This window comes from Silene latifolia, chromosome X, assembly GCF_048544455.1.
Source record: "Silene latifolia isolate original U9 population chromosome X, ASM4854445v1, whole genome shotgun sequence".
NCBI classification, from domain to species: Eukaryota; Viridiplantae; Streptophyta; class Magnoliopsida; order Caryophyllales; family Caryophyllaceae; genus Silene; species Silene latifolia.
The window spans coordinates 67,315,113-67,459,291 of NC_133537.1; the positions used below are offsets into that span (position 1 = coordinate 67,315,113).

Below are 144,179 nucleotides of genomic sequence, written 5' to 3' on the forward strand. Positions count from 1 at the left end.
TTGCTGCGCCTCTTCCCAGGTCCTATTCTGCGTAGCTTTCGTATCCTTTTCATATCTTTCCGAGATTCACTTCCAAAGAGTCTCCGAAACCCTATTTCCTCCACGTGATTAGTATAAATAGGAGCCTTCGCTCCTCATATTTCTGACGCGAGTGTCCACCCTTCTCTTCTCCCTTTGCATTCTAGACTTTTGTTCTTACTTTTGGCGCCTACGTGCTTGATCTTTCAACCACGTAAGCTCGGATCCTTCTGAGTACCAGCCTCGTTTGCATGACCGACCAACTTGACCAACTACACATCAATCAACTTAATTAACCTAATCGTTTGTTGGGGTTGGTGTCCTTAACAGTTAGTGCAAGGACTTATAAACCTCTAAAAGGATCAAAGGGCATACTTTTGGTATTATTATCAGTTGATCCACGTTTATCAATAACGGTTGGCTTGCTAGATAAGTTTGACGTTATTGTCATACAGATGGCGGTGATCAACTGGTCCCTAAAAGTCACACCTATAGGATACGTTCGAGAGATGTGACGGTATGAAAATACAGTCATGTAGATGCCAAATCTGACTAACCAGTTAGTCCGAGTTATTTGACTAGTAATTAGTCAAATATGTGATGTTGAGATATTATATTTAATACGGATTAAATATCATGGGCTAAGGCGAATTAACCAGTTAATTCGTAAAATTAAATATAAGCGATTTATATTTAATTAAATGTATATTGAATATAATTATACAATCTTTGTTTTTGTCGGACACGTATTAATAATTCAGCTAACCCGTATTATTAGCTGATGCCTTAATTTCCGATAACCGATAACAGTTTATAATACAAACCCGTCATATACATTTTAGCATTTAACGAACCGGACCACGAGTTAAAACCAAGAGAAAGTGGAAGCCCACTTCCCTTGTGTGGGTCTCGGTTTTGCCGAGTGAGAGGGGACAAAAGGGAGGGTTTCTCCTCCCTTCTAACCTAATCATCATGAGTGAAAGACAATTAGGGTTTTGGAGATTAAGTTTTCTCTGAAACCGAGATCTCACATCTCGAGCAAAACTCACAACAAGTTCTCCCAATATTGCAAGGCAATCGGAGAACACGGTCTAGCACAAGGGCATATCTCGGACAAGGTCTTGGGTGCAACAATTAGGAGGGAATCTCGTTTGATTTTCGATCTTTACGCCGCACTATAAGGACCCGAGGTTGATTCTAATTCCTTATCGTTTCTATATTGTATTTATGTTTTATGACGATATTCGCATGTTAAATTTACGTTATAGTCCTGCAATTAAAGGGTAGTATACGGATATTAACCCACAAGTGGTATCAGAGCGAGGCCACGTAAATTTTCATTGTGTTTTTCATAAAACGATTTTGAAACGGTTGTGTTTGTCTCGAAATCCGTGCCTTGTATACACGGATGTTGCGTTTTTGCTTTAAAACCGTGAGGCAAAGCGGGTTTTTAATCACGAAAATTTTTTTTTTTTTTTTGTGTTGCTGCGTTTTTCTTTGTCTCGAAAACCGTGTCCAGTTTACACGGCTAAATCTTTTTTTGAAACCGTGACATGTCTTACACGGTTCATTCATCTTGTTTATCAATTTGTTTTATGCATATTGTTGTTTTATACGGAGATTATAACAATATGTCAAGTTTTGTCAAATTGTTAAATTGTTTTGATGCGATTTTGATCTAAATTGCGTTTGTTTTGTCTCGCCAAAACTGTTTCACGAGGGTTTGAAGTTTTCAGAGGTTTTTGCACTCGATCGACCAAGTTTTTAATCGATCGAGTGGTTTTTCTGACAAGTTTTTGCTCGATCGAGTCCTTGTTGTACTCGATCGACTTGTTTTTAAAACCCCACTGCTCGATCGAGGAGTCCTCGTACTCGATCGAGCAGTATTGCTGATATAAGTCCTCGATCGACCACCAGTTCTGTCGATCGAGTACCTCCTGATTAGCATACCTCTCGATCGACTTGCAGTTCAGTCGATCGAGCCCTCCTGTCCCTCGATCGAGCACTTATGTCCCTGGATCGAGGGATTTAAATCTTTGATGACTTTGAAAATTTGTTTCTTTTGATTTAAATTTTTCTTTTGGCTTCAATATGTACTTTATACGGATATAGTACACTCGCTATGATTGTGAAACGGTTCACACACGTACCATTAAGTTATTTTAAAGCGTTTTTAAAGTAACGGATTGTAATGGATTAAAATTAAATGATAGAAGCGGTTTTATCACATGAATTTTAATCATTAAAAGGTGGTTTGGATAAATTTAACATAATTACGGAATTATGTCACGAATGAATTTGTTTTAGTTGATGCATTTATTTTCGTTAATTATGAATGCCTTGAATGCCTTTTAATTACGTATTTATTTTAATTTGCAAACGGTTGTAACTTAGTGTGGCCTTAGTAGAACGTGTTACCGTAATGATGGAACACGGTCTTGGTTGTATTTTGAGATCTCGTATCTCCGTTTTGGATTTTTCACTTGTAATTACAGTTTTTAATTAGAATGTAAATAGGTTTATTTTTGTAATTTTAAAATTGTAATTTTTGAGAAGACCAAAGATGGAGACCGGATGCTCACTCCCGCTACTTGGATCAAGATGGAACATCAAGACAAGCTTCTCGGGTCCAACGGTGGATTCCAAAGTTGTTTTATGTTTTGTTTTACTAGGATAGGCCACACTAGGAATTTTTATTTACGTATTGCATTCATTTATTTATTTTTCGTAACGATAATATGCATCATATTCCGCCTAAAAACCAAACCACCTATTTATTGCATGAAAACTGACACATATAGAGGTCACGAGTTAGTTTTCATTGACATTCTCATGTCACACGTTTTAAAGCCATCATCCAAATAAATTCATTCACGACAGACGCTAGTTATTCGTTCACTTAAAATGAATTATAATTTTGTTGATGGGATCTTCCTCGTATAAACCAAAATTGAGAACGGTCTTTATAGGTCAAACTCCAATGAGTCCCTTCTTCGTCGGTAGGCATAATATGACCCCTTCTACGTCGGGTAAGTTGGAACCGATTGACCTATTTTATCTCAACACTATGGTCACTCGTACGATCCTGTGATCATGGTGGACTATAGATAGGATTTACGGAAATCTATCGACCAAGAGTTCTTCGGAAGAACTAGCTAAACATTGGCTTATCAATTTGCAGAAATTGAGTCTTGGGATCACTTGTATCATTCTTGAGGGAGATCAATTATGCAAGTGCGAGAGTCTACATGTTTAAAATGAATTTTAAAATAGACTTAAATCACCTCGATGAGTTGCTTATTTCGTTTTGTTTTTCTTCCTTTTTCAGTGTAGAACACGAACATTTAAACTGCAAATAACAAATGGCTGGTTCTACTGATAACCCAATGCCAAGTGCCACATTGGACCGTGAGTCCTGGCTTCGGATCTTCATGAATCAGATGAATCAGTCCACTCGACTGAAGAATGATGGATCAAACTTCGCGGATTGGGAGGCGGCATTACGGAATGCTGCCGCTGCTGACGGGAAGCTCAAATATCTATTAGAGCCCATCCCGGCAAACCCAGGTCCCACAGCTAGAGCTGCTGAAATCACCAAGTTTAATGATTTCTGTATGGAAGCGGGTGCGATTAAAAACGTACTCATTTTTGCAATGGAACCCAATTTGCAGAAACGCTTCATAGCCCATGGTGCAAACAAGATTTTCACCACACTCACTAGGGAATTCTCAAAAGCACCGAGAATCGTGACCTATGAGCTTACCACTCGCTTCTTTGATGCGAGACTCCAGAAGGGCCAACCAGTTAGCCCACACATTCTCAGCATGATTGAGAATGTCGAGAAGCTGGAGACCTTTGATTGTAAGATCAGCGAGAACATTGTTATTGACCGCATACTTCACTCACTCCACGATGGTTATTCGCAATTTAGAGCGAATTACTATATGAATGATTTGAAGAAAACTCCCCATGAATGGCACTCCCTCCTCGCATGCACCGAGAAGGACATGAAGTTCGGTGGGAGCATGAAACAGGATGTTCTCGTTGTGTCAAACAAGGGCAAGGGTAAGGGCAAAGTTCAGCCAGGCCTAGCAGTAGGCAAACCGAAGTTTAAGAAGTCGGGATCAGGTAAGAGTGGGCCTGGTGAGGCAAGTAACTCATCAGGCGCGACAAAGAGCAAGAAAGATAACATGGAATGCCATCACTGCCACATGACTGGGCATTGGAGACGCACATGTCCTGTTTATCATGAGGACTTAAAAGCAGGTCGTGTTAAACCTGTTGGTATGTCTTCTTCTTCTACTTTTATTCATATGATTGAGATTAACCACGCAAGTTACGGAACTTGGGTACTTGATACTGGTTGTGGTTCTCATCTGTGTAATCATGTGCAGGGGCTCCGAAACATCGAACCCCTCGTAAAGGGTGAGGTGGACTGCGTGTTGGGAATGGAGCAAGAGTAGCGCCATCTCCAAGGGGACATATGTGATCCGACTTCCTAGCGGATTTGAGTTGTCATTATATGACTGCTATTATGTACCTAGTCTTTCCAAAAACATTATTTCAGTTTCTGCGCTTGATAAACTTGGTTTTTCATTTGTAATAGAAAATAATGCTTGCATTTTCTCATTACACGATATGATTTACGGCAAGGCAGTCTCCATGAACGGAATTTATGTTTTAGATCAGACCACGGAAATATTACACGTAATGAATAAAAGGTTAAAGGTTGGTGACAAAGATCAAACGTATCTATGGTAATCGCCGTATGGGACACATCAATGAGAAACGCGTAAAACAGCTCATCAAACATGGAGCTATCTCGGCCTTTGATTTTCAATCATTTGGCACGTGTGAATCATGTCTCATCGGTAAGATGACTCGTATTTCCTTCAAAGGTGTTGGAATGCGCGCTGCTGACCGACCTATTAGGACTCATACACACGGATGTATGTGGCCCTATGTCAATCACCGCACGAGAAGGCTATAGATATTTCATCACTTTCACGGACGATTTGAGTAGATATGGCTATGTCTACTTAATGAAGCACAAAAGTGAATCCTTTGAGAAATTCAAGGAATACCAAAATAGGGTACAGAACCTATTAGGTAGAAAGATTAAAACACTACGTTCAGATCGTGGTGGCGAGTATCTTTCTCACGAGTTTGATCAACACCTCAAAGACTGTGGGATTGCCTTACAGTTAACTCCACCTGGAACACCTCAGCTGAATGGTGTGTCCGAACGGAGAAATCGAACACTACTTGATATGGTTCGATCCATGATGAGTCACACGATATTACCTGATTCATTATGGGGTTATGCTCTTATGTCAGCCGCTCTAATACTTAACCGAAGTCCGTCTAAAGCTGTTGACAAGACTCCATATGAATTATGGAAGGGAACGGTCCCTAACTTGTCCATTATACGGGTTTGGGGCTGCGAGGCTTATGTCAAGTGGAGACACGAGGATAAGCTCGGCCCGCGATCGGTCAAGACATACTTTATAGGTTATCCTAAAGGAACACTTGGTCATTACTTTTATTCGCCAACCGAACAACGTGTTTTTGTTGCGGCTAGTGCGACATTCTTAGAGAAGGAATTTCTCGAGAATGCAAAGAGTGATAGAACCTTCGACCTGTCGGAGATTCCAGAACCAAACACCGAGCAACCATTGGAGGAACCTGTTCCTTCAATCCCGGCTGCGGTGAATATTCCTGAGGAACCTAGGAGGTCGGGAAGAGTCTCTATTCCTCCAGACAGATACATTGGTATGGTCGAGGAACATGACATAGATGACATTCTACTCTTAACGAGTAGTGAACCCGCAACCTATAAAGGTGCCATGACTAGTTCTGACTCAAAGCTATGGCTTGAGGCCATGCAATCCGAGATGGACTCCATGTATGAGAACAAAGTGTGGGATCTTGTTGACTTACCTGCTAAGGTTCGTCCCCTTCAATGCAAATGGCTTTACAAGATAAAGCATTCTGTGGAAGGTCAACAAGATATCTACAAAGCACGACTAGTTGCTAAAGGTTTCACCCAAGTGCCAGGTTTGCACTACGATGAGATTTTTGCACCCGTAGTCATGCTGCGTTCCATTCGGATTATCTTAGCGATTGCCGCTTTTCATGACTATGAAATTTGGCAAATGGACGTGAAAACCGCCTTCTTAAACGGCTTTTTGGAGGAAGAGTTGTACATGGTACAACCCGAAGGTTTCATCGATCCAGTACATCCTAAGAAAGTATGCAAACTTAAGCGTTCCATTTATGGACTTAAGCAAGTATCAAGGAGTTGGAATCATCGCTTCGACCAAGTGATAAAAGAAAATGGATTTACTCGATATGTCGAGGAACCATGTCTATATATCAAGTCGAGTGGGAGCAAGATTGTCTTCCTAATATTGTATGTTGACGACATACTCCTGATTGGGAATGACATACCTCTCTTAACTTCGGTGAAAGTATGGTTGAAGAACCATTTCCAGATGAAAGATCTGGGTGAGGCACAAAGAATTCTGGGCATCCGTATCTATCGAGATAGATCACGTCGGATGTTATCTCTCAGTCAGGAGTCTTACATAGACAAAGTCCTAGAGAGATTCAGCATGACTAACTCCAAGAAGGGGTTCCTTCCTATGGCTCCAGGGGTGCATTTGAGCAAGTCTCAGGCACCAGAGACACCGGAAGAGAAAGAGCGCATGACACGGATTCCTTATGCTTCGGCTATAGGATCAATCATGTATGCCATGATATGCACACGTCCGGACGTGGCATATGCATTGAGTATGATAAGTCGATTCCAACAAAGCATCCGGGTGAATCACATTTGGTTAGCATTGTCAAGAACATTCTTAAGTACCTACGGAGGACTAAAGATTGGGCATTGACTTATGGAGGCGATCAAAAGCTATGCGAACCGATTCTGCAGATGCTAGCTTCCAAACGGATCGAGATGACTCGAAATCGAGTCCGGATTCGTTTTTACTCTTAATGGCGCTGCAGTCGGTGGAAGAGTTCGAAACAAAGCATAAACAGATTCTACGACCGAGTCCGAGTACTATGCCGCGTCGAAGCTACAAAGGAAGCGATATGGATGCGTCAATTCTTACATGGGCTCTCTGTAGTGCCCAGTTCGAATGACCCGATCACCATCTATTGCGACAATAGTGGTGCCATCTTCCAAGCTAAGGAGCCAAAGTCTAGCAACAAGTCTAGACATGTACAACGGAAAGCTCATCTAATCCGGGATTACGTGGAGCAAAAGGAAGTAGTGATAGAAAAGATTGCTACAGATGATAACATAGCAGATCCTCTCACTAAAGCATTACGACAAGATAAGCATGAAGGGCACGTTAATTCCATGGGAATTAAACGTGTTCCTAAGTTGTAGTACTCTTTTATGGATCAGATTCATTCTCTCTTGTACTCTATACGACATCATCGTTTTGATATTTTATATATATATTTTGTTTGTCATGTGGATTTGTACGACAAATTTTGAACGCCACAAAGTGAACTGAACGAACATTATATCTTTTCAGTCCTTAATTGCCCACATGAGCTGATAACTCGGCAATTATTTTGTGACGTTGGTTGATGGTGGGTTCAACGAGCCATAAGTCAACCGGTTGATTGACCAATCACAGAGGCGATTTATACGGATATTTCGTAGGACACAATTGTGACATCGACGTGGAGTCCTAAATGTTCTATAACATTCGGTGCCAGGTCGTGGATAGGACCTCCATGGTGATCCTAAGAGTCGATTCTTTTGACTATCGATTGTGTCTTGAGACTAAGGCAGATTTTGGGTGACTTTGGTTTCTTTCTCACGGTCATCCGTAACAGGGGGCCAAGTAGATTTTTTCTGGGTCATTTCATCTTTGTGCTTAGATCGGAAGGAGTCGAGTTGAAGGAAATATTCAGCCTTTATCGGGTACTCGATATTTCTCAGGGCCACTCGAGGAGTCAGAATCGAAATGCATGGCCATGCTCGGATACGGATTCGTTTTATCAGTTGAGTTACTCTCTAGTCGGGGAAACCACTCTAGATACAGATCGATTGTAAAATACGACCTTTGTGGATCCAGATCTGCAAATTGTTTTACATTGAGTGGGAGAAATTTTAAATGAATATGAGAATCGGTTATCGCACATACACTTGTACGGACAAGTGGGAGTTTGTTGAGCTTGTGTCCTCCAGTTAGTGCGGATAACGTCATTGCACATACACTTGTACGGACAAGTGGGAGCTTGTTGGGGTTGGTGTCCTTAACAATTAGTGCAAGGACTTATAAACCTCTAAAAGGATCAAAGGGCATACTTTTGGTATTATTATCGGTTGATCCACGTTTATCAATAACGGTTGGCTTGCTAGATAAGTTTGACGTTATTGTCATACAGATGGCGGTGATCAACTGGTCCCTAAAAGTCACACCTATAGGATACGTTCGAGAGATGTGACGGTATGAAAATACAGTCATGTAGATGCCAAATCTGACTAACCAGTTAGTCCGAGTTATTTGACTAGTAATTAGTCAAATATGTGATGTTGAGATATTATATTTAATACGGATTAAATATCATGGGCTAAGGCGAATTAACCAGTTAATTCGTAAAATTAAATATAAGCGATTTATATTTAATTAAATGTATATTGAATATAATTATACAATCTTTTGTTTTGTCGGACACGTATTAATAATTCAGCTAACCCGTATTATTAGCTGATGCCTTAATTTCCGATAACCGATAACAGTTTATAATACAAACCCGTCATATACATTTTAGCATTTAACGAACCGGACCACGAGTTAAAACCAAGAGAAAGTGGAAGCCCACTTCCCTTGTGTGGGTCTCGGTTTTGCCGAGTGAGAGGGGACAAAAGGGAGGGTTTCTCCTCCCTTCTAACCTAATCATCATGAGTGAAAGACAATTAGGGTTTTGGAGATTAAGTTTTCTCTGAAACCGAGATCTCACATCTCGAGCAAAACTCACAACAAGTTCTCCCAATATTGCAAGGCAATCGGAGAACACGGTCTAGCACAAGGGCATATCTCGGACAAGGTCTTGGGTGCAACAATTAGGAGGGAATCTCGTTTGATTTCTGATCTTTACGCCGCACTATAAGGACCCGAGGTTGATTCTAATTCCTTATCGTTTCTATATTGTATTTATGTTTTATGACGATATTCGCATGTTAAATTTACGTTATAGTCCTGCAATTAAAGGGTAGTATACGGATATTAACCCACAAGTGGTATCAGAGCGAGGCCACGTAAATTTTCATTGTGTTTTTCATAAAACGATTTTGAAACGGTTGTGTTTGTCTCGAAATCCGTGCCTTGTATACACGGATGTTGCGTTTTTGCTTTAAAACCGTGAGGCAGCAGGTTTTTAATCACGAAAATTTTTTTTTTTTTGTTCTTTGCGTTTTTCTTTGTCTCAAAACCGTGTCCAGTTTACACGGCTAAATCTTTTTTTGAAACCGTGACATGTCTTACACGGTTCATTCATCTTGTTTATCAATTTGTTTTATGCATATTGTTGTTTTATACGGAGATTATAACAATATGTCAAGTTTTGTCAAATTGTTAAATTGTTTTGATGCGATTTTGATCTAAATTGCGTTTGTTTTGTCTCGCCAAAACTGTTTCACGAGGGTTTGAAGTTTTCAGAGGTTTTTGCACTCGATCGACCAAGTTTTTAATCGATCGAGTGGTTTTTCTGACAAGTTTTTGCTCGATCGAGTCCTTGTTGTACTCGATCGACTTGTTTTTAAAACCCCACCGCTTTCGATCGAGGAGTCCTCGTACTCGATCGAGCAAGATTTCTTGATATAAGTCCTCGATCGACCACCGTTCGTCGATCGAGTACCTCCTGATTAGCATACCTCTCGATCGACTTGCAGTTCAGTCGATCGAGCCCTCCTGTCCCTCGATCGAGCACTTATGTCCCTGGATCGAGGGATTTCGTCTTTGACAGCTTTGAAAATTTGTTTCTTTTGATTTAAATTTTTCTTTGCATTCGCGTCGAGCATCACTAATCGATATCTTAGTCCTTCTCGTTTCGTCAACATGTAAGTCTGAGGGTGTAAATCTCTCTTTTATTTATTGTATTTTACTTATTGTATCACAATTGTAAGGTTTATGTCGAAAATACCTCGTTAAAACCGATTTCTAAACAATGCTTTAAAACCTCTTTTTTACGGATTTTAAGACTAACGTCGAGAAAGGACGCAAAGAATCGCCGCGCCTCTTCGAAGGAGCGCAGTATCTGCTGCGCCTCTTCGTGAGGCTGCCGCAGTTCCTGCTTCCTTTCTTCTTCCTTCGTCCTCTGTAAACTCGTTCGTTGTTTGCTTTTTATTTGTTTCTTCTTGATTCTTCGTCATAATAGTCTGATATTTCACATGTATATTAATTATCGTTCGTTCACATGTTTAATTCATCATTTAAATCCGACTTAAATCCCAAGTAATCAATATTTGCGGGTTTTCGTCATTAAATTCAATCCGGGTTGTAGAAGTTCGATTTGTTCATATCGAGTTTCTGGAATTCGTCTTTGATAAATTTTCATCTGTCTATTGTCATGTTCATCATTAATTCATTATTTGTCATGTTTAGTTTATTTCATTCACCCATGTCAGTAATCAATCATTAATCATGTAATTAATCCGTCTTATTTCCGTCTCATTCATGTTTATCGTTTTCATGACCATCAATCATATGTAATTAACCTGATAATCACTTTCATCCGAGTAAATATTATTAATCAATCATTAAATTAACCCACGAACATTAACGACTTGCAGTTCCGGCTTCACAGCCAGAACTCACCCTTGGAACAGACGCAGCATCTGCTGCGCCTCTTCCAGGGGGCGCAGTCCTGCTGCGCCTGTTCCAGGTTGAGCTCTGTCCCTGAACTCCCTTTCTGCTTTGACCTAGTTTAATTAGCTTACGTGCAATTAACTATTATTCATGTTATCACCTTCTGATTTGGTCGTAATTTTATTCTTTTATTCTTTTTCTCAAATTATCCGTTTTAAAGGTATTTTCGACATAAATCGCCTAATCCAATGTAATTATTGTAATTTTCTTTATTGTAATTTTATAATCATTGTATTTTGTATCATTTGTATGTTCTCACATGTAATTGGGCATTAAATCCAACTTCGACCTTAATTGTATGCTAAATTAATTGTTCACCGACTTAGTATTAATTCTCACATGCTAGGATTAAAACTTGGATGTTGCACTGCATGCATACAATCAACGATATATCGAGTACGAATAACTTCCCTAATCATTAGTAGAGGCCGCTATCGAGGCGGGCGGGATTAGGTGTTCGATCAAAAGAGCTTCCTAATACGTACCCTCACCCCTTACTCCAGATCTCTGTGAACACCCGTGTTCATTGGCATCCACGAGAGTCATTCTAGACATAGAATGCTAAGGGTAACGATTGCTTAGTGTTCACGTCACTACTTTGTGTCTTGACATGACACGAGGTATTCGAACGGTTCCAATTTCCCATAAAAATTGGTGGCGACTCCAACAAAAATGCAAACGCTTGTTTCTTTTCTCTCCCAAGCGCCCCCGTGGGCCCCCCATGTCCACAGTTTGGCCACTCCGCTGGGGATAATACACTTACGTGTAGCTAAGGGTGAAACTTGAACAAGGTTAGGGAATAGTTTGTACAAGATAATTGTCGGTTCTCATAACTCGGTCTTCCTAGACCGTTTTATTCGGCCTTCCTAGGCCGAACCCAACCCATTCGACCAATCGTCCCGTCTAAACGGTCCTAATTCTTATTTGGGCCTAAGGATGGATAGCGATTGACGTCATCCATACCATGATGCTTACTCTTGTTTGTGTCAAGGGCCTTCACTACTTGAGGAAATGGACTAGGAATCGGCCTTACTCTTGTTTGGTACGAGCCTCTCCACAGACTTCGGGTTTGATGGTTCGGTATGGCAGCCCACCCTTTAAACCAAAACCCTCTTAAATGCACTCAGCATCCCGTTATAATGCTTGTATAATGCTTGTACATTACATGATCACCATTTTCTAAACAAAACCATGACGATTTTTCAAAAAAATCAAAACCCCTTTTCTTAATCAAAAATTTCGAAATAGGCCATTTGATTAGCGCAAAAATCCAGTCGAAACTCTGTCCGTTTGTCAAGTCAAAATTCGGGCCACAAGCCCATTTCAAAACTTCACTTCGAGTCCACTCCTACAACTACACTATAGTTGACTAGGATACACATTTTCAAAATATGTGTCTTTCTTCAAAACTCACTCAACACAAGTGGCACACACCCACTTCATGAGTCAAAACATTTCTTCTTTTAGCAAGTGTGTTAGAATGGTCGATCGTGTTTTGATTCGTCATCGATCTCTTATCCAGTTTTCAAGATGCCTGGATCCAGCGAAACCAACCTCAACCAACTTCAAGATGGTGATGATCGAATCCTAGCCGCGCTAGACCGTATCCAAGATACCCAAGACCAAGTCCATGATCGCCTCGAAATCATCGAGGGCCGGATCTATGCCGTAGAGGGAAGGTTACCTCCCCACGAAAATGAAGTAATAGGTGACTCCGAGAATGAATCCAGGGATGAAAATCCCCTCATGGGGATGACTGTAGCTGAGAAAAGACTCCAATACTTAGAGGAGCAATTGATGTACCTTAAGGGGGATGACATTTATAGAGAGAATAACCGCAAGTATGAGGCCGTCGATGCCAAATTACCAACCAACTTCAATATGACGGATATCCCTAAATTCAAGGGTCATGAGAACCCTTTGAACCACATCCGTGCTTTCAAGGATTACATGTCTATCAAAGGCATCAAGAGATGTTCTTAAGGATCTTTCCTTCGTCTCTCGACACTATCCCAAAGCAATGGTTCTACTCTCTAGATCATAAGAAGGTCGCTACTTGGGAAGATGCTGCAATCGAGTTTTCTAAACAATATGCGGATAATGCCGAGATCCAAGTTAACATGCGCACTCTAGAAGTTCTTACCCAAAATGACAAAGAAGGATTCACCGACTTCCTAAGTAGGTGGAGGAAGACTAGTACCCAACTAGTTGAACGCCCGGATGAGAGTACCCTTGTGGAGAAGTTTGTGGAGAATCTCAAACCCATTTATGCCAATCATTTGAGATACCAAAACATAAAAAGCTTCAAGGACTTAACCGTACTAGGGACAAGGATAGAAGATGACATCCGTAAAGGACTCTTGTCCAAAACAGTAGGTCGAGGATATCAAGGCTCAACAAGCCGTTCATACGGCTCTACTAGCAAGACAGATGAAGTTAACCTTCTCGAGCCATCCAAGAAAACTACCCCACCAAGGAAATTCACAAATCTTCGGGACACTTACGCCAACGCTCTAAAAAGGCTAATGAAGCAAGGCAAACTCCAACCCATTGGACCTACTCCCGAACCCGAAAGGAAATCCAAGTTCTGGGATGAGAACTCGTACTGTGAATACCATAAGGGCAAGGGACATGACACAGAAAAGTGCTACAAGTTGAAAAATGTGCTTCAAGACATGATTGAAGATGGTCGATTGCCAATACCGCCGGGAGGTAAACCCAACAACACTCAGAATCCTCTTGGAGTTCTAGTGATCACAAGTGATGAATCTACCTTAGATTGTTCACACCTCATTTCTCCAGTCGAAAATGAAATCTATGCAATCGAAAATGAAGGTTTCTACTCTACCATATCCCCTACTATTTCCGACTTCATCACATGGGCAAGGAGTGTGGATAAGCAAGTCTGGGAATTAGAAAATGTGGTGACAACTGCTCGTGATCCCAACGCAACACCCAAGGAGCATGTGCCACTAATTTTCTCTCAAAATGCTACTATGCCAGAAATAGTCGCTGTGGTAGATAAATTAGTCGCCAAATCATACGACTAGAAAATGAAATCATGAGAATGAGAAGACTAGCTACAATCAGTGGAGTTTGGGCAGACGATGACAAGGACGAGTATCTCATTGAAAACTCCCTAGTCAAAGAAATAGTCCAAAATGGCGAAGATCAAGATGTGGATCACCTAACTCGTTCGGGTCGCCCATATCAAAGCACTACTCAAAATGGTCCAACCACTGTTGTCACACCAAATGATAACGAAGATGACTCAACTGATCATTTGCTCAAGCAATTACAGAAGACAAAGGCTGATCTTTCAGTCTGGCAATTAGTAGCAAGCTCGTTCCCACATCGCCAAGCTTTACTGCAAGCCTTGGCCAAGCTAAATGTAGCACATAACTCGACACCCGAAGATGTAGTCAACTTGGTCTTCCAAGAATCACCAAAGCTAAGTAATCCTATTACTTTCTCAGACGAAGATCTACCGCCTTTCGGCGCTAGTCACAACTTGGCTCTCTACATCACTGTCATTTGTCTAAAGAAAAATGTGGCAATGACCTTGGTAGATGATGGCTCTGCGGTCAACGTCATACCCCTCAAAACGGCATACAAACTAGGCATGAAAGAGTCGGATTGGACCCCTACCAATCAAGGAGTTCGCGCATATGATGGTACACGACGAAAGGTTGCAGGACTCATTAACCTAACCATAGCCACAGGACAAATTGAGCGAAAGGTTAACTTCCAAATAGTGGACATCGAAGCTTCCTTCAACATACTTCTAGGAAGACCTTGGATTCACGCTTCCAAAGCAGTTATATCCACCCTTCATCAAAAGATCAAGATTCCACTAAATGGCAAAGTAGCAACGATCACTTCGTCACCCATCAAAGCAATAATCGAAAAGAAGTCAAACAATCAAGTCCTTGCAGATCCAGTATATGAGCTTGGGGGCTTCCAAAGCATAAGTGTCATAGAAAGTGAGTTGGCACCTTTGTACTATGATCCCTACTCGAACTTGGTGGTCAACCACATACTCAAAACCCAGGGATACTTCCCTGGAATGCCTTTGAACCCTATCCGAAGAAATACCTTCGCACCATATAAGGAAGGCAACTCAAAAAGAATACCACTTGGCCTAGGGTACAAAACCACTAAAGAGGAGGTTCTCAAGATGCTTGCTCAAGTTCAGAACCGTAAGTACACAGGAGCCCAAATGCGACCCTATCTCCCCACATTAAATGTGTACTTTGTTAAGGAGGGAAGCCTGGAACTCTTTCACGGATTTCCCGAACCTTGGCATTATCTCGAGAGGAAGCTAGCCGGAATCGAGATCTTTCACGATTGCTACTTCATTCCTCCAGAAACGGTTCCTACCGTCAAAACCCGTCAAGCACCTTGCTTAGACGAACAAGCTGTTAGCTTGTTGTTCGGAGAAGATCGATTTGTTAGAGCGCGCAGATGAGATCATTACCATGATACTTCAAGACGACCACTTCAACCCTACCGCGTTAATCGTAAACAAGCACAAATCAGCAGAAAGGATGGAGAAAATCGATCAAGTGGACCAACAATCAAGGAAGACTCTTCAAGCTCACCACTGGAGAAGGAGAGATGTTCAAAGGAGAACCAGAAGACGATGAGTTCGAGTCGGAGTCGGAGTCAGAGTCGGAGTCTAGAGAAGTCACTAGGAAATCTCCTCATGTCGTCATCCCCGTCCCCTTCGTTTCTCCTAGCTTAGCCTCGAGTAGTCACGTGAGTTCGGGAAATGCCCCAACCTTTGTCCTTTGCCGCCACTGACCATGGATCGGTTGGCTTCTTTGTTTCAACTTTACTCAAACTTTAATATGAATAAATCGAGGTTCGCTTACTCTTTGTGTTATCTTGAGTGCAATTCTGTTTACGATGATACTGAGGATGACCAAGACCCAGACTCGATCGAAATACCTCCCTACATAGCCAAACAAATACTACAGGAAGGGGAAGGGGGACCAGTAATAGAGGACACCGAACCCATCAATGTAGGAACGGAACTAGAACCCCAAGAACTTAGGATAGGGACTACCTTGAGCTCTACCGAAAGGGCCGACTTCATAGACCTTCTAAACGAGTTCAGAGATGTTTTCGCTTGGTCCTACAAAGACATGCCAGGGATCGACAGGGATATCGCCGAACATAGAATTCCGATTAAGCCAGGTTTCAAACCTGTGAAACAGAAGCTTCGCCGAATGAGAACGGAATGGGCTCTCAAGATTAAGGAAGAAGTTGACAAACAATTCAAAGCCGGGTTCATCAAAGTTTCCGAGTATTCTGACTGGGTAGCCAACATAGTACCTGTACCCAAAAAGGATGGGAGAATCCGTGTTTGTGTTGATTTTAGGGATCTAAACAAAGCAAGTCCTAAAGATGATTTCCCTCTACCACACATCGACATACTGGTGGACAATACTGCAGACCACGCATTACTGTGCTTCATGGATGGATACGCGGGTTATAATCAAATCAAAATGGCCATGGAAGATATGCATAAGACCGCCTTTGTCACTCAATGGGGAACCTACTGCTATACAGTGATGCCGTTTGGATTGATCAACGCCGGAGCTACATATCAACGCACCGCAACTACACTCTTACATGACATGATGCACAAAGAAGTTGAGGTATACGTAGACGACATGAACGTCAAGTCCAAGGATAGAGAGGGGCATATTGCGAACCTTCGCAAATTTTTCGCAAGACTACGAAAGTACAACATGAGGCTCAATCCTCAGAAGTGCACATTCGGGGTAACATCTGGCAAACTCCTGGGATACGTCGTTAGTCAAAGAGGTATAGAAATAGACCCTTCTAAGATCAACCTCCCTGCATGCATACAATCGACGATATATCGAGTACGAATAACTTCCCTAATCATTAGTAGAGGCCGCTATCGAGGCGGGCGGGATTAGGTGTTCGATCAAAAGAGCTTTCTAATACGTACCCTCACCCCTTACTCCAGATCTCCGTGAACACCCGTGTTCATTAACATCCATGAGAGTCTTTCTAGACATATAATGCTAAGGGTAACGATTGCTTAGTGTTCATGTCACTACTTTGTGTCTTGACATGACACGAGGTATTCGAACGGTTCCAATTTCCCATAAAAATTGGTGGCGACTCCAACAAAAATGCAAACGCTTGTTTCTCTTCTCTCCCAAGCGCCCCCGTGGGCCCCCCGTGTCCACAGTTTTGACTTCTTCTTTCCTTTCTGAATGAAAAAAAAACATACATGTTAGAAAATCAACAAAAAATCTAACATAAAATAAACATGTTGAAAACCAAAAAAAGTGTGAAATAATAGACAAACTTACACCCAATACACGACCCCAGAATGATCGGGATCCCCCGTAATGAGTAGGCTCGACCACGGCATCTTTCTTTCCTCCTTTTTTGTTGAGGGATGCTTGTTTAGACCTTTTCTGAAAAGCTTCGGTTTTAGTATGCTTTATTAGGCCTTCAAACTTCTCACCTGCAATTACACATATGAAATCATAACTAATAAGTTACTGATATTATTTATAATATAAGAGAGTATATGCTAATTAATACAAATAACAAAACAAGTTAATTAAATACCTTTCATGTTCTCTGGCTCCTTCGGGCGCCTGACCGTGTTCCAGATCACGTCCCGATATCGTTGAGTACCGATTTCATTGTACCTGTTACAGACATTCATTTCTTGAGACTCATCCCAAGCAAATGCTTGCTACAAAAAAAAGGCGACAAAATTTCATATCAGTATAAAATAAAAGTCTAACTTGGTTCTTAAAAAATTTATCAGAATTAATTATTTGGTTTCTAAAATAAAGAACTACGGAAAATATATACCCGAAAGTTATTGAACCACGCCTCTTTTTGTACATTAGAAGCATAAGTCCACGATGTAGGAACTGGACCCATGAAATTAGTCTTCGTGCTTTTCGTAACACCTCGTATCACGTAATCGTCCATAAACCTGCATTTATTTTGAACAACCTGCATTTATTTTGAACATGTAAAATTAGAAACAATTATTATTTTACAAAAGAAAAAGATAATAATAATCGTAGACTAACAAAGAATAAGAGTTACCATAATCCCGCCGGCTCAAGTATCATCCGACGATCCGCTGTGTACCGTATCTGCACCTGTGGTCCTGCCTCGTCGGTAGCGTCAGGCTGATCCTCGTCACCGTCACCGTCTGTCAGCATCGGATCCTCACGCACAAACTCCTCCTCCTCACGCGTACTCTGTCGAGAACCTGAGCCGCCTCCACGCTTCCTACCTCGACCTGCTCCAGCCATCTGCAGTAATACAAATAAAAATTAACACAAATAATGATAAATGAAAATTATACGGACTTCTAAATTTTAATTATTTACTCTTGAGGAATACAAAATTATACCAATTTAATCATACTCATCATCGTTTTCTTCCCTATCACCATCATCGTCGTCGTCGTCCTCCTCATCCTCATCATCATCATCATCATAATCATAATCATCTTCATCTCCAAACCCCTCGTCCCTCCTCCTCCTTTTCTCCTCCTCCCTTCTCTTCCTTACCTCCTCTTCTCCCTCCTCTCCTCCTCTTCTTCCCTCCTCTCCTCCTCCACCTCCTCATCCTCCCCCGGCTGTCTCTCTTCCACATCATAATATTCTTCCTCTTCCATGTCTTCACCATCTTTATTCTCATGCTCATAGTTGATTTCATCGGGTGGAGAAAAAAGTGTTTCAGTTGAAATGTTTTCTTCTTGGAAAAAGGTTGTATCAACTTGTGACCGTGCCTTTGTCTTAAAGATTGCACACCACGCCTTTTGATGTCTATCATTTGTTGTGCTTAGATAAGTAGCAAAATACACTTGATGAGCCTGATGTGCAAGTATAAATGGATCATACTTAGAGTATGTTCTTGTACGATTCACTTCTACAAACTTGTATTGTTCATGTACTCTCATTCCAGCCACAGAATTATCCTTCCAGTCAACCTTGAATAAGACAGTTTTATAAGCTCGGTCACGTCCATTATAACTAATTTCAAAGATATCTTCAACTATACCATAGTATTCGTTGCCATCAAGATAAGAAATAGTAACCCCCCAATTGCACCTAGCCTTACCTTTACCGTGGTTGATTGTTTGAAAATTAAACCCATTAACCGAGTATCGATTCCACGTTCTTACCATTCTTGAAGGACCAAACGCCAAACTTCTTATCAAATCATCTTGACTATTCAACTCAATTACATGTTTCTGAAACCATGTTCGAAATTGGTCCTCATGTTTGTCCCAAACATCATCCTTACTTATATTAGGATTCATCTCAATGAAATCATTAACAAACTGTGTTTCGTATGACTCCAAGAGGTCACAATTAGATAGCATGTAAAGGTGGGCACGATTATACTCCTTATCATCCAAATATCTTGTTTGCCCTTTTGATGAAGACCCTTCATCATCTTGAGTTTGAAAAAATTCGGGTAAACTTCCGTCTATTTCATCCGGTTTCTCAACATTCAAGTTTTTTTGCTTTGGTTTCTATATGTTTTTCAAAGTAAAGAGAACAAAAGTTTGCAATCTCTTCCGTTAAATAAGCATTGCATATAGAACCTTCCACCCTAGCTTTATTACCAATTTTTTTCTTCAAATGATTAAGAAACCTATAAAAGTTAATGATGAGTTTTATTAATAGTTAATTAATAATAAAGTTAACATATAATAAATAGATTAGTTATTATAATTAATTTTAATTTAAAAGTAGCTAGATTATCTTAATTACCTTTCAAGTGGATACATCCACCTATATTGGACGGGTCCCCCAACTTTGGCTTCATATGGCAAATGAACCGGTAGATGCTCCATGGAGTTAAAAAATGCAGGAGGATAGATCATTTCAAGCTTACACAATATCTGTCGTATTTTCTCTTCCAGACGAATCATGTCATCAACACATATTGAAGAGGCACATAAATCTCGGAAGAATTGACTAATCTCAACAACTCAATTCCAAACGTTTGTCGCCACGAGGTGTTTCAAAGCAACGGGTAATAATCGCTTCATGAATACATGACAATCATGACTTTTCAAGCCTTGCAACTTCAGCTTCTTAAGATCAACACATCGACTAAAATCTGATGCATACCCATCAGGAAACTTCAAATTTTGTAACCACTCACACAATACCTTTCTCTTAGCTTTGTCGAGAGTGAAAATGGATGTTGGCTTAGACCCGTCGCCGCGAATGTGTAATTTGGGACGATGACAAAATGTCTGCAAATCTTTTCTAGAAGTAATGTTATCACATTTTTCACCTTCTAAATCCATGATCATGTCAATTAGTTGCTCAAAGAACTTCTTTTCTATGTGCATTTCATCCAAATTATGTCTTATCAACATTTTCTTCCAATAAGGAAGGTCCCAAAGAATGCTTCTTTTAAACCAACCGTTTTTCTGCTTTTTCAATTCTTTAAATTCTTCTTCGGTACCATCAACAGAGGATGGTAAATCACATACCGTCTTCCATATCTCATCCTTAGGCACTCGTTTCGGAGGGACATCAAGCACCTCTTTACCTTTTCTGAAAGCTTTCTTGTTCCTCCTATGTGGATTTCCCTCTCGTAAGAAGCATCTATGACAATCAAACCAGCTTATTTTCTTGCTATTGGTAAGCCAAAATGCTTTACTTTCCCCCATGCAACAAGGACATGCTTTTTGTCCTTGTGTAGACCACCCAAATATCATACCATAGGCGGGAAAATCATATATTGTCCACAAAAGGGAAGCTTTAAGTTAAAAATTTTATTTTTTAGACACATCATAAGTTTTCACCCCAACTTCCCACAAATATTTTAACTCCTCCACCAATGGTTGTAAATAAACATCCAAATTACGTTTCGGGCTTTTTGGTCCGGGAACAATAAGTGACAAGAAGATAAATGGTCTTTTCATACATAACCAAGGTGGTAAGTTGTATGGTGTGACCATAACGGGCCAACAAGAATACTTCCTCCTAAATTTATCGAAAGGATCAAATCCATCCGTACACAAGCCAAGTCGTACATTGTGGGGTTCCTTGGCAAATTCAGGATACATCTGATCAAATTGTTTCCATTCTTCCCCATCACTAGGATGACACATCTTCCTTGGAGCACATGGGTTTTCTTTGTGCCATCTCATTTGTTCGGCAATGTTTTTGGTGGCATAGATTCTTTGAAGTCTTGGAGCGAGAGGAAAGTAAAACAATTGGTTACATGCTATTGGTTTCTTACTCTTTTTGGCCCTCTTACTACCCTTGCCTTTTTTCAACACCAAAACTGTATCTCCTTCACTTCTCTCACATTTATCCGCCCCACAACCTTTGCATTTGTCAAGCAAAGCATCATCTTTCCAAAATAGCATACATCCTTCAGGACATGCATCAATCTTTTCATGCGGTAACTGAAGACCTTTAACTACTTTTTTGGTAGTGTAGAAACTTCGGGTCATGATATTATCATCGGGGAAAGATTCCTCAAGGAACGAGGCAATGCCATCAACAGCAAGAAATGGCATATTAAACTCACATTTCAAGGTAACTAGCCTAGAAGCGGCTTGTAACAATGTCATTCTGCTTCCTTCATACAAGGGTTTTTCGGAGGCTTTTAACATGTCAAGAAAGGCTTTTGCTTGTGGGTGTGGCGATTGTTCTTCACAAATGGTTGTATGGTCATCAATATTAAAAATAGTGGAATCCATAGCATCAACAACCATCTCTCTATATGGGTTCTCATCAATTTGTATTTGTTGGGTGTGAGCTTGTTCATGAATTGGAGAATATGCTTCTCCATGTGAAATCCAATTGTAATAATTTGGCTTAAACTCGTTTATAATGAGATGTTCTTCTACTACAATGTCAAGCTGGTATTTCAGGTTTTTGCATTTGGCACAAGGACACCTAAGTTTTTTGTCTACCAAGTCATATTCATCTTGTTGTTTAGCAAATTCAATAAACTCGCCAACACCCTTTATAAATCTAGCGGTAGGACGTCTTTTCTTATTGGAATTGTCTAATCTTCCTTCATATATCCATGAACGTTCCAATCTCTTCATTTTAATCTAAAGAAGACCCCACAATAATTTAAACATTTTTTAAAAATAACAATAATATTACATACAAAATTTTCACATTATACAATAAACATATGAAAACAATATATAAATATTGTCAATAAGTAATCCATCTTCGAATGAGGTCCTTATCACTCCAACCTAAACCCGTCAATGTACGTTTCAAGTCACTAGCAAACACACTTGTAATTTATTAATGAGCAAAAAATTCGGCAGCAATTCCCTTCAGTTCTCCAAATACACATCAATGTAGAATAAATAATTACTCCATATATACATGTATTCGGAGAACATTAAAGCGATCGCCACCAAACTCATTCCTCATTAATAAATCACAAGTACGTGTTTACTACCTAAATGACTTGAAACGTACAAAGACAGTCCCAAAATGGGGACTATTCAAGAATTACTCCTAATGAGTAATTCTTGAACGGGTACTAAGTCAACATCAAATCAAACTAACACTAATATAAAGTTTAAGATAAACAACACTTGGTACTAAATTAATTAAGTCAATCAATAGCACAATTCAACAACATAACAAAGGTTTCTATCCTAGAGTCCGTAGCATAATTTGAAGTAAAATTAGTAAATTTAAAAGGTAACTGGTAAGAGGAGGTTACCTAATCAAGTAAAAGCAAAAATGAAAAGAAAACGAGAAGCAACAGCTACGGCGGACGGTGGTGCTCAGCAACGCGGTGACAACCCTGGAAGGAGAAAAGAAAAACAAAAAAACAGGGTTATTCAACCTCAATTCATCAATAACATGAATTATCAAACTAAATTTATCAAAATCAAGTCCTAAAGAAGGTTCCACTTAGCTAATAGCTAATTTCTCTTAATCCAAAAGACGGTTCCACTTAGCTAATTCCATTATTGCAAAAGACGGTTTCACTTAGCTTAATACTAATAATAATAAGACGGTTTTACTTAGTAATAATAATAATAATATTAAGACGGTTCCACTTAGCTTAATACTAATGATAATGAGACGGTTTCACCAAACACCACCCATGACCCACCCAAGGCCACCCCACGGCCCACCGCCACCCACGGCCGACCAAACCCCCACCCATAACCCTAAACCTAAACACAAACCCCCTTAATCATTCCCTTTTAATTCAAACACAAATTAAACTAAATCTAACTACAAATTAATCTAACATACTAACTACAAATAAATCTAACAAACTAACCACAAATTAATCCAACTAACTACAAATTAATCTAACAAATTAAACTGAAATTAAACAAAAAAAACTAACCTAATTAAATAGAGTGATGGAGGTAATGAGGACGGTGGCACGGCGGTAGAAGTGGTGGTGTGGTTGTTGGTCGTCGTCGTCGTCATCGCTGTGTCGCCTTTCCCCTTTTTTTGTTTTTTTTTTGTTTTTGGTTTCGAAAGAGTAAAACAGGAGAGAGGGGAAGCCGGTTTTCTATAAAACAATTTAGCGACCGACTTCAGTCGCCAAATTAGATTTCCTTTTTAAAAAAAGCAGTCGCCAAATTAGCGATTGATTTCAGTCACTAATTTGGAAATCAGTCGCCAAATTGGCAACTACCAATATCAGTCGCCAAATTTCATGTGTGGACCTATGATGGATCCTTAATCATTAACCAAATCACTGGATCCTGAAAAATCCGAAGTGAAAGTCTAGCACCCTATGAGGCTAGGATAGATCAAGTTGCTCAATTCTTTGATCAGGTTACTTATTTACACCTGCGTCGCGAAGAAAATCAGTTTGCGGAAGCTCTTGCAAAACTCGCATCCTTGATTAATATGCCGGACAACATGGTTGAAATATCTTTATGCATCGAACAGCGGTCAGAGCCAGCCTATGTGCACTTCCTTACAGATTAAGAGGAAACCCCATAAGAGCCTTGGTTCCAGGCCATTCTAAATTTCAAGCTCAACGGCACATATCCACCAGACATGGACAAGAGGGGATAGCGCGCCATACGCCTACTTGCCTCTCAATACCTCCTCATGCAGGGAGAGTTGTACAAAAGAACACCACTTGGTGTTCTCTTGCGTTGTCTTGATCATTCACAGGTACAGAAAGTAATGGAAGAAGTTCACGATGGAGAATGCGGTCCTTACATGTGTGGACCTATGATGGCAAAGAAAATCACACGTCTAGGGTATTATTGGACGACGATAGAGTCAGATCGCATCAAATATGTCAGACATTGTCATAACTGCCAGGCCTTCGGGAATGTACAACATGTTCCTCCCTCAATGCTATATACCATGACATCTCCTTGGCCATTTTCTGCTTGAAGAATAGACATCATCGGGAAAATCACTTTAGCTGGGATAGGAGGACATTGTTTAATCTTAGTAGCTATCGATTATTTTACTAAATGGGTAGAGGCCGCATCTTACACTAGCCTTATAGCCAAACATGTGGCCAAGTTCATACAAACCAATATCATCTGTCGATATGGTTTCCCACATGAAATCATCAGTGACAACGGGTCACATTTTCAAGCAGAAGCTACACAATTACTAGCTAAATATAAGATCAAGCATCACCATTCCTCGCCATATAGACCTCAAACTAATGGCGTAGTAGAGGCAGCTAACAAAAATGTCGTCACAATCCTCAAGAAAATGATCGACAATTATCGCTATTGGCCTAGCAAAATACCCTTTGCATTATGGGGATATCGCAGGTCAGTTAGCACGCCCACTGGGGCTACTCCTTTCTAATTGACTTACGGCATGGAAGCTGTACAACCAGTAGAGCTAGAGATCCCATCTCTGCTCATTTTACTCGAAAGTCAAATCCCAGAAGCTGAATGGAATAAGGATAGGTATGATGAACTCGTCCTCTAGGACGAACGAAGACTACGCGCATTACATAATATGCAGACATACCAGGCACGCATCAAACGAGCCTTTAACAAATGGGTCAAGCCCAGATATATCAAGGAAGGGGACTTGGTGCTCAAGTCAGTCAGAGCTCTCTTACCTGTCGATCCACAAGTAAAATTTAAACCTAATTGGGGAGGACCATTTTTGGACAAGTCTATACTTTCAGGGGGTGCGGTTAAGATCACTGACCTAGACGGGAATGAGTTTTCTAATCCAACTAACCTAGACCAATTGAAATGGTACTACTCTCCGAAATAGGATAAAACGCTCCTCGCGTGAACCACGTGCCGCTAGCTAAAAAGCTTATGACATTTCGCTCTTGCGTTTTGACATTTTGACATCCTCACATCATCAAATAAATTGAATTGTATTTCCTTAGGAGTAAGTAAAGCACACACTTATTTTCTAAGTTCATTGCAAGCTCTTGCTACGAACATTTATTCTTTTACATTTTCTCGAACTTCGTACAGGGTTTGATTTCATTTTTTTTAAAGAATACGCAGGCAATCCTTTGCAGGATACAACCCGTCATTTCAAGATGTAAATAGAAGGACATTTGCGTTTCGCATTTGAAATTCGACAAGAATAAATAAAGAAATCTATGAAAGTTTCTTAACTAATAAATCTTTTATTCACTATTCCTTAAATAATAGTAGTTTGCCAAATACATATAAATTTAAATGCTGAAATTTAAAATGCTAGGCTGGGATTCTAAAACCCCGCCGTTTATTACAACTCAAAATAATAATAAATAAATACTATTTAAAAATGATTAAGGCTACTCTTCCAACTTTTCCTTGCCTTTGTCACCCTTGTCCCATTTCTTGTCTCGACCACGAGCAGGGCGCTCTTGCGTTATCTCTGACCTAATCACCAACGGTCGTTCTTGCGGTCTAGCTTTCCCATTTTGATCCACCACCATCTTCTCGGCAGGAGCATTCTTTGGTTTCTTCGATGGACGGATGACCCGATATCCGGCCTCTTCTTCCTCCTCAGTCAAGTACCTTTGGTTCTCCTTTGCCACTTCGCGGATTTTATAGTCTACGGGCTCATGCTTCTTTAGCTTTTCGCGCTCCTCAGGAGTGCCAGCTTTCCTCCACTGCAGATATGAGTCAAATACCCATAGCGAGCCAACCGGAACGGGTACGAACCACATGTTTCTTTGGGCCCAACGAATAGCCCACTCTCGGCAGGACTCCGTAGTATGCGCCAAGGCAGTTTGAGGAACGGTGTCTAGCTTCAGGATTTTCTATTTCAGGCCCACTTGCCTCATCAATCTCTCCGAAAAAGCATGGACCATGAATTCCAAGCCAGGAATGCGAACTGACCGTGTCGGGTCCAAAGATGATACTCCAGTCACTGACGTAAGATGCCACCAGGGAACTATCCACCTGATCAAGGGCCCACCTTCACTCTCAGTTTATTTTCCCAATAATCGCATACTCGAGTGAAGTCCACCATGTATAGCCTCGTTCTCATCGCAATTGATCGAGAGCGGTATCATATCACATCAACTAGGGGCTCGATCAACCGCGGTCTTTCCATCAGCCAGATCTGCAAAGACAGAGACGGGAATCAATATTTCAAGCCGGCCGAAAAAAAAACAAAAAAACACACTACAAAAAAAAAGGCTCTTTGCGAGAGCACTATGTGACGGAAACAAAAAACTGTCGCAAAAATGACATTTGCGATGGAAATTGCGAGGGAACTTGTATTTGCGAATGGAACTTGAGACAAAGTAGTTTGGCGGGTGTTTGGCGCCAAAACATTTATGATGGAATTTATTTTGCGATGGAATTCGCGATGGCTTATATTTTTTGCGATGGAATTTGCGATGGACTTTATTTTGTGACAGAATTTGCGACGGACTTTAATTTTGCGACGGACTTTGTGAGGGATTATATTTTTGCGATGGAATTTGCGACACATTTTATTTTTTGCGACGGAATTTGCGACAGACCTTAGTTTTTTTTCGTCCCATATCGGAAGAATTACACTCATTCCATATGTTTATAAGTGTTCTTTCATTTTGATGTATAAGAAAGAAGTTGATATAAAGAGGGATTATAAGGGTCTATTTGCAAATGTGTTTGTAAAAAATGAACTTGAATGGAAGTATAAGTCAAAAAAATAAATAAATAAATAAATAAACTTACTTTAAAATTCCGTCGCAAAATCCATCGCAAAAGAAAAATGGTTTTTTGAAATTAAATTATGCCGCAAATTTCGTCGTAGAAATAAACTCTGCCGCAAATTCCGTAGCTAAAAACTTTGTAACTACCTACTCTGTCGCACATAATTCCATTTGCTACTAAATTGTGTGACAAACGGCATTCGTCGCAAATTCCGTCGCAAATGACCCTTTAGCGACGGATTTCCACTTGTTTGCGACGGATTATTGCTGTAGCTAACGACGCCTTTTTTTGTACTGACAAAAAAACGGACGGAAATTATAAAAACGGTCGAATAAGACAAGAGACGGTTCTTACCTGTAAAATAATAGGACTCCCAAGATAAGGATTCTCGCGGTTCGCCTTCCTATTATCCAATCCAAGAATGGTCTCTCCAAGCAGTGGCGGATCTTGACAAGTTTCTCAAAGGGGGCCAAATAATTTTGACACCTACTAGTCGCTTTTATAAAAAAGGACTTGTAGTTGTCTTGATTTTTATGATTTTAGAGACGATCTTTTAGTTATGTTTTTTCCATTAATATATTATCATTTATTTTATTGAAAATATGATTTTTCGAAAAACAAATTTGTAAGAAACGTAAATATTTTATTCCATTTATGCCAAAAATCTTCCTCGTTTGAGCTTTAGGGTCAAACTTTAGATACTTTGAGCTAAAATAATAAATTATAACAAAATAGTAAAATATATACATTCATTAAAAATATGCATAAATATATTTGAGCAAAGAAATGTAGTATATATACATGAAAAATCTTAAAAGTAACGTCTCGAACACTGAAACGTCAAATGAACTTTATTTTGAGAGGAACGAAGTAGGATTTACATTATACTTTTCCCCTTTCATTTTTTCCAATAAACTCCATTTTCCTTTGATGACTTTTTTTTTGTACAATTAGCCCTATTTCTCGTTAATCTAAAATATTTAAGAAAGTATTTTCAATTTAAGAAAGTATTTTTTACGGAGTAGTAATTATTATATAAGACGGTCTTACATTCGATCCCTTATATAAATAAATTGCCCACTTATATAAAAGAACTATCTTAATTGTGATACGGTTTTATTCTATAATTGGTGTTCTAATTTGATACGGATTTCATTGGTTTTTTTGTTGAAATATTAAAACTTAAACATATAAGTGGAACTTAACTCAAAAAAAAAACATATAAGTGGAACTTATGGGCCCTACCAACAATTATAAGTCTTCAGTGAATTCTTGGCTTAATGAAACTAGAGTAGGTCTTCTGAGAGACGGTCTCTTAATAAGCTTTATTGAGAGACCATTGTACAATTTTAAGAAAAAATGGTACGAAAGGTAATAAAATAGGTACAAATCATGATTAATGATAAAATGGGTACATTTATTATGTAAATAGGTACGAAAATATTATGACACGATCAACAACAAAAGGGGTACGAAATACAAATTAAAGGGTACAAAAGATTGGTCTCTCAATAACTTAGTGAGAGACCGTCTCTCTCAAGTTTTAGTGATGAAACTATATACTTCCATTTCGTTAATTTGCACAAAAGCTTGGGGGCACCCGAAAAAGCTACGGTTACACTTAGTGTACCAAATATTTTATACACTACGAATAATATAATGACAAGTGCCAATGGTGGGGCATGGAAATAGAATCTTTATTAACTATTTTTGTTAATTTTGAGAGCCAATTTAAAAATCAAAATATTTATCTCAATTAATCTTTTCAAATATGTTAATGATTTCTTTACTAAAATATGGGAGTATTATTATCATAACCACCTTGGTCTCCCGTCTCATTGTTGCCACACCACCAATTCACCACTGCACCATCGTCGGCGCCGGCTACGGCGTCCTCACCGGACCGTTGTCATCATCACGCCTATTTCTACTATTTCTTTTATCGTCTTCTCTCTCTCTCTCTCTCTCTCTCTCTCTCTCTCTCTCTCTCACTGCTCCGTCAATGCACTACGTCCTGCCCATCACTCGCCGCACCACCGTCTAACACACCACCGCTCTACGCACTTCACTCGTCGCACCACCACCAGCAACCTCCATTATTACCTCTTCTTAGTTCAAGGAATACTTTTGTTGATCTACTTATTGCTAATGGTCGTACGATATTGATGGTATCACAAAGGGTTGCGGAGGTGTAGGTTGGTTATGGTGCCAGTGGACGACTGGTGGTGGTCCGATGGTGGCGGTGGAGTAATTATAACGGAGTAGTATTTAAAATGGATGGTACCCTAAATTTTTTTTTTTTTTTTTTTGATGACGAGGGGGTTGAGTCCCCCCGGGCCCATGCATTCCCGCACCACCACATGGACCATGTAAGCCACCCCCTTCGGGGGCTGCAGTGGCCAAGTGATCATCGCCCCAGCTAGTAGTCGAACCTGGGACCTCTCAACTCCTGCATTTCTGCAAGCTTCAAGGTTTAACCCAGCTACCACTGGACTAACACCACTTGGTTAGGTACCCTAAATTACTATGGTGTATATTTAAAGAAAAAATAAAAAGGAAATTAGTATGTGTATATTTCCTAAAATAACAAAAATATTGCTATGCTGTAAATTATTTGCAAGATATGATGAAATAATAGATTCTAGTATTTGTCAAAATTCTATTGGTGGTGTAAAAACGATTCGGTACACTAAGTGTAACCGTAGCATCTTCCGGGGGGGCACCTGTAATTCATCAAGCACTGCCACTGGTTTAACAAACAAAATCTGTGTTAAGCCCATGTGGTAGGGGGGCCTGGCCACTGTGCACTACAACGAAGATCCGCCGCTGTCTCAAAGAATCAAACATGTTGGGCTCCTGCGCAGTTCCATTTGCTCCACTATGCCAAAAAATCGAGGGTCGACCCTCATCTCTTGGTCCACATGCCCTCGCAGGATATAGCAATGAAGAAGGCAAAATCCATAAGCTTGGCGCCTTGCCACGTAGGAGATAGTAGGGTCCTCCCTATTTATAAATCGATCAACAAATTCAAACATGCGGACACCTTTCGAGGTCACAAGACGGTCTACCTCAGCTTTGGTCAATCCAAGCAAGTCCCTGAATTTATTTTTATATCCTTGAGAGCTAGGAGGTATAACCGGAACACTTTCTGCAACTGTAGCAATTTATTCAAGAAAAGGACAAATTTCGCCTCCCGGAAAGGCAAATACATGGAAAGCCGGGTCCCAATATTCAAGACAAGCATCCAAAAAGGGCCTTACTACCTTCACTAGCTTCAAACTTATGATTGATCCTAAATTTAAAGCACCCATGTCGTGTTTCTCCACATTTGTAAATTCATTAGTCCACTCCTTAATGCGATTTTCAAAGGCATCCATTTTCTTGGAAACTTTCAGAAGATATAAGAAGTTTTATGTAATAGACGAGGTCGAGGAAGAGAGAATTTTGAGAATAGAAGCTCAATCGAGGTCTCTATTTATACTATTTGTTGTTTCCTAATTTCAGCTGAAGACGGACAAGCTGAAGAAAAGAAGCAACAGTTGTTGCGCCTCTTAGAAGAATCGCAGCTCTTGCTGCGCCTCTTCCCCAGGCTTGTTTCTCTGTTTGACGGTCATGGATCTTTCCTAATTCCGTTTTAGTTAAATTTTCTTATTCCTATAGGGATTTAATTCGGTAATTCTGAATAATTACTAAATTTATGTTTCCTAATCTTTTCGGGTTCGCTTTTCGAGGCAAAATCAACATTTTTGCCAAATACGCACACTTACTCATTTTTATTTTCTTTTTTCTTTTCGGGGAATCATTTCACTCCCTCTCTATTTTCAAAAATGTTTCTAATACACTTAGACATTTCTTTTAAATTCGTTTTCTAGGGGGTAGCCCTCCCTACCATCCGGTCACGTCATTTTGTCCATTTTCGGGCACTTTTTTTTACATTTTCTTCATTTTGTCCATTTTCGGGCACTTACTTTTTTCATTTTTGCGCTTATTTAGGCCATTCAATCTTCTATGTTAATTTTTGCTATGTGATTCTCTACGTAGATTTCTGCAGCATGACGGCGTAAACCATCACATGCCAAACCTGTTTTTCAAAGCTAACCTGCAGATACAGCAAACACCGAGCAGCAAAGGTACACAGGCCATCATATATACAACCGAAAATTCAAAATGTACATCGAGAGACGGGCTCCTACTTAAAATGACATCCGAAAAAAAATGTACAAATATACAACAGACAGTTAGCAAACTAGTCCTGACGACCCCTCAGCTCAGCTACAGTCGCCTGAAGGGCAGCAATCTCAGCATCTCTGGTCTCGAGCTCTCTCAACAAGCGGGTCGTCTCCTCCTGAGACTACGCCAGCCCACGCTCCAAGCTACGCTGCCTCTACACAGAAGAAATGGAGCGATATTTTACTTTACTTCCCTTCACAAAGTTGGAAGTAGTAAAAATAAGAAATAAAGAACGGGTACGGAAGGTTCATACCTGCCTCCCAGAGCCACCTGCAAGGGCCTCAATGGCTGTAGCTCACAGCCGGTTGGCCATCCTCCACAGCTCCACGTGCCTGAACGGAGCCACCTTCATTCAAATACAGAAAAGGTTCAAACAAGTACAGTCATATGTAATAAAGCATAAAAAAGCAAAAGACAGCCAAAACTGGGGGCTTACCCTCCTCACGATATGCTGCCACTCATCCAAGCCAGCATTAGTCACCGCCTCGCTGAAGTCCCGGATCTCCGATATCGTCGTCATGTCCGTCCAGTCGGTGTACTCCAGTGTCCCTGGAAAAGCCGGAGGCTCGACGCCCGCCACCTCGATCTCCTGCAAAGCTCAAATGATTCATTATTTTGGTGATCATTCATCATTTATCAATTTAACCAAGGACAAGTAAGCGGTAAATATGTTTACCACGATCGACCAGTACGCTAGTCTCTTGCGAACAAACTCAGCGTACTCCTCACCAGGAAGAAGGAGAGCGTCACCACTCGCACCGGCCAGGTCAGTCGTCCTCTCAGCCACCAAAGGCACCCTAAACAACATCGGCGGAGGATCGATGGGAACCGTAAAAGCGTCGCGGGAGCACTGCCGAGCCAAACGCTCACCCAAGTACCATACAGGCCCTAAGGGCGTGTCGAACCTTTATTTCTCAAAGAGCGTGTCAAACCTTTATTTTCTACTCAGCAAGACAAAGGGCGTGACGAGCATTTACTTTCTCCTCAACGATGCAAAGGGCGTGTCGAACCTTTATTCCTCAAAGGGCGTGTCGAACTTTTATTTTTCTGCTCAGCAAGACAAAGGGTGTGTCGAACTTTTATTTTCTCCTTAGAAATCACAAACGACGTGTCGAACCTTTATTTTATTTTCTCCTCAGCGGTGCCAAGGACGCGCCGTTGTCCATCAGATACCTTTATTTTCTTCCTCGCGGTGCCAAGGGCGCACCATCGCCGACTCAGGTATGGTTTCTTCTTATGGCTAGTGAGCTTCCTTACATAGTCTAATGGACTTTAAATGACCCTCTCCGATAGTCGACAGACTCTAAAATGTTCCTGACGACAGGTCCTTGGCTCAGACCCCTTGAGCCGCCTCGCGTCGCCATAGCCGTCAGGTTGTAATCTTCGATTGACCTGATTGCTATACTTTGACTTTCACCTTGTCCAAGCCTCAGTAAAAGTGGGGGCTTTGTAGATACCTCATTTCTACACCTCCCGCCAACCACCTAGTGATGATTGGGCCGCATGTTTGATACGCGGAACGATTTTATGATAATCCGTAAGTTCATCGACAAGTGATAGCTCAAACACTCGAGTCAATCTCATGGTCGTCATCTACATGCCGATATGGTCGTTTTGACATTAATTAGAGTTCATTTGGAGTTCGGGTCAAAAACCGCTTCATTTTCTAAAAACCGTTTAAATGCCGAGTCAGAATGTTCTAGAATTCTCTGGATATTTTTTCCTAAATTTATATTAATATTTTTAAGAAAATATCTTTCCGTATTTTGTGTTTTATGGAATAAGGAAGTGCATATCTACCGAAATTCTATAATAAAACGCGGAAATCTTTCTTGCTGAGGAGGAAACCTCTGGGGAAATGACGCAGCAGGTGTTGCGCCTCTTCCAAGGGTCGCAGTGACTATTCCGCCTCTTCCCCAGCCCTCTTTCCATGCTTTCCAGAATATTTCCGTGATTTGTTTCCATATCCGTGTCATTCCTAAACTTCTCCATAGGTTTAGTACAAATAGAGACCTTTGGCCTCCATATTTGGCACACGAGTGTTCCGCCCCTTCTCTTCTCTCTTTGCTTTCTAGACTACGATATTGGTTTTGATGTCTACGTGCTTGATCAATCGACTACGTAAGCTCATATCCTTCTGAGTCCTAGTCACGTTGCATAGACCGACCAATTTGACCAACTCCACTTAATCAACTTAATCAATCTTTCTAAATCCTTTAACAAGGGCATTTTCACGCATATTCAAGTCGAACAATCACTAAACGATAACTTTAGTCAATCTCTTTTCGTCAAACATGTAAGTCTGAGGGTGTAAAATCCTATTTTATTTATCGTACCTTTATTTTGTATCATTAATGTAAGGTTTATATCAGAAGCACGTTCAAATCCTTCTTAAAATCAATCTTTTAAAACCGTTTTTATAAAATAACGGAGGTCTGACGTCGAGAAGAAACGCAGCGGCAGCTGCGCCTCTTCGAAGAGTCGCAGCATCTGTTGCGCCTCTTCCTAAGGCTGCCCCTGCTCCTGCTCTTCTTCTTCTTCCTCGGTTTCCTGCAATTTCCCCTTTTCTCTTTTTCTTTCGTTCCTTTTGTAATTTTCAGTATGTAAATCACGTGTTAACTAATCCTTTTCAAATTATAATGTATAATTCGACATAAATCCCTTATAATTCAATATTTGCGGGTTTTCGTCATCTATTCAAACCCGGATTTTAGAGGTTTGATTTTCTCATATCGATACTCTGCAATTCGTCTTTTGTACATAGTTTTCTTTGTTTGATTTCAGTTTTATCAGTTTAATTCCGCTTTCAAGTCCTCAGTTTCATTCTTTTTGTATTTCCGACACGAGTTCGTCGTAATTATGTAAACCATCGTAATTTCTCTTTTTTAATTCGTTTTATGACGGTTCCAGACGCATGTAATCAATTAAAACACTTCAACTTGAGTCTAATATCAATAATCGATCTTAAATTACCAATGAACGATAACAAATCCGTGATTCTGACTTCACAACCGGATTCCAAGTCAAGAACAGACGCAGGAAGTGTTGCGCCTCTTCTAAGGGACACAGCAGATGCTGCGCCTGTTCTGGGTTGGCTTCTGTCCCTGAACTCTTTCTCGCTTTGACGTAGTTCCTAATTACGGTATAAATCAACTATTACCCGTATTATCACCTCTAATCTGTCGTATTTTCATATTTTAATTTCTAATTTCTAATTTTATTTTTTCTCTTTTATTTTCTTCTTCGAAATCCCGTTTTTAGCGTACTTTTGACGTAGATCAAATAATCATCGTAATTCTTGTAAGTCATTTATCGTTATTTATTATTATGTATGATTTAATTGTATGGCATTCACTTGTAATTAATCTTACTTCCTACTTTGACCAAATTGTTTGTTAAAACACGTATTAACCGACATAGTCTAATTTCACAGTCTAGGATTAATCTATGTTTGTTGCATAGCATGCATTACATCGATGACATATCAAATATGAACGATTTCCCTAATCATTAGTAGAGGCCGCTATCGAGGCGGGCGGGATTAGGTGTTCGAATTAAAGAGCTTTCTAATACGTACCCTCACCCCTTACTCCAGTTATCTCTGGACATCAGTGTCCATTGGCATCTCGAGAGTCATTCTAGACATAGAATGCTAAGGGTAATGAGTTCTTAGTGTTCATGTCATTACTTTGTGTCTTGACATGACATGAGGTATTCGAACAGTTTCCAATTTTTCCACAATAAATTGGTGGCGACTCCACAAATGCAGTCTTATTCAACCTTTCACCGGTCAATGCCTCACCAATCAGTAATGGCCCATGACGTGCTTTGCCAAACCAAGGTTGCACAGGTGAAGTGCCGCTGCCTCGAAACCAACGCGCGAGTGCGCGCGGCGCGGGTGGCCCATGTCCACAAAGTGAATGATACAACTACTCGGATTTTTATTTTTTTCTAAGTCATGTTTTACACTAATTGAATAGTGAAACTTTGAATTTTGTCTATTGTGGCATGTCCCATTCTATGACGGCATATTCCGTATTAAAGTTTTCGAGAAATTTGAGACAAAGGACCTTTATATTAAAGTTTTAATATAGTGTTTCGCATTTACGTAAATTTGAGAAAAATTGCATAATGAGAAAGAATATTTAACAAGTTAGTAAAGTGCTAAAGTGCAATCTTGAAATTGCATCGTCTTTCAAAGTTAATTATATTTCAAATGTGCTATTAGAGCAATTTTTAAGGTATTGACCATTGATTTCATATCCCCTCCATGTTGTTTGATTTGCTTTCTATCTTTCCATATCCGTTCTGGCTTATTTTAATTCTCGTCATCCTTATCCGTTGAGTTAACCCGGGATATCCGGGCATAAGAGTTGCGTGTGAGCCCAAAAGAGTGTCTTCTCGGCTTAGCCTTAGGTGTATGTTTCGACAAGATGAGTGAATTTTGACATAGTCATAAGTTTGATAATTTGGGGACATTAGGATGGTAGTTAGCCCATATAATGCTTTGAATATAGTGAATTGATAATGAGAGACAACTTATAGATGATGAGTAGAATACAATCAGAATTTTGATTTTTAGCGGTGGTGCGGACTCCTAGATAGTGAATCCAATTTGAGGACATGTGAGGATGACCTTTTAGCACTACTCAGATGTTTTGGTTAGCATATGATTGAGTTAGAACTTGTGAAATGATGAGGGATTAGTTGACGTACTCAGAGAGTTAAAAGAGGAGTGATAATATGAATGGTAAAAGTAGTTGGAGGGTGTGAAATTTGGCTTAGGGAATGATGTGAGTTGGAGATTTAGGAATCGGGAATACGAGAGAGAGAGAGAGAGAGAGAGAGAGAGAGAGAGAGAGAGAGAGAGAGAGAGAGAGAGAGAGAGAGAGAGAGAGAGAGAGAGTACTTGAACGAGAGATGAGTTGGGGATTTGCAAATGGTAGCCGTCATTCAGTGAGGAAATTATTTTAAGTTTCGAGTGAACCCGTGTGAAGAGGTATAAGTGTGGATGAGTTTGATCATTGATGACACATAAGGTAACTGTTAACCTAAGTACATAGGCATAATATGTGAAAGTGGTTGTGCCGGATTCCAACCCTGAGAGTGGTAGTATAGATTTTATTTGTAAAATTGACTCCCAAACGTTATTGTGAAAATGCTCACGGTCCACATCGTGATTGTGTTGTAATGCTTGAGTAAGTGATGATGTTACTATTATTCCCCGAGAGTGATGGGTGATTAGGCCGTGTCCATGAGATAGAGTAATGTGTTGTGTTTACAGTTGTGACTAGAGTGTCGCACTACGCTGGAGTGTCGGTGATGAAATAGTAGGTTTGTGTTTGTAGTATGCCTTGGATGCTTTATCTAAATTGTGTGCTAATGATCGCCATAAGGAGAATAACTGTGTTTGATTCGGTTGTTTAAATGGTATAAGAGTCACCATCGGGATTTATTAGCATTTTTGTGACGAAATGGTATGTTTAGAACCAAGTTGAGAATGAAAACATTCTACCCCAGGTGACACTCGACCGAGTGTACGATGCACTCGACCGAATTGTCGCCTACTCGGTCGAGTGGCCTGCTACACTCGACCGAGTGGAATGCATTGACCCTTTTTTTGTGGATATTTGACCAAATATTGAGCATGTACCCTAAATTTACAGTTTATATTGGTTGACTGGTGTTGGATGACCACGATTGACCTTACATGTGTGATATGTGAATTGTTTACGTTTGACCATATGGTGTAGAATTTTGCAAGTAACGGAAATCGTTGCTTCGACACGAGTAGATTGATGATAGAAATGATATGATAACCTTGTTTGATGTATGTTTATCGACGTGATTCATTTTGTTGCATAAAAGTAAGAGGAAAAATGCAAGTTGTGTGTTGCATAGGGATCGGTTGCATGATTGTGATTGTGATTTTCCGGATGAGCGGAAGTGTTGGTAATAGATGGGAATGGATGTTAAAAACACATGTGTGATCATGTGGTGGATTTGATGCGGTATATGCGTGGCATGGTATCCGGAAAATGGGAATGTTGAGCATAGTTCAGTCACATGTCGACTAATGCTGCATTATTTGGTTATTTCTTAGAATCCGCATGTTTATGATTGATTTGCATACATGTACATGTATGGGATTAGATGTGATTTATATGCGTATAGTAATGATCGAGTTATACCCCGAGACGTATGTTGGAGCTTGTGTCCTCCACAAATTAGTGTGATAACATTTATAAATCTCTTAAAGGTTCACAAGGGTATACTTCGTATTTTATCAGTTGATTAACGATTACCTAATAACGGTTGGCTTGCTAGAAAGTTTGACGTTGTTATCATACTGATGGCGGTGATCAACTGGTCCCTAAAAGTCACACCTAAAGGATGTGTTTGAGAGATGTGGTTATGGAAATTTAATCACATTGATGTCTTATATGACTAAACAGTTAGTCAACGTGTTGATGAGACGATTATTTAATGCCGATTAAATAATATTAGCTGAGACGCAATTAATCACATTCGTAAATTGAATATAATAAGTTATATTTAATTAATGTATATAATGTTAGCTTGGACGAATTAATATGTTAATTCGTAATTGAATGTAATCGGTTATATTCAAATAAGCTAATTATAAATATGCGATATTTATAATTAAAGTATATATTATACGAGATTGTCATAATAAATTATTACAGACCGGTATTAATAAATCGACTGCAAGCTGTTGTGTGTAGACTTATTAATACTGAATAAAATAAATGACAATTTATAAATAATACACTTTATATACATTTTGTAAAATACCAAATAAGAAGATTTAATCGCATTATTTTGGTAGGCGGTAAAACCGAAATAAGGAGATAATCCTCCTTATTATTTCGGTTATATGGGCCGAAAATAAGGAGAGAAAATATCTCCCCTTTACTACTCTTTTTCGGTTATAATAAGAGTAGGGAGATCATTTTATTTACCCTAATTCTGACCTAGCCTCCTCTCATCAAAGAAAAACACAAAAACCTAAAATTAATCAGTTAATTTGGGGATCGATTCTAGCAAAGAACAAAGGCATATCTCATATCATCTTGGGTGCAACTGATAATAGAATATCATTGCGATATTGTCCATAGGCCATATTAGCTAGGACCGAAGGTTATTTCTTCATCCTCTTCAATTTTGTTTATGTAATTTTCTTTTATGACTTGTTATCATCATTATGAATTCGTTATAATCCTTATATTTAAAGGGAAGCATACAGATAATTCCCACAAGTGGTATCAGAGCCAAGGCCACGAATTTTATTTATTGATGATTTTCATAAATGATGTAAACAAAAAAAAATGGTTTCGAAAAAAATTAGGGTTTCGGCTGTCAAAAATTTTTAGCCGTAAAATTTTTTTTTGTTTCAGCCGAAATTTTTTTCATTTTTGATATTTTGATTTCCATTTTTTATTTTTCATATTGTTGTTTTAATCAGTTAAAATGATTATATGATGAATTTGTAGATGTTTGATTTAATGAAGATTAAATTATAATGGAAATCGTCTAGTTGTTGATGATAAATTGTTTTTTACTATATTGTTTTTGGCATAAATGGTTCTAAATTGTTGTTTAGAATCATGTTTCATAAATTTACATGTTTAAATTATAAGGTGAATATGTCAATCTTGTTAATAGCAACAATAAACGATTTTGTTCATCAATATCATGTTTTTGCAATTTAGGACAAAATGCCGAATTGAAAAGAGATTTTGGGGCTGTTTTGGTTTTTTTTCCAGCCGAGAAATAAAAAATCTGTTTTTGTTACTGTTCACGTTGGGCAGAATAAAAAAAAAAATGTTTTTTTCTTTCGGTTTTTGCTGAAAAGCCGAGAAAAGTTTTTTTATGGGGGCTGTTTCGTTTTTGCCGAAAAAAATTTTTAAAGAGAAATTTTTTGTTGTTTTTGGCCAATAATTATAATTATACATTTTAATGTATGATTAATTGTTGTGAAAAGGTTCACATATTAAGATACCTAATTATTTTAAAGAAGTTTAAAATAATATTGGATTAAATTCATATTACAAGTTTAATGTGAATTAAGATTGAAATTAATGTGATTAATTGAGGAATTGTCACTTAATTTGATCATTTAAATAGGTGGTTTGGGCAAAATTAATCTACATAATTAAAGAATTATGACTTGCATGTTTAATTTTTTTAGTTGATGCAATTTTTGTTGAATGAATCGTTGAATGAATTTATTTACGTATTTTTTGCAATCGGTTGTAATTTGTAATACCTAGTGTGGCCTTAGTCAAATTATGTTTTCGTAATGATGGAAACATAATTTTTAATGTAATTTGAGATCTCGTATCCCCGTTTGGTTTTCTTTATTTATTACGGTTTTGAAATTAGAATGTAAATAGGTTTATTATGTAATTTTAAATTGTAATTTTTGAGAAGACTAAAGATGGAGATTGGAGCTCACTCCCGCTACATGGATCAAGATGGAACATCAAGACAAGCTTCTCGGGTCCAAGGATGGATTCCAAATATGTATTTAATGTTCATTTTGGTAGATAGGCCACACTAGGACTTTATTATTGTTTTTACGTTTTCGTTCCTATTGCTTTTCATTCACATGATAGTTTTTGCATCATATTCCGCCTAACCAAACCACCTACTACTAAAATGCATGAAAATTGACTCATATAGATTGTATGATAGTTTTCATAGACATACAGATGTCACACATATTTTTTTTAAGCCATCACCTTAGTTTATTCATTCACGCATGTTAGATATTAGTTCACTTAAAATGAATTAAAAATAAAGTTGATGGGATCTTCCTCTAAAACGGAAATTGAGACTAGTCTTTATAAGGGCAAACAACAATGAATCCCTTCTTCGTCGATAGGCATAATATGACCCCTTCTACGTTGGGTAAGTAGTTTGTGTTGAATTAGTTTATCTCAACATTATAGTCCGAAGAGTTTCTCGTGATTATGATGGACTAAAGATAGAATTTACAGAAATTTATCGACCAAGAATTCTAACAGTAGAATTAGCCAAAAGGTTGGCTTATCAATTTGCAGATAATTGAGTCTTGGGATCATTTATATAATTCTTGAGGGAGGTCAATTGTATAAATGCATGAGTCTTTGCTTATAACAGTTTTGCATTAAGACTTAAAATCATAACGATGCATATGCTTATTATTTTTATTCTTCTTTTCGCAGTGTAGAATACGTTTATTTTGATATTACTGTTACAACAAATGGCTGGAAATAACGAAATTCCAATGCCGAGTGCCACACTTGGACGCGAGACCTGGCTTAAAATCTTTATGGACAACATAGTGACTTCATTATGGGAGGCAGCACTACGGAATGCTGCCATTGCTGACGGTAAGCTCAAGTACTTAACTGAGCCAATACCGCCAAATCCAGGCATAGTGACTTCATTATGGAAGCGGGTGCGATAAAGAACGTACTCATCTTTGCAATGGAAACCAATTTGCAGAGACGCTTCATTGCCCAAGGTGCAAACAAGATTTTCACCACGCTCACTAACGAGTTCTCAAAAGCACCGAGAATCGTTACTTATGAGCATACCTGTCGCTTCTTTGATGCGAAACTCCAGAAGGGCCAACCGGTTAGCCCACACATTCTTCACATGATTGAGAATGTCGAGAAGCTGGAGGCACTTAATTGAAAAATCAGTGAGAGCATAGTCATTGACCGTATGCTTCATTCACTTCATGATGGTTTTGCCCTTTTCAGGGCAAATTACTATATGAATGACATGAAGAAAAGTCCTCATGAGCTCCACTCTCTTCTCGTGCAGACCGAGAAGGATATGAAATTGAGTGGGAGCATGAAGCAAGATGTTCTCATGATTTCCAATAAAAGTAAGGGTAAGGGCAAGGCTCATGGCGACCTAGCTGTAGGTAAGCCAAAGTTCAAAAAGCCAGGAAACGGAAAGAGTGGGCCTGGTGAGATTAGTGGCTCACAGGGCAAGGCAAAGAGCAAGGGCGGTGACATTGAGTGCCACCATTGTCACAAGACTGGACATTGGAGGAGGAACTGTCCCGTGTACCGAGAGGACATAAAAGCAGGCCGCGTCGTTCCTATTGGTATGTCATCTTATATTCATATGATTGAGATTAACCATGCAAGTTTCGGAACTTGGGTACTTGATACTGGTTTTGGTTCTCATATGTGTAATCATTTGCAGGGACTAAAGAACATCATACCTATCGAAAAAGGTGATGTGGACCTGCGAGTCGGGAATGGAGCACGAGTTGCTGCAGTCTCGAAGGGAACATACGTAATCCAACTCCCTAGTGGTTTTGAGTTATTTTTAAATAACTGTTACTATGTACCCAGTTTGTCTAAGAACATTATTTCTGTTTCCGTACTTGCTAAAGACGGTTTTGCATTTTCAATAAAGGATAATAGCTGTATTTTCTCTTTCAATGAAATGATTTATGGCAAAGTAGTTTCCATGAATGGAATTTACATCTTAGATCAAACCACGGATGTATTACACGTGAATAATAAGAAATTAAAGGTTGGTGACAAAGATCAAACCTATCTATGGCATTGTCGAATGGGACACATAAATGAAAAACGCGTGAAGAAACTCGTCGATAATGGGACTATTCCCGCATTCGATTTTTCTACATATGGCACGTGTGAATCATGTCTCATTGGCAAAATGACTCGAATTTCATTCAAAGGTGTTGGAATGCGCGCTAGTGACCTATTAGGACTCATACATACCGATGTTTTTGGACCTATGTCAATTACCGCTAGAGATGGCTATAGATATTTTATCACTTTCACGGACGATTTGAGTAGATACGGATATGTCTACTTAATGAAGCATAAAAATGAGACCTTTGAGAAATTCAAGGAATACCAGAACAGGGTTGAAAACCAACTGGGTAGAAAGGTTAAAGCACTCCGTTCAGATCGGGGTGGCGAATATCTTTCAAATGAGTTTGATCAACACCTTAAAGACTGTGGAATCGTTTTACAGTTAACTCCACCTGGAACACCTCAATTAAATGGTGTGTCCGAACGGAGAAATCGAACCTTACTTAATATGGGTCGATCCATGATGAGTCACACGGTAGTACCTAATTCATTATGGGGCTTTGCTCTTTTGTCAGCTGCTCTTATACTTAACCGAAGTCCGACTAAAGCTGTCGACAAGACTCCATATGAATGTGGAAGGGAACGGTCCCTAACTTGTCCTTTATTCGGGTTTGGGGCTGCGAGGCTTATGTCAAATGGAGACACGAGGATAAGCTCGGCCCGCGATCGGTCAAGACATACTTTATTGGTTATCCAAAAGGAACGTTTGGTCATTACTTCTATTCGCCTACCGAACATCGAGTTTTTGTTGCGGCTAGTGCGACGTTCTTAGAGAAAGAATTTCTCGAGAACAAGACAAGTAATAGAACCTTCGAGCTGTCGGTGATTCCAGAACCAACAACCGAGGAATGGATGGAGGAATTTGTTCCTCCAACTGATGATACGGTTAATATTCCTGAGGAACCTAGGAGGTCGGGTAGAGTCTCTAATCCTCCGGACAGATATATTGGTATGGTCGAGGAAAATGACGTTTTTCTCCTAGAGAGTAATGAACCCGCTACCTATAAAGGTGCCATGACCTGTTCCGACTCAAAGCTATGGCTTGAAGCCATGCAATCCGAGATGGACTCCATGTATGAGAATGACGTATGGGATCTAGTTGATTTACCTAATAAGGTAAAACCTCTACAGTGCAAATGGCTTTACAAGATAAAGCATTCTGTAGACGCGCAACCAGATACCTATAAGGCATGACTAGTGGCAAAAGGTTTCACTCAAGTGCACGGATTGCATTATGATGAAATTTTTGCACCTGTAGTCATGCTACGTTCCATTCGGATAATCTTAGCGATTGCCGCTTTTCATGATTATGAAATTTGGCAAATGGATGTGAAAACCGCCTTCTTAAACGGTTATTTGGAGGAAGAGTTGTACATGGTGCAACCCGAAGGTTTCATAGATCCTGAAAATCCTAAGAAAGTGTGCAAGCTTAAGCGTTCCATTTATGGACTTAAGCAAGCTTCTCGGAGTTGGAATCATCGTTTCGACCAGGTGATAAAAGAGTATGGTTTCACTCGATTGTTCGAGGAACCATGTCTATATATCAAGTCGAGTGGGAGCAAGATTTTTTTCTTGATATTGTATGTCGATGACATACTCTTGATTGGGAATGACATTCCTCTCCTATCTTCGGTTAAAGGATGGTTGAAGAACCATTTCCAGATAAAATATCTGGGTGAGGCACAACGCATACTGGGAATCCGTATCTACCGAGATAGATCACGACGGACGTTATCACTTAGTCAGGAGTCTTATTTGGATAAGATTCTTGAGAGGTTCAGCATGACCAACTCCAAGATGGGGAACCTTCCAATGACGTCTGGGATGCAGTTGAGCAAGTCTCAGTCACCCACGACGCCTGAAGGGATTGAGCGCATGAATCATGTTCCTTATGCATCAGTCATAGGATCAATCATGTATGCCATGATATGCACACGTCTAGACGTGGCATATGCATTGAGTATGACGAGTCGGTACCAACGCAATCCAGGCGAAACACACTGGATGGCTGTTAAAAACATCCTTAAGTACCTACGGAGGACTAAGGATAGGGTATTGACTTATGGAGGAGATATTAAGCTATGCGCAATCGGTTACACAGATGCTAGCTTCCAAACGGATCGAGATGATTCAAAATCTCAGTCCGGGTTCGTCTTCACTCTTAATGATGCTGCGGTCAGCTGGAAGAGTTCCAAACAGGATGTTGTAGCAGATTCTACTACTGAATTATGATAAGCATGTAGGGCACGTTATTTTCATGGGAATTAAACGTGTTCCTGAGTTGTAGTAGTTGATTATGGATTCGATACATTATCTTTTCATATACTATTTATAACTTCATCGTTTTAATATAATATTTTGTTTTTCATGTGGATTGTACTGACAACATTGAACGCCACAAAGTGAACTGAATTACATTATTTTTGTTTTGGTCCGTAATCGCCTTAATGAGCTGATAACTCTGGCTATTATATTGTGCAATCGATTGATGGTGGGTTCAACGAGCCATAAGTCAAACGGTTGACTGATCGATCACAGATGCTAGATTATAACGATACCTCGTAGGACAAAAATTTTGTGACAACGTAATGGAGTCCTAAATGTTTAATACATTCGGTGCCAGGTCGTGGATTGGACGTCCATTGTGTTCCTAGAGTCGATTCTTTTGACTATCGACGGTCTCTTGAGATTAAGGCAGATTTGGGTGACTTTGGTTTCTTTCTCACGGTCTGCCGTAACTGGAGGCTAAGTAGATTTTTTCTGGGTCATTTCATACTGTGCTTACATCTGCAGGATTCGAGTTGAGGAAAATATCCAACCTTTATCAGGTATAGTTATTTCTCAGGGCCACTCGAGGAGTTGTAACTGAAATGCATGGCCATGCTCGAATGTTGATTCGTTTATCAGTTAAGTTACTCTCTAGTCTGGGAAACCAATCTTGATACAGATCACTTGTAAAATACGACCTTTGTGAATACAGATTTTGCAAATTGTTTTACATTGAGTGGGAGAAATTTTAGGATATGAGAATCGGTTATCGCACATACACTTGTGAGGACAAGTGGGAGTTTGTTGGAGCTTGTGTCCTACACAAATTAGTGTGATAACATTTATAAATCTCTTAAAGGTTCACAAGGGTATACTTCGAATTTTATCAGTTGATTAACGATTACCTAATAACGGTTGGCTTGCTAGAAAGTTTGACGTTATTATCATACTGATGGCGGTGATCAACTGGTCCCTAAAAGTCACACCTAAAGGATGTGTTTGAGAGATGTGGTAATGGAAATGTAATCACATTGATGCCTTATACGACTAAACAGTTAGTCAACGTGTTGATGAGACGATTATTTAATGCCGATTAAATAATATTTAGTTGAGACGAATTAACTGTCAATTCGTAAATTGAATATAATAAGTTATATTTAATTAATGTATATAATGTTAGCTTGGACAAACTAATATGTTAATTCGTAATTGAATGTAATCGGTTATATTCAAATAAGCTAATTATAAATATGCGATATTTATAATTAAAGTATATATTATACGAGATTGTCATAATAAATTATTACAGACCGGTATTAATAAATCGACTGCAAGCTGTTGTGTGTAGACTTATTAATACGGAATAAAATAAATGACAATTTATAAATAATACACTTTATATACATTTTGTAAAATACCAAAATAAGAAGATTTAATCGCATTATTTTGGTAGGTGGTAAAACCGAAATAAGGAGATAATCCTCCTTATTATTTCGGTTATATGGGCCGAAAATAAGGAGAGAAAATATCTCCCCTTTACGACTCTTTTTCGGTTATAATAAGAGTAGGGAGATCATTTTGTTTACCTTAATTCTGACCTAGCCTCCTCTCATCAAAGAAAAACACAAAAACCTAAAATTAATCAGTTAATTTGGGGATCGATTCTAGCAAAGAACAAAGGCATATCTCATATCATCTTGGGTGCAACTGATAGGAGAATATCATTGCGATATTGTTCATAGGCCATATTAGCTAGGACCGAAGGTTATTTCTTGATCCTCTTCAATTTTGTTTATGTAATTTTCTTTTATGACTAGTTATCATCATTATGAATTCGTTATAATCCTTATATTTAAAGGGAAGCATACAGATAATTCCCACAACGTATGCGTAGATTTAGAACCAATTGACTTGGGTGTTGTTATGGGATTAGGATTTCGAACCGTGGGCGGGACCTTGTACCTTGACGTTTGGGAGGCTCGTAGAGTAGGGTTATATCAATGGCATTAGGACCATATGTGATTTATTTATGGATTTGCAATAAATAGGAGAGAATGTCGAACCTGGACCATAGTCGTTTGTGGAATTTAGTAATGAGTGGATGAGACTGTATTTTGAGGTTGATAGTTGAACTTCGGGACAAAGTTCTCTTTTAGGGGGAGTAGATGTAATAATTCGGAAATTTAGGAAAGAGAAAGTACAAAATGTGAGAAAGAAGTGAGAATTGAGTGAAGAACTTTGAGATGAGCGTGATATTTACAAGGCGCGTATACAGTTGATAAACATGTGAGGTGCGAGAGAATGCATGAGATTTGAGGAAATGAGAGAGTGAGGTGAACTTCGGGGACGAAGTTCTTTTAAGGGGGGAAGATTGTAATACTCCGTATTTAATAATCATAAAATAATAATATTTTATTTATACGAGGTATGTTGAGACGGAATAATAATAATAATAATAATAATAATAATAATAATAATAATAATAATAATAATAATAATAATAATAATAATAATAATAATAATAATAATAATAATAATAATAATAATAATAATAATAATAATAATAATAATAATAATAATAATAAAAATAATAAAAATAATAATAATAATAATAATAATAATAATAATAATAATAATAATAATAATAATAATAATAATAATAATAATAATAATAATAATAATAATAATAATAATAATAATAATAATAATAATAATAATAATAATAATAATAATAATAATAATAATACATTATACATGTATTATATACTCCCAACATACATATACATACTACCCGTATCCACCTTTATCCCTTAAAACTATCCAATTGCAATCCACCAAAATCCACCATCAAACTAGAGAGAGGAAAGAAGAGAGAAAAGAGAAGAAAAAGGAGATCGTCTTTTGTCCCTCCGCCTTGAGATCGTAAGGTAAATCGTCTTATACTAGCCTTTATGTTATTATTTTTATATCATTGACTCACCCGGGACTTGGACCCACCGTGACCACCATAGGACTGACGTTGACCACCCATATGGGGTTTGACCGAGCATTTTAAATGGGTTTTGGGGGTTTATGTGATGCGGGTTAGGGCTGGGATTTTGGACGGGTTGTGGGTCAGTTTGGGTCCGAGTTTTGGGCGATGGTTGTCGAGGTAATAGAGGGGAGTTGAGGGGTGGTCTTGGTTGGTGGCTAGGGTGGTTGTGGTGGCCGGAATCTGGGTTAGAAATAGGGTGTATGGGCGGGTGAGGTGGTTGTGTGTCGCGTGTTGTTTGTTGTTGTTGCCGTGTTTGTCGTCGTCGTGTGTTGTGGCTGCCGGCATGATGACCACCCTTGGACCCAACGTGGTCAGGACGACACCATGGTGGTGGTGGCATCCACGGTGGTGACGGGTTGTGCGTGAGAGGTTGTGTTGAGGGTGCCGCGGGTGCTGGTTGTTGGTGTATGTTGTTGTTGTGAGTGGTGTCAGTTATTGGTGGGCCCGTGGGTGGCGGCTGCTGGCCGTGGCCACCACGGCTAGTGGTTTAGTCCACGGTGGCAGCAGTGGTGGTGGTTTTGGGTTTGAGTCGGGATTTGTATTGTTTTAGACGGGTTTTATTTATTTAATTAGTCGTATACGTATTTGTATAATGTATTAGTATATTTACACGTATTGGTATAAATATATTAGTATATTATATGTATTGGTATACGTATTGGATTAGTATATTTATACGTATTTCTATTATTATCGTATTTTAGGACATGTGTTTTATGAGACGGTTTTGCGAGACGGACCTAGTTTGTGCGACGGTTTGCTTATACGGATTTGTTGTGAGGTAGGTTAATCCTACTTAGTTTCAATATGTATTTGGATGGTTATTTAAGTCGTATTTTAATAGTCATTGCATTATAACATGAAATTGGTTAAGAGGATTGGATGAGTCGGTAATTGACATATGGTGTGGCATGTTGTATTTGTTGTACTTGTCATGTATATTGGATAATGCGACGGTTGCGACTATTGGTTGTTGTTGAGGAGACGGGAGATGGTTGGGAGACCGTCTTCCACTTGGATCGCCTCTTGGAGCTTTCCCACTCCAAGAGAGATATGCACATTAATGACTTGAGTTTGGAGAGACGCGTGTGGTTGAGAAACGATATCTGGCAGGGGATCCGGTTGGCTTGAGTTTGGAGAGACGCGTGTCCCGGTACCGTGGTAGAGGTTGTTGGATATCATGTTATTCATATCATAGTCATGTTGTATGTTCACACACTCGAGTCGTGTCACACTTTATTTATTTGTCGAAACTGACGCTTCTGTGTCTGTGCATTGTCACCTATCTCTTTTGGGGTGGCCTGTGTCTATCCATATGATATCCTTTGGTCATATGGGGAGCAGGTTATAATCAGGTTGTTTGGATAGTACGCGGGAGACGGGACGAGCTTGATGATATCCCGAGACGAGTCTAGTTGGCTAGAAGAGTAAAGATGTTATGAGTGTATTTTATTTATTAATTTGTTAACATGTATGTAATTCACTAAACCTTACATTAATAAAATGTTCTTTATTGAAGTTTTGAAACACTACCTCGGGAAACCGAGATGGTAACGCTCCAATTATCATGGCCGGATAATCGGGGTGTTACAGTGTTGGGTACTAATGTTTCCATGAGGGTTCATTCCATCTGTGGAGAGCATTAGATGCAAGTTCCTTGCTTCTTTGGCGAAGTCAGGATATTTAGCGTCAAACTCTTTTCACTGTTGACCATCCGCTGGGTGTCTTAACTTTCCATCTTCAATCCTTCCACTATTATGCCAAGTCAACATTCTTGCATCTTCTTCATTCAAATAAATCCTTATGAATCTTGCTATTATTGGAAAATACCACAACACCTTAGCTGGGATCCCTTCCTTAGTCTTATAACGCCATACAGAGCAGCGCGGACAATATGATAATTTCTCATAATCTTTACGGTACAATATGCAGTCATTGGGACAAGAATGTATTTTCTCATATTTCATGCCTAATTCTCTAATCATTTTTTTAGCCTCATATGTCTGACTCGAAAGAACATTACTGTCAAGAAGCTTGTCACATAGCAAAGCTAGAAGATCCGTAAAACTCTTATCACTCCACCCATTTGCGCCCATCAAGTTATATAACTTTACCACCGCGGACAATTTGGTATATTTCTTACAACCAGTAAATAAAGGCATTTCAGATTGACTCAACTTCTCAATTAAATCATCAGCATTTATTTCCTCAACACCGGTAGCTTCAAAATCATCGAATCCATCATCTTCAGCAAACTTCTCACCTAAAACAACTTCAGGTGTAGGTGAAAGATTGTTTACACACACACATCATATGCCCCATCCCTTATATCTAAACCAGCAGCTTCAGGTGTATGATTATTTATCTCTACATCAGATTCCCCATCCTCATCCTCTAATTCTCCATGAAAAATCCAACGCCTATAAGCTCTACTGAAACTATTCTTTTCTAAGTGTATTTTGACATATGGGATAGGCAAAACCTTAATATTACCACATCTATTACAAGGGTAGGGGATTGATGGGCGGAGATGAAAATTTTCACTAACGAAATTGTAAAATACAACAATTCCATCATTATAAATGGGATCACCAATTTCACCATCAACCATCCAAGTACGACCCATATATAAGCCAGTAGCTATGAAAATGAGATTACTTTTTTTAAGTTATAAAGATTAATGACGGCGACGACGGCGACGACGACAAAGATGACTTGTTCACTATCAGTCATTCTATTATTAATACCTTTGAAATTTCATTTATTTTTAGAGTTGCATTCTAAGGCGGTTCTTATAAGAGCTGTTGTAATTGTGCATGCATGCATGAGGTGAATAATGGTAAAAAAACCAATAATAATAGGGCATGCATTGGTAAACTAAAATCACAAACTTTTCAGTTTTCACAGTGGATCTGTTTTTACAACGGTTTTAAGCAACACCGTTGTTAATTGGTGTAATATGACAACGGCTTTAAAATAACCGTTGTTGATATATGTAATATGATATCGGCTTAACAAAGAACCGTTATCATTTTATCTTATTATTATTATAACGGTTCTAATTCTTATTATCTTATTATGCCGTTTCCATTCTTTTTTATTATTATAAGTAGAAAGTTATTCATTATAATATTTTATTTGGTGGATTGCCTTTGAGTGTAAAGACTTAATTAAAACGTAATAAATAACATAAATGATTAAACTTTAATTCAAATAACCACCATAATCAAAATACAACTCATAATATCAGATAATAATTAAAGACTTAATTAGAATCTGATGAAGTGTTAGGATAGTCTTTATGCCCAATTTCAGCATAGATCAAGTCGTAGATCGACTCTTCATCATCAGCGGGCAGCGCGGATGGAATGGCCTCTTTCTCCCATGACATAGGCACGGTGGCAGGAATGTGATGCCTCTTGTAATGTATCAGCAGATGATGATCAACATGGGTCACAACCCATAGATAAGGGCCCTTTTGTCTAGCATCCAAATAGATGTCCTCTTTCCCCGCATCTTTCCCCGCAATTCTAGCCCCTAATTTTCTTGCCTGACGAAAACTATCATGGCAGTTGGCTTCGTCAACCTCGATAAAAGCGAAGCCTACAAAACCTTGCTTGTTTGTAGACACAGGGTACAATTTTTTAACCGCAGTGAAACCGGAGTCATGAAGCATTTGCGTCAACCACCCAAAATTAGGGTTTAAACCCTTTCCATTCCCATCATAATGAACCGGGAGATTATGGAGAATGCAAGTAAAAGGCTGTGTGTAACAATAACGTGATTGTAGCTTCGATAACCAGCCATATTTTTTTTAGAGAGAAGTTAAAGAGTAAATGTTTGATAATTTAGATTTTGACCTAAAACATTATGAAGCATATTTATAGAACTATTTTGGTCAAATTGAATATTTATTAAAGTTCTGATAATGTTTTGCATGCAGTAGTCAAACTGAGAAATCTAATCAAATAGTGACAACGGTTGAATTGAAAAACCGTTCTTTCATAATTGAAAATGATAACGGTTACAAGAAACTCATATCTATAACATAACAACGGGTGCCACAAACCGTTGCTGGTGCTAATTTAGTAACGGTTTTTGAAATGCCGTTTTCTTAAACTGGTAACGGTTGTCTAACAACCGTTGATAAGTGAGATTTTATAACGAGCTTTTGGAAACCGTTAGACGTTTTTTATAACGGTCTATTAAGTAGCCGTTGTCACATTATAATAACAATGGTTTTCGTGGGAAACCGTTATTCTCATATCGCGGTCTAGGTTTCCGCCAATATTTGCAAAACGGTAATCTAAGTGTCGTTATTAAATGCATTAAACCGTTGTGATACGCTCCTTATTGATTGCCAGATTTGGCGTAGTGGAACTAAAGAAATTAAAAGCAAGTAAATTAAGGTAGTAAGATGTAAACGATTGATAAATGTTAGGGTTGTCGGGTTTCCCTAAGTAGGCTAAGGTAAGTATGGGTACCAAAGGGTGGTGGGTAATTGTTGGCCAAAGGAACTAATCTCTTAGATGCTCCAAAACGTGGACACAAAGTTCTCACAAGGCATCCAAATTCAATGTAAACATGCTATCAAGCATCCATATAAACTTTCATTAAACAAGACACTAAGCATAAGTTGTAGAAAGACATAAACTCTCATTAACACATTTCTACAAACACCTTCCATGCATGTTAACAAAAGCCGAACAAGTTACCCATTTACCAACATTAACAACTAATTATTAACCCCTTAGACCTACTTTGGTTCCCCCTAAACCCTAGGGATCACTACTCACACATATTTAGGAGACAATTGCAAAAATTGGAGAAAAGCAAACAAACATAGTGATAATCATGATGTGAAATGAAATAACAACTAATTAGGAAAATATAAATGTAAACAAATGAAGATTCACTACTACAAATATAGGCAATAACAACGCCCCATTAACAACGCATATTAACGCATTATATGTAATACCGTTGTTAATCAGGTTAGTATATTTTGGCGAAATTCTATGAAAAGTAATAACAACGGTTATTTCTTTAAAACCGTTGTTATTAGTAATCACAACGGGTTTCATTTTAGAACCGTTGTTAATAGTTGAAAAGTTATAACAACGGTTATTTATTTAAAACCCTTTTTATTACTTTTAACAACGGTTTTTTTTTTGCATATAACCGTTTTTATTACTTTTAACAACGGTTTTTTACATATAACCCTTGTTATTACTTTGAACAACGGTTTTTTTACATATAACCCTTGTTATTACCTTCGCACCAAAATATTTTCATTGTGGGACAAACCGGATCCCTTATGTTTCTTTCCCTTTCTATTCTTTATTCATCTTCAACCTTCGCATCTTCATCTCTCTCACACTCAAAAACAAAACCTCTCACACAATACTCACTCAAAACCCACCAAATCACCCCCAAAAACACTTAAAAATTCTCCCTAACTCAATTTACATACTTATAACCCATTTTCCAACCTTCAAAACTACCAAAATCACTCAAAATCGACTTTTAGAAACCTAGGGTTTTAAAAATACGAGAGCAAGAAATTGATTTTTTGGTTTGATTTTCGCCTTATTACTTCGATTGTTAGGTATGAAATACTAACCTACTCGATTTATTTGTCAACACAAAATCTTAATAATTGCACATCTATTTTATTTCCCATTTTACTGTTGTTTGACTAACCCTTCTTTATCTCACCATCGACATCACTCTCCCCTTTATCAATTATTCATTTTACACTATCAATTACCCTATTAAATTTTAGGGTTTTGTTTGATTTCATAAGGATCTCATCTTTCAGAGTATCCATGAAGGGATTCAGATCTAGAGGTATTCTTTCTAACCGTAATTGCTTCGCCTATTTTGATTTTAAAATCTCTGGTGCCTTGTTGAATTTTAGGTTTCGTTTGATATTTGTACTTTTTTTACCGTCTCGCATTATTCTTATACTTGGAAATTTTTACGTTGTAGTCTTGGAGTCTTGGACGTAGTATGCTAATATGCTCAGCTGATTTAGAAGGTCAAACATGGTGGAAGTTTGTACATTGTAGTCTTTTACCGTCTTTCTTGTCAGGTAATCTCGCTCAATATATGGGCTCCTTATTTAATGATCATATTGTTTGGTGGACATGACGCTTCTTTGTATACTATTGTTCGATTATAGATGATTAATTTCAGAGGTGCGTGAAATGGTATGTATTCCTTCCTTTTCACGAAGATACTAACCTGTGACCTCTTCATTTTCCCCATTTTAGCGGTATTACCTAGCACTGGGATTGTAATATATGCTCTTATTCAGGTTAACATCTTAAATTGACCTCTTCTTTAGAGAAATTGATCCTGCAGGTAGTAATCATTTTGTCGGAGCAACTCGACGACAAAGCAGACGAAAGCCACTTCGTTTGGTAATTATCACTACTTTTTTCACTAGAAATTATGTTGTTCATATATAGTTTACATATAGTGCAAAGTTTTTAATTGCTAAGGATTCGCAAGACTCAGAATATTTTGTCTTTGAAATGTTATAGAACTGTTTAATTTATTTGCTGCATATCAACAAGTCTTTCAACTATAACTAATTTGACTCGGTAATTTAGTCCACCCACAATATCCATTATGGTTTGAATCTTCTTCCAAATTTTATGAAGTTAAGATGGATCAATGTTGTTTGTGTTACTTGATTTCTGTGTTTGGGTTCACGACTTTTAGTTTTATGGCTAAAGATGCAATATATGCTCATTTTTGGCTAAACTTGTGAAATTTCTATGTTGTGCTACCTCACTTTCTTCTTTTTGATTTCTCCTTCATTTTTAATTTCTGCTTTATTCCTTGATTTTTGCTAGTAACCATTCATTTTATGCTGTTTGTAGGTTAGACTTTTGGTGATTTTCATATATTTTCCTCAGGTATCTTCCTCCTTTGTTTTTCCTCAACTTATTGCTTCCATCCACTTCTCATATCTACGTAGGTTTCCCTTTTTTATTTCCATCATCTTAACTTAAATGTATCATTGCATATTTAAATTTGAGAGTGTCAATTGAGGAGATGAGGGATGTTAATGAGGTGTAGGCTTACCAACTATTTAGGGAATACGTAATATTGAATAGTCTATTCACTAAGATGTTATTGTTATGTTGGATGTGACGCGAGATTGATGTAAGTTTGTTGGAGTTGTATTGTTGAATATTTTATTCACTAAAATGTGCATGCGTAGTAGTGGAGTCGTAATTCTCGGATGTAAATGGATGTTTGAATTGTGGTATTAATATTTTGAGAAAATCGTTGTGCTAGTGCATAAAACTTTGCAGGTGTTTAATTTTGGGTTAATCAATTTAAAGTGAGCTTTTGTTGTATGTTGATACTGCTGCTGTTGTTGATGCAGGATTTTTAATGCACTAATTTTGTAAATTTAAAAAAATAATAATAAACATCAATAACAACGGTTATATGCCAAAAAACCGTTGTTAATAGTCAATTTTAACAACGGTTTTTTTAACATATAACCGTTGTTATTACTTTTAGCAACGGTTTTTTTTAAATATAACCCTTGTTAAAAGTCTTCACAATTTTGGTGGGAAAGATACAACAACGGTTTTTTATATTATAACCGTTGTTATATCTTTCCCACCAAAATTTTGTCAAACTTTCCACAATGACTTACTCGCAACAACAACGGCTTTTAACCGTTGTGAATAATTTCCACAACGGTTTTAGTATATAACCTAACCATTGTAAATACCTGTTACAACGGCCGCTTTAACAACGTCCGCTTTTTGTTTTGAAAACGGTTTTTACCCGTTGTTATAGCCTGTATCTGTAGTACTGATTCAAACTAAAAAGGAAGGAACTTGTACCAACAAATGGAAAGATTGAATCTTTGATTGATAAAATGGAAGATGTTCTTCAACAAACTTCAATTACAAACCAAATACCCAAATGTAAACTATTTAAACTAAGTAGATATATGCTAATTAAGTAAGTAATTAAGGGTTAATTATAGAAAGATTAAAACTTTGATTAAGGAATGTTACATAAATGTAGAGATCAAGTATTTCAAATCTAGGGGTGTGTGTCAACTAAAATTAGGAAGGGGCTATTTATATGTTTCATACAAACTAGGTCAAAGATTACAAGGAAGTGAATAAATGCGGAATGTGTGTCCCAACCGGTGCACCGGAGCCGGTGCACCGGCTACCAGTAGGTTGCCCGGCTGGGAGCTCTCTGATGGTTGTCTTCTGAAATTGGGTCATCAGGTGTGCTCAGCCGGTGAGGTGCCGGCTGGGAGCTCACTATAACCCTTCTTCCTATTTCCTTCTTCTTCTTGCTTTCCCAGCCAGTGTACCGCTGCCGGTAGGCTGCCCGACTGAGAAATCCTTGTATCTTTTTCACCAATTATTCAAGTCTTCCAAGGGATGGGGTTCCCAACCGACTGACCGGCTGCCGGCCTACCGGCGGGGAATGCACTCTCGGCCTTTTCTTCTTCTCCTCATGCTAGCTTCTAATCCCTTCTTTCTTGCTCTCATTCCCCCGTTTCCATCTCAAAACCTCTAAGGCAAGGCACAAGTATATAGGATAGGGAGTCGGGACACAAAATACACGCAAAGACATGCAAAACCATCTAAAAAAGGAGTCAAAATGCATGAAAATGAACAGGGGAAATGACCGAATAAATGCGTATCAACAGGTGATGCGCCTCTTTCAGAGGACGCACCAGATGCAGCGCCTGTTCTAGGTTGGTTTCTGCCTCTGAACTCTTTCTCGTTTTGACGTAGGCTTCTGATTAGGTTTCTAATCGACTATTATTCATATTATCGCTCTTAATTCGACATATTTTCATATTTTAATTTCCTTTTATTCTATTTTATTTTATATTCTTTTCAAATCCTTTTTTCAACATATTTATGAAGTAAATTCAAGTTGATCCATTTTAATTTATATCATGTAATTTGTAATATTTCATATTTATCTTGTATGATTTATTTATCTGGCACATTCACATGTAATTTGTATGATTTATTTTATAACCTTTGACCCCCAACTGAGTGCTAAATTTCTTGTCAACCGACATAGAATATATTCACATGCTATGCTTAAAACGTTTTTTTTTTTGCATCTCATGCATATAATTGACAACATATCGAGTATAAATAACTTCCGTGATCATTAGTAAAGGCTGTTATCGAGGCGGGTGGGATTAGGTGTTCAAATAAAGAGCTTCCTAATACGTACCCTCACCCCTTACTCAAGATCTCTGTGAGCATCCATGTTCATTGGCATCGCGAGAGTCATTCTAGACATAGAATGTTAAGGGTAACTGATGTGACTCATATTTGAGCACATTTAGTCCCCGAATTAACCTCGTTCCCATGCTTTATAGTGAATAATTGAGTCATTTACTATCTTTAGTTTCCCATTTTGCATATTCTTTGAGGTTTTGTCTCCTTGGTAGGAAAGGATGGCTAATATTGCATTTACATGGCGAAATGGAGCTAAATGGATCGCATCTAATGACCAAGCATCAAAGAGAAGACCAATAATAGAGGCCTAAGTAGATAATAAAGTGAAAAGGGCAATGATGAAAGGGTCCTTGCATCCCCGAGATGATCCTTGCGGATTGTTAAGGAAGAAAAGAAGAGAAGCTATCTGCCCAGGAATCCGAGCAGATCAGGCACGATCCGGGCGTCTCCCAGCAGCATGATCCGGGCGTTTTGTGGCCAAGACAAGCGGCTTGCAGCATGATGATCTGAGCGTCTTGCCCTGGATCCGAGTGGATCCTAAGTTAGAGAGCTCGTGCCTTACCTCAAGATGCACGGATCGTGGCAGGACTAGCACGGGAATATGCTCATTTCCTTCGAGCGGAGCATTTCCTCAACTTTTCTTACGGTCTTAATAGTCATTTAAGCCCTTAGTAACCCTAATCTTTGTACCTAATCTTTAGTATAAATACACCATTGTATTACCTAGATTAGGATCATCCTTGAATGCTCTCTTAGTAATATCTTAATCTATTCTTAATCATCTCTTAATTACTCTCAAATTAGTTGTAAATCAATTTATCAATATTAATTATATCTTAATCTTTCCTTAATTTCTCTATTGTTCTTCATTTATTTTGGGTAATTTGATGATTATTTGGGTTTATTTGGGAGATTGACAACCTTCCATCAATCATCAAGTACTTCTATTATTCGTTGCATTATTATTTGGAATCATCTTCATAGGTATAATTCCTTTTACCATTGTTTTAATTATTGTTAATTATTTTCATTTATTCATCATGTTTAACTTTATTAGTTTGATTGACAATATTATTAGCATGTTGAACTTGATAATGAGTGAGTAGTCTCCTAGCTAGGATTAATGCGGAATTAGGGGAAACAAACATGGGGAATGATTCATGCTTAATCTAATATGTTTTCATAATTTATTTGCTTGCTTGTTTTGATTTCAACTTATGCACGTGTTATGTTTGATAAAATGTGAGCCTATAAATCCTTGCAATTTTTGATCCATCACCTATCTTTTCAATGAGGCTTGTAAGCATATAAACCAACTCGAGCCTCATTAGACCATGCATATAGTTGAATAGGAAGGATTAAGTCGACTTGTAGATGTTGTACAATCTAATCGATTCGGCTCCGGGACCCAAACCTTCCTAGGGATTGTAAGCTTATACACCAACTCGATCCCATCACAACAATAAGTGCTTGCATATAATTGAGAACGTGTTTGTATGATCAATTCCCATGAATCCCCTATGAACCCATGACACCCTAGTGCTTTTTAATCAATTGTTTACAACCCTTTTAATTACCTTGCTTTTTTTTTATTGACCTTGTTAATTAGTTTAGTTGATCTCATATCTCAACCCGGCCAAATTGTGACACCCTAAGACACAATAATTTGCAATTGAGAATCCTACATCAATACCCGTCCCTTGGGATCCAACCTTTACTTGCCTCTTTACTAAGAGTAGTTTGTAAAGTTATAAATATTGTTTTGGTTGGTAGCTTTTGACGACGAGTTTGAACAGAACTAAAAATAGCGTCGTTGCCGGGGACGGTGTTAACTTGATTTGATTTTCATTAATTGTTTTTAGTTGTGTCTTTCTTTACCTTGGGGAAGTAAAACTCCTCAAGGTTGTTCTAATTGTTTTCAAGTTGTTTGATATTTTGCATGACTAGGAGATCACAAGGTAATCTATTGCCTATTGATCTTGAAATTGAAAGGACCTTAACCAACAATAGAAGAGTTGCTAGAGGTACTTCAAGAGTTGTAGGTATTGGTGAGATTGTGGACATTCAACCAAATAACATTGAGTTTACCAACCCTTTTGCAAGAGAAGGAGAGGATAACCCAATACAAAACCCACCACAAAATCAACCCACAATGCCTAAGTTTTCATCACATTTCGTACCAACCGAGGAGAACCTACCAAATGGTACTCCTACACCACAACATCTAACCGGTAATTTCATTGCCAAATCCGCATTCATACAATTAGTTGAGAGAATTCAATTTGGAGGGATGCCTAGTGAAGACCCCCATTCACATATGGAGACTTTTTGTGACTATTGTGATGCGATTTCTCAAACCGGAGTTACTCAAGACCAAATCCGATGGGTATTATTTCCTTTTTCTTTGATTGGTACCGCAAAGCAATGGTTAAAGAGCTTAGACAAGGCTACTCTTGGTATTAATTCATGGAAGAAGTTGGCACTTGCTTTCTACAAGAAATTCTATCCTCCGGAGAAGACTAACATGTTGAGAGCCCAAATCATCGGGTTCAAGCAAAGAGATGAGGAATCATTGTATGAGGCACGGGAGAGATTTAAGGACACTTGTCGTTCTTGTCCACACCATGGACTTAGCGAGTGGTTCCTTGTGCAACAATTTTGGAATGGTCTATATGAAGATTCCCGCAATATCCTCAACATGGGATCAAATGGGATGTTTACCGAAGTTGATGACAATCAAACATGGGCCAAAATCGAAGAGATGGCAGTTCATATTTCACAATATAGTAGACCTCGAAAGGCTACTAGAGGAGGAAAGCATGAGGTAGATTCCATCACACAATTGGGTGCTCAACTAAGTGCTCACATTGACACCATCAATTTAAAGTTTGAGAAGGCCATGGCTAAGCTTGATGAATCTTCCAAATCACCCAAACAACATGTTAATGCTATGGTGGCATCATCCTCAATTCCAAGTGGAGTATGTGAGAGTTGTGGAACTTTGGGACATGACCAAAGTGAATGTAGGGGAACAAGTGAACAAGTGCATGCTTTCCAAGCATACAAAAGTGGCACCCCTTATTCCAACTATTACAATGAGAATACTAAATTCCATCCCAATCTTTCATACAAGAGCCAAAATGTTCAAAACCCTCAACCAACATACACCCCACCTCTAATGAGAAATCAAGCTCAAAGACCCTTTTACAATCAAAGCCAAAGTTATCAAAATCAACCTTCATACAATCAAACAAATGACCAAGGCTTTGATGTTCAAAAAGCGGTCCTCCAAATGCAAAATAATCAACAAGAATTTTTCACTCAAATGCAAAAGGATAGCCAAGCAAAAGACTTCACCATCAACAACATACTAGTCCACACAAAGATGTTGGAAACCCAAATGTCTCAATTAGCATCTTCTAGCTCTCAAAGGCAAAAGGGGCAATTACCACCTCAAGGCAATCCCCCAAGACATGAAACGGTGAATGCCATCCATTTGAGGAGTGGTACAAGGTATGAAGGGCCAAAGAGGCCAATTGATGAAGACATTGTGGAGGCTAGTGATGAGCAAAGAGTTGAGAACTCTAAGGAAGAAGAACCCACCACCAATGAAGTTTCAAAGAAGAAGAATGAAGAGAAGGCTAAGGAGAAAGAGCCTATTGTGATTAGACTTCCATTCCCAAGTCGTCAAGCTAAGCCTAAGTTTGATGAACAACTTGGGAAGTTCATGGAGATTGTGAAGAACTTAGAAGTCTCAATTGTTGGGGCTGGTGTCCTTTACAGTTAGTGCAAGGACTTATAAATCTCTAAAAGGATCAAAGGGTATACTTTTGTATCATAATCAGTTGGTCCACGTTTATCAATAACGGTTGGCTTGCTAGATAAGTTTGACGTTATTGTCATACAGATGGCGGTGATCAACTGGTCCCTAAAAGTCACACCTATAGGATACGTTTGAGAGATGTGACGGTATGAAAATACAGTCATGTAGATGCCAAATTTGACTAACCAGTTAGTCTGAGTTATTTGACTAATAATTAGTCAAAATGTGATGTTGAGATATTTTATTTAATACGGATTAAATAATAATGGCTAAGGCGAATTAAGCAGTTAATTCGTAAATTGAATATAAGCGTTTTATATTTAATTAAATGTATATTGAATATAATTATACAATATCGTCTTTGTCGGACATGTATTAATGTTTCAACTAATCCGTATTATTAGTTGATGCTTTAATAACCGATAACCGATGACGATTTATAACAAAACCGCGTCATATACATTTTAGCGATTTGCGAACCAGACCATGAGCTAAAACTAAAAGGAAGTGGAAGCCCACTTCCCAAGAGAGCCCATGGCCGGCCGGTTGAGAGAGAACAAAAGAGAGGTTCTCCTCTCTTTTGTAACCTAATTCATTTTGGGTAAAATTTTAGGGTTTTGAGAAAATTGCCTCTCAAAATTCGGATCTCTCATCCAACGAAAACTCACAAAACAATCCTCTCAATATTGCAAGGCAATTAGAGGATTCTTTCTAGCACAAGGGCATTTCTCGGACGATCTTGGGTGCAACAATTAGGATGAGGTCTACTTTGATCTCTCATTGCCGAATTGCACTAGGACCGAAGGTTAATCCTTGATCTTTATCGTTTCATTGTTGTTTTCGTTTATGACTATGAATCACGTATTAAATTTGCGTTACAATCCTTCAAATTATGGGTTTTATACGGATATTACCCCACAAGTGGTATCAGAGCGAGGCCACGTAAATTTTTCTATGTGATTTTCATCAAACGAATTTTGAATCGATGGATTTTTCTTTAAATTTTGTCTCGGCAGCCATTTTTTCATCACGGCATTATTTTTTTTTGCTGCGTTTTTTTGTGCCTTGGGATCCGTGTCAAGTTTACACGGTGATGGTTGTCGTTTGTCTTGTTTTCATTTTGATCTTTGCATATTGTTTTGTAATCGATATTCATCGCAATATGTTAAAGATCCATCAAAATGTTTGCATAAAATTTCGTGCGGCACAAAATTTTTGTCTCGGCCAAAATTTTTTTGAAAACCGTGTGGCCTTTGTCACGGCTTTGTTTTTTTGTTTTTGCATTGATTTGCGTGCCACACATTTTTGTTAGATCGTTCGATCTCTTGTTTTCAATCGTTCTTTACATGTTGTAATTTTAATCGATAATTATTGCAATATGTTAAAGATGTATCAATTGTAGTTTGAATTCTATACGGATTAGATTAAATTACAATTGGCTTTTACAAATCGTTTTTGTTTGTCTTGATGAGGCTCACGTTTTTTTTTTGAGCCGATTGTTTTTTTTTTTGAGCTCTCGGTTTTTAGCTCCAAAATAAAAAAAAAAAAAAAAAAAAAAAAAAAAAATTCGTGGGTACTGTTCACGCCCAGCAGTAAAAGAAAAAAAAAATTTCTGTTTTTTTTTCGGCCATTTATTGCATAATACGGATTTATGCACTCGCTTGATAGTGAAACGGTTCACCCACGAACAATTTGGTTACTTTAAAACGATTTAAAGTAACGGATTATCATGAATTAAAATTAAGTTGATGAAGCGGTTTTGTCACATAATTTTAATTGTTAAAAGGTGGTTTGGATAATTTAACATAATTACGGAATTATGTCACGAATAAATTTAATTTAGTTGATGCATTTCATTTATCGTTCTTGTTTAATTTGAATGCTTTTAATTACGTATTTATTTTATTTTGCAAACGGTTGTAACTTAGTGTGGCCTTAGTAGAACGTGTTACCGTAATGATGGAACACGGTCTTGGTTGTATTTTGAGATCTCGTATCTCCTTTTATTTCTTTTAATTACAGTTTTTATTTAGAATGTAAATAGGTTTATATTTTGTAAATTTTAATTGTAATTTTGAGAAGACTAAAGATGGAGATCGGATGCTCACTCCCGCTGCATGGACAAAGATGGAACATCAAGACAAGCTTTTCGGGTCCAACGGTGGATTCCAAAGTTGTATTATGTTCTTTTCACTAGGATAGGCCACACTAGGAATTTTATTTACGTATTGCATTCATTTATTTATTTTATCGTAACGATAGTATGCATCATTTTCCGCCTAAAAACCAAACCACCTAATAATTGCATGAAAACTGACACATATAGAGGTCACGAGTTAGTTTTCTTTGACATTCTCATGTCACACGATTTAAGCCATCATCTAAATTAATTCATTCACGCAGTTGCTAGTTATTCGTTCACTTAAAATGAATTGAAACTTAGTTGATGGGATCTTCCTCGTATAAACAAAAATTGAGAACGGTCTTTATAGGTCAAACTCCAATGAATCCCTTCTTCGTCGGTAGGCATAATATGACCCCTTCTACGTCGGGTAAGTTGGAACCGATTGACTTATTTTATCTCAACACTATGGTCACTCGTACGATCCTGTGATCATGGTGGACTATAGATAGGATTTACGGAAATCTATCGACCAAGAGTTCTTACGGAAGAACTAGCTAAAGAGTTGGCTTATCAATTTACAGAAATTGAGTCTTGGGATCACTTGTATTATTCTTGAGGGAGATCAATTATACAAGTGCAATGAGTCTACACGATTAAAATAAATTTTAATAGACTTAAATCACCTCGATGAGTTGCTTATTTCGTTTTGTGTTATTCTTTCTTTTTCAGTGTAGATCACGTTCACTTAAACTGCAAATAACAATATGGCTGGTCACTTGAACGACCCAATGCCAAGTGCCACATTGGACCGTGAGTCCTGGCTTCGGATCTTCATGAATCGATGAATCATCAACTCGATCGAAGAATGATGGATCAAACTTCATGGACCGGGAGGCAAAGATTACGGAATGCCGCCGCCGCGACGGAAGCTCAAATTTCTGCTTGAACCCATGCCGTCAAACCCAGGCCCCACGGCTGGAGCTAACGAGATCGCCACATATAACGATTTCGTCATGGAAGCAGGTGCGATTAAAAACGTACTCATTTTTGCAATGGAATCCAATTTGCAGAAACGCTTCATAGCCCAAGGTGCAAACAAGATTTTCACCACGCTCACCAAGGAATTCTCGAAAGCACCGAGAATCGTGACCTATGAGCATACCACTCGCTTCTTTGATGCGAGACTCCAGAAGGGCCAACCGGTTAGCCCACACATTCTCAGCATGATTGAGAATGTCAAGAAGCTGGAGACGCTTGATTGTAAGATCAGCGAGAACATTGTTATTGACCGCATGCTTCACTCACTCCACGATGGTTTTTCGCAATTTAGAGCGAATTACTATATGAATGATTTGAAGAAAAGTCCCCATGAATTGCACTCCCTTCTCGTATGCACCGAGAAGGACATGAAGTTCGATGGGAGTAAACAGGATGTTCTCGTTGTAACAAACAAGGGAAAGGGTAAGGGCAAAGCTCAGCAAACCTAACAAAGAGGTAAACCGAAGTTCAAGAAGTCGGGTCCAGGTAAGAGTGGGCCTGGTGAGTCGAGCACCTCATCAGGCGCGACAAAGAGCAAGAATGAAAACATGGAATGCCATCATTGCCACAACACTGGGCATTGGAGGCGTACATGTCCTGTTTATCATGAGGACATAAAAGCAGGTCGCGTTAAACCTGTTGGTATGTCTTCTTCCTCTTCTACTTTTATTCATATGATTGAGATTAACCACGCAAGTTACGGAACTTGGGTACTAGATACCGGTTGTGGTTCTCATCTGTGTAATCATGTGCGGGGCTCGAAACATCGAACCCCTCGTAAAGGGTGAGGTGGACTGCGTGTCGGGAATGGAGCACGAGTGGCTGCCGTCTCGAGGGGAACATACGTGATCCGCTTCCTAGCGGATTTGAGTTATTTTTATATAACCGCTATTATGTACCCAGTCTTTCTAAAAACATTATTTCGGTTTACGCACTTGACAAACTTGGATTTTCATTTGTAATAGAGAATAATACTTGCATTTTCTCATTACACGATATGATTTATGGCAAGGCAGTCTCCATGAACGGAATTTATGTTTTAGATCAGACAACCGAAATATTACACGTAATGAATAAAAAGTTAAAGGTTGGTGACAAAGATCAAACGTATCTATGGCACTGCCGTATGGGACACATTAATGAGAAACGCGTTAAACAGCTCATCAAAAATGGAGAGATCTCGGCCTTTGATTTTCAATCATTTGGCACGTGTGAATCATGTCTCATCGGTAAGATGACTCGGATTTCCTTCGAAGGTGTTGGAATGCGCGCTGCTGACCTATTAGGACTCATACACACGGATGTATGTGGTCCTATGTCAATCACCGCACGAGAAGGCTATAGGTATTTCATCACTTTCACGGACGATTTAAGTAGATATGGCTATGTCTACTTAATGAAGCACAAAAGTGAATCCTTTGAGAAATTCAAGGAATACCAGAATAGGGTACAAAACCTATTGGGTAGAAAGATTAAAATACTGCGTTCGGATCGTGGTGGCGAGTATCTTTCTCACGAGTTTGATCAACACCTTAAAGACTGTGGGATTGCCCTACGATTAACTCCACCCGGAACACCTCACTGAATGGTGTGTCCGAACGGAGAAATCGAACACTACTTGATATGGTTCGATCCATGATGAGTCACACCGTGTTGCCCGACTCATTGTGGGGTTATGCTCTTCGTCATTTGCTCTAATACTTAACCGAAGTCCGTCTAAAGCTGTTGACAAGACTCCATATGAACTATGGAAGGGAACGGTCCCTAACTTGTCCTTTATACGGGTTTGGGGCTGCGAGGCTTATGTCAAGTGGAGACACGAGGATAAGCTCGGCCCGCGATCGGTCAAGACATACTTTATAGGTTATCCTAAAGGAACACTTGGTCATTACTTCTATTCGCCAACCGAACAACGTGTTTTTGTTGCGGCTAGTGCGACATTCTTGGAGAAGGAATTTCTCGAGAATGCAAAGAGTGATAGAACCTTCGACCTGTCGGAGATTCCAGAACCAAATACCGAGCAACCATTGGAGGAACGAATTCCTTCAATCCCGGCTGCGGTGAATATTCCTGAGGAACCTAGGAGGTCGGGAAGAGTCTCTATTCCTCCAGACAGATAAATTGGTATGGTCGAGGAACATGACATAGATGACGTTCTACTCTTAACGAGTAGTGAACCCGCAACCTATAAAGGTGCCATGACTAGTTCCGACTCAAAGCTATGTCTTGAGGCCATGCAATCCGAGATGGACTCTATGTATGAGAACAACGTATGGGATCTTGTTGACTTACCTGCTAAGGTTCGTCCCCTTCAATGCAAATGGCTTTACAAGATAACGCATTCTGTGGAAGGTCAACAAGATATCTATAAAGCACGACTAGTTGCTAAAGGTTTCACCCAAGTGCCAGGTTTGCACTACGATGAAATTTTTGCATCCGTAGTCATGTTGCGTTCCATTCGGATTATCTTAGCGATTGCCGCTTTTCATGACTATGAAATTTGGCAAATGGATGTGAAAACCGCCTTCTTAAACGGTTTTTTGGAGGAAGAGTTGTACATGGTACAACCCGAAGGTTTCATCGATCCACAACATCCTAAGAAAGTGTGCAAGCTTAAGCGTTCCATTTATGGACTTAAGCAAGTATCTCGGAGTTGGAATCATCGCTTCGACCATGTGATTAAAGAAAATGGATTTACTCGATCGGTCGAGGAACCATGTCTTTATATCAAGTCGAGTGGGAGCAAGATTGTCTTCCTAATATTGTATGTCGATGACATACTCCTGATTGGGAATGACATACCTCTCTTAACTTCGGTGAAAGTATGGTTGAAAAACCATTTCCAGATGAAAGATCTGGGCGAGGCACAAAGAATTCTAGGCATCCGTATCTATCGAGATAGATCACGACGGATGTTATCTCTCAGTCAGGAGTCTTACATAGACAAAGTCCTAGAGAGATTCAGCATGACTAACTCCAAGAAGGGGTTTCTTCCTATGGCTCCAGGGGTGCATTTGAGCAAGTCTCAGGCACCAGAGACACCGGAAGAGAAAGAGCGCATGACACGGATTCCTTATGCCTCGGCTATAGGATCAATCATGTATGCCATGATATGCACACGTCCGGACGTGGCATATGCATTGAGTATGACAAGTCGATTCCAACAGCATCCAGGTGAATCACATTGGATGGTTGTCAAGAACATTCTTAAGTACCTACGGAGGACTAAAGATTGGGCATTGACTTATGGAGGCGAACAAAAGCTATGCGCAACCTATTACGCAGATGCTAGCTTCCAAACGGATCGTGATGACTCGAAATCTCAGTCTGGATTCGTTTTTACTCTTAATGGCGCCGCATCAGGTGGAAGAGTTCCAAACAAAGCTATTAAAGAGATTCTACGATCGAGTCCGAGTACTATGCCGCGTCGAAGCTACAAAGGAAGCGATATGGATGCGTCAATTCTTACATGGACTATCCGTAGTGCCTAGTTCGAATGACCCGATCACCATCTATTGCGACAATAGAGGTGCCATCTTCCAAGCTAAGGAGCCAAAGTCTAGCAACAAGTCTAGACATGTACAACGGAAAGCTCATCTAATCCGAGATTACGTGGAGCAAAAGGAAGTAGTGATAGAAAAGATTGCTACTGAGGATAACATAGCAGATCCTCTCACTAAACCATTACGACAAGATAAGCATGAAGGGCATGTTAATTCCATGGGAATTAAACGTGTTCCTAAGTTGTAGTACTCTTTTATGGATTAGATTCATTCTCTTTTGTACTCTATACGACATCATCGTTTTGATATTTTATATATTTTGTTTTTCATGTGGATTTGTACGACAAATTTTGAACACCACAAAGTGAACTGAACAAACATTATATTTTATGGTCCTTAATTACCCACGTGAGCTGATAACTCAAGGTAATTATTTTGTGACGTTGGTTGATGGTGGGTTCAACGAGCCATAAGTCAACAGGTTGACTGACCAATCACAGAGGCGATTTATACGGATATCTCGTAGGACACAATTGTGACATCAACGTGGAGTCCTAAATGTTTTATAACATTCGGTGCCCGGTCGTGGATAGGACCTCCATGGTGATCCTAAGAGTCGATTCTTTTGACTATCGACTGTCTCTTGAGACTAAGGCAGATTTTGGGTGACTTTGGTTTCTTTCTCACGGTCATCCGTAACAGGGGGCCAAGTAGATTTTTTCTGGGTCATTTCATGCTGTGCTTAGATCGGAAGGAGTTCGAGTTGAAGGAAATATTCAGCCTTTATCAGGTACTCGATATTTCTCAGGGCCACTCGAGGAGCTGTAACTGAAATGCATGGCCATGCTCGAATACGTATTCGTTTTATCAGTTAAGTTACTCTCTAGTCGGGGAAACCACTCTTGATCCAGATCGATTGTAAAATACGACCTTTGCGGATCCGGATCTGCAAATTGTTTTACATTGAGTGGGAGAAATTTTAAATGAATATGAGAATCGGTTATCGCACATACACTTGTACGGACATGTGGGAGTTTGTTGGAGCTGTGTCCTCCAGTTAGTGCGGATAACGTCATTGCACATACACTTGTACGGACAAGTGGGAGCTTGTTGGGGCTGGTGTCCTTTACAGTTAGTGCAAGGACTTATAAATCTCTAAAAGGATCAAAGGGTATACTTTTGTATCATAATCAGTTGGTCCACGTTTATCAATAACGGTTGGCTTGCTAGATAAGTTTGACGTTATTGTCATACAGATGGCGGTGATCAACTGGTCCCTAAAAGTCACACCTATAGGATACGTTTGAGAGATGTGACGGTATGAAAATACAGTCATGTAGATGCCAAATTTGACTAACTTGAGTTAGTTCGAGTTATTTGACTAATAATTAGTCAAAATGTGATGTTGAGATATTTTATTTAATACGGATTAAATAATAATGGCTAAGGCGAATTAAGCAGTTAATTCGTAAATTGAATATAAGCGTTTTATATTTAATTAAATGTATATTGAATATAATTATACAATATCGTCTTTGTCGGACATGTATTAATGTTTCAACTAATCCGTATTATTAGTTGATGCTTTAATAACCGATAACCGATGACGATTTATAACAAAACCGCGTCATATACATTTTAGCGATTTGCGAACCAGACCATGAGCTAAAACTAAAAGGAAGTGGAAGCCCACTTCCCAAGAGAGCCCATGGCCGGCCGGTTGAGAGAGAACAAAAGAGAGGTTCTCCTCTCTTTTGTAACCTAATTCATTTTGGGTAAAATTTTAGGGTTTTGAGAAAATTGCCTCTCAAAATTCGGATCTCTCATCCAACGAAAACTCACAAAACAATCCTCTCAATATTGCAAGGCAATTAGAGGATTCTTTCTAGCACAAGGGCATTTCTCGGACGATCTTGGGTGCAACAATTAGGATGAGGTCTACTTTGATCTCTCATTGCCGAATTGCACTAGGACCGAAGGTTAATCCTTGATCTTTATCGTTTCATTGTTGTTTTCGTTTATGACTATAAATCACGTATTAAATTTGCGTTACAATCCTTCAAATTATGGGTTTTATACGGATATTACCCCACATCAATCCCATTCACAGAATGGATCATCATGTTCCGGCCTATGCGAAATACATGAAAAATATTCTTACAAAGAAGAAATCCATCCGAAAGCTAGAGACTATTGCCTTCACTAAAGTGAGTAGTGCAATTCTACAAGGAAGTTCCCCTCCAAAACTCAAAGATCCGGGAAGCTTCTCTATTCCATGCACCATTGGCGACACTACAATCAACAAAGCATTATGTTACCTTAGAGCAAGTGTAAGTGTCATGCCATACTCAGTGTGCAAGAGGCTAGGAATAGGAGAACTCCAATGCACCAACAATACGCTTTAAATGTCGGATCGATCAACAAAGATACCTCTAGGGATATGGGAGGATGTGCCCGTGAGAATTGGCAAATTCTTCCTCCCGGTAGACTTTGTCCTTTTCGACATGGAGGAGGATTCCAACATTCCTATCATTTTAGGAAGACCTTTCTTGCATACCGCGGAAGCGGTAATTATTGTGAAGCATGGAGAGCTCACACTTGAAGTGCGGGATGAGACAATCACTTTCAATCTTGACAAGACAATGAGAGCTCCCCAATTACATGAGCCATGTTTCAAGATTGATCACTATAGCCGAGAAAGTGATAAAAAGAAGTTGGCATCTCAATGAAAAGATCAAGCTATGGGTAAAGAATCACCACCCATATGGAAGAAGAAAGTGGATAATCCTCAAGATGCTCTATCCGGAGAGCAAGGAAATTTCAACAACAATGAGAGCTTGAATAGCTCACCACCAATCATGACAAGAGAAGAAGAAGGCCTCATTGGCCATGACAACAAGAAAGAGGAGTTGTTTCCATCAACTCATGATACCATTGGGAAGCAAGCTAGTGAAGTATGTTGTCTATGGGATGACGAATTTGAAGGATTGGTCAATCCCTACATTGGCAATGCTATGACCTTAGACCAAGGCTTTGGTGACCTTCTTGACTCGAGTCACCACCATGAAGAACACAATGTGCAAAGGTCTATTGAAGATTTTTATAATGAAAATGAACAAGCCTTTGACTACTTCTACAAGGTGTTGAGCAACATCAACAACACCTTGGTTATGCCCCCTTGACATCTCATTTAAGAGTGAGAGTTTGGTGGAGTCCTCCCTAAACCACCATTTGTAAATATTCTAACCCTTAACTTGCATTTTGTTTCTTATATTGCATTTTTGTCAATTTTGGATTTGCAATTTCATACTTTGATCACGATTTTTATTATGAGAGAAAGTTAGGGAGGTATTTTAATGTGCTTTGATGTGTAGTGTTTGCTTTAGTGTGGGGATAACAATTGTCTAGGCTAACCAAGCCTTCATAGTGCACCCACAATGATGAACAAAGGAATGAAGAAAGGGATATGGGAAATGAAGATCCCCACGGGTAGACCTGAACTCGTGGGTGCAGGAAGAAATTCGAGCGTCCCCATAGGGAACTCGCTCGTCTTGGGAGAAATTCGAGCGTCCTAGCTCTAAGACGCTCGTCTTGAGAGTGCTGACATTGAAAAAATTGGGACTGTTTAAGAATCTGGGCAGATTACAAACAAGACGCCCGTCTCATCTGGAATCCGCTCGTCTCAGGAGCAATCTGCGCGTCTTGGCCTGTGCAAAAACTTAGAGTCCACACTGTCTATAAATCCGAGCATCCCCAGGTGAAGACGCTCATCTGCTACAGAAATCCGCCCGTCTCCTAAAGAATCCGTGCGTCTTAGCACGGGTTAGGAATTCCTGACCTCGCTGTTTAAGAATCTGAATGTCTTCAGAGAAATCCGCCCATCTCCTGCTGCTGAAAGGCTATAACACGGGATTAAAACCCTCCTTCCCCAAATCATTTCCATCTTATTCAAACACAAACACACACCCTTTCTCCCTTAAAACCCTCAATCCCCTCATCAATAAAACTCAAAATCCTCAACCAAATCACCAAAATCAAACCCAAACTTCCTAAATCATAATCAAATTACTCCTTCATCAACAAAACACCAACCAAACATCAAAATCCTCAAAAATTGAATCGATTTTTCTAGGGTTTCAAGGCAAAATTCGAAAACCCCAAAATCGATTAGGACTAATTGAAGCTTGAGGAGAATAAAAGCATTCAAGAAATACTTTGTTTTGTTGATACAATCTTGAAAAGGAGAAAACATGGCTAGAACTAAAGGTGGAAGCAAGGCACCCACAACCTCCAATCTTTTCAAAAGGCAACAAGCTCTTTTAGCCTCAAAGGCTATGGTAGTGCATCAAGAAAGGGTGGAAAGTCAAGAAATCGCTACTCCTATGGTGGAAGCTACTCCTACTCCGGTCATTGAACAATTACAAGATTATCCGGAGGTAACTTTCATAAACGATTCTCATAGGAAAACATTTGTATCCCTTGCTAGAAAAACTATTTTGCCTATCAAATTCATATGCCATGATGCCTTAGATAAGTTGGGTGTTCTTGAGAGGACCAAGAATTTTTTCGAGTCTATGAAGTTGAAAACACTCTTTGACATGCAAGAATTAACCAACCCCTCCCTTACCATGGAATTTATAAGCTCTTTGAGGGTGACTAAGGTAGAGACTCGGAAAAATATTGAATTCCGCCTTGAAAATGTGGATAGACGAATGTCGATAAGTGAGTTTGGCAAAGTGTTTGGTCTTAAAGAGCATTCTTATTATGTGAAAAAGCCCTTGAAATATGATCCCGCACCTCTATGGAAAGCAATCACTGGGAGAAAATTTGAGTCCTTCCATGAGTGTCATGTTCTTTATGTCCACCATTCGGGCATAAGAGTGTGGCATAAGGTTGTGGGCAACACTTTAATTGTGAGAAAGGGAACCAATCATTTCACCGAGCTCGACTTTGTCTATCTTGAATCCACCATGAATGTCAACAAAAAGTTCACCAAGGAATACAACATACTTCAACTCTTAATTGACCGGTGGCTTGAAATTGACCATGGGAAAGATGGGGCAGCTTTTATTGTTAATGGAGGCTTAGTAACATGGTTAGCCAAACACTTCAACCCGGATATTAACAAAGAAAACACATACAAACCGGTTAGAGGTGGCAACCTTCTTGATTTAGCCACTATGATTAACAAGTTTCATTGGCTCAAGAATGATAATCTTGACAACAAATTTGAGTGGCTCACTAAAGAAGCTAAGTCATTCATCTTGCCAAGCAAGATATGCCGCATCAATGTCCGAAGTCCAAGCTACTTACTTTCCGTCTCCGATGAAACCGAAATGATCATAAGGCAACATAGGGAATCGAATGCCAAGCCCTCCTCATCCTCTATTGTGACCCCACCTTATCCAATTGACTATTAAGAATTCACACCAAGTGGCACAAATGTTGAGGTAATCAAAGACTACATGACTCAATTATTGTAACATATGCATAAGCAAGCTTATGAAGACCGAGTCAATGCCTACCGAGCTCAATATCCGCCCCTCCTTCATCTAGCTAGGCAAGGACTTCTTGATACTACATGTCCTTTGCCTAGTAGGGCGGATATGGAGGTATTCTTCCCGAATGCTCCTAGAGATGCCAACTTGGATGGTGAAGTTGCTAAGGGGAAGGAGATTGTTGTTGAGAGTGGGGAAGGTAGCTACTCTTGCCATGTGGAAGAAGAGGAAGAAATGGAAAGCTCAAGTGATGAAGATGATGGTGAAGCCTCCGGGTCCATGGAGGTAGATGATGATAATGATAATGAGGAATATGATGATAGCAATGAGGATGTCGCAATGAGCGACAATTGAGGTTTGACAAGCTTTTGGAGGATGCCACAATCCATTGTGAGTTTCCTACACCTCCTCTTAGCTTTGTTTATATCTCTTATTTCTAATTTTTAATCTTGATCATTGGTTTTGAGTCCTAGCAACACTTAGAGGACTCCCACCTTGGTTCCATTGAGGTGTCTTATATTGTTCCCACTTTGAAAATCCAAAATGACAAACTAGTGTCTTACTTGGTTTGGGGAAGTTCAAGCACAAGCATTGGGAGTCAATTCAAATTGTGCTCTCCACCCAATAAATTCATTCATCATATAGTGTAGTATAGAATGAATCACTTGTGTATATGTCATGTAGTTCGCATTTAGTGTAGCAATCATGCATTCTCATATTACCTTGCATAATTTCCTATCGTATTGGTTATTGAGGACAATTTCCATACTAGTGTGGGGATGGGAAATTCTAACTTGACTTTTAAAACAAAAATGATAAAAATTGAAAAAATTTGCCAAATACAAAAACATGTCCTTTTATTTCATTAAAACGAAAACCCATAAAAATTTAAAAAAAATTCAAAAACCAAAAACATGTTCATTCCTTTATAGTGTAGAATTGTATATTTTTGTATATATTTGTTTGTTTGTCTATCCTTTTTCATTGATCGACTATGCCACATTCGAGACATGAGGATTATGAAGACCGCATGGTATGATCTTTCCAATCTCCTTTTTCCTCTTTATGTTAATGACTATGTGGCTTTATTTTGATTGATGCGGTATGAAACAATGTGATTGTAGGAATTGCATTTAGCTTATATGGCATACTAGTTGGTAGAAGCATATGCATTAGGTTGTATAAATGTTAGTTGCATCATGGCATATAGTTGCATTTTAGAAAAATTTTGTGAAAACATCTATTTGGGAAACTTGACAAGTGTATATGAGGACCTTGTAGATACTTTTTCTTCTTGAGACTTTGCTCACTATAATGCTTCTAAAACACCCTAGGATGTGTCATGCTAGTATCCTTTGACCCATGGATTAAGGCCTAGTCAAGAGTACCTTGTGGTGTGATAACTCCTTGGCTACCGTTTATTCCAAGGTGACCTTTGAAGCCATGCAACCATCTTCCACATTCTACCACATTTTGTCAACAAAAGGGAATGGGCACAAAAATTGTTCAAATTTGAGTTCAAGCAATGAAAAGAAATGAAAAAGTTTGCAATTTGCATCAAAGAAAAGAGGAGTACAAAAATAAGAACTCCTATGCTTCAAATAAAAGGCACCCTCGTTACTAATTGGGGTGACTTTGAAAATGTTCAAAAGAAAATGCAAAAAGTTGAAAATTGTCAAGTATTGAAATGTCAAACATCAAAGAAATGGCAAAAAGAAATTGTTCTCAAATATCAAATGCCACAAGAAATTGGGGGGAAAAAACAACAACATAAGCAAACTCCCATATGAAACTCAAAAACATATTGATCCCTTTATCCATTGAACCCACTTTTATGCATGGTGGAGAAGGGACGACCCTTCTTCTTGTCTAGGCAAGAAGGGGAATTCCGTGATCCTCCAGTGTTTCTAACACCATAAGGAGTCTACTCTAGCTTGACAAAAGCATTTAACGATTGAGGACAAAGGTACCCTAGCTTGACACAACTTGGAGGTGATTTATTGGTATCCTCCTAGGCTTAGTAGCTTGAAGAAACCGTATCTATAATGGAGTGTGTACCCTTAGATTGTTTCCCTTGTAGATAATTTTCGCCACTTAGATGAGGAAAGTGGCTATTTATTTTTGTACATGCATCCATTACTTGCTTTTGTGTGCTTAATGCTTGGATGTATCGCCATTTTGGCAAGCCCCACCTTGCCTTGCAAGAAGGCATCCTACCTCATGGTTGTCTTGTTGTGAGTTCAAGGGGCGGAGTAACACCCGCTAATTATCTCATATCGGTTATATTAGTAGGTTAGTTTAAATAAAAGTCCTAGTTTTAGTCACCTCTTTACTCGGGGTGAGCAAAGGTTCGGTTTGGGGATGTTTGATGTGACTCATATTTGAGCACATTTAGTCCCCGAATTAACCTCGTTCCCATGCTTTATAGTGCATAATTGGATCATTTACTATCTTTAGTTTTCCATTTTGCATATTCTTTGAGGTTTTATCTCCTTGGTAGGAAAGGATGGCTAATCTTGCATTTATATGGCAAAATGGAGCTAAATGGATCGCATCTAATGACCAAGCATCAATGAAAAGACCAACACTAGAGGCCTAAGTAGATAATAAAGTGAAATGGGCAATGATGAAAGGATTCTTACATCCCCGAGATGATCCTTGCGGATTGTTAAGGAGGAAAAGAAGAGAAGCTGTCTGCCGAGGAATCCGAGCGGATCAGGCACGATCCGGGCGTCTCCCAGCAGCATGATCCGGGCGTTTTGTGGCCAAGACGAGCGGCTTGCAGCATGATGATCCGAGCGTCTTCCCCTGGATCCGAGCGGATCCTAAGTCAGAGAGCCCGTGCCTTACCTCAAGACGCACGGATCGTGGCAGGACTAGCATGGGAATACGCTCATTTCCTTCGAGAGGAGCAATTCCTCAACTTTTCTTAGGGTCTTAATAGTCATTTAAGCTCTTAGTAACCCTAATCTTTGTACCTAGTCTTTAGTATAAATACCCTATTGTATTAGTTAGATTAGGATCATCCTTGAATGCTCTCTTAGTAATATCTTAATCTATTCTTAATCATCTCTTAAATACTCTCAAATTAGTTATAAAACAATTTATCAATATTAATTATATCTTAATCTCTCCTTAATTTCTCTATTGTTCTTCATTTATTTTGGGTAATTAGAAGATTATTTGGGTTTATTTGGGAGATTGACAACCTTCCATCAATCATCAAGTACTTCTATTATTCTTTGCATTATTATTTGGAATCATCTTCATAGGTATAATTCCTTTTACCCTTGTTTTAATTATTGTTAATTACTTTCATTTATTCATCATGTTTAGGTTTGTTAGTTTGATTGATAATATTATTAGCATGTTGAACTTGATAATGAGTGAGTAGTCTCCTAGCTAGGGTTAATGGGGAATTAGGGGAAACAAACATAGAGAATGATTCATGCTTAATTTAATATGTTTTCATCATTTATTTGCTTGCTTGTTGTGATTTCAACTTATGCACATGTTATGTTTGATGAAATGCAAGCTTATGAATCCTTCCATTTTTTGATCCATCACCTATCTTTTCAATGAGGCTTGTAAGCATATAAACCAACTCGAGCCTCATTAGACCATGCATATAGTTGAATAGGAAGGATTAAGTCGACTTGTAGGTGTTGTACAATCTAATCGATTCGGCTCCGGGACCCAAACCTTCCTAGGGATTGTAAGCTTATACACCAACTCAATCCCATCACAACAATAAGTGCTTGCATATAATTGAGAACATGTTTGTATGATCAATTCCCATGAATCCCCTATGAACCCATGACACCCTAGTGCTTTTTAATCAATTGTTTACAACCCTTTTAATTACCTTGCTTTGTTTTTATTGACCTTGTTAATTAGTTTAGTTGATCTCCTATCTCAACCCAAATTGTGACACCCTAAGACACAACCATTTGCAATTGAGAATCCTACATCAATACCCGTCCCTTGGGATCCGACCTTTACTTGCCTTTTTACTAAGAGTAGTTTGTAAAGTTATAAATATTGTTTTGGTTGGTAGCTTTTGACGACGAGTTTGAACCGAACCAGTAACGAATTTCGTAGTGTTCATGTCACTACATTGTCTCTTGACATTGATGCGAAATATTCAAACGGTTCAACTTTTTCATAAAAATTGGTGGCGACTCCACAAATGTAGGCTCGTCAAACCTTTCACCGGTTTCAATGCCTTTCAAATCGGTAACGGCCCATGATGTGCTTTGGCCTCGCGCCGGAGTTCCATGGGAGAAGTGTCGCCGCCGCAAAACCAACATGCGGGTGCGCGCGGCGCGGGTGGTTGTGTCCACAGGATGTAAAGGAAGTACAAATGTCATGCCGGTACCGAGACATGCCCAGACATACCCATATCCATCAGTGCCAGGGACAAGCTAACGACACCTCACCTCACCATAAGGTACCGGGACACGCCCAGACGTGCCGGGCCCAGAAGCCAACCGGAACCCCTACCAGGCGTCTTGTCTCGCCACACGAGTCCCTCCTAACTCAAGCCATTAATGTGCACATTACTCTTGAAGTGGGAAGGTCCAAGGAGCGAATCGAGCGCAATACAATTTCCCAACTATCTTACTTCTCCTCAACAACCAAATACCGCCATCAAGGACCTTCAATATAATACAACCATAACCACATGTGACAAACGAAGAACAACACAAGCATATGACTAATTTATGAATTAAATCCCGACATGTTATGAATGACCATCCCTCAAATACCAATATGATACACCAACCGACTCACAAATGCAATAGTGAGGAAAGACACCCAAATATGCATATGAAATATTGAAATCGAGTAGGATAACCTACCTTTTCGCATTATTCACAAGCTACTTGGTTCCGACTCGACTCTGTCTCATAAAACTTTCTCATAAGACCGTCTCATCCTAATAAAATCATACAACTCTATCACAATGCATTCTACACTACCTATATGAAACCCTTTATTATTAGTCACTAATAACCCATATTATATAAGTGAATACTAATTAATCTCCCTTAGTAAAACCCTAATATTGAGATTAACATAAGAGAAAGGCGGAAGGTGAGATTTCAACTTACAAAGGTAAATCAGGAGATAGGAGGCATGCTCCATCATCAATCCAAGCTTGAAAGTCATTGGAGGGTTTTTGGGAGCATTTAGAGGGAGAGGAGAGTGTTTTAGAGTAAGAAGAAAGGAGAAGAAGAATGAAGATGGTAACGGATTTGGATAATATGAAATCCCGAAATATCATTTCTCGGGTACTGCACAGTGTCACTCGACTGAGTGACCGGTTCACTCAACTGAGTGCCACTCACTCGATCAAGTATACTCTTTACTCGACCGAGTGCCAGTCACTTGATCCACTAGAGGTTCTACTGGGTTCACCGGAAGTCTACTAGGTCTAGTTTAGGTCTTACTTGGTCTAGTGCAAAGGTCATCCTTTACTTCCGAGTACATATGGGTCCCCTCACGTGTCCCGAGGTCCTTTGTGGGTCCCAAATTATCCGGGTATTATAATCTTCCCTCCTTAAAAATGAACTTCGTCCCCGAAGTTCGCCACATACTCTCTTTTCACAACTATTCCTCAATCTTCTCTCAAGTCTCATCAACTCTCCAAGAATAGGTATCCTTCTCCCCCCATCTACAATCCAAGACTTACTCTTTAACCACGCAAGATCGAAATACACAACTCCCCTAGATATGGGCGCATCCACCGCCTCCGGCTCATAAGCTAGCAAATTCATAGCTAACCGAGTTATCAAGGCCCCATAATCAAAGGAGCACTTGTCCAACTCGGTCATCCTCTCAAGGGAAAAGCACGTCATAGATATAGCATTAATGTAGAAACGCTATTCATGGCGGGAGTTAAGGTAAGAACTAAAGATCAACACCTCCGTGGAGTTGAGTTTGCTCGGGTCTTTCCTCCCATAAAAGAGGTTGGTCAAGGAGTGCAACAAGATCTTTAGAATGGGATGCTCGACATCACTAGTTTTCAAGTTACTCACACCGGTCTTTCCTTTACTCGTATAGAGATGAAAATACCTCAAAGCCTTCATGTCCTTCTCAATCTTGTCATTGTGACCCTCGACTCGGTTACCCACTCCCAAATGGTCGGCAAAGGCGTCACTATCTAGGTTGAAGGTGGTATTCTTGAGCCTAAAACTCACATCATGAGTTCCTTATCATAGGTGAAAGAGCTTAAAAACTCGAGGGTGAGGTTATGGTAGCTTATCTCCGCCAGGTTGTACAACCCTTCCAATGCAAGAACCGTAAAGATGTCATGTACCTCTCTCTCTATTCCCAAGGCCTCCAAAGTACTTACCAACATGCACTTTGTTACGGCCATCCATCTAGTGACTAGAACCTCAAAGTTACTCCGGTGATCTTCGCTCCTAAAGGCTATCGTCGGGTAGCCCAGAAGGGTGATAGCGGGTGGTGCCTCTTGTTGTGGTTGGAGGGCATTCCTTCCATGGCCGGTTTTAGTGCTCCTCGACATGCTACAAGATGAAATCATACACAAGATATCAAATCTAAAAGGTAAGAATTAGGAGTCATTGGATATGAATAAAAAATTTCTCCACTTCTCAAATTGGTGGATGACAAATAAAAGAAAATCCCAATATAGTTCTCGTGTATTTTAACCAACATTCCAAAATATTTCTCATGTTATGAATTCTCTTCCGGAAATCGAAATTCTTGTGACATCATATGGTTTAAAACATAAGTTTAATCACATGTACTACCCTTGCTTATTATCCAACTTGCTCAAACTTGACTCAATCCCGACATACTACACTAGACTCTTGGGTTACATGTCATTGAAATTAACTTAATTCATTAAGAAGCGATTAAGACAAGAATTGACTTGATAAGATTTAAAATCCAGGTAATTGAAATGCTTATTTTCGACACTTTAAAGTCCTTAAGACGGAAGAATTTTCAATGTAAGGCTACCTCAAGCATCATAAGTTTGAGGTTTTGAGTAATCATGAGTAAGTAACACAATTATTGGGCATAAAATTAAAACCAAGTGGTGTTAGTACAGTGGTAGCCGGGTTAAACCTTGAAGCTTGCAGAAATGCAGGAGTTGAGAGGTCCCGGGTTCGACTACCAGCTGGGGCGATGATCACTTGGCCACTGCAGCCCCCGAAAGGGGTGGCTTACATGGTCCATGTGGTGGTGCAAGAATGCATGGGCCCGGGGGGATTCAACCCCCTCGTCATCAAAAAAAAAATTAAAATTTCGACATGGTTTGTGTCGGATTTTCGAGAATTTGGTCACATTTTAAGACAAAATTTCCTTAATTCATTTCATAGTATAGCAACAACTATCAATTTTTTAGTCTAACAATATACTTAAACCATCCTTAAGACAGAAATTGCATTTGTTCATGGGTGTTTTAAGAGAAATTTGAAAATTTCACCCAAGTTTTAAGACTAAATTTGTTTGATTTTGGGACCACATACCAAATTACTAACTAAGATATTAGTCTTATAAGGCAATTAAATCAAGTTTCACCCATGAAAAATCAAAATTTGGGCATGACTCACCTAGATTTCGAAATTTTGAGACGAAAGTTTAAGACCAAATTTTCACATATTAAACAAGATCTATCAAATTAGACTCAACAACAAGCACCAAAATCCCATTATTGACTCAAGAACACCATTTTCGAGTTCACCAATGGTGAACAAGGTTTCATCACAAAAATTTGATTTTTATCAATAATAATGGCGTAAAAAGTTTACTACTATCATGAAATAAGCAAAATAGGTAACTAATTAACAAAACTCAATGAATTAAGTGTAGATCTAAAGAAAACCAAATTGGGAAAAGATTAAAGAGGATGAATAAGCTTACCTTGACAAATTAATGGAATTAGGTGAAGAAAATTGGAGTAATAGGATGAATCCCAAGCAAAATGGAGCAACAATGGTGGTTTTGGTGGGGTTTTTGGTAAGGAAAAGGATGAAGATATGTGATGTGACTCTTAATTGCGCACATATAGTCCCCTAATTGAACCTATTTTGCATACTAATATAGCATTTCATGGCCATTTTATCCGTCAATTCCCTCCTATTTTTCTTTCCTAATGCGTTTTATATGTCTTGTAGGAAAGAAGATAATGAGGTGGAATCCCCGGCTCTCGTGCATATACGGAAGCTTGTTGACGATCTTGGATGGACTAGTATGAAGACGAGGCGAGAATGATGACCAAAGATGTAGGAATAAAGAGTATATAGAAGGATCATAGGCTTAAAAGCAAGAATAAGAGAAGAACCTTGTCCCAGGATCCGAGCGTCCCGAGCTCAAGCCGCGCGTCCCAGACCAAGGATCCGAGCGCCCCGATGCCAGCCCGAGCGGATCCCCTTACGGGACCAAACGTGCTTCAGGCTAGGATGCGCGGATTTCCTTGGGAGTTGCTACTCAATCCGTGCATGTCCCTCGGGACTTGCAAAGCTCTATTCAACAATTAAAAATGTTATTTACTAATCTACCCTTTCTTAACCTAATGATGTACCACTATATATACTCCATTTGTAATAATCAAAAGAGAGAGTCCTCTTAGTGTATGAAAGAGCCCTCTTAATGGAGGCAAAGCTTCCTTAGTTTAGATTAAGCATTCTTAGATTAGATTAGGTGTAGATTAGTGTAGATTAATCTCAATAATTCCACAAAATTACACATTAATCATTCCTTAATTATTGTTCAAGCATCCTTATTTATTATTGCGTAATTGAAGATTAATTGAGTTATTATTGGAGAATTGACAACTCTTTATCAATCAATCAAGTTTTCTTCTATTATTCTTTCCTTTCAAATTGTTCATCTTAAGTTTGGTATAATTCCTTTACTCTTTACCCTTTACTCTTTATTGCTTATTTCTTCACTCTTTTATCATGTTTATACTTGTTGTGATGATTGACACCATTTATGACATGTTTTCCATGATAATAAGCGAGTAGTTACTTAACTAGGACTAGTGGGAGATTAGGAGACTTAATCATGAGATAGATTTATGCTTAATGAGTTCATATGAATGCTTGCTTTTTGTTTTCCAACTTATGCACATATCATGTTTGATGAAATGCTTGATTGATAACCTAGCATGTTTTCTTATCCTTTCAACAAGGCTTGTAAGATATAAACCAACTCAAGCTTTATTAGACCATGCATAGAGTTGAATAGGGATAACCCAAGTCGACTTGTAGGTGTTGTAAAGTCTTAATCGACTCGGCTCCGAGACGTAAGTTTCCCTAGGATTTGGTTTATCATACATATAGTTTAATAAGAAGAATTAAGTCGACTTGTAGGTGTTGTAAAGTCACAAATGACTCGGATCCGGGACCCAAATCTTCTTATGAATTATATGATATGAACTAACTTAATTCCAACAATAATAAATTGCTTGCATCCACATAACTCATTTATGCTATCTTACCATGATTCCCTTATGATCCCATGACATCCTAGTATCTTTATTATTTTTTTACATCTTTATTTGCTTTATTCCTTGTTTACCTTCCATTGCTTTCATTAGTTTAGAATCATCAACCCATTTCAATTGTGACACCCTAAGTGCAACCATAATTAGGATGAACAATTCGAGTACCCCCCGTCCCGTGGATCGACCCCGACTTGCTTTCTATGCTAGTAGTTGGGTATAAATGTGTTTGATGGAGTGAACAACGACTCGCACTATGAATATGAAAATGTGAAGATAAGAATGAAAAGTGGAGGATATAGGGGCTTATTTACTACTTCCATACTCGCATTTACCCTACCAAAATCATCACTAACCATACTCTAACGATAACATCATCAGGCACTAGATAAGCACATGATATGAATCAAAAGAATGGAACTATTAACTTTAAAAATGTGCCACGACATGTAAATCTACTCATCCAAATTCTGTATCCAATCACGCACATATGAAAGCCTATATCATGCAAAAGTCTATCAACAACCACATCATTCATGTAATCACACAACATTGTCTATGTCGGTTACCCCTACTTGTAACCACCAATGTAGTGACCAACCGAGGGAATAGGTGTGACACCCCCACATACCAAGGTGCCTTAACAGGACCACCCTAGCATGAGAGACCGTCACCATCTCGGTTGCCCAAGGTTAGTATATCAAAGTTACCATTCCAAAACAATATTTATTAAAGTATAAATAGTTAATGATTACATGTTCTAAAAACCAAATCAAAAATAAAGGTTACTAATGTTCAACAACTGAAACTGAAAGATAAATCTCATAACAGCGGAAGCTAGACTCGACCGATGACTCCCCATCTCGTCCCCATAGCTAATAATCATCATCACCTGTCGCAATCTGCTCACCATCCCCGAATGGATCACCACAAAATTTATAAAACAACAACGGGGTCAGTTTACTGCATAATCAAAAAAAGACAAGTACGATAAGATATCAGCTGATCATCATCCACCTCCAACTCCCAATCACATCAAGTAACTGACTACACACTAAAGTGCGTAGCCCTGCCAGTGGCGGACCGCAGTCGTACCCACCAAATCCCCGCTCATCAACGAACGATAACCCTGTTCATTAATGTGCACATCCTCCCATGTGGCAGGTTCCACGGAGGGCGAAACTAGGGCCTGAAGCCACTCCCGCAAGTGACTCCACTCAGCCGAGGACGCGCCTTGCGAACATCACCAACAACCATCACAACACCAACACCAACCTTCAATCCAACAACAGCAGATGATCAAAATATCAATCGTACAAACAATTACCACATAATCTCAAATTAACTAAACAGTAAACCGAGTAGGGAAAACCCTACCTTAGCACAAACTGCAATGAGACAATCAACAAGCTAGAGTAGCTCCTCTATGAAGTCTCCACCTAAAAACAATCACATAATTCCAATTACCACATACAAAAACCCGTTTCCCCCAAATCACAAATTAGGGAAAAACCCTAAAAGATAAATTAAAGAAACTTGTGAAATCAGAGGCTTACCAACACAATCGCCGCAAGGAAAGATGAACTAGACTCACGAACGATCCACGCACTTGAGAGAGAGATTTAGAGATGATTAGAGTTACGTTGTACTATTTAGGTTTTGTTAAAATGATTAAGAACTGTAAATCCCGTTTTATATAAATCTAATCCTTTCTAAATCAAACCGCGGAAATAACACCTGTCAGACCGGATACTCGGTCCAGTATAGAGTATACTCGGTCGAGTATCCCCATACTCGGCCGAGTATTCGTGGGCAGTAAACTGTCCAGAAACACACGACACACTTACTCGGCCGAGTAAGCCATATTCGGCCGAGTAACAGACTTATAAAACCGTGGTATTACATTCTTCCCTCCTTAAAAAGAACTTCGTTCCCGAAGTTCACACTATACACACAAAACAAGACCAACAACTACGACACCACTCCTCAACAACTACTAAAAGAATCAAACAACTCCCATAACATAAAACAAAACACCCAACTCAAACTGACAAGATGACACAAACAAAGCTAAACCAACTCAAACTTACTCAAAAACAAGCATGCGACCATCTCCTACCCCCCTAAAAAGACAACGGTTACGTCCCCGTAACCAAACATATTTGATCAAAAAGGTGGGGAAAATGCTCTCTTATAGCCTCCACTGGTTCCCATGTGGCCTCTTCCACATTATGATTAGACCAAAGTACCTTTAGCAAGACGGTCTCACCATTCCTTGTCTTGCGTACCTTGCGTTCTAAGATCTCCTTAGGAACCTCCGCATAAGATAAAGACTCGTCAAGCTCTATATTCTCAACCTCAAGCACATGTGATGGATCACTCACATACTTCCTTAGCTGTGAAACATGAAACACGTTGTGGACTCGATCCAATGCTGGTGGTAAAGCTAGCAGGTAGGCTACTTCACCTACACGATCCAAAATCTCATACGGACCGATAAACTTCTGGCTCAACTTACCTTTCTTGCCAAACCTCATCACCCCTCGCATAGGTGACACTTTCAAAGGACTTTGTCACCTACTGCGAACTCGATGTCCCTGTGGTGCAAATCTGCATAACTCTTTTGGCAATCCTGAGCTGCTTTCATATTTTGACGAATCAGACAAACTTGGTCAATCATATCTTGCACCATCTGTGGTCCTAAAACCATTGCCTGTACGCTGTTGACACGTCTGTCGCGTACCTGTCAAAAATAAAACCTAACGGTCTCAACTAAATATGTAGCAGAGGCAGTCGAGTATCGAATCCACAGGGAGGAATGTAACTACAGCTATCTATTTCTAATCCTAGGGTAACAATTGGGTTTGATTAATTTTTGGTTTCTAACTACGGAGTAAAAAGAAGAGAAATAAGGAAAGAGCAGATAAGCAGGAAAATGAATTAACTATCAATAAGAGAGAGACATGTCGGAAACTCGGTTCACTACGGTAGTTTAACAACTTAGCAGTAAATGACTCAGACGAACTAATTGTGAGACGGATATTAGAAGGTCCTTTCGGTCCACTTCCCACCCTAAAATACCACTAACTTAACTTTCGTCCTCATTAGGGTAGTCTACTGTTTATAGCAGGCCTATTTAATCCAATCTTTCGATCCAGGGTTAATTGTAGCCAGTTTAATAGGTGACATAGAAGCGTGCACTCAACTAGGTCGGTGATTACAGTTATATTGCTATAGTGACAGAGTCTCTTAAATCGGTTCGTCTAATTCATTTACTACGTCGTCATTATTCTACCGCAGATCCCCTAATCCCAACATGAAGAGGTTTAGCTACTCATATTCATATCTAATCTAACAGCACATAATATTCCAGCAGAAGACATAATGAAATAATGATAAAACGCGATGACAGAAATTAGGGCAAGGAAGAACAAATGCATAAACAAGAATTAAAGGCAACAAGAAGGTTAATTAATATTAAGAGAAGAGGAGATTACAATCTGAGCAATCCGGCGTAAAGAACGACGAAATCCGAGTACAGTAATCCCAAGGTAAAAGCAACGTAAAAGTAACAGTAGGGTTTCTAATATGAATGATAGTAAAAAGAGATCGTCTAAGAGTAAGAAGTGATGCCTAATTAACCTAGTAATACTTGGTTAAATAGGAAAAGTCTAAGTGTTATTGCAAAATAAACCAAACACGGCTAATTAAAGCCCACAGCGTCAAAAAGCCTCTCGATCGAGTAGATTAGACTACTCGATCGACCATCAGCCCAGCAGAACCTCCTCGATCGAACAACTGGTCACTCGATCGAGGTCTTGTCAGTGCGGACTACTCGATCGAGGAATGAGCCTCTCGATCGAGCCTTAAGGAGCCTTGGAACCCTTCGATCGTCCTCCAAACAGCTCGATAGACCACTTGGACCTTCAATTCAGCTTACGTCTTCACCCAAGTACCTCGTAATGCGTGCGACGACACTTCTCAGTGCAACATCTCACTCTGGGATACTCCCGTCTCCTCTAAATGTATGCAAAAAGGACAGAAAAAGGGCATGGTTCCGCTACTTCCGCGATTATCCCTACAAAAAGGACAAAATACACCAAAGTAGCCAATTCGGGGCAAAATACTATAAAAATAGCATAGAAATGCATGGAAATACGTGCTGAAATAGGCCAAAAAGACTATACATTAGGCACGTATCAAATCTCCCCAAACCAAACCTTTACTCGCCCTCGAGTAAACTCAAAACTAAACTAATGGAACGGAAATGATAACTCAGAGCTAGCCTAACTTGTCTACTTGAACCAATTTAATGCAACAGAAACCAACAGTTAAAGCTAGGCAGTCAATACGCAAACGAATTATAAGCTGTTCAGAAATAAAGCTGACCTATCGACCTTGCAAGACCAACAAAACCGGACTCTCACGTGGTCACTCTCTCTCATGAAGCAAAGGGCAAATGTTATATGTAAAAGAGAGAAGAAAGACAGTCACTCACCTAACTGCGACCTACATAGCATGCATGCAACAAAAATGAAAGACAATTCAAGTACTAATGCACAAATTCCAACCAACAATGTAAAATCACACCGAGGGTTTGCAAATAATATGGGAATAGTGAGGTTCAGGTGAGAAAAGGCAATACAAGTTATGGAAATGTGGAGGTAAAAGCGTCAAGCTAGTTCCTAATAGGACCATAATAAACCATCCGGATCTCAAACTGACTGAAAGACTAACACAGGTGCCCTTCACTTGGCACAAAACTCACTAGACTCAAACACAATCTCCTCAAAAAATGATAAAATAAGAGTAGAGGAGTCAGACGGTCACAAAGTTCCCTTTTTTAAACATATCGTCTGAAACAACTAACTGAAACAACCAACCCTCTTGTCGATTGTACATCTTCGAACATCTTCTCAATTCTGACAAGAGGGGACAATCATTTTTTCACAATCTCTGTTTCTTTCTTTTGTTTCACGTGAATCTCATTTTTTCAATGTCTTTTCTTTTTTCTTTTTTTCTTTTTTTTTCTTACTTCACGTTTTTTCTCTTTTTTTTTTTCAATACTCTTTTTCTTAATACAACACCAACTCCAACGAGAGAGACAGGCCAAACTGCAATGGAACAACGTACCACAAAAGGACAAACTAACTAGCTTGACTAGGCAGGCTCAGTTTGGAGTGTAGCTAATGGGTCAAAAAGGCAAGTTTTGGCTAAAGTGGAGCTAAATGGGTGAAGATATATAAAGAAGGGGAATTGCAAGACCCTCCCTGCATGTGACACCAACCACAAACCCGAATATGTGCATTTGACGAGAAATTGAGTGTCATAAATGTGCAAATGAGACAAACATGCTATGCAAGGAGTACTACTCTCAAAAATTCCTAATGAACTGGTCATGAATGTCACCAGTTATGGCTCTAAAACTCAGAATTTTTAAGTAGTTTGCCAGTTTATCAGGTCAAGTCTAAACAGTCAGCTATTATTTGAACAGAAATTCGTAGACTATGCGTATGACAAAGCTAAAAACCATCAATAAAGTGCAGGGCTCAAATAATGTGACAAGCTATAGTGCGATTTCATCACGGGAATCTACCGTTCCGACTCAACCTAAATGCAAAAATAAACGTGAAATTTTTTGAATTTTTGAAATTTTCTAATTTTTTTTGGATTTTTGATTTTTGAAAATAAACAACAAATGCAAACTGAGAAATGAAACGTGAATGCAAAGCAAATGCAGATGCAGACTCAAAAGGATGCAATACCCTCCCCAAACCAAAACGGACAACGCCCTCGTTGTCCTCCAGCATACACCAGCAGAAAAATGGGGGATGGGGGTACACAACCAATAACATAAAAGTAGAATAAAAATAAAGGAGACGAAATAAAAAAGAGTAAGAAAACATACAAAACACGAACTTCCCCAAACCAAAAAAGCGGGAAGTGAGTAGACCAAGAGCTACTCGTCGTCGGCGCCGCCGTCTCTCTCGTGTACTCCGACTCAACAAAACAGTCTCCCCAAACCAGCAACGAACAAGGGGAGACTCAGTCGTCACCTCCAACCAGGTCCTCCGGGTTGGGTACGAACGGGGGATCACTCGCCTCCGCTCTGGCAGCTCTCGCCGCTGCCTGCTCTGCCCGTAGCCGCACCTCTCGAGCTACCGCTGTCTCCTCCGGCTCCTCCTCTGAGTCAGAAGAAGACGGAGGGTACCCGTCCGCTGGGTATCGGTAGAAGGAAGGATGCGGCCACCCCTCTGGAATCGGTCGCCGGGCTCGGATATGGAACTCGTAAAGCGGGAATACAGCTAAAGCCATATCCCGCCTCATCTCGCAAGGTACCCGCACATATCCTCGGGCGCCTCTAAAGCCGGGGGGCCGACAAAATTGGCCGGAAAAGCCGAACCAGAAGGAGGGTCAAGTGGGGGTGGAGTGAGTGAAGGTGTAGGCTGAGGCGTGGGTGTCGGTCCAGCCTGGGCCTGAGTCGGGGCCTGGGAGCTAGAAGACGCTCCGGCCTCCCGCTTCCTCTTCTTAGAGGAAGAAGAGGGAGGGGTGAAGGTCAGGTGGTAGGTAGGTGGAGGTGGCCTCGCTCCCTCAGCAGCAGTAGGGAGCGGTGAGAGTGGCGGAAGGGTAGAGCACGGCAAGGTAACAGACGTGGAACCACAGATCTTCCACGTCCTCGCGCTCCCCTTCGCCCTTGGGAACCAGGTCAAGACAGCCATGGCATCCAGGTCAAGCTGATCCACCTCAGCAGGTGCAGTAAGTGAAAGGTCAGTAGGGTAAAGGTCACGGGCGATCCTAGTCACTAGCCCGCCGCAGACAATAGCGGTCTTGACCCGAGTCCCAATCCGTTCAATCCGAGCTACCGGATAGGCAATGTTTAGAACAAACGGGTACCATAGTCAATGTTGAGGTACCCCGCGAGAATCGCTAGCTCAGTGTTGGTCACGTTGTTGGACTCGGGACGCCCAAAGATGGTCTCTCCTACGCACGCAAGTAGTAACGGGCGCGGGTAAGTGAATGTGAGCTACCTTCCGTGAGTGGAAGGGAGTGTGAGTAAGCGCAGCCCAAAGTGGCTGAAGGAGGTCTCGAGGTGGGGCGGTGGGACCGTCACTGACTAGGCCTAAAACCTGGCCAAACTTGGCCAAAGACCGGTGTGCGACTCATTGCGGAGTCGAAAGTGAATGCGGGAGCTGGAGTGGTCAGCGGCGTAAGAGTCGGTGTCAAAGGAATAGGAGCTAAAGAACTCGTACGTAAGGGTACGAATGGTAGCCTCCTGCATGGTAATCAAACCCGACATACCCGTCCCGTTCAACAAACTACAGACCTCCTCGTAAATGCCTAAGGTCTCTAGGTCAGTCCGCGCAAGGAAACGGGTGGAGGAGAGGGGGCAACGAAGTAAAGAAACTAACCGTGTCCGGTGAGCCTCGAAGTGAAACGACCGTGGGCGCTTGATGCAGGTGTGAGAGCGCCCTCTCCGTAACAAATGACCTCGGACGGCCTGGAAGTGAGGGCTAGCCGACTAGCTGCTGGTGTAGTCTCGGTGGCAAAGATACCAGTGCTGAAACGGGTGTCCGTCCACGGTCCAAAGAGAGAGAAAGGCCTGGTAGTGGTGATGGCCTGTGAGGCCTGAGCCGAGCTCCCGGCCGAGCTAGGTGCGTCGTACACTGTCCCTGCAGCTGAGACAAGTAAAACAGATGCTGCAGTGGTAACCAAGGCAGAGCTAGTGGCAGCAGCAGGGGCCACTTGCTCGCTCGCAGAAGAGCTGGAGGACGTACTAGTAGAAGAAGGAGAGCTCGCGTCCATCCTGCATATTATCAAAGGGCATGAATAAGGTGAGGTAGCTGCTAACCGTGGTTAAAATGAAGCGTTAACCAGCATGTGACAGCAAAAGAAAAGCCCTATTAGTCGGGAAAACCGACTTCCAGCATACAAAACCAACAATTCCTCAATAATTTTCGAAAAACAGCATGTGAGCGATGATAAAATGATAAGGCAGTGACTGCAAAAGAGCTAAAACAGCATGAAAACCAGAAATGGGGCATGTATGACTATGGGCAGCCGAGAATAATCGCTCACAGCGCGAGATTTCCTAATAATTCAAAGCATGTAATGGCGATAGGGGACGGGAAGGCAGTTAACAGCGGTTAATATCAGTAACACGAAGGCGATAACCGCAATTACAAAGCAAAGCAACCGTCTGACAGTCGAAATTTCCGACTCACAGGAACCCTAATCGCAAAAATCGCGCAAGATTCGGAATTAACATGCAAAAACAGTGGGGAATTGCTAAAACATCATCAATTAAGCTAATCAAGGGCAAATAAACACAATAAAATCGAAACAAGTCGACTATACATGGAACTTTCGAGCCCTAACTTAAATCACCTCATAAAAATTCGAAATAATTGAAGATAAAATGCAAAGAGGTTGAATGAATACTTACTTGATGATGATTGACCTACAAATTAGCAATTAAACTCCAAAAAAACACGCAACAATGGCGGATTTTCAATTGGAAAACCGCAAACCCTAATCCCCTTTGAAAACCGTAAAAACGAGCACAAAAGAGGGGGAAATTAAGGGGTTATGGAAGATTAATTAGCTAGCAAGAGAATGTAGGTGTTTGATTTGATAAATTTGGGCAAGAAATTGGGGATTGGGGGAAAAAGGAATCGCAATTAGGGGAGTGTTAGGAGAAATTAGGGGCAAATTAGAAAATGAAATGGAAATAAGGAGTTAAGTAAAGAAAACTCCCGTGTCCCTGTTCAATTCACTCGATCGAGTGATTTTAAGTCACTCGATCGAGGTCTTTGCTGTTCCCATTGCTCGATCGAGTAAAGGACCCCTCGATCAACCCGGTTCCTTTTGGTCTTCCTCGATCGAGTAAGCAGCTAGCTCGATCGACCTGATTACCATTCGATCGAGTACAAAAGTACTCGATCGAGGACTTCCTCGTATGAATTCCTTTGAATTTCCATCTGTACTTCCTCGAAATGCGTGTATTTCCCCAAACCTGCGTAAAACAAATCCCAAAAATACCAAATATGCAGCAACAAAGTTTATAGTCTTATTCTACGCTAAAAAGAATATCTAAACTAATTTGTCCTAATTAAAACGTAAATAAGCTAATTCAAAGGAAATTCAAAACTTGTCTATTACACTTTGTTACACGGGCATTTCCCGTTTAAATCCCATCGGTGTCAGTAGCCCCTTCGTGGGCCACGATCGAGGACGTCACTTCGCGATCATCGATTGTCCTTTTTGACTTCCATGAACTTGAATTTCTAAGAGGAGGAGGAACATAGTTCGAATCTATGTAGGTTCGAACTGTCTTTGTTCTCGTCGCTCGTCGCCTTCCTTGGCTTTCTTGGCTCCAGATTGGAATGACAATGGTTCCACCTGTCCCTTGATTGCTCCTTTCTTGCCTTCATCCTGCACCGCAGCAAGGACAACAGGACGAATTTTCCTCCTTGTTGCTCTCAATCGAGGCGGAGGGTTAGCAATAATAGCAATATTCTCCAAACTTTCATCCGGAGTGTCAATAATAGGGTCAACAGAAGAGAGGGCATTGCAAGGCTGAGCTTGCATGGGAGCCCTCCGGAATTGGGATCGATTTAAAAGTCAACTCCTCATCCCCTACCCGGAAGGTCAAAGTCTTCCCGACATCTATCTTTGCTCGGGCGGTGGACAAAAATGGTCTCCCTAAAATGATAGGGGTATGCACATCTTCGGGGATATCTAGGACGACAAAGTCAACGGGAATAAAGAACTTCCCGATCCTAACAGGCACGTCTTCCGCTACACCTAGTGGCCGTGATAGACTACGGTCGGCCATCCGGACGTCATATTGGTGCAACTCGGCTTTGTCACACCGAGTCTCTTAGCTAGAGACAAAGGTAGTACACTTACGCTAGCGCCTAAATCGCATAGCGCATTATCAATCAAACTCATACCTATGTGACAGGGGATTGAGAAACTACCCGGTCCGATTGCTTTAGAGGTAGCTTATTTTGAGACAGGTGACCCATCTCGTCAAAGCGACAGTCTCATTATCACTAATGGTCCTCTTACGTGCTAAAATATCTTTCATAAATCGTAAATAAGAGGGTACCTTCATAAGCAATTCAGTGAACGGCACGAAAACTTCCAAACTCTTCAAAAGCTCAACAAATTTTTTGAAATCGTTGATTAATCTTGGTATTCTCGCAACCGCCTCGGGAAAGGAACCGTAATTGGAATTTCGAGTCCCTTGTTTCTCGCCTCCAAAGTGTCCTCCGGCGCAAGTTCGGTGTCCTTTGGGCGCTTCTTACCTCTCGAACGAGGCCTTTCTGGTAATTCATCGCTTAAACGAGCACTAGCAGGCTCTCGAATAAGCTTCCCGTCATTCATATCACTCGATCGAGCAGTGTGTTCACTCGATCGAGCTCCTTCTTCAGCAACTGTGGTCGATCGAGCAACATCCCCACTCGATCGACCAACCTCGTCTTCCTTTCCATTCGATCGAGCACTGTGCTCACTCGATCGACCAGCTTCCTTACCAATTCCACTCGATCGAACTGTTTCAGCGCCAGGCTTCAGTCGATCGAGTAATTGCTTCGTCGTGAGTCCCTTTTTCTTACCGCAACATTTGTTCATCATCGATTCAAACTACTCCCAGTGTCGATTTCTTCACTGGTCCCTCATAAGAGAGTCCGCTTCTCAACTCTATCAAATGTACCGTCTCGTTTGGGTTCTTCTCATTTTGAGTCGGTAAATGACCTGGCTTTCTCGAGGATTGGTTCGCGGCGAGTTGGGCAACTTGAGTCTCAAGTGCCTTTATGGTCGCGTCTCGCTGTTGATCACTTGTGCTTCTTTGTTGATCACTCGCATGAAGCTGCTTTGTAATAGCTTGCATCATAGATTTCAACTCCCCCATTTCACTCACTCCACTTGAAGATGAGCCGTGGCTAGGTGGGTTGAAGGACGGAGGTTTCTGATAGCCTTGTTGCTTCTGATGTGGCGGAATGTAAGGCTGCTGCTGCTGATTTGGAGGGGCGGTGGGATTGAGTATGTTGCTCTGGTTACTCCACCTCAAATTGGGGTGGATATTTGGCTCGTACTGGTTGTTGTTTTGCCTATAATGTTGGAAGGCAGCACATTGCTCATAAGGACTGGGACGGGGAAATCGAGACATGTCCGTCTACCCCGCACCTCGTGCATGCACGAAAGGACCGTCATCATAGCATTAACCGATACATTCCGGCTTAAGAGCTCCCCTAGTTCATACTTATCGAACCTAGCAGTAAGGGCTTCTAATGCGGCCACTGAAGAGGATTCAGCGGCTCTCCTTTGGTTGCCCCTTGAATTCCCGTATTCAGCCCGGTGAGTGGCTAAATCATCTATGATTTTCCATCCTTTCGTCGGCCCCAAGTTGTCGAAAAATCGACGTTGGCTGCCGCATCTAGTATTGCTCTCGATCATCATATAAACCATTGTAAAAATGGTTACAAAGGCTCCACTTTTCGAAACCGTGGTGCGGTATGGTCCGCACCAATTTCTTAAAACGAAGCCATGCCTCATGGAAATTTTCGTCGGGCCCTTGCTTGAAACTGGTTATCTGAGCTCTGATGGCTATGGTTCTCGAAGCAGAGAAATACTTCTTATAAAATGCCAGTGCTAGCGAATTCCAATCTGTTATGCCGTGAACGACTTTGTCCAAATCCTGTACCACTCCTTCGGCATCGCGGAGTGAGAAGATGAACATAGTTTCTTTGATCCGATCATTTGTCACACCAAAGTGGGAGGAGGTATGGAGCAGCGATGAGTCGATGAAGGTCTCCATATCTGAGCTGCATCTTCCTTAGCGGCTCCCGAACTGATTTTCTCTACCATCTTTGATGTAAGAGGGCTTCGGTTCGAACTTTCGGCATCTCCTAGTGATTCGAACCCCTTATAAAGGTTGTCAGCTGTGGGCTCGGAGTGACTAGCGATGGATGCTTCCTCAGCCATTTCGGGAAATTCTGGGAAAGTGATAGACTCAAGTGAACAGTCGGAAACTGGAGAAGACGGTGGGTTGTCTTCGAAAAGCTCGTTCTCGTAAAAATTGCCGCGAGAACTGGGCTCTTCCTGTTGCTCTCGAAATAGTCTCCTCTTTGCGCGACAGGATCTCTCAATCTCGGGATCAAAAGGTAGCAGTGGACCACCTTGCGACCTGCGCATAAGACGAAACTACAGACAAGATATGAGAATAGTCTAAGGAACGAAGTTCCTTAAACTAAAAAGGAGAATTAAAAATAAAACAGCTAGTAATTGGAACAATTGCCTCCCCGGCAACGGCGCCAAAATTTGACACGTCGTCGCGCGTGCACTGTCAAAAATAAAACCTAACGGTCTCAACTAAATATGTAGCAGAGGCAGTCGAGTATCGAATCCACAGGGAGGAATGTAACTACAGCTATCTATTTCTAATCCTAGGGTAACAATTGGGTTTGATTAATTTTTGGTTTCTAACTACGGAGTAAAAAGAAGAGAAATAAGGAAAGAGCAGATAAGCAGGAAAATGAATTAACTATCAATAAGAGAGAGACATGTCGGAAACTCGGTTCACTACGGTAGTTTAACAACTTAGCAGTAAATGACTCGATTTAACTAATTGTGAGACGGATATTAGAAGGTCCTTTCGGTCCACTTCCCACCCTAAAATACCACTAACTTAACTTTCGTCCTCATTAGGGTAGTCATCTTGTTTATAGCGAGGCCTATTTAATCCAATCTTTCGATCCAGGGTTAATTGTAGCCGATTTAATAGGTGACATAGAAGCGTGCACTCAACTAGGTCGGTGATTACAGTTATATTGCTATAGTGATGAGTCTCTTAAATCGGTTCGTCTAATTCATTTACTACGTCGTCATTATTCTACCGCAGATCCCCTAATCCCAACATGAAGAGGTTTAGCTACTCATATTCATATCTAATCTAACAAAGACATAATATTCAGTGAGAAGACATAATGAAATAATGATAAAACGCGATGACGAAATAAATTAGGGCAAGGAAGAACAAATGCATAAACAAGAATTAAAGGCAACAAGAAGGTTAATTAATATTAAGAGAAGAGGAGATTACAATCTGAGCAATCCGGCGTAAAGAACGACGAAATCCGAGTACAGTAATCCCAAGGTAAAAGCAACGTAAAAGTAACAGTAGGGTTTCTAATATGAATGATAGTAAAAAGAGATCGTCTAAGAGTAAGAAGTGATGCCTAATTAACCTAGTAATACTTGGTTAAATAGGAAAAGTCTAAGTGTTATTGCAAAATAAACCAAACACGGCTAATTAAAGCCCACAGCGTCAAAAAGCCTCTCGATCGAGTAGATTAGACTACTCGATCGACCATCAGCCCAGCAGAACCTCCTCGATCGAACAACTGGTCACTCGATCGAGGTCTTGGTCAGGTGCAGACTACTCGATCGAGGAATGAGCCTCTCGATCGAGCCTTAAGGAGCCTTGGAACCCTTCGATCGTCCTCCAAACAGCTCGATAGACCACTTGGACCTTCAATTCAGCTTACGTCTTCACCCAAGTACCTCGTAATGCGTGCGACGACACTTCTCAGTGCAACATCTCACTCTGGGATACTCCCGTCTCCTCTAAATGTATGCAAAAAGGACAGAAAAAGGGCATGGTTCCGCTACTTCCGCGATTATCCCTACAAAAAGGACAAAATACACCAAAGTAGCCAATTCGGGGCAAAATACTATAAAAATAGCATAGAAATGCATGGAAATACGTGCTGAAATAGGCCAAAAAGACTATACATTAGGCACGTATCAGCTGTCGTCCCAATAAACTGGACTCCTACACTTCCTGCCATACAAATCCTCGAATGGTGCCATCCCAATACTGGTGTGATAGCTGTTGTTGTAAGAAAACTCAATCAACTTCAGCCTATCTTCCCAACTTCCACCAAACTCCATGGCACATGCCCTCAACATATCCTCCAGGGTCTTGATAGTCCTCTCAGTCTGACCATCTGTGGCAGGGTGGAAAGTTGTACTCATCTTTAAGGTCGTTCCTATCAAATCCTGCACCTCCTGCCAAAACCATGATATAAACCTCGCATCCCGATACGACACTATATCCTTAGGCACACCATGTAACCTAACCACATGCTTCCTACAGCTCAAAGCTAGTTGTATCTTGGTCCAAGTATCCTTCATCGAAATGAAGTGAACTGACTTAGTTAAACGATTGACGATCACCCAAATCATAATGTTACCTTGCTGTGTCCTTGGTAACCCCACTATAAAGTCCATAGAGATCGACTCTCACTTAGTTAAACGATCGACGATCACCCAAATCATACCGTCTTACTTCTCCTCAACAACCAAGTACCGCCATCAAGGACCTTCAATATAATACAACGATAACCACATGTGACAAACGAAGAACAACACAAGCATATGAGTAATTTATTAATTAAATCCCGACATGTTATGAATGACCATCCCTCAAATACCAACATGATACACCAACCGACTCACAAATGCAATAGTGAGGAAAGACACCCAAATATGCATATGAAATATTGAAATCGAGTAGGATAACCTACCTTTTCGCATTCTTCACAAGCTACTTCGTTCCGACTCGACTCCGTCTCATAAAATCGTCTCATAAGACCGTCTCATCCTAAACAAATCATATAACTCTATCACAATGCATTCTACACTACCTATATGAAACCCTTTATTATTAGTCACTAATAACCCATATTACATAAGTGAATACTAAGTAATCTCCCTTCGTAAAACCCTAAAATTGAGATTAACATAAGAGAAAGGCGGAAGGTGAGATTTCAACTTACAAAGATAAATCAGGAGATATGAGGGATGTTCCATCATCAATCAGAGCTTGAAAGCCATTGGAGGGTTTTTGGGAGCATTTAGAGAGAGAGGAGAGTGTTTTAGAGTAAGAAGGAAGGAGAAGAAGAATGAAGAGAGTAAGGGGCTTGGATAATATGAAATCCCGAAATATCATTTCTCGGGTACTGCACAGTGTCACTCGACCAAGTGACCGGTTTACTCGAACGAGTGCCACTCACTCGGTCGAGTATACTCCTTACCCGACCGAGTGCCAGTCACTTGATCCACTAGAGGTTCTACTGGGTCCACTGGAAGTATACTAGGTCTAGTTTAGGTCTTACTTGGTCTAGTGCAAAGGTCATCCTTTACTTCCGAGTACATATGGGTCCCCCCACGTGTCCCAAAGTCCTTTGTGGGTCCCAAATTATCCGGGTATTACAATCTTCCCTCCTTAAAAATGAACTTCATCCCCGAAGTTCGCCACACACTCTCTTTTCACAATTATTCCTCAATCTTCTCTCAAGTCATATCAACTCTCCATGAATAGGTATCCTTCTCCCCCCATCTACAATCCAAGACTTACTCTTCATCCACGCAAGATCGAAATACACAACTCCCCTAGACATAGGCGCATCCACCGCCTCCGGCTCATAAGCTAGCAAATTTATAGCAAACCGAGTTATCAAGGCCCCACAATCTAAGGAGTACTTGTCCAACTCGGTTATCCTATCAAGGGCAAGGCACGCCATAGATATAGCATTAAGGTAGAAACGCTCTTCATGGCGGGAGTTAAGGTAAGAACTAAAGATCAACACCTCCGTAGAGTTGAGTTTGCTTGGGTCTTTCCTCCCATAAAGGAGGTTGGTCAAGGAGTGCAACAGGATCTTTAGAATGGGGTGCTCGACATCGCTAGTTTTCATGTTACTCACACCGGTCTTTCCCTTACTCGTATATACCTCGAAGCTTTTATGTCCTTCTCAATGTTGTCATTGTGACCCTCGACTCGGTTACCCACTCTTAAATGCTTGACAAAGGCGTCACTATCTAGGTTGAAGGTGGTATTCTTGAGCCTAAAACTCACATCATGTGTTCCTTATCATAGGTGAAAGAGCTCAAAAATTCGAGGGTGAGGTTATGGTAGCTTATCTCCGCCAGGTTGTACAACCCTTCCAATCCAAGAACCGTAAAGATGTCATGTACCTCTCTCTCTCTCTCTCTCTCTATTACCAAGGCCTCCAAAGTACTTACCGACATGCACTTTGTTGCGGCCATCCTTCTAGTGACTAGAACCTCAAAGTTACTCCGGTGATCTTCGCTCCTAAAGGATATCGTCGGGTAGCCCGGAAGGGTGATAGAGGGTGGTCCCTCTTGTTGTGGTTGGAGGGCATTCCTTCCACGGCCGGTTTTAGTGCTCCTCGACATGCTACAAGATAAAATCACACACAAGATATCGAATCGAAAAAGTAAGAATTGGGATTCAATTTTGGATATGAATAAAAATTTTCTCCACTTCTCAAATTGGTGGATGACAAATAAAAGAAAATCCCAATATAGTTCTCATGTATTTTAACCAACATTCCAAAATATTTCTCATGTTATGAATTCTCTTCCGGAAATCGAAATTCTTGTGACATCATATGGTTTAAAATATAAGTTTAATCACATGTACTACCCTTGCTTATTATCCAACTTGCTCAAACTTGACTCAATCCCGACATACTACACTAGACTCTTGGATTACATGTCATTGAAATCAACTTACTTCATTAAGAAGCGATTAAGACAAGAACTGACTTGATAAGATTAAAAATCCTGGTAAGTGAAATGCTTATTTTCGACACTTTAAAGTCCTTAAGACGGAAGAATTTTCAATGTAAGGCTACCTCAAGCATCATAAGTTTGAGGTTTTGAGTAATCATGAGTAAGTGACACAATTAGTGGGCATAACATTAAAATTTTGACATGGTTTGTGTCGGATTTTCGAGAATTTTGGTCACATTTTAAGACAAAATTTCCTTAATTCATTTCATAGTATAGCAACAACTATCAATTTCATAGTCTAACACTATACTTAAACCATCCTTAAGACAGAAATTGCATTTGTTCATGGGGGTTTTAAGAGAAATTTGAAAATTCCACCCAAGTTTTAAGACGAAATTTGTTTGATTGTGGGACCACATACCACATTACTAACTAAGATAGTAGTCTTATAAGGCAATTAAATCAAGTTTCACCCATGAAAAATCAAAATACGGGCATGACTCACCTAAATTTCGAAATTTTGAGATGAAAGTTTAAGACCAAATTTTCACATATTAAGCAAGATCTATCAATAACAACAAAGGCTAAGCCTTTGTTGTCCAATTAGACTCAACAACAAGCACTAAAATCCCATTATTGACTCAAGAACACCATTTTCGAGTTCAACAATGGTGAACAAGGTTTCATCACAAAAATTTGATTCTTATCAATAATAATGGGGTAAAAAGTTTACTACTATCATGACATAAGCAAAATAGGTAACTAATTAACAAAACTCAAATGAATTAAGTGTAGATCTAAAGAAAACCAAATTGGAAAAAGATGAAAGAGGGTGAATAAGCTTACCTTGACAAATTAATGGAATTAGGTGAAGAAAATTGGAGTAATAGGATGAATCCCAAGCAAAATGAAGCAACAATGGTGGTTTTGGTAGGGTTTTTGGTGAGGAAAAAGATGAAGATATGAAGATGTGAAGATAAGAATGAAATGTGGAGGAGATAGGGGCTTTTAGCCGAATAGCCCTACCCGTGTGAACCCACTCGGTCTAGTGCCGATTGGACTCCGTCGAGTACAACTCTTCTCGGTTGAGTGACGATTTTCCATAAATGTACCACCTCCTGGATTTGGTCCACTCGGTCGAGTCAAGGGTCCACTCGGTCGAGTGATTGTTTACTCGATAGAGTTTATAACAACCCGACCCACCACCGTCGTAACACAACCCAATAAGAAGGGTGTGCACCTTTGGGCCCATATTTGTCCTCACTTAAGCCCAAAAGTACAAGGCCTTGTTACTAAGTAGTGGGTGGAATCCCTTATAAACATATCATAAGCTACATATTTTACCGATGTGGGACAACTTTCCTCTCATACTCCTAGGGTGTTACAGAGTTGGTGCTCGCACACAGTCATGTGATTCCGTTGGGTTCAAATTCTAAACAAAGCCCTATCGACGGATTTCCTGCAAGACAATAAGAGGCTCGGAAGTCCACCTTCTATCGGTGACCAGTACCGAGTTATATCATGCGGCATCATAATCGCCGTTCCTTATTTACTACTTCCATACTCGCATTTACCCTACCAAAATCACCACTAACCATACTCTAAGGATAACATCATCAAGCACTAGATAAGCACACGATATGAATCAAAAGAATGGAACTATTATCTTTCAAAATGTGCCACGACATGTAAATCTACTCATCCAATTTTCGTATCCTATCACGCACATACGAAAGCTTATATCATGCAAAAGTCTATCAACAACCACATCATTTATGTAATCACACAACATTGTCTATGTCAGGTTACCCTTACTTGTAGCCACCCATGTAGTGACCAACCGAGGCAATAGGTATTCCACCCTCACATACCAAGGTGCCTTAACAGGACCACCCTAGCATGAGAGACCGTCACCATCTCGGTTGTCCAAGGTTAGTATATCAAAGTTACCATTCCAAAACAATATTTATTAAAGTATAAATAGTTAATGATTATATGTTCTAAAAACCAAATCCAAAATAAAGGTTACTAATATTCACCAACTGAAACGGAAAGATAAATCTCATAACAGCGGAAGCTAGACTCGAGTGATGATTCCCCATCTCGTCCCCATAGCTAATAATCATCATCATCTGTCACAATCAGCTCACCATCCCCAAATGGATCACCACAGATTTTACAAAACAACAACGGGGTCAGTTTACTGCTTAATCAAAACAAGACAAGTACGATAAGATATCAGCTGATCATCATCTACCTCCAACTCCCAATCTCATTAAGTAACTTAGTACACACTAAAGTGTGTAGCCTTGCCAGTGGGGGACCGCAGCCGTACACACCAAATCCCCGCTCAACAACGAGCGATAACCCTGTTTATTAATGTGCACATCCCCTCATGTGGCGGGTTCCACGGAGGGCGAAACTAGGGCGTGAAGCCACTCCCGCAAGTGACTCCACTCAGCCGAGGACGCGCCTCGCGAACATCACCAACAACCATCACAACACCAACACCAACCTCCAATTCAACAACAGCAGATGATCACAATATCAGTCGTACAAACAATTACCACATAATCTTAAATTAATTAAAGAGTAAACCGAGTAGGGAAAACCCTACCTTAGCACAAACTACAATGAGACAATCAACAAGCTAGAATAGATCCTCTATGAAGTCTCCACCTAACAACAATCACATAATTCCAATAACCACATGCAAAAACCCCTTTCCCCCAAATCACAAATTAGGGCAAAATCCTAAAAGACAAATTAAAGAAACTTATGAAATCAAAGGCTTATCAACACAATCGCCGCAAGGAAACATGAACTAGGCTCACAAACGATCCACACACTTGAAAGAGAGATTTGGAGAAGATTAGAGTTACGTTGTACTGTTTAGGTTTTGTTAAAATGATTAAAAACTGTAAATCCCGATTTATATAACTCTAATCCTTTCTAAATAAAATTGCGGAAATAACACCCTTCAAACCGGATACTCTGTCCAGTATAGAGTATACTCGGTCGAGTATCCTCTACTCGATCTAGTATTCCCATACTCGGCAGAGTATTCCTGGGCAGTAAACTGTCCAGAAACACACGACACACTTACCCGGCCGAGTAACAGACTTAGAAAACCGTGGTATTACAGTCTTCCCTCCTTAAAAAGAACTTCGTCCCCGAAGTTCACACTATACACACAAAACAAGACCAACAACTACAACACCACTCCTCAACAACGACTAAAAGAACCAAATAACTCCCATAACATAAAACAAAACACCCAACTCAAACGGACAAGATGACACAAACATAGCTGAACCAACTCAAACTAACTCAAAAAAAGCATGCGACCATCTCCTACCCCCCTAAAAAGACAACGGTTACGTCCCCATAACCAAACATACCTGATCGAAAAGGTGGGGAAAACGCTCTCTTATAGCCTCCTCTGTTTCCCATTCTGCCTCTTCCACATTATGATTAGACCAAAGTACCTTTAGTAAGACGGTCTCACCATTCCTTGTCTTGCGTACCTTGCAGTCTAAGATCTCCTTAGGAACCTCTGCATAAGATAAAGACTCATCAAGCTTTATATTCTCAACCTCAAGCACATGTGATGGATCACTCACATACTTCCTCAGCTGTGAAACATGAAACACGTTGTGGACTCGATCTAATGCTGGTAGTAAAGCTAGTTGGTAGGCTACATCACCTACCCGATCCAAAATCTCATACGGACCGATAAACGTCTGGCTCAACTTACCTTTCTTGCCAAACCTCATCACCCCTCGCATAGGTGACACTTTCAAAAGGACTTTGTCACCTACTGCGAACTCGATGTCTCTGCGGTGCAAATCTGCATAACTCATTTGGTGATCCTGAGCTGCTTTCATCTTTTGACGAATCAGACAAACTTAGTCAATCATATCTTGCACCATCTGTGGTCCTAAAACCACTGTCGCTGCGCTATCGTCTCAAAAATGTGGACTCCTACACTTCCTGCCATAAAGAGCCTCGAATGGTGTCATCCCAATACCGGTGTGATAGCTGTTGTTGTAAGAAAACTCAATCAAGTCCAGCCTATCTTCCCAACTTCCACCAAACTCCATGGCACAAGCCCTCAACATATCCTTCAGGGTCTTGATAGTCCTCTCGGTCCGACCATTTGTGGCAGGGTGAAAAGCTGTACTCATCTTTACAGTCGTTCCCAACAAATCCTGCAACTCCTGCCAAAACCGTGACATAAACCTCGCATCCCGATCCGACACTATATCCTTAGGCACACCATGTAACCGAACCACATGCTTCCTATAGCTCAATGTTAGTTGTATCTTGGTCCAAGTATCCTTCATCAGAATAAAGTGAGCTGACTTAGTTAAACGATTGACGATCACCGAAATCATATTGTTACCTTGCTGTGTCCTTGGTAACCCCACTATAAAGTCCATAGAGATCGACTCGCACTTCCACTCAGGTACCTAAGGTGACCGAATCTTACCTTGCGGTCTTTGTTGCTCACCCTTTACTCTCTGGCATGTCAGACACTTAGCCACGAACTCGGCTACATCTCTCTTCATGTTAGGCCACCAAAACGTTTTCTTGAGGTCCTTATATAGCTTGTCACCTCCTGGGTGAACTGAATAAGGAGTGCAATGAGCCTCTGTCATGATCACTCTCCTCAAATCTGCATCATCAGGAACACACCATCTCCCATTAAAGCGAACACTCCCATCTGTGTGGATAGAAAACCTGGAAACCGTGCCATTCTCCACCCTTGACTTCCATTCCTTGATCTTAGGATCATGCTCTTGTTTTCTCTTGATATCCTCATATAAATCTGGCTCGATCGTCAAATCCCCGACGGTATCCCCCTTCCGAATCATATGGATCTCCAACTTGGACATTTCATCCCTCAGCTTTAGTAAAGACATAGTTGTACACAACGAATGAACACTCTTCTTACTCAAAGCATCTGCAACAACATTAGCCTTACCCTCGTGATAGATGATCTCCATATCATAGTCCTCAATCAGCTCCATCCATCGTCTCTGTCGCATGTTAAGCTCTTTTTGAGTGTAGAAATATTTTAGACTCTTATGATCTGAGAACACCTTAAAAGTTGCCCCATACAGATAGTGTCTCCAAATCTTAAGAGCAAAAACAACTGCACCCAGTTTCAAGTCATAAGTGGGATAGTTCTCCTCATACGGCTTCAGCTGCCTCGACGCATAAGTTATAACCTTCCCATTCTATATCAGAACACATCCCAAACCATTCTTTGAAGCATCGGTGTATACTTCAAAGTTCTCACTTCCCTCAAGTAAAGCTAGGATAGGAGCTGTGGTCAAACGCTCATTTAGGGTCTGGAACACCGTCTCACAACTCTCATTCCACCAAAATCTGGTCTCTTTCCTCATCAAATCTGTCATAGGCCGCGCGATCGTAGAAACGTCTTTCACGAACCTCCTGTAGTAACCAGTTAAACCCAAGAAATTCCGAATCTCAGCAACATTCTTTGGCGATTCCCACCTGGTAACTGCCTCTATCTTGCTAGGATCCACTAACACACCCTCTTTAGATATCACGTGACCCAGAAAAGCCACTTTCTCTAGCCAAAACTCACACTTGGATAACTTGGCATATAACTAATTATCTCATAAGGTCTGCAAAACAAACCTCAGATGCTCATCATGCTCCTTCTTAGTCTTATAGTAGACTAAGATGTCATCAATGAAGATGACCACAAGCTTATCTAGGAACGGGCTGAAGATCTGGTTCATAAGATCCATGAAAACTGCTGGTGCATTCGTCAAACCAAAAGGCATCACTACGTACTCATAGTGACCATAACGCGACCGGAAAGCTGTCTTAGGAATATCCTCATCTGCTATCCTCAACTGGTGATAACCCGACCTCAAATCGATCTTAGAGAACACCCCTGCGCCACTCAGCTGATAAAAAAGGTCATCAATCCTTAGCAAAGGATACTTGTTCTTCACCGTGACATGGTTCAGCTCTCTATAGTAGATGCATAGCCTCATGCTCCCATCTTTCTTTTTCACAAACAACACTGGTGCTCCCCACGGTGATACACTAGGCCGGATATACCCCTTGTCTAACAGATCATATAGTTGTTTCTTCAACTCTTCCAGTACTTTAGGTGTCATACGGTACGGTGCTTTAGATATAGGACCTGTCCCGGTTTGAGCTCCATATTGAAGTTGATGATATCTCTCTTAGGTGGTAACCCTGGTATCTCATCTGGAAAGACATCACTAAACTCTCCAACCCCATGTATATCAGATGCTGTTAGTTGTTCCACACGCCTATCTCGAACTTGCAAAGAATCAAGGGACACTTCTTCATCAAACATGACTTTAAAGTCATTACAGCGATGAACTTATACTTCGGCCTTACGACAAACCCTCTATAAGACACTTTGATACCCTTGGGACCCTTTAAGGACACTTTCTTTTGTCAGCAATCTATCTTAGCATCATACTTACCCAGCCAGTCCATCCCAACGATGACCTCAAACCCATCCATAGGAAACTCCAATAAGTTGACCGGTAAGTTTACCTCCCCCACCAACATGGACACATCCTTATACAACTTAACACAAGACACAGACTCCCCATAAGGTATAAACACATCATCTTTTACATGTTCATACTCCCCCAAACCCATAGATAAGGCATGACCTCTAGACACAAAAGAGTGGGTTGCCCCTGAGTCAAACAAAACAAAACAAAAGATGGTGTATTATGAACAAGAAAGGTACCGGTAACTACATGAGCATCATTCTCGGCCTCTTGTTTGCCCATCATGAAGAGCTTCTCGCTGCTTTTCTGACCTCCACCCTGGACCGAGGTGTTCGAAGTAGTCGGCGTAGCTTCCGAGTTCTGAGCCACGCTATTGTTCGGGCGCTGATAGGATCCTCCACTGTTGCGGTTGAACCCGCCATTGTTGTTGTTCTGCCATCCACGGTTACCCCAAGACCCAGATGGCATGTTGCTAGCAAAGCTCTAACTCGGAGCCTGAGAGAAACTCCCCTAATAAGCTCCTGAAAACCCTCCCAACTTGGCACTGGTACAGTCGTACCTCTTGTGACCCGTTCCTTTACAGTTGTAGCAAGTAAGGTTAGAGTTGTCACTAACACTCCGACCACCACCTCTCCCCCATGCTCGATATCCTCCTTAAACCCAGATCCTCTAGAAAAAGCCCTAGATTGACCAAAGTTGCCCCTCTTGTGGCCCGACTGATTGCCACTCTCACTCTCTGTTTTCCTCTTTTCAATGGTGGTTCTCTTCTTAGCATCTTTGGCCAAGTCCACCAACCTCTCAGCTTGCCTAGCCCACAAGTATACCTCTTTCAGATCGGTAATAACTCTAGATGGTAACCTATTCATGATCTTAGGTGTTAACCCCTTCTCAAAACGAAGAGCCAAACCTCGCTGCCCCAGTTGTATGTCTTCCAGGTAGCGTGACAACTCAAGGAACCGGTGATAGTACTCTGTAATAGTCATGTCATCAGACATGGTGAAAGAATCAAACTCGGATCTCAACTTGTGACGGATGTGTTCCGGCACGAACTGCTCCCTCATAGCGCTCTTTAGACCTGCCCACAGTATAGCACCGAGCCCCTCATCCTTGTAGTATGCCCTGCCATCCTCTTTCACGTTCTGCCACCAAACCGCAGCCTCAGCCCTCAGGTAGTACACCACATGTTCGACAGCCAACTCCGCCGGACACTTCACAACCTCAAGAAGACTCTCCATCTCGCGGTGCCAGTTATCAAGCAGCTTAAGTTCTCGGGTGCCCTTATAAGTCGATGGGATAAAGCGAGCAATGATGGTGTGGGTTGCGTCCACCGGTTTCTCAGCCCCCTTCCCCACGTTCGTAAGAGCCTCTATGAGTGCTTTCTGCTGCTCGATCATACGGGCTACCTCATCTGTAGACATCTCAGATGCTTGGATATACGCTGCTGACCTCTTTGGCGGCATTTTGAGATAATAGAAACAAAGAAACGTAAGCACATAGCCTACGGCTCAAAATAAACATGACCCTCCGCCAAAGGAGTACTCGGCCGAGTAGCGTATGGACTACTCGGTCGAGTACTGCTCATACTCAGTCGAGTGCTCCACTCCAGTAGCCAACGTCAAAAACACAAAAGACATACTCGGTCGAGTATGGATGATACTCGGTCAAGTATGCCTCACTCGGTCGAGTATGCTATATTACTCGGTCGAGTGATCACAACCAGTAGCTAATGTTGCTTATACCCCAAACAACACTCGGTCGAGTGCCTGGTTACTCGGCTGAGTATCCCCTACTCGGTCGAGTACCCGCCCTGCTTGGCCGAGTCATGCCAAAACAAGCTGTAAACTATCTTTAACATACCTATCATGCCTTTCTATATATATATATACACAATACTCCACTACCCTTTTCAAAAGCCACGTAATAAACACATAACATGCTCAAAACTTATCACATTCAAATTCGCAATTCACCTTTCATATACTACCTGTTCCAATTCCTTCATCATTTCATCCAACAACTTCACAAGATGCAAATCATAAGTACTACACACATGACTCAAAATATACAACAGTTCTTAAAACTTCCCTATGTGACCGGCTCGAGATCGTAAGGGCCTCATTGCGACTTCAGGACATCTCCCAAGTCTTTGCGGTAGCTCCAAACAAATCTCCCCAGGTTCATTTTATTTAGACTCCCTGTGTTCATTAGGTTCATTAGTTTTAGGTTCCAGAATCGTCGCTCTGATACCAGTTTGTGACACCCCCACATACCAAGGTGCCATACAAGAACCACCCTAGCATGAGAGACCGTCACCATCTCAGTTACCCGAGGTTAGTATATCAAAGTTACCATTCCAAAACAACATTTATTAAAGTATAAATAGTTAATGATTACATGTTCCAAAAATCAAATCCAAAATAAAGGTTACTAATGGCCAACAACTGAAACTGAAAGATAAGTCTCATGATAGCGGAAGCTAGACTCGAGTTATGACTACCCATCTCGTCCCCATAGCTAATAATCATCATCACCTGTCACAATATGCTCACCATCCCCGAATGGATCACCACAGATTTTACAAAACAACAACGGGGCCAGTTTAATGCATAATCAAAACAAAACATGTACGATAAAATATCAGTTGATCATCATCCACCTCTAACTCCCAATCACATCAAGTAACTGACTACACACTAAAGTGTGTAGCCCTGCCAGTGGGAGACCGCAACCGTACCCACCAAATCCCCGCTCATCAACGAGCGATAACCCTATTCATTAATGTGCACATCCCCTCCTGTGGCGGGTTCCACAGAGGGCGAAACTAGGGCGTGAAGCAACTCCCGCAAGTGACTCCACTCGGCCGAGGACGCGCCTCGCGAACATCACCAACAACCATCACAACACCAACACCAACCTCCAATCCAACAACAGCAGATGATCACAATATCAATCGTACAAACAATTACCACATAATCTCAAATTAATTAAACAGTAAACCGAGTAGGGAAAATCCTACCTTAGCACAAACTGCAATGAGACAATCAACAAGCTAAAATAGCTCCTCTATGAACTCTCCACCTAACAACAATCACACAATTCTAATTACCACATGCAAAAACCCCTTTCCCCCAAATCACAAATTAGGGCAAAACCCTAAAAGACAAATTAAAGAAACTTATAAAATCAGAGGCTTACCAACACAATCAACGCAAGGAAAGATGAACTAGACTCACAAATGATCCAGGCACTTAAGAGAGATATTTGGAGAGGACTAGATTTACGTTGTACTGTTTAGGTTTTGTTAAAATGATTAAGAACTGTAAATCCCGTTTTATATAACTCTAATCCTTTCTAAATAAAACCGCGGAAATAACACCCTTCAGACTGGATACTCAGTCGAGTATAGAGTATACTCGGCCGAGTATCCTCTACTCGGTCGAGTACTTCCATACTCGGCCGAGTATTCCTGGGCAGTAAACTATCCAGAAACACACGACACACTTACTCAGCCGAGTAAGCCATATTCGGCCGAATAACAGACTTAGAAAACCGTGGTATTACAATTGGCACTAGTTTTCATATGAGGGCGCACACTGATCCAAAACCGATCTCCTATTGTATTCATGTCGGGTTCAATTTATTAAACACACCTAGGTTCATTTTCGTTCATTGGTTTGGGATCCAAAATCGAAGCTTTGATACCACTTTGTAACACCCCCTTCTTGCCCGGCAAGGCAATGGAAGGATGTTACCATCTCGGTCTCCCGAGGCGGTGAAATCGGAGTTGCAATTAAGAAACAACTTAAATAAATAAAGCTTTTAGTGAATTACATAACCATAAGTGAATATATGAAATAAACAATACAACTCATGACTACTATGCTACTCTAATGAGGTGACACTCGGCTCCAAGTCCAAAGCTCGTCCCATCTCCCACGTGACACCAACTCAACATGTACTTAACCTGCTCCCCAGATGATCAAAAATTTCATATGGATCGACACATGCTACCCCGAAAATAGGTGATAATTACATGGACACACAAACGTTAGTTTCAATACTTTAATATAAGACACAACATAGTAATTAAATATGCAACATGCTATGATGTAAAGGAAGTACAAATGCCATGTCGGTACTGGGACACGCCTAGACATACCCATATCCATCGGTGCCAGGGACAAGCCCACGTGATGGAAGTTGTCGTCGGGTCTCCCAATCAAACACATTTATATTTCTCAACAAACAACTAGTTAGTGGTTAAGTCGAGGTCGATCCACAGGACGGTGTGCTTTGGGCTCTAAGTCTATCTATCTCAATTTATGCTAGTGTCACAATTTATTTGGGTTTTTAGTTGTGTCCTAAACTAATGAAACCAATAAACTGAATAAAGGTGTAAACAAGTAATAAAGAGTACTAGGATATCATGGGGTCATAGAGGATTCATGGTGTTGATCATAGAAACATGTTTACAAAGTTGTAAGCAATTGATGTTGTAGAGGAACCGAGTTAGTTTATGTCTTACGGTTCATAGGAAGAGTTGGGTCCCGGAGCCGAATCGATTAGATTGTACAACACCTACAAGTCGACTTACTTTCCTCCTATTCACTTCTATGCATGGTCTAACAAGACTCGAGTTGGTGTATAAGCTTACAAGTCTTGCTGAATAGATAAGAGATGGTAAAATGCAAGGATTCATAGGCTTAGCATTTCATCAAATATAACATGTGCATAGGTTGACATTACAACAAGCAAGCAAATTAATCATGAAAACATATTAGATTAAGTATGGATCTCCCCCATGTTGTATTTCCCTTAATTTCCCACTAATCATAGTCAAGAGACTACTCACTCATCATCATGGAAAACATGTCATTAATGATGTCAATCATCACAACAAGTATATACATGATAAGAGCTTAAGGAAATAAACAATAAAGAGTAAAGCGTAAAGGAATTATACCAAACTTAAGATGAACAAATTGTAAAAGAAAGAATAATAGAAGAAAACTTGATTGATTGATAAAGAGTTGTCAATTCTCCAATAATAACCCAATAATCTTCAATTACCCAATAATAAAGCTTGAACAATAATTATTGAAAGATTAATGTGCAATTTGTGGAATTTGAGATTTTTCTATTCTAATCTACTCCTAATCTAATCTAAGAGGATTTCTATTATGGGTACCTCCTCTCTTCTTTCTTGATTATTACAAATGGAGTATATATAGTAGTACATCATTAGGTTAAGTAAGGATAGATTAGTAAATAACAATGTTAAGTTTTAAAGTGGGGAAATGCAAGTCTTGCGAGGAGATGAGCATATCACGTCGCTAGTGCTACCACGATCCGCTCGGACCAGGAGAGGAGACGCTCGGATCAGGAGGGGAGAATCCGCTCGTCTCTTGCACGGGACGCTCGGATCATGCTATGCCAGTCCGCTCGTCTTGTGCCTAAGTCGCTCAGATTGTTGCACAGTGTGATCCTTTTGCTTCTCGTTCTTTAATCTTTGCATACTCCTTATTTTTGCTTTTGTCGGTCGTCGTTCTTGCCTCCTCTTCATACTAGTCCATCTAGGGTCGTCATCAACCTTCCAAATATGCACAGGAGACGGGAATTCCGCCTCATTGTCCTATTTCCTACAAGTCATACAAAATGCACTAGGAAAGCAAAGTAGAAAGGATTTGACGAATATAATGGCCAAGAAATGTTATAATAGTATGCAAAATAGGCTCAATTAGGAGGATTAAATGTGCGCAATTAAGAGTCACATCAAACATCCCCAAACAGAACCTTTACTCGTCCCGAGTAAAGAGGTGGCTAAAACTAGACCTTTATTCGAACTATCCTAATAATATAACCGATGTGAGATAATTAGCGGGTCTCACTCCGCCCTTCAACTCATAACAAGACATCCATGAGGTAGGTTGCCTTCTTGCAAGGCAAGGTGGGGCTTGCCAAAATGGCGATACATCCAAGCATTAAGCACACAAAACAAGAAATGGATGCATCTACGAAAGAATAGCCACTTTCCTCATCTAAGTGGCGAAAATCATCTAAAGGGGAAGCAATTTAAGGGTACACACTCCATCATAGATATTAGTTCTTCTAGTTACTAAGTCCAAGAGGATACAAAGAAGTCACCTTCAAGTTGTGTCAAACTAGGGTACCTTTGTCCTCAATCGCTAAATGCTTTTGTCAAGAGTAGCCTCCTTATGGTGTTAGAAACACTGTAGGATCTCCTCTTCTTGCCTAGACAAGAAGAAGGGTCGTCCCCTCTCCACCATGCAACAAAATAAGATCAATGGATGAAAGGGATCAAGATGTTTTGAGTTTCACAATGGTAGTTTGCTTTTTGATTTGTTTTCCCCCCAATTTCTTGTGGCATTGAACTTTTTGAGAACATTTCTTTGCCATTTTTTATGTTTGGCATTTTCATACTTGGCAATTTCTTTTGCATTCTTTTTGAATATTTTCAAAGTCACCCTAATTTGTAACGAGGGTGCTTTTATTGAAGCATAGGAGTTCTCATTTTTGTCCTCCTCTTTTTTTTTTATGTAATTTTTGTGCAAACTTTTTTATTTTCATTTTCGTACTTGAACTCAATTTGGAGATTTTTGTGCCCATTCCCTTTTTGTTGACAAAATATGATGATAGAAGTGAAAGAACGGTTGCACGGCTTCAAAGGTCACCTTGGAATAAACGGTAGCCAAGGAGTTATCACACCACAAGGTACTCTTGACGTGGCCTTAGTCCATGGGTCAAAAGATACTAGTATGACACATCCTAGGGTGTCTTCAGGGTATTCTAGCAAACAAAATCTCAAGGAGAAAAATTATCTACAAAGGCCTTATATACACTTGTCAAGCTTCCCAAATGGGCATTTTCACAAAATTTTCTACCATGCAAACTACATGCCATGATGCAACTAACATATATACAACTCTAATGCATATGCTTCTATCAACTATTATGCCATATAATCTAAATGCAAACTCCTAACAACACATAGATACTCAAACCGCAACAACAAAATACACCACATCCTCCTTGACATGTAAGCCCATCCTCCTCATATGAATAATGAAAATAAATGGAAGGGAAATAGAGATTAGAGCGATCATACCAAGCGGTCTTCACATTCCCTTGCTAATGTCTCAAATGAAGTGTTGTATCTATGTGAGAAGAGAACAAGAACACAAGTATATACAATTCTAAACTATTAAATTAAAGAACATGTTTTTGGTTTTTGAAATTTTCAAATTTTTATGGATTTTTTTTATTAAATTAAAAGACATATTTTTGAGATTTTTTGAGATTTTTCAATTTTTTATGCATTTTTGGAATATAAATTCCCATCCCCCACTTATTTTGGACATTGTCCTCAATGTACATGTAGGAGTAGGAATGAAAAAGAAATACATGTTTTTGGATTTTTGATTTTATGGAAATTGAAGTACAAATGCAATGATATGATATGAATGAATGCATGCTCTAACTAAATGCAATTCTATATGACATATATAACAAATGAATGCAATATAAACTATATTATATGATGCATGTTTTCTATTAAACTATGGTCACCTATGATCAAACCTCCCCAAACCGATTTAAACACTATTTCTAGTGTTGAAATGAATAAGTTTGGTCATTAGTGATTATGCATGAATTTTAGTCTATATGCAATTAACTATATGAATCATGTGAGATATATCACAATGCAAGTTATATTATATGAACTAGCTAATGTGAAATGCAATGTGGAATATAATACAAATGCAGGATAATTAAAAATGCAATACAACTATACATGAGAGAAAGGAAAAGAAGGAGTATCATACAATTGGAGGTGGTGTGTTAGACACCTCTTGCCATCTCACTCGTCATCATCATCATCATTGCGGTATATATACCCGCTAGAACCTCCTTAGTCATACCCTCCTCCTTAGCCAAAGAATCCACCACCTTGGCCACCAAAGTTCCCGTCTTGGTTCCCTTGATTAGGAAACAAAAGGTGCGGTTGAGCCCAAGATGGGCGAGGGCCTCTAGGGTCGATATACCCTTGTTGAGCCATATGGTAGTATTGAGGATAAAGGGCCAAATAGTTGTCAACCTTCCCATCGTGCACTCCAAGATCGACCCATTGCATAAGCTTCATCAAGTCATTCATGTCCGAAGCATCGGGAACTTGGGGAGTGAACGGTACATGTTGAGTGGGGTTGGGTGGAATGGGTACATAGGACGGTGGTGCATTACCTCGTACCGGCAACTCACGAGGTTGACGAGGTGCTTCTTCTCTTTGTCGTGGGTTGGGGTGAATCTCAATATCGAGGAGGTAGCTCGATGTAGGTGAGTACCGACTCAACCGTGGCTTGGTAGGTGGTACGTTCCACCCCATGAGGACAATTGAGGAGCATCCCTTTGTAAACCACTCCACACTTCCGGTTTGAGTGTAGGTGCACCACCGGTGGTGGTTGAAGATAGCATCTTCGCCAATCAAAGTGCTCCATTGGAGCTTCTCATAGGCCCCATGAAGGTTAAACCCAGGGCAAAGATCATTTTCCAACATTGTGATTAGGCCTCCCATCACAAAGGACTTAATGTTAGAGTTCCCTTGAGCATAATCAAAGAGCCTTGTAAGCATCTCAAGGGGCTTGTTGAAATTGTAAGCCCTTGTCCCTTGAACATTTAAGTAGGACTCTAAGAAGGTTAAGTCAAGAAGAGTGCACCTATCTTGTTCAAACCTCCCATTGATAGTGCCGGCTATGAAGCGCTCGGCGATCCGAATCACCGGATGTTGAATTGCAAAGGTATAGCATTGTTTCAAGGCAAAGAGGTCCCTCCCCGAAATGGCTCTCCAAATGTGGTTAACATTGAAGTCGGAGGGCTTATCGGTGTTGTCATTTGGCACTACAAGACCAAAAATGTTTGCAAATTGGTCCAAGGTTAACCTATTGTCTTGATTACAAAGGCGGAACTCCATAGAAACAGTTCTCTGTGTATTAGTGACGATTCGGAGACTACACGAAAACTCGAGGGTAAGACTTAGGTAGGTATCCTCATGGGCATAGAATAACTTCCCGAGACCCAAACCATCGAAGAACATCTCGGTTTGATACCTTATACCCGAGAACTTCTAAAACACTGGTATCAATAAATTGAGTAGGCTCGTAACGCTTACCTAGCAAATGAACGAATTTTTGGCGGTGTTCATCGCAAGTGAAGATTACCTCGGGGAAGTATTCGAGTTGTTCAACACCTTGTATCATCACATTGTGATGGCCCCTTGTCTCCCTCGGAGTGGATGAAGAAGTACCCTTGCGCTTCTTAGGTGCGGTCTCGGCGGATTTCTTGCCTTTGCCTCTTAGGTTCATCATTTTCGATTGAAGAGTTAGGGTTTTGGGTTGGTTTTTGTGATGGGGATTTGTTTTTGGAGTGATGATGTGAGATTTTGAGGAGATAAGATAAGGAAAATGAGGGATGGTGGGGGGGTTTATAAAGAAAAACGGATGGAAGACGAGCGGAAAAGGGCCGGGCTCGGGCGGATTCTACGAGGTTTCAGCAAAAATTTAGGCCGATCCGAGCGTCCCGTGCTAGAGACGAGCGTCTTGCTGAGAGGACGCGCGGATTCATAGTCAGGGAACCTGGTTGTTTTAATTGCAGTTGAAGACGAGCATATTGTGGGAGAGACGAGCGGATTGGATGGGACGAGCGGATTGTTTCCGAGCGGATTCTCACACAGTGCTGAATTGTTCCCAAGGCTTCGTTCAGGACGAGCGTCCCAGGTGCAGTACGAGCGTCTTCTGTTTGAGACGAGCGTCTCCCTCACAATCCGAGCGGATTTCAAATCAGTGCTGAATTATGCTCATGGCAAAGCTCGGGGCGAGCGTCTTCTTGCCGGGATGAGCGTCTCCTGCCGCTCTTCGTCAATTCCTTATTTCTTCCATTAAAATTCTTTCCCTTGCACCCTTTTGAGATTCCTTCTTATCTTTTCCTGAAAATATGCTCAATAAATGGGTAAGAGACCCTCTCTCACTACTCTCATGTAAGGAAATGTAAGAAATGCGAAATTATATACAATATTATACAATGCAAAGATTATGGGAAGGAATATTTTACAAATGGTGGTTTGAGATAGGACTCCACCAAACTAGTTCAAATTGTCGAGATTCCTTGTCCATAGAGCTCAAGGCTCTTAGAAGAAGGTAAAAGACTTGTGAACAGGCCTCAAATAAGTATAAGTATGGTTTGCTCAAATTCAAAATAAAGCTTGGCCTAGGAAACTTGTCATTCATTCTCTTTTTCACCTTTCTCTTGGTACTTGAATATTTGCAATGTTTCAAACCAACAAACCCATGATTCTTGTTAATGCTAGGGATGAAGTGTGGTTCATTTTCGTCCGGAGACTTCCATTTACCACTCTCTCCTTTCATTTTGGTGATGATGATAGCATTTTGATTACTCAATCCTTCCAAAGTAGAAGGAGAATTTTCACAACATTGATGATCGGGTTCCCTAGAAATTGGAATTGTGGATGCCAAATTTCCAGAAGTGACTTCATTTGCAAGTTTGTTCTTGAGCTTTTCCACCAAGTATCCTTTATATGATGATTTGACTTTTTGGAGAAGGTCCACCATATCATCTCCAACAATCATAGGTTCCATGGTGGGTGTGAAATGGTCTTCATAGGCAATAGGGAAAAGGCATTCATTTTCATGATAGGATATCTCAAATTTCTCAAGGATAGGTTCCTCAAGTAAAGTGATATCACAAGTTTCCTCTTCCTTATTCCATAAGTTCTTGCAAAACACATAAGCTTCTTTCACGATCTCGTCATCATGGCTATCCTCATAAGAATCATAAACGGGGGCTTCATCTCTCTCCAGTAATCCTTCCTCCACCATCTCAATATTTACATCAAAAGACACACCCTCATACTCACAAAGGCTAAGAGTATTTGGCTTACTCAACCTCATGTCTTCTTCATCTAACACAACACTTTCATATTCACAAGAGCTCAAAGGGATTGGCTCTTCCCACTTCCCATCGTCTATATCAAAGGTCACTTCTTCAAATTCGCATTCATGGACAATGTTGAAGGGTTTGTGGGGAGTAGCCACTTGGGTTTCCTTCAATTGGGCAATTTGAATTGCCAACTCCTCATCATGGGTAATAATATTTTGAAGAAAATTGTCTCTATTTAGGCTCTCCTCTAGCACTTGTTTGAAGAAGTTTTGTTAATCTCCCATCAATTGGAGAATCATACTTTGAATGCCAAGGTTAGGCTCATCTTTTTGTTGTGGGTGGGTGTGAAAGTGATTATATTGGGGTATTTGGAATTCATTGTATGGTGGTCCTTGGATGGGTGGTTGTTGTGGATATTGGATGTGGTGATTTTGGTGGGGAAATTTGGGGTAGTAGTTAGGATTTTCATTGTATGAGTAGTAAGGTAGGTTTGTGTTGACTTGCTTCTCAAACTCCACATACCCATTGTAGTCATACTCAAAAGATCCACCACATACTCCATATGCTAAGTCTTGGGTCATCATCATAGGCAAGATAAAGATACAACTACAAACATGGAAGCTACAATAAAACGGTAAAAACGAACCTTGAGGAACAAGTTCCTCAAGGTTAAAGCACAAATAAAAATAGACAAACAAGTAAGAACTTAATCACATAACACCGTCCCCGGCAATGGCGCTATTTTGATGGAAGTTGTCGTCGGGTCTCCCAATCAAACACATTTATATTTCTCAACAAACAACTAGTTAGTGGTTAAGTCGTGGTCGATCCACGGGACGGTGTGCTTTGGGCTCTAAGTCTATCTATCTCAATTTATGCTAGTGTCACAATTTATTTGGGTTTGTAGTTGTGTCCTAAACTAATGAACGCAATAAAGTGAATAAAGGTGTAAACAAGTAATAAAGAGTACTAGGATATCATGGGGTCATAGGGGATTCATGGTGGTGATCATACAAACATTTTTACAAAGTTGCAAGCAATTGATGTTGTAGAGGAACCGAGTTGGTTTATGTCTTACGGTTCATAGGAAGAGTTGGGTCCCGGAGCTGAATCGATTAGATTGTACAACACCTACAAGTCGACTTACTTTCCTCCTATTCACTTCTATGCATGGTCTAACAAGACTCGAGTTGGTGTATAAGCTTACAAGTCTTGTTGAATAGATAGAGATCGTAAAATGCAAGGATTCATAGGCTTAGCATTTCATCAAATATAACATGTGCATAGGTTGACATTACAACAAGCAAGCAAATTAATCATGAAAACATATTAGATTAAGTATGGATCTACCCCCATGTTGTATTTCCCTTAAATTCCCACTAATCCTAGTCAAGAGACTACTCACTCATCATCATGAGAAACATGTCATTAACGGTGTCAATCATCACAACAAGTATATACATGATAAGAGCTTAAGGAAATAAACAATAAAGAGTAAAGGAATTATAACAAACTTAAGATGAACAAAATGTAAAAGAAAGAATAATAGAAGAAAACTTGATTGATTGATAAAGAGTTGTCAATTCTCCAATAATAACCCAATAATCTTCAATTACCCAATAATAAAGCTTGAACAATAATTAATGAAAGATTAATGTGCAATTTGTGGAATGATTGAGATTTTTCTATTCTAATCTACTCTTAATCTAATCTAAGAGGATTTATATTATGGGTACCTCCTCTCTTCTTTCTTGATTATTACAAGTGGAGTATATATAGTAGTACATCATTAGGTTAAGTAAGGATAGATTAGTAAATAACAATGCTAAGTTTTAAAGTGGGGAAATGCAAGTCTTGCGAGGAGATGAGCATATCACGTCACTAGTGCTACCACGATCCGCTCGGACCAGGAGAGGAGACGCTCGGATCAGGAGGGGAGAATCCGCTCGTCTCTTGCACGGGACGCTCGGATCATGCTATGTCAGTCCGTTCGTCCTGTGCCTAAGTCGCTCGGATTGTTGCACAGTGTGATCCTTTTGCTTCACGTCCTTTAATCTTTGCATACTCCTTATTCTTGCTTTTGTCGGTCGGCGTTCTTGCCTCCTCTTCATACTAGTCCATCTAAGGTCGTCATCAACCTTCCAAATGTGCACGGGAGACGGGAATTCCGCCTCATTGTCCCCTTTCCTACAAGTCATAAAAAATGCACTAGGAAAGCAAAGTAGAAAGGATTTGACGGATATAATGGCCTGGAAATGTTATAATAGTATGCAAAATAGGCTCAATTAGGGGACTAAATGTGCGCATTTAAGAGTCATATCACCACGACACCACACCTCACCATAAGGTACCAGGACACGCCCAGACGTACCGGATCCGGAAGCCAACCGGATTCCCTGTCAGACGTCATGTCTCACCACATGAGTCCCTCCTAACTCAAGCCATTAATATGCACATTCCCCTTGGAGTGAGAAGCTCTAAGGGGCGACCCGAGCGTCAAAAGGTTTTCCAACCGCCTTACGTCTCCTCAACAACCAAGTACCGCCATCAAGGACCTTCAACATAATACAACCATAAGCACATGTGACAAACGAAGAACAACACAAGCATATGACTAATTTATAAAGCATGTTATGAATGACCATCCCAAATACCAACATGTTACACCAACCGATTCACAAATGCAATAGTGAGGAAAGACACCCAAATATGCATACGAAATATTGAAACCGAGTAGGATAACCTACATTTTCGCATTTTTCAGAAGCTACTTAGTTCCGACTCGACTCCGTCTCATAAAACCGTCTCATACTAAACAAATCATACAACACTATCACAATGCATTATACACTACCATAATATAAAATCCTTTATTATTAGTCACTAATATCTCATATTACATAAGTCAATACTAATTAATCTCCCTGAGTAAAACCCTAAAATTGATAAAACACCCCTACGTACCAAGGTGCCTTACCAAGGACCACCCTAGCATGTAAAGCTGCTACCATCTCGGTTGCCCGGGGTTAGTATATCAAAAGTAACCATTTAGAAACATTTATTAAAGTATAACATTTAGCGAATACATCGTCTCAAAGAATACCAAAACGAAAGCGTGTAAAAATCTCAATACAAATGAAATCTAAAACATCTAAACTTGTAACAACGGAAGCTAGACTCGAAGTGATGACATCCCATCCTCGTCCCCGCAGCTAAAGACAACCATCACCTGTCACAATCTGCTCACCATCCCCGAATGGATCACCACAGTTTTACAAAACAACAACGGGGTCAGTTCACTGCATAATCAAGATAAGCAATATACAAGAAACAGCCATGAAAACTACTTTACAATAATCCTCCAATTCCAATCATGCCCCATATCTGACTACACACTCAAGTGTGTAGTCCTGCCAGATTACCTGTCGCGGCAGATAATCCACACCGCTAGTGGGGGACCACAGCCTTGCCCACCTAAGCCCCGCTCATCACAACGAGCAACAACCCATGTCCATTAATGTGCACATCCTCCTTGTGACGGGGACCACAAGGGGCGAATAAAGGGCGTGAAGCCACTCCCGCAAGTGACTCCACTCAGCCGAGGACGCACCTCACCAATATAGTCAATCCACCATAATTCCAACAATCAATCAAGAAACGCATGTTAACAATGATACTAATCATGTCAATACGTTCATAATCATCTTAAATCAATTACACGGACAACTGAGTAGGGAAACCCTACCTTAGCACTGATCTGAATACGAGTCTACAGGGAAAGCTAGAAACGCTCTTCTACGAATCTTTCACCTAACAACAATCACAACAATCTAATCACAACATGCAATCACCCTTTTTTCCCCAATTCCAATACTAGGGTAAAACCCTAAAAGACAAATCTAACAAAAGATATAAGACCAGTGACTTACCGACGCAAATGACGCGAGAGAGAGATGAACAAAAACTCACGAACAATCAAAGGTCTTAGGAGTGATTAGGGATGATTAGAGAATGTAGAAGTGATTTAGGTTTTGGTAAAAATTAAAAGTAAAACTGTTAAACACGATTTATAACTTTAGTCATCCTTAACCAAACCGCGAAAATAATTCCCGTCAGACCGGACACTCTTGTCAAGTACCAAGAGTACTTGGCCGAGTATTACTATACTCAGCCGAGTATTTTTAGATAGTAGCCTGACCAGAAAACACACGACACATTACTCGGCCGAGTTAGCCCTAGTCGCCGAGTAACAGAACTCAGAAAACCGTGGTATTACACATAAGACAAAGGAGGAAGGCGAGATTTCAACTTACAAAGGTAGATCAGGAGATAGAAGGGATGGAACATCATCAATCCAAACTTGAAAGCCATTGGAGGGGTTTTTGGGAGCATTTAGAGAGAGGAGAATGTTTTAGAGTAAGAAGGAAGGAGAAGAACAATGAAGAGGGTAAGGGGTTTGGATAAGATGAAATCCCAAAATATCATTTCTCGGGTACTGCACAGTGTCACTCGACTGAGTGACCGGTTCACTCGACCGAGTGCCACTCACTCGGTCGAGTATACTTCTTACTCGGCCGAGTGTCAGTCACTTGATCCGCTAGAGGTTCTACTCGGTCCACTGGAAGTCTACTAGGTCTAGTTTAAGTCTTACTTGGTCTAGTGGAAAGGTCATCCTTTACTTCCGAGTACACGTGGGTCCTCTCACGTGTCTCGAGGTCCTTTGTAGGTCCCAAATTATCCGGGTATTATACCTACTTTACTCAGACTAAGACCATGTTTATCCGTTGTTCCTGCAACCATACTTAGACCTAGTTCATGCCTTAAATTACTAATATATATATTCTTCACCTATTTAATAGACCTAATTCCTGATTTTGTTATTTTATCAAGCCTTACTCAGGCCTAATTCCTGATTTTTTTAACATCATAAATTTTTACTTTGATATAATAGTTATAACATATTTACAATTAATATAATTATAGTTTTCTAGATAAAAAAATACAAACTATTTATATTATTCTCATAATCTGTTTAAAAACGCTACTTATTTTTTTATTTTAGTGAGCATGGTAAACTTAGATTTTTTTTATTTTTTTTAACAAAAATTCGTAAATAAGAAGGTAATTTATAGAGGAAATAAATTTATTTAAACGAGCTCCAAAGTATATCAAAAGTGGTATCTGATTGTGCATGATAAAAAGTTAGGAACATTAGTATACTTTTTAATTATTTTTCATTTGTAAAATTAAGTTTATAATCTATTTGAAAAATCAATTTACAAATTTTATTTTAATCCAATCAAGTGAGCCCATGTGTAGTGTTTAGAGTGACTGAGAAAGGGGAACAATGGAAAAGTGCCATGTGTCATGGAATGGCAGAGAAAGAGAAGTTCTTGAAAACGTTCTGGGTGTTCTAAATTGCACAAAGTTGAAACGCAAGGAACGAAAGTTGGGCTGCATTTCTATTTTATTTTTTGTTTATTTATATATTATTTTTTTGTCCTTATTCAAGACCTAGTTCTATCTAAGCCAACCCATAAACGTAGTCTAAACAATACTCCCTCCATTCCATTTATAAATTATAATGGCCTACTTGGCGAATTCAAGAAAAGCTAACAAAATGGCAACAAATAAGTGAATTGTAGTGTAAATACTTACTAAAGTAAGAAAAGGAAAATTATTTTGAGATGAATTTTAACTTTTAAGGGTACAGGTATAATAAAATTGGGATAGATGGATTAGGGAGTAGGGGCGGACCCACATAGTAGTAAGGGGTGGCGGCCGCTACCCCAAACATAAAAATAAACGGTTTAGAAGACGGATACCTAATTATTGCTGAATAATAGATAAATAAATATTATTCCATTAAATTTATAATGAATTGCTTGTGATTTAATGGTAAAGGCTTCGATTTTCCACCAATTGCCCCAGGTTCGAATCCCTTTACATGTTTATATATACTTTTTTTTTTGCTATCTCATACATTAATTCCTGAATCTGCCCATAGAAAGTACTACGTATATCGTGCAATATATTTTCTTGCAAGGGTAAAAAGTTACTAATTCACATAATAGAGAAAACTCTGGAACATTAGACACAGTACACCACTTTTTTTTCTTTGAGACACCTCGTTTATTAGGTAAGACGTTAAGTACTACGATGTTATGCGCGGAAGCGTGTTGAGATGATATAATAACAATAGAAAAATAAAGAACACAAGAATTTACGTGGTTCACTATCAATATGATAGCTACGTCCACAAAGGTCGGGGAAATATTTCACTATGTAGGGAGAGAATTACAGATTACAAAAGACGAGCTCTCAAACTTGTCTCACCAAGTTTTCTACCTTTCTCTCTTAATTAACCTAGAATATAGTCGGGTCTTTATATAGTATTATTCCACCCAAAAGTATATACCTAAACTAATTAAGAAATTAATAAACCAACTATTAACAAAACATTAAACTATGGAAATCAACGTCTTTAGCCAAACACCAAAGACTAACATAAGAGATAGGAAAGTCTAATGGGACCTACCAATTTCCTAATGCCAAACCAAAATCACGTAGCAAAGAATGGAAAAATTGATGCCATATTCCAGGCATACGTGCGATCCGCGTACTCGGACTTTGCTCCCTCATATTTTCTTCCTTAGTCTATTTTTGCTCCATCTTTTAATCTCACTCTCACATATCCAAAAACAAACACGACTCGGACGAGTCATATACTAACAATCTCCACCTTGAATTAGACAGTCGGATCTACGAACAACTTTCAGTCAACTGAGCCCTCCACCATAGTTACACTATGATTGCCGATATCAGTCTCAAACCATGAGACACCGTGCTAGCTCCACCTTAGCCAAGACGAGCTACACTATAGTCAGAACCTGGCCCACGCCGAAGTCTAATGCCTACGCCGAGGCATGGACACCCCCGTCGCGGCTCCTTACATGTGCTCGCGCTGGAGCACTCACACCCTCGCCAGGGTGATCCCGCGCCCTCACCGGGACGCGCTAGCTAACTGGTGACTCCCCATAAAATCACCTCTCGACCCAACATCTTCTGGCTTAGACTTGTTGCCCGAGACAAAATAGCTACCTTTTAGTATACAAGGCTTGAAATTTCCAAACCTTATCATACCACTCCGCAATTGAAAGACTCTTTGTTGTTCTTCTTGACGATCTGTTTTATCAACCTGGCCTTTAGGAGTATCCCCTAACTCCACCTTCCCGTTGACACAATCATCCTCAACACAAGACGAACTCTTCAATCCGGTTGTTGAATTTCTTCTTGTTGATCTTGATCCATCGACCACTAGAGCCTCAGCAAGCTCCACCTCACCTTCGACATCATCAACTATCAAACCAGAAGCAAGACTCAACCCCTCTAGACAAATATGTCTAGTATGATTCACCTTTACATTACCACAATGATTAGATGGTGACATCCCCCTAGTCAATGCTTTACCTTGTAGAAGATACAAGTTACCTGCACTTGACTTCACACCACGAAGCAACTCCCATGGACCCTTGCACACACTCAATACTCCACTTTTTCCTTGAAATCGAAAACCCCTCCGGTCTAACATTCCAAGAGAAATAAGATTACTCTTAAGTTGTGGAACATGCCTTACACCCTTGAGATATCTAACCTTTCCATTATGCATTAAAAACTTCACAGAGCCTACTCCAACAGCCTCACAAACCTCTCCATCACCCATGGTAACAATGCTCCTATGATGACTATATGTCAGAAACATCCCCCGTTTAAAACACATGTGAGATGTGCATCCACTATCAAGAACCCATCTATCACCTAAATGCTTCTTTTCTTGGACCACCAATGCTAGATCATCCTCGGAGTCGTAATCACTTTTTTATTTTTGTGCAGCTGCAAAAGAAGCAAAATTTCCCTTCTTTGGCTTAGGACATTCTAACTTCCAATGACCTTTTTTCCCACAGTTATGGCAATAATCACTAGAACTTGGTCCCTTTGACTTAGGCCTATAAGACTTCTTCTTTTTCCCTCCAGTCTGAACCGTTTCCTTTTCAGCTTTAGCAACCAATCCCAAAGCCTGATTATCTACCACAACATTAGTTGCCTTCTAGCGTAACTCCCTAGTGTGAAGCGACGAATTCACCTCCTCTAGGGTCAAAGTCTCTTTAGCCACCACAAGTGACTCTACAAAGTTCTCATATGATAACGGTAAAGAAACTAACAAAATAAGCGCAGCATCCTCATCTTCTATCTTAACATCTAAATTACGTAGATCTAGTAAGATAGAGTTAAGCTTATCTAGATGATCCCGAAGTGACATACCTTCTTGCATTCTGAGACCAAACAAACGTTGTTTCAATAAAAATTTATTGGTGAGTGTTTTAGTCATATAAAGACTCTCCAATTTTGCCCACAAGCCAGCTGCCGTTTCCGCACTTGCAACTTCTGTAATGAAAGCAAAACCCCTCTTCACCGAGTACACCCCATCCCTGGAATAATGCCATATCAGTTTATCCTCCCCCGGGCCTATGCATATAGGAATTTTAGTAATCTCGTTAACTTCAATTCCTAATACACTTTCGTATACCTTCCTTACACTCCAATACTCCATTCACTGCATCCAACCATTCATACTCTCCATATCTTATTGATGCTCCCACTTTATTAAAATACTCGTCAGAACATCATTAAAAAATGGAGGGAGTAGTAAATAAAAACTCCAGAGATGAGACAACATCACAGTTGAGACCCGAAATAATCAGAAAATAGCATATGAAATAAGATCTACCAAAGTGTCAAATACTCGAATGACTGACCTGAACCGACTCAATCCTTAGCCAATTTGAATGAATAGACTGCCAGCTGCATATGTATGTTATATAGCAGAGCGTTACCCAAGCCAACTACTGTTAGATGTGTTGGAGCTTGTGTCCTCCACAAATTAGTGTGATAACATTTGTAAATCTCTTACAGGTTCACAAGGGTATACTTCGTATTTTAATCAGTTGATTAACGATTACCTAATAACGGTTGGCTTGCTAGAAAGTTTGACGTTATTATCATACAGATGGCGGTGATCAACTGGTCCCTAAAGGTCACACCTATAGGATGTGTTTGAGAGATGTGGTTATAGAAATATGATCACATTGATGCCTAATATGACTAAACAGTTAGTCAATGTGTTGATGAGACAATTATTTAATGAAGATTAAATAATATTAGTTGAGACGAATTAACTGTCAATTCGTAAATTGAATATAATAAGTTATATTTAATTAAATGTATGTAATGTTAGCTTGGACGAATTAATTCGTTAATTCGTAATTAAATGTAATCGGTTATATTTAATATCAACAAGATGAATGTGTCATAGTGGTAATAGTGAGGGTACACAAACCAAGAGGTCATGGGTTCGATCCTCACTAGATGACAATTTAACACATTTTATACATTTTTGGAATAACCAAAAATAAGGAGATTATACTCCTTATTTCGGTGATATGGGCCGAATTAGGGAAGATAATATCTCCATTATTCACTCCCATTTTTCGGTTACAATAAGAGGCAAAGGGAGATCATTTTATTTTACCCTAATTCTCTTTTAACCTAATCTCTCCTCTCATCAGAAAAACACAAAGCAACCTAAATTTTTACAGAAAATTTGGATCGATTCTAGCATAATCAAAGGGCATATCTCATATCGTCTTGGGTGCAACTAATAGGCGAATATCAATTTTGATATTGTTCTTAGGCCATTTTTGCTAGGACCGAAGGTTATTTCTAAATCATATATACTTTTGTTTATGTAATTTTATTTTATGACTAGTTATCATCTTCATAAAATTCGTTACAATCCTTGTATTTAAAGGGATTCATACACATTAATCCCACAAGATGGACTTCAAATGCAAACTATTTCTGGCAAGCGAGAAGTCGATATGCATTGCCTAGAATATAGGCAGAGAAGCTTGTATTGCAATGCTGTGGGCTTGGTAGTTCATGACTTTATGGTCGTACTTCATAATCTGTATTTAATTGAAACCAGTATAGGAATATATCAGAAATAGCAACAATGGGTTACAGGTTTGACTATCCTTCCAGCTTCCAACTGTCTTAGTGTCACTTAATCTACACACTCCCCATTCATCTTAATGACATCAGGCCTCATAAATTATGAATAAATTCAACTTTTAAATAAATTTGGCGCAATGAATTTTAAAAACTGCGACACAAATATTAATTAAAAGATTCACCACGAATGTCAACAAATAAACTAAGATCTTGAACGTCATGTCGCCAAACTCGAAGTTGAAAAAGCATTAAGAATACTATGATTTACATTTTGGACTGTAGGTCGATATAATCGGCCTGAGAGGTTGTGGAACAATAACGAAGTGACTTCTGGGAAAAGGAATAAGCCCTTCGAAACATGACATTTACTCAATGATTGCATAGGTAAAATGGTTTGCATAGGAAAAACTGAAAGCAGTATAAAAATACCAGGCAATTCAAAATGTGAATCAAAAGAGAGACGGAGGTTACCAGCAGCGACAAAGCAAAAAAAAAAAAGATGAAACCGTCGCATAAGTAACTTCCTTCCGAAGTTAAGCCTACAAATACAATTGATATTGAAAGTTAATCAAAAAATGGATTAAATCCTCACAACGATGACACCTCAACCTCTAAATCTTTTGATGATGTCAAAAAATAAAGAACGATGAAGACATAAATCTGGAAAGCGAAGGTAAACATAGATTGCACGACCATAATTTAAAAAATTTGCGATGTATGATTTTAGCAAAACCATAGTAGTAAAAAAATGTGGTTCATCCCTGACAACATTCCAGGAGGTTAGCCTGGGACCTTGGTACGGAAAGAATCAAGGTATGAAAAATTGAAATGAATAAATTATACCGGTTTATGGTCCCACAAAATCCTTCACGAGTATTAATAACTCTGACTCTAATGCGGTGATCAAACCATCTAATCTAAATCAAGTCTGAACAATTATATCAGGTTAATATTTCATCGAAAATGTGGGCTAAATTAGCATGTCCCATGTCTCCGTCTAAAGAGACGATCAAATATAAGCTTAAAGAAACGTCAATTAAACATAAAATTCCACTAAACTCAATTCAACCTTATTTGGAAATATCTCAATTCTCAAACAAACACTAATGACCCAGTCAACTGAAAAACATCAGCAACCCACGAAAAATAAACAAAGACTCACTTCAATCAAACCCTAAAACCAATTCAATAAACATGATCACTATAATAATTTCTAAATTAAGGGTATAATTTTAAAGGAGACAAGTTTAAAACCTGGAGTGAAGTGCGATAATGTTGCCAATCCTTGCCGTCCATTTCCTTTTCCCAAGCATAGAAGATAATGACTTATCCTTAAACATAGAAGCTAATGACTTATTGTTGAACCACCCTCATCATCTCCAACCACCATGATTCGGCACGGAAACAATCAGTCGTGCACTTGCACTTATCCCCTGCATCTCACACCTCCTCAGCTGCGGTAACCCTAGACTCACGTGTCAAAATCAATACCCTAATATATGCACAATATCAGTTTATGTGACTAAAATTCTAACAACATTCAAACCAAGCTGATAGAACTCCACTGAAAAAATCAAATGACTCATACAACCAACTGATAGAACTGCACTAACTGATCACACAAAACTAATCAATTAATCGTGCACATCTTCAAACCAAGGTAGAACTGCACCAAGGTTTCAAGATTGAAAGGTTTAGCAGAAGCTTACACCACGGTCCATGTGTCCCTTGAAAATGTAAACTTCAGATGATGCGCAGCTGGGGCTGCCAGCACCCTAAATTTTTCGATTAATATATATGTTACTCTATTTAGCTTTCAGAAACAGCTTCCTTTGTCGCTAACACAAAGGTAAGACGACTTCCATCTGACAACAATATTGAACGAAATGTGTAGAAAAGGGACAATGTAAGTATGAGCCCGACAATAGAGAAAGTCCCATGCTTTTCAAAAACAATTAAATCATTGATACCTGAAATGATATAGTCATGAATTATCATATCTGATGATGAGAGAAGGATACTGAATCTAAATTTGGTCATAGGAATGGCAGGACCAAATGAAGTCAGCGGTACATAAACTTAACTTTCAATAAAGTTAACATGGACCAATTCACTTGACATTTACACAATGATGGAAAAGATACGGGAGATAGGTAACCCTAGACTAAATAAAATTATCTGGCACATTTTTTTTACCATTACCAAAAGACTTAATATTCTTTGGCACACTACACTGTCTACACTTCTTAAAATGTGAAGTATCTGCCGGTCAAAGAACTATCGTAGAAATTTTCATTATGAGTCATCAACATAAAAAAAATGTGAGTTTAGTCAGAGGACATGAACCTAGAAAGGGTTACGCGTCTATTTTTTTCTATGAAGGGTATGGAGTTAAAGAATCTACGATTACGAAAGTCCGTTACTGCAATTGCAAACGCAACCGACATATCGATTTTAAACCCTGCCTGCGAGCAACGCTCAACTAATGTTAACATATACCAGGTTCATGATGCAATAAGCTAGACAAGTAACGTGATTGACAATTCTGCAAGGTCTGAAAAATAATAGTATGTCTCTTGCCATAACCAATTTGACCATGCTGATGGGATTTCGAACCCAGGTCTTGCAATGTGTACTTAAGAGAGTTAACAATAAATAATAGATTCAATACCATAATAGCTAGGATTACCAACATGTAAAATATATGTATACAACAAATTCAATTCAATGCTATCGTAACTACTTGGAGTAAAAGATTTGATTCTATCATAGCTACTCAGGCATGCCATTGTTTCCAGGCTGAAGGCTTTTCAAATGACACTTTTGCATATAAGTATTTTAGAACAATTTGAAAAAAGAAACAATCAATTTTACCACACCCCCGAGATAAGACAATCAAAGTGAAAGTACTGCGTAAAACTTTTCCATCTCATCCTTAAACAGACCTAACGTCTCTTGCATATAAGACCAGTGTTGCATCTCAACCCTGCCCTATTACATTGGTCGTTTAACTATTGCTTTACACTTGCCTGAGCATGCCTGAAGCTCATCCTTTTAACTATGGTTTGAACGAATCTGGGCTAAGCCAAGTACGCAGAAACTATCTCCCCCTCCCTCTATTCGTCCATCCGCCCTCGCCTCTCAATCTCAAGAGAATATGTCGCTCCCCTTGTTCCTCCTTCCCTAATACAATGAAAAAAAAGGACTATCTCTCCCTTGGTACATTCCTTGCCCCTTCCTCTTTCCCCCACCCTCCCTCCTACTACTCTCTCTCTCTCCCCCATCTCTGATCATCTATCCATCCCCTCCCTTTCTCCCACTCTTAACAAAATCAAACATGTGAACTCTTCCTTTCTTCCTCCCGCCTCTCTCTTCGTCTCCTCGCCCTCACCCCTTTCAATATGAATATAATCAAGCAAATACTTATTCTCCTATTATCTATCCCCTTTCATCCCCCGCCCCTCCATCTAAACAAAATGCAAGCATAGACTACCCCCTCCCCTTCCTCCAACCTCGACCAGATAAAGGAGAGACTATCTATTTAAAAGATAAAGCAGTGGCGTACCCAATTCTACTCACCTCCCTAATTACTAATATTCCAGCCTAAGTAACTCCAAAATAAGCCATACCTATTATTAAAACTCATTGTAGCAGCTTTAACCATAAATACATAGCCCAAATGATGATCCCAAAAAACAGCAACCACCAAAACGCACTAAACTAATTAATTATGGAGGTTAACATATAAAAATTTGTGAATGGTAAGAGGGAATAGTTCTGCACTCCTCTGGAATCCATTTAAAATAAATTACTATATGCGATTAACTTGTATAAAATCATAAATAGCATTAACTAAAGTCCTCTATCGTATAAAAACTACTCCCTCCAGCTTAACTGATAGTTTGTAGGGGGAGACTATCTCTCCCTTCGTCTATCACCCTACCTCCCTCGTCCTTCAATCTGAACAAAATCAAGCATAGACTACCTCTTCCTCCCTCTACCCCCCGTCCTTACAATCTCAACAAAATAAAGCAGAGGTAATCTTTTCCTCACTCAATTCTCTTTCCCTTCCTCTCTCCTCTACCCTTCCTCTCCCTAAACCTGATCGTCTATCCACCCCCTGCCCCCTAAATCTTAACAAAACCAAGTACATACGTAGGCTCTCCCTTTTCTCCTCACTTAAATCTGGGGTCCACCATTTTCGCGCTACCCCATATTACAGTTAAACAACAATCTCTAAAATTTATGCTGTGATTTTTTAAGACAAATCAGAACTCAGGATTTTTTGTTACGATACTACGAGATTGAAGCAATAAGCCCCCAATAACTCAATAACTTATAAATCCAGTGAAAGAGGGATCTAAATTGTGTAACATCTGAATTCAGTTCCCCATCACAAACCAACCTCAATCACTAAAATTCTACAAGCAGTGCCTACCCAATCTTCCCAGCTCCTAAATTACTAATATTCCAGCTTAAGTAACTCCAAAATAATCCATATCTATTCACAAATTTCATTGCCACAGCTTAATCCATCAATACCGAAGGAAGGTGGAGAAGGAGAGTTGATCCATATGCTTAATCTCACATATAAGCTAGTATCACATGATTCATATGTGCATCTAAGAGATATGCCATACACCATAATGAAGGATAAATAACTCTTATTGTACAAAAACTATCCTATACATGTGAAGATGGTAAACGGAGAATCAGGAATAAAAGGAAACACGTTTGACAAGTACATAAACAACCGAAGGAAGGTGGAGAAGGAGAGTTGACCGGCATATTTACGGAATAGTAATATGTTACAGGCTGCCAGTTTCTCAAACAAATAGTGCCTTCTCCATATGTACTTGTGGTCATTAAATTAGCTTCTAACAGCTTAATAGGCCTCTCACAAATTCCCATATCAAAGATGCGCTCGATCTTGGGCCGTCTCAACAATCAGTTACGTCTCTTTTTCAGGTAAGTTATGGGCTATACAAGTACCTCATCACATATGAAGACGATGAACTACCTCGTCACGTAATGGATTATATACATAGAGAAGAAAGAGATAAAATAAATCTCAACCACCTGGAACTCTAAGTTGTTTTAGTATATAATCTTAATTAATTATGCTCACAACGGTCACAGATATCAGCTTCTATAATTAAATAAGATTTCCTAGACATGATCCAACGTGTCTTAGTTAATCTAACGACAATTCTCAAGGCTTGATAAAGCTTAGAATCGTAATTAATTTAGCTAACCGGGTTTACGAATGTGCTAATTGAGAGGAGGCCAAGGTTTGCCTCAAATTCCACAATTTCAGACCTACAATTATTGTATCTAAAAATGAACAAATTTAATGAACATCAATGAAATGAGTTCCTCCTGAAACAAACCTTGAATAAATGGAAGCCAAAAGCGCTTAGAAAAAGGATATGCCACCTTCAAGGAAATCCTTCATCAGAAATCCTAACCCAAAAACGAAAAGTTCAAAATATTCAGTATAAATAATAATATTAGTTAGAAGCACAACTAATAAAAAAAACAATGAGATCATAAAATATCAATAATAACCACCACAGTAACAAAATCTTGTAACGGGTATAACTAACAACAAAACCAAGATCTTCAATAGTGGTAATAATAACAACAATAACAACCAAAAATGGAAACAACAACTTAAAATGGGTCGACTAACTGCTCACATTCGAGGAGATTCAGAGTTGCTAGGTTTCCTACGGGTTTCTGAGAGTGAGATGGGAATGGGTGGATGAGAACGCTACAAAGTGAGGAGGGAGACGGAAATGAGTGGATAAAAGTGATAAGAGAAAGTTGTGAGAGTGTGGAGGCAGCGATGTAAAGGGTAGGATCAACGGCTGAGAAAGGAGATGAATGGACGATTCATAAGTGCTAAGTACTCGCATACCTCTATTTTTAAAGGTTATAGATAAAATCCCATAATACAATATGAATAAATTGTTTTTAAAACGCAAGGATACACTGTGAATAGATCATTTAAAAAAAACCCACAATACAATCTGAACAAATCATTTTCAAAACCACAAGATAAAATCTGAAAAGATCGTTTTAAATTCCGCATAATATAAGAGCTCAAAAAGGCAAATAGATCAAACATCATGTAGTGGGAATGATCTGGAAAACAAACCACAACTATGTATTGAATAAGCAAATCACATCAGGAACTTAGACCATAACACAATTAAATAAAATAATCAATAAGGTCAAACAGCATTCTCAGAATACTCCGGTGAAACCTAAATAAAAGCCACGCTATATGGGAAAGAGTAAAACCTTTGGTAGGAGATGTTCTAAATCATAGCCACGTCAAAAAACCAAGAATACAATAATATGAGCAGCACATACAAAGAGCAAACTTATGCAGAAGTTGGAATGCAAGGGCTTGTAATTGAACGCCCAAAAATATGAACTCCAGCCGACGAAGACCTGATGGAAAAAAATAAAGAATCAGCAAACTAAACCTAATAATATTGATTGATTAACAGTATATTGGTGGAAATAATGGTCCAAAATCAGCACATAATTAGAAACTCTAAAAGCCTAAACGAAAACGATGAATGGAATGCAAAATCGCATATAAGAAGAGTAAATACCTTTGAAGAGATTCAATCATCTCAGCTCCCGAAAACACTCCAACCACTACAATGTCGTCAATAACTTAGATTACATAACATATTGCAGGTGGTCTGCCAAAACCCAAGGAATACAGTATTAGTAATAGTAAAATCCAAAAAAAAGGAGAGAAACAGTTGTATAACAAAAGCCATGAAATACAATAATCAACAATAAACCTGTGGAACCCTAACCAAGCCGGTGAACCCACCATCAACGGCCGAACCAAAAGCACCCCACGTTGGAAAACACAATTAAAAAAGTAAACCAATTAAACAACATCCTACACGAGAAAATAGCTGATCTCGCCACGCCCATAATTTCAGAACCTTTGACACTGCGAGGATCGAGTCTATCTAATTCTGAAAAGAGCAAACTACGACGACATACATGGGTTCATGAAACACTTAAGGAGTACCAACAAACCCGCTACTAAGACGGCTACCAAACCATCATATCTCAACACAGGGCCAATAAATAGATAAGTTTAGTACTCAGCTTCTAAGGCACAATAAGCAATCACAAAGCAAAGACAACAAAGATGACAACTTTTAAAGGTGCAGAAACTATAAAGATTACCATGTTGTTTAGAGTGAAGGATTAAAGTAATAATATCAAAGTATTAAAGTAATAATACCAAACTATAAAGTAAGATAGCAACTGCAATGTTCAGTAGATGTAAATTCAAACCGAGGAAGCTAATATCAAAGTAATAAGCGACGAAACCAGGGGAAAACATATGGAAACAAATTAAAACAAAAACCATCAGCACGAAGACACCACAAGTAAATCAGTTCAGTTTAAAGATACTACAAATACCTAAAAGCACATAAACAGATTAAGACAATTACCAAAAGCAGGCCAAAATTTATGGCTGCGCTATAAGCTGCAATGGTCAGCACCATAAAGCCAAACTCCAGGAGACAATATCAAATCAATAAACAACGAGGAACAGTAACAACATCAACGACAACAACACTACAACACTTGATCCTCAAATCAAGACCTAATTACAATATCCTAAACCCTAAACATAAACAATTCACTCGACAAAATAGGGATCTAAAAAAACTATGAAAACGGAGGTCGCAGAGCATCAACATCGTAACCCCGTAATAATAATAACAAAATAAAATTGAAATAAACAACAAAAAAATGGGATTGAGTACATACCTTTGAGAGTATGTGAGGGAGTTGTATTGAGGAGTGAGGAGCAGAAGATGGATGAGAAGTCGAGCAGTGGAGTAGAGCGTTCGAAAGGATGGGAAAAGTTGTGGTTGTGAGTGAAAGAGAAATGAAGGGTTGGGATCACAAGACTGAAATCAACGGCAGAGGGGCATGTTGAGGAGTTACTATTCATAGCTACAGTGTAGCTAACTCCTCTCTTTTTAAAGGGTAAGGATTTCTTTTTTATAGTTTATAACTAGATTTGCTTAAAATTAAACATTGTTGTAAATTTTTAAAAAGTTTTAACCGAAGAAAATGATGAATTCTATCAATTTCAATGCAGGCTTCATAAATTTAAGTGTTACATTTCAGACCAAGCTTGAGCTCGAGTTTAAATGGGCGAAGTTACTCTAAAAAAATTAAGGTGTAGTTGTTCGATAGATTTAACGTCTGATTGATTACCGCTATTTTTAATACGTTATAATTTTGCTACACCATAGATAATTTTCTGGGTCCGCCCCTGCATATACTAACATACGAGATATTTCAAAGGACATTGATGTCCTTTGAAGTATGATTTAATATATAGATTTATAAACATTTGTAATCTGGATATTTCAAAGGATATTGATGTCGACAGTATTGATCCCGATCACTTTTCAATGCGTGTGATATTCTTAAGATGTGTTTGAGTTTGAAAAAGTTTATCGTATATTACTTTCTTTTATTATAAACATAACATACTCCGTAAATGTCAGCCTTCGATGAGATTTAGTCTTAGCTTTGTTGATCCTTGAATATATGTTGTGTATTATAGATTGAGTCCCATTGTTAGATTTTGTGTTCTTCGTTATTGCATAACCTCAAAAAAGGTACATTGGAACAGAAGTCTCATTAATTAATGTATAAACACATTTATGATGGTTTAATATCATGAATTGTAACAGCCAATATAATATAGGGTTATTTTATAAGAATACTCTAAACTATGAGGCTGCTGCTTAAAATACTACAAACTCTATTTTAACTACCAATAAAACCAACAATTACCCACTTCGCTTATATTACACTAGGTTGACTGGCTACCTGCTAAGCAGGTGAACTCTTCCCTTATTTCTAACCTCTTTTTTTCTTTTCTCTGTTAACCCTTTTAATTTATTACTTCTTGTCCTACCTTTTCACATAATCCCCATTATAGCCATGAGCATTCTCCAGCACGCCATTGATGACTCTCACCAACACGAGTGTTGGTCACTTTTTAAATTCATCTTCTCTTACTCGCGTACAATCTGGTAATCGATTACAGGGAAAGTAAGAATGCTAAAGGAAGAAGATGGAGTCTGATGGAATTGCAATTAGGGTATAAATTTGGGGGATTATTGCAATTGGGGATTTAGGGTTCTTATTGTTTTTCTAAGCTAGGCGAATTGGGTAACAACGTATCAAGTATCAACTCTAATTTCCATCCAACAACAACAAAAAACCCAGGAACTCTAAGCCATCAAAAATTGCAGAAACTCAAAACTCAGAGCCCGTAGATAGATCATACAAAAGATGATTTTAGTTTTAAGTTGATAAATTTCTACCTTTTCTAAGTTGGGTTATCTTCGAATTTTGCTAATTTCAATTAATTTTGATGGAAAGATTGAAGTTTGCTGCATTAATTTGATTCTCCACTAATTACATGGAAGTAATCATTACTTTAAGCAAAATCTGCCGATTAGTAGGACAAATCAGAGAACTAATTTGGTATATGGTATTTTAGTAGGGCGATAAGTTTAGTTAATTGGGATGTATTTGGATTGTATCGATTATACAAGTGTTACAGTTGAAATAGAAGAGGAGTGATAAAATTTGGAAAAAAAAAATGGATAAAGGAAGAAGATTAAGATTAAAAATGGAAAACGGAGAAAGAAGGGAAAATGAAGAAGATGAAGACTCATAGAAAGGGCAAAATGGACCAGCGAAAAATAAATACCTGCTATAATAAGTTAACAAAATACCAATTCTGTTCAAAGCAAAGGGAGGTACTAGTTGGTTTTATTGGTAGTTAAAATATGGTTTTGAGTATTTTGAGCAGAACTCCTATAGTTTAGAGTATTTTCATTAAATAACCCTATAATATATGGTGATTGTTACAAACAGTGGCGAATCTTGACAAGTTTCTCAAAGGGGGCCAAATAATTTTGACACCTACTAGTCGCTTTTATAAAAAAAGACATTGTAGTTGTCTTGATTTTTATGATTTTAGAGACGATCTTCTAATTATGTTTTTTCCATTAATATATTATCATTTATTTTATTGAAAATATGATTTTTTGAAAAACAAATTTATAAGAAATGTGAATATTTTATTCCATCCATACCAAAAATCTTCCTCGTTTGAGCTTTAGGGTCAAACTTTAGATACTTTGAGCTAAAATAATAAATTATAACAAAATAGTAAAATATATACATTCATTAAAAATATCCAAAAATATATTTGAGCAAAAAAATGTAGTATATATACATGAAAAATCTTAAAAGTAACGTCTCGAACACTGAAACGTCAAATGAACTTTATTTTGAGAGGAACGAAGTATGATTTACATTATACTTACTTTTCTCCTTTCATTTTTTCCAATAAACTCCATTTTCCTTTTATGACTTTTTTTGTACAATTAGCCCTATTTCTCGTTAATCTAAAATATTTATGAAATTATTTTTTACGGAGTAGTAATTATTATGTAAGATAGTCTTACATTCGATCCCTTTAAGGGGCGGATTTAGGGGGGGGTAGGTAGGGAGGGCACGTGCCCTCACGCGAAAAAAAAAAAAAAAAAAAACTGAAAATCTGAAAAAAAAAAAAAAAAAAAAAAAGGCGCATAGAATGATAGAATACCACAGAAACATAAACATTCTACAAATAAAACAAAACCAAGATCCAAAATACAACCACCTTACCGCCGGCCACCTCCTCACCTCCGGCCTTCCACCTTACCACCGACTTACTCCTCACCTCCAGCCTTCCACCTGCCGTAGTGCCGCCTGGGTAGTGGGTAAGTAATTTTTTTTCCCCAAATTTGATTTTTGAGCATTTGATTGATTGATTAATTTGTTAATTGTTCTTATTAGTTTGTTAATCTATTTATCTATTTGTGTAATTGTAGATTTGAGTTAGTTTAGATTAGATGATTGGTTAATTATCTCATTTTTCTCAAACCCTAAATCAATCACTCACTTAGCAATTAATTTCGATTTGTAGGATACTTGTTTGAGTTCAATTTCTATACATTGGGTAATTATAGAAGCTTATATTGTGTATTGCGACAATATAAGTGTCCGACACGCCCCGTCTCGCGACCAATGTGCTGATATTTTCACAAAGGGCCTCCCTTGGGTCTTATTCAATGATTTAGTAAAAAATGTTGTACATATTTAGCTCCTCGTCTTTTGCTAGCTATTGTAAGCAGATAGTCAATTAGTAAATTACCTATTAAGATCCTAGTCTTTTGGGAGTCGGAACTCGGAAGTCACAAAAAATCACATCGTCATCTTCACCATTGTAATTTTTGCGAGCATATGGTTGATGAAGGCTAAGACTTGACGGGTGTACTTAATAGGTAATTTATATGTATTGATTTTGGTCGTGTGATTTTATTAAGATTTAGCTAATGATGCTGTATTTTTCTGGTTTTTCTTTTGATTTATTCAACTACCCACCAAACCAAGAGATTCAAACAACAACCCCTTTGCATCTAACTTTGTGCTATTAGTCTATGTTTGATTGGTATGGTAACCATCGGGCTGAGTTAATGATCCAAAGGACTTGAATGATTTTCTCTAGCTTTGTATAATACTCACATCGTTTCAATCATTAGTTTGGTGTTTCGCCTCTTCATTGCATTAATTTTGTTGTGGTTTTTTTATTATCTAAGATTAATGTGAATTATATGGTTGTGTTCAAGTTTTAACTGTTCTTGTCCGCTACAACTTATATCGCCGAAAATGGATATTTCCTCTAGAATAATGCACTTGGGTTTGTTGCTATTTGGTTTAGAGTTCCTTGGTATATTTTCTCTTTATGACTATGTTAGAATTTTAATGTATAAATGTTGTTCGTAAATTTTTTTTTAGTGTGCCACCCCTTTAGTCAGATCCTGGATCCGCCCCTGAATTCCCTTATATAAATAAATTGCCCTCTTATATAAAAGAACTGTCTTAATTGTGATACGGTTTTGTTCTATAATTGGTGTTCTAATTTGATACGGATTTCATTGGTTTTTTTTGTTGAAATATTAAAACTTAAACATATAAGTGGAACTTATGGGCCCTGCCAACAATTATAAGTCTTCCGTGAATTCTTGGCTTAATGAAACTATATACTCCCATTTCGCTAATTTGCACAAAAGCTTGGGGGCAGCTGTAATTCATCAAGCACTGCCACTAGTTTAACTAACAAAAATTGTGTTAAATTTGTGTTAAGCCCATGTGGCAGGGGGGCCTGGTCCCTGTGCACTACAACGAAGATCCGCCGCTGGTACTTACAAAGCCTTGGATGAATTCATTACCCATTAAAAATATTTTTAATATAATGCAATGGAGTTCTTATTCTCGAACCTAGGGCGCCAGGTTGTCCTATATAGACAATTAGTATGATACTTAATTCAGCTTAAACTTAAGATGGATAGTGTCGCCTTAAATGAGATTAAATGAGATTTTGTACGTCACCAATATATTTATTCGGATAAGAAGTTACTAATTTCACATTATGATAGGAAAAAATCCCGAGCATTAGTCATTAGACACTGAGACAACAGTTTTTTTTAGACGACCCACTTATTAATTAATTAAGTACTAATTCGATAATATATTGTAGATTTATAGACATTTATAATTATAATTTGGAGACGTAAAAGAACATAAATAACGAGAATGTTAATCTCAAGCATTTTTAAATAATGTGCGGCATATTCTTAAGATGTGTACGAAGTTACAAAAGTTTATTGTGAAGTATATTATCTTTTATAATTATAACATGGCAGAAATGTCATGTCAGGCGTAGATGAGACATTACACGGAGGCATTAAGTCCCATTAATATGTAAAATTTAGGGACGTGCTAAATCCCGCGCACTATTTTACTAAGGCCTTGTTCTTTTGGACTTAATTTCAGTTCTAATAAGTTCAGTTCAGCTCAGCTTCATTCAATTCAGTTCAGTTCAGTGCAGAGTAGTTTATTTCAACATTAATATTAATATTATTATTCTTATTTTATATTCTTATTGCAATCATTATTATTATATTAATTTATTTACTATTGTTATTATTTTATTAAAATTTATTTTTAATATTTGTTATATTACTATTTATATTTATTATATTTATTTATTATTATATTATTATGATTAATGGCAATATTACGGTATTAATATTTATTATTATTATTATTATTATTATTATTATTATATTATTATTATATTTATTATTATATTATATTTATTAATATATTCATTTTTATTAATATTATTAATAACATATTTAGTATTATTATATTAATTAATTATTATATTACATCTATTATTATTATTAATTATATTAATTATTATTATTTATAATATTTATATTATACTTATCATATTCATTTTTTAGTTACTATTATTAATATATTATATTATTTAATATATTATAATACTATTAATAATATTATTTATATTACTAATATATTATTATTATTATATTTAATATATTTATTATTATATTACTATTTTATTTTTTATATTACTTATTAGATTATTGTAATTTTGGGTCCATTAATGAACAATTTTAAGAAATATAAGTTAATTATAGTCAAATGTGTTAGTGGAGACTAATTTTGAGTCCTAAGTTGGTTAGGGTAATTAACCTATGCATAAATATGATTTTATGTAATTTATTGTGATTTTAAAAGGTTGAATCACGCAAATCCGTAAAAACCATTTAATATACGATATTGGCTCCTTAAAGGCGATTTAGCATAAAATTGGGCATGTTCATACTTATTATAATGCTGAATTTTATTTATGATTGTCATAATTTTATTTTATGTAATTTTTACTTAGTATGGCCTTAGTTTTTAATTGGTATTACCCGAAATGTATGGGAATATCGATTCGGTTGTAATTTATTGTGATCTCGTATCACCGTTTTGTAATTTAATTGATTTATTTTATTTTAATTACAAATGTAAAATAGGAAATTATGTAATTTGTTATGTAATTTATTTATTTCGGAGTTCGTTGAAGACGGTGTCACTCAAGAAGGCGATACATAAAGACGGTGTTACCTCGAGATGCGTACTAAAACCGAAGTTCAAGGGACCAATGGAGTTGGTTTCCGAATATGTAATAGTTAATTAGATTTTCTATTTTAGGAAGGCCATACTAGGATTTATTTTATGCTTTGCATTTTATTTATATGTTGCATGCATCGCTAAATCGCCATAACTAAAACATGCATTATCATTTTATCGAGTTTATCGACCGTGTCAATTACAATTATCGTAGTTCACCGCTTTAGTTCACTTAAAACGTGATAGATAATAATTTGACATGACCTCTCGCTAAATAAACAATTGAGATTTAGCCTTACCAAAAAGTAGAAACCATGAAAACCTATTTCATGAGGGAGTGCACTCGGCCACACTGGGGTACAAACCTTGTTACGTAGGGGAAGTGGGTGATAAATGTCTATCCACCGAATTTATGTTAATGAAGGGTATTTCGGCACACCGTGCCCTAAGTTGATATGAGTTTGGATCATGGACACATTTATTCGAAATTTGGGTTGAATTCAACGAAAGTATTCACGACGATTTCCGGTTGTGTTTCGGGATAAAGATAAATATTAATGTAATTTTATCGACCAAGAGTTCTAAAAGTAGAATCGATTAAAGAGTTAATCCACCGAGTTATATTAATAAAGGGTATTTCGGCACACCGTGCCCCAAGTTAATATGAATTTGGATCTTGGAATCATTTATCATAGTTGGGTAGAGGTCACTATGTAAATGCTTTACTTGTTATTTACAAGTATTATTATAATGATAAATGTTTTGTTTTCATCATTCCGTTATTATATTGTTCTATTTCTTTACCACAATTCATATACGATATCATTTCGGATTTAATTCAAATCTCCATTAAAACATCGTAACTAAAGACATATATGAATTTGCTTCTAAAACCTCAAATGAACCATTGCTAAGGATATCTTGTAAAGAGTATAGATTAAAGTTATTCATTATCAAACAGGTTTTTGATTCTTGACTAACACATCTACTTATGGATTGTTTTTCATATACTTAATTGAATTAAGTACCTTGAAGCGATAAATTGTTTTGGTAATTAGATTTGTCGGATATCGTAATAGACCAAAATACCGCAACCACTTCAATGAAAGTTTTAAGACTAAACAAACGGATTAAGAGTAGTCTTCATGAATATAATTTTTCTTCTCAAAGCAAAGACTCATTGAAATGAGTGGGAGCATTCTCTTAAACCGTTAAGAAAAGGATAAGGTTTTAAAGAAGTAAAATTAGAATGGAATTGATACAAGGTAATGTTAAAAGTAACGTTATTGAGAATAACAATACTAAACTTATCAATCCCGACCGATAAAGTTTCCATTGTCTTAATTGTTGGACGCTAGAAAGGAAATTACCCCAAATTATTGAAGAATCAACAAGTTAGTTGTGGGACATCTAATCGGACCTTCTTCTTTAAATGTTTATTTGATTAACATAAATTTTGCTAGTACTACTTCGTCAATATTAGAAACCGGTGGTGGTTTTCATCATTGTACTTGATACATAGGATGATTAGAATATGACGACTAGCAACAATGATGTTGAGAGGTAGAGTCATTGTGTACTCAATCTAGTTTTGGGTTTAGAGTTGTATTTAATTGTGACTATTAAGTGCATAAAATCTAAATAAGAATATAAACTTGTTAAGATACAAAAGAGGTTTCACTTTTGTGACCCTATACACCATGATTTGATGTATGGTTAGCCCATTATCAAGGTGATTATATTCTAAACCAAACTAGAATGATATATCATGTAGATGATGCAAGACTCAAATTGGTAACCCAAGATTGAACCTTAAATTCTGGAATGATGAACGCAAAGAGTTATCGAGTACTCTTGAAACCATTAGATCTTATGGTATATGCGTATCTTGTATTCAAAGCAAGATGTCTCGTGCCTTTTGGTTGAAAAGGAGATCGAGGTTGTAAATCATTGATCCAAAATAGGTTGATCATTTTCTTTTACCAACGATTTAAGTTGACGCTAATGTGTTCGCTTAATGAGGTAAATAGAGAAATCTTTGAAGAAGTTCAAAGAGTTCAAGGAATCACGATTTAGTCGTGATGGGATTATCAAGTGAAGACCTTGATGCAAGACAAATGAAATGTGATATAGTATCACAAATTAATCTCTCTTAGCACACATTATGGGATAATGTGTGGTTGGATAAAGAAATCAAACGCTATTCGATATGGTTTGGACTTCGATCAAGTTACTTTGAGTTACTTGATCCTTTTGGGGATTTTATCATTTTGTCTAAATTATTTTTCCACTAAATCTAAAACGAGTCATATGAGATATGAAATGGTAGGGTAACATGTTTGTAAGTTTTCAAAAGAAACAAATGCTCATTTTTCCTTATTATAATCACGAGTACAACGAGTTTGTGGCTCGTGAAGCTGTCTTTCTAAAATACAAGTTTATTTCTAGAAGACAGAGTGGGAGAAATTATTCAAGAGCCACAAAGAATGTTATGTCGCAAGAAACTGATCTTTCTTGGCTACATGAGACGTTTTGTGTAAGACGTTGTTTCTTCAAAACCTAGGAGGTTAAAGTCGTCACTTGTTGAAGATGATGAATTCATATTACTTTTAAGAAAGTAAAGATCTTACAAAGAAATTGTTTGATTCAAGTTGATTACTTCTGGAAAGTAATGAACATATGACTTACATGAGAGTGTTTAAGTCACAACTCAATACAAGGCTTAGAGCCATGAAAATCCGAAATAAAAGGCTTGATTGGTTGCAAAGGGTTTTGCACTGGTTGAAATGCTTAAGTCTATTTGGATCTTCTTAGGGATTGTGTTCCATTATGATGATATACATATAGCAAGTGAATCTAAAACCCACTTCTTCAATTAGAAGGAATGTATTCAATACATGTCTTGTGTTTTATAGATTCTTATAATCCTAAGATCATGTGCAACTTAAGAGATGGTCTTAAGTAGGACATCAATGAGTTGGAATCAACATTTTGATCATGTGATAAAACATTTCTCGATAATTCGAGAAGTTGTGTTTAAACATGAAGTTTAGTGGGAGTTACGGAAATTTTAGTAGTCTTATATGTGGATGACATATTGATCATTGCGAATGATTTAAGACTTTTGGAGAAATATAGTACATCTTTAATATCCGGATTTATAGAGATAAATCTACATGATATTAATATCAAATATGAAGTCTTATGTTGCTAAGATTTGTGATTAGTTCAATCAAGTTGAACATATTTGATTGATTCCATTTGCTTCCGCTGCCGAATCAATTAAATAGGAAATGATGTATAACACTTCATATACTTTGAGTATGATGAATTGTTTCAAATCGAATTTAAGTAATAGTTACCAAGTAAGCCATGAAGATTACCCTTAAGTGCCTTCAGAAGCATTAAGGATGTAATACAAAGTGCTTTTGATGTAATTTTGTGTAAGGGTGTTACACAAGTGACAATTGACAATTGAGATTGCGCATGGTTTTCGACAAAACCATAATCAAAACACATTAGGATGGTTAAGATACCATTGTGGCTATGTTATTTAAGAAATAGATTTTCTAGAATCGTTTTAGGCAATAAAGAACAATGAGAAATATTTACAACGGAAATTGAGTACACTTGCAATCATGGGATGTGCAAGAAGGGATGAGTCTCGCACACTGTGAAAACAGTGGGAGCTATTCTAAGGCTAGAGGGCTTATGTCTTGATTGGATCTCGACACGTACTCAGAAAGTTTTGTAATGCAAATATATACATTACAAAGGAAAACGAGTATGTAGTAAGGTTGAGTAAGGTACAAGAAGTTGATAAAACCTACTAACCAAAGCCTTCTCATAGGCTTAACTTGATGAGTCATGTCATTTCAATTGAATTGAGATGAAAAACTACATACAAGATCAAACTGGATT

General features: G+C 39.0%; 1 long non-coding RNA gene across 1 annotated transcript; it reads right to left on the bottom strand.

Annotated features, from left to right (window-relative positions):
* Window positions 1-131,135: 131,135 nt before the first annotated feature.
* Window positions 131,136-132,859, bottom strand: LOC141621429 (uncharacterized). Its single transcript, XR_012532323.1, has 3 exons — window positions 132,764-132,859; window positions 132,516-132,596; window positions 131,136-131,600 (listed from the first exon to the last, which is right to left on the bottom strand). It is a non-coding gene; the product is annotated as an uncharacterized LOC141621429 (long non-coding RNA).
* Between the last annotated feature and the right edge of the window lie 11,320 nt (window positions 132,860-144,179).